The sequence below is a fragment of the Pseudophryne corroboree genome, unplaced genomic scaffold, assembly GCF_028390025.1.
Source record: "Pseudophryne corroboree isolate aPseCor3 unplaced genomic scaffold, aPseCor3.hap2 scaffold_974, whole genome shotgun sequence".
Lineage (NCBI taxonomy): Eukaryota > Metazoa > Chordata > Amphibia > Anura > Myobatrachidae > Pseudophryne > Pseudophryne corroboree.
Window position 1 is genome coordinate 12,370 of NW_026970554.1, and position 116,511 is coordinate 128,880.

Below are 116,511 nucleotides of genomic sequence, written 5' to 3' on the forward strand. Positions count from 1 at the left end.
AAGATACTGCACTTCTGGTTACCAAACACTAAGTCCTAACCTTACTCCACCCCTCACATCCTGTAACCCTGAATAACTCTGCTGTTCTATCCTTATATATGTGCAGAAACATGCTATAAACTGCACATAGCAACCAGAATATAGGTCTCAAGATATTGCACTTCTGGTTACCAAACACTTATTCCTAACCTTACTCCATCCCCTCACATCCTGTAACCCTGAATAACTCTGCTGTTCTATCCTTATATATGTGCAGAAACATGCTATAAACTGCAAATAGCAACCAGAATATAGGTCTCAAGATATTGCACTTCTGGTTACCAAACACTAAGTCCTAACCTTACTCCATCCCCTCACATCCTGTAACCCTGAATAACTCTGCTGTTCTATCCTTATATATGTGCAGAAACATGCTATAAACTGCAAATAGCAACCAGAATATAGGTCTCAAGATATTGCACTTCTGGTTACCAAACACTAAGTCCTAACCTTACTCCATCCCCACACATCCTGTAACCCTGAATAACTCTGCTGTTCTATCCTTATATATGTGCAGAAACATGCTATAAACTGCAAATAGCAACCAGAATATAGGTCTCAAGATATTGCACTTCTGTATACCAAACACTAAGTCCTAACCTTACTCCATCCCCACACATCCTGTAACCCTGAATAACTCTGCTGTTCTATCCTTATATATGTGCAGAAACATGCTATAAACTGCACATAGCAACCAGAATATAGGTCTCAAGATATTGCACTTCTGGTTACCAAACACTAAGTCCTAACCTTACTCCATCCCCTCACATCCTGTATCCCTGAATAACTCTGCTGTTCTATCCTTATATATGTGCAAAAACATGCTATAAACTGCAAATAGCAACCAGAATATAGGTCTCAAGATATTGCACTTCTGGTTACCAAACACTTATTCCTAACCTTACTCCATCCCCTCACATCCTGTAACCCTGAATAACTCTGCTGTTCTATCCTTATATATGTGCAGAAACATGCTATAAACTGCAAATAGCAACCAGAATATAGGTCTCAAGATATTGCACTTCTGGTTACCAAACACTAAGTCCTAACCTTACTCCATCCCCTCACATCCTGTAACCCTGAATAACTCTGCTGTTCTATCCTTATATATGTGCAGAAACATGCTATAAACTGCACATAGCAACCAGAATATAGGTCTCAAGATATTGCACTTCTAGATACCAAACACTAAGTCCTAACCTTACTCCATCCCCTCACATCCTGTAACCCTGAATAACTCTGCTGTTCTATCCTTATATATGTGCAGAAACATGCTATACACTGCAAATAGCAACCAGAATATAGGTCTCAAGATATTGCACTTCTAGATACCAAACACTAAGTCCTAACCTTACTCCATCCCCTCACATCCTGTAACCCTGAATAACTCTGCTGTTCTATCCTTATATATGTGCAGAAACATGCTATAAACTGCAAATAGCAACCAGAATATAGGTCTCAAGATATTGCACTTCTAGATACCAAACACTAAGTCCTAACCTTACTCCATCCCCTCACATCCTGTAACCCTGAATGACTCTGCTGTTCTATCCTTATATATGTGCAGAAACATGCTATAAACTGCAAATAGCAACCAGAATATAGGTCTCAAGATATTGCACTTCTGGTTACCAAACACTAAGTCCTAACCTTACTCCATCCCCTCACATCCTGTAACCCTGAATAACTCTGCTGTTCTATCCTTATATATGTGCAGAAAAATGCTATAAACTGCACATAGCAACCAGAATATAGGTCTCAAGATATTGCACTTCTGGTTACCAAACACTTATTCCTAACCTTACTCCATCCCCTCACATCCTGTAACCCTGAATAACTCTGCTGTTCTATCCTTATATATGTGCAGAAACATGCTATAAACTGCAAATAGCAACCAGAATATAGGTCTCAAGATATTGCACTTCTGGATACCAAACACTAAGTCCTAACCTTACTCCATCCCCTCACATCCTGTAACCCTGAATAACTCTGCTGTTCTATCCTTATATATGTGCAGAAACATGCTATAAACTGCAAATAGCAACCAGAATATAGGTCTCAAGATACTGCACTTCTGGTTACCAAACACTAAGTCCTAACCTTACTCCACCCCTCACATCCTGTAACCCTGAATAACTCTGCTGTTCTATCCTTATATATGTGCAGAAACATGCTATAAACTGCACATAGCAACCAGAATATAGGTCTCAAGATATTGCACTTCTGGTTACCAAACACTTATTCCTAACCTTACTCCATCCCCTCACATCCTGTAACCCTGAATAACTCTGCTGTTCTATCCTTATATATGTGCAGAAACATGCTATAAACTGCAAATAGCAACCAGAATATAGGTCTCAAGATATTGCACTTCTGGTTACCAAACACTAAGTCCTAACCTTACTCCATCCCCTCACATCCTGTAACCCTGAATAACTCTGCTGTTCTATCCTTATATATGTGCAGAAACATGCTATAAACTGCACATAGCAACCAGAATATAGGTCTCAAGATATTGCACTTCTAGATACCAAACACTAAGTCCTAACCTTACTCCATCCCCTCACATCCTGTAACCCTGAATAACTCTGCTGTTCTATCCTTATATATGTGCAGAAACATGCTATACACTGCAAATAGCAACCAGAATATAGGTCTCAAGATATTGCACTTCTAGATACCAAACACTAAGTCCTAACCTTACTCCATCCCCTCACATCCTGTAACCCTGAATAACTCTGCTGTTCTATCCTTATATATGTGCAGAAACATGCTATAAACTGCAAATAGCAACCAGAATATAGGTCTCAAGATATTGCACTTCTGGTTACCAAACACTAAGTCCTAACCTTACTCCATCCCCTCACATCCTGTAACCCTGAATGACTCTGCTGTTCTATCCTTATATATGTGCAGAAACATGCTATAAACTGCAAATAGCAACCAGAATATAGGTCTCAAAATACTGCACTTCTAGTTACCAAACACTAAGTCCTAACCTTACTCCATCCCCTCACATCCTGTAACCCTGAATAACTCTGCTGTTCTATCCTTATATATGTGCAGAAACATGCTATAAACTGCAAATAGCAACCAGAATATAGGTCTCAAGATATTGCACTTCTAGATACCAAACACTAAGTCCTAACCTTACTCCATCCCCTCACATCCTGTAACCCTGAATAACTCTGCTGTTCTATCCTTATATATGTGCAGAAACATGCTATAAACTGCAAATAGCAACCAGAATATAGGTCTCAAGATATTGCACTTCTGGATACCAAGCACTAAGTCCTAACCTTACTCCATCCCCTCACATCCTGTAACCCTGAATAACTCTGCTGTTCTATCCTTATATATGTGCAGAAACATGCTATAAACTGCAAATAGCAACCAGAATATATGTCTCAAGATACTGCACTTCTGGTTACCAAACACTAAGTCCTAACCTTGCTCCATCCCCTCACATCCTGTAACCCTGAATAACTCTGCTGTTCTATCCTTATATATGTGCAGAAACATGCTATAAACTGCAAATAGCAACCAGAATATAGGTCTCAAGATATTGCACTTCTGTATACCAAACACTAAGTCCTAACCTTACTCCATCCCCACACATCCTGTAACCCTGAATAACTCTGCTGTTCTATCCTTATATATGTGCCGAAACATGCTATAAACTGCACATAGCAACCAGAATATAGGTCTCAAGATATTGCACTTCTGGTTACCAAACACTAAGTCCTAACCTTACTCCATCCCCTCACATCCTGTAACCCTGAATAACTCTGCTGTTCTATCCTTATATATGTGCAGAAACATGCTATAAACTGCACATAGCAACCAGAATATAGGTCTCAAGATATTGCACTTCTAGATACCAAACACTAAGTCCTAACCTTACTCCATCCCCTCACATCCTGTAACCCTGAATAACTCTGCTGTTCTATCCTTATATATGTGCAGAAACATGCTATACACTGCAAATAGCAACCAGAATATAGGTCTCAAGATATTGCACTTCTAGATACCAAACACTAAGTCCTAACCTTACTCCATCCCCTCACATCCTGTAACCCTGAATAACTCTGCTGTTCTATCCTTATATATGTGCAGAAACATGCTATACACTGCAAATAGCAACCAGAATATAGGTCTCAAGATATTGCACTTCTGGTTACCAAACACTAAGTCCTAACCTTACTCCATCCCCTCACATCCTGTAACCCTGAATAACTCTGCTGTTCTATCCTTATATATGTGCAGAAAAATGCTATAAACTGCACATAGCAACCAGAATATAGGTCTCAAGATATTGCACTTCTGGTTACCAAACACTTATTCCTAACCTTACTCCATCCCCACATCCTGTAACCCTGAATAACTCTGCTGTTCTATCCTTATATATGTGCAGAAACATGCTATAAACTGCAAATAGCAACCAGAATATAGGTCTCAAGATATTGCACTTCTGGATACCAAACACTAAGTCCTAACCTTACTCCATCCCCTCACATCCTGTAACCCTGAATAACTCTGCTGTTCTATCCTTATATATGTGCAGAAACATGCTATAAACTGCAAATAGCAACCAGAATATAGGTCTCAAGATACTGCACTTCTGGTTACCAAACACTAAGTCCTAACCTTACTCCACCCCTCACATCCTGTAACCCTGAATAACTCTGCTGTTCTATCCTTATATATGTGCAGAAACATGCTATAAACTGCACATAGCAACCAGAATATAGGTCTCAAGATATTGCACTTCTGGTTACCAAACACTTATTCCTAACCTTACTCCATCCCCTCACATCCTGTAACCCTGAATAACTCTGCTGTTCTATCCTTATATATGTGCAGAAACATGCTATAAACTGCAAATAGCAACCAGAATATAGGTCTCAAGATATTGCACTTCTGGATACCAAACACTAAGTCCTAACCTTACTCCATCCCCTCACATCCTGTAACCCTGAATAACTCTGCTGTTCTATCCTTATATATGTGCAGAAACATGCTATAAACTGCAAATAGCAACCAGAATATAGGTCTCAAGATACTGCACTTCTGGTTACCAAACACTAAGTCCTAACCTTACTCCACCCCTCACATCCTGTAACCCTGAATAACTCTGCTGTTCTATCCTTATATATGTGCAGAAACATGCTATAAACTGCAAATAGCAACCAGAATATAGGTCTCAAGATATTGCACTTCTGTATACCAAACACTAAGTCCTAACCTTACTCCATCCCCACACATCCTGTAACCCTGAATAACTCTGCTGTTCTATCCTTATATATGTGCCGAAACATGCTATAAACTGCACATAGCAACCAGAATATAGGTCTCAAGATATTGCACTTCTGGTTACCAAACACTAAGTCCTAACCTTACTCCATCCCCTCACATCCTGTAACCCTGAATAACTCTGCTGTTCTATCCTTATATATGTGCAGAAACATGCTATAAACTGCACATAGCAACCAGAATATAGGTCTCAAGATATTGCACTTCTAGATACCAAACACTAAGTCCTAACCTTACTCCATCCCCTCACATCCTGTAACCCTGAATAACTCTGCTGTTCTATCCTTATATATGTGCAGAAACATGCTATACACTGCAAATAGCAACCAGAATATAGGTCTCAAGATATTGCACTTCTAGATACCAAACACTAAGTCCTAACCTTACTCCATCCCCTCACATCCTGTAACCCTGAATAACTCTGCTGTTCTATCCTTATATATGTGCAGAAACATGCTATACACTGCAAATAGCAACCAGAATATAGGTCTCAAGATATTGCACTTCTGGTTACCAAACACTAAGTCCTAACCTTACTCCATCCCCTCACATCCTGTAACCCTGAATAACTCTGCTGTTCTATCCTTATATATGTGCAGAAAAATGCTATAAACTGCACATAGCAACCAGAATATAGGTCTCAAGATATTGCACTTCTGGTTACCAAACACTTATTCCTAACCTTACTCCATCCCCTCACATCCTGTAACCCTGAATAACTCTGCTGTTCTATCCTTATATATGTGCAGAAACATGCTATAAACTGCAAATAGCAACCAGAATATAGGTCTCAAGATATTGCACTTCTGGATACCAAACACTAAGTCCTAACCTTACTCCATCCCCTCACATCCTGTAACCCTGAATAACTCTGCTGTTCTATCCTTATATATGTGCAGAAACATGCTATAAACTGCAAATAGCAACCAGAATATAGGTCTCAAGATACTGCACTTCTGGTTACCAAACACTAAGTCCTAACCTTACTCCACCCCTCACATCCTGTAACCCTGAATAACTCTGCTGTTCTATCCTTATATATGTGCAGAAACATGCTATAAACTGCACATAGCAACCAGAATATAGGTCTCAAGATATTGCACTTCTGGTTACCAAACACTTATTCCTAACCTTACTCCATCCCCTCACATCCTGTAACCCTGAATAACTCTGCTGTTCTATCCTTATATATGTGCAGAAACATGCTATAAACTGCAAATAGCAACCAGAATATAGGTCTCAAGATATTGCACTTCTGGATACCAAACACTAAGTCCTAACCTTACTCCATCCCCTCACATCCTGTAACCCTGAATAACTCTGCTGTTCTATCCTTATATATGTGCAGAAACATGCTATAAACTGCAAATAGCAACCAGAATATAGGTCTCAAGATACTGCACTTCTGGTTACCAAACACTAAGTCCTAACCTTACTCCACCCCTCACATCCTGTAACCCTGAATAACTCTGCTGTTCTATCCTTATATATGTGCAGAAACATGCTATAAACTGCACATAGCAACCAGAATATAGGTCTCAAGATATTGCACTTCTGGTTACCAAACACTTATTCCTAACCTTACTCCATCCCCTCACATCCTGTAACCCTGAATAACTCTGCTGTTCTATCCTTATATATGTGCAGAAACATGCTATAAACTGCAAATAGCAACCAGAATATAGGTCTCAAGATATTGCACTTCTGGTTACCAAACACTAAGTCCTAACCTTACTCCATCCCCTCACATCCTGTAACCCTGAATAACTCTGCTGTTCTATCCTTATATATGTGCAGAAACATGCTATAAACTGCAAATAGCAACCAGAATATAGGTCTCAAGATATTGCACTTCTGGTTACCAAACACTAAGTCCTAACCTTACTCCATCCCCACACATCCTGTAACCCTGAATAACTCTGCTGTTCTATCCTTATATATGTGCAGAAACATGCTATAAACTGCAAATAGCAACCAGAATATAGGTCTCAAGATATTGCACTTCTGTATACCAAACACTAAGTCCTAACCTTACTCCATCCCCACACATCCTGTAACCCTGAATAACTCTGCTGTTCTATCCTTATATATGTGCAGAAACATGCTATAAACTGCACATAGCAACCAGAATATAGGTCTCAAGATATTGCACTTCTGGTTACCAAACACTAAGTCCTAACCTTACTCCATCCCCTCACATCCTGTATCCCTGAATAACTCTGCTGTTCTATCCTTATATATGTGCAAAAACATGCTATAAACTGCAAATAGCAACCAGAATATAGGTCTCAAGATATTGCACTTCTGGTTACCAAACACTTATTCCTAACCTTACTCCATCCCCTCACATCCTGTAACCCTGAATAACTCTGCTGTTCTATCCTTATATATGTGCAGAAACATGCTATAAACTGCAAATAGCAACCAGAATATAGGTCTCAAGATATTGCACTTCTGGTTACCAAACACTAAGTCCTAACCTTACTCCATCCCCTCACATCCTGTAACCCTGAATAACTCTGCTGTTCTATCCTTATATATGTGCAGAAACATGCTATAAACTGCACATAGCAACCAGAATATAGGTCTCAAGATATTGCACTTCTAGATACCAAACACTAAGTCCTAACCTTACTCCATCCCCTCACATCCTGTAACCCTGAATAACTCTGCTGTTCTATCCTTATATATGTGCAGAAACATGCTATACACTGCAAATAGCAACCAGAATATAGGTCTCAAGATATTGCACTTCTAGATACCAAACACTAAGTCCTAACCTTACTCCATCCCCTCACATCCTGTAACTCTGAATAACTCTGCTGTTCTATCCTTATATATGTGCAGAAACATGCTATAAACTGCAAATAGCAACCAGAATATAGGTCTCAAGATATTGCACTTCTAGATACCAAACACTAAGTCCTAACCTTACTCCATCCCCTCACATCCTGTAACCCTGAATGACTCTGCTGTTCTATCCTTATATATGTGCAGAAACATGCTATAAACTGCAAATAGCAACCAGAATATAGGTCTCAAGATATTGCACTTCTGGTTACCAAACACTAAGTCCTAACCTTACTCCATCCCCTCACATCCTGTAACCCTGAATAACTCTGCTGTTCTATCCTTATATATGTGCAGAAAAATGCTATAAACTGCACATAGCAACCAGAATATAGGTCTCAAGATATTGCACTTCTGGTTACCAAACACTTATTCCTAACCTTACTCCATCCCCTCACATCCTGTAACCCTGAATAACTCTGCTGTTCTATCCTTATATATGTGCAGAAACATGCTATAAACTGCAAATAGCAACCAGAATATAGGTCTCAAGATATTGCACTTCTGGATACCAAACACTAAGTCCTAACCTTACTCCATCCCCTCACATCCTGTAACCCTGAATAACTCTGCTGTTCTATCCTTATATATGTGCAGAAACATGCTATAAACTGCAAATAGCAACCAGAATATAGGTCTCAAGATACTGCACTTCTGGTTACCAAACACTAAGTCCTAACCTTACTCCACCCCTCACATCCTGTAACCCTGAATAACTCTGCTGTTCTATCCTTATATATGTGCAGAAACATGCTATAAACTGCACATAGCAACCAGAATATAGGTCTCAAGATATTGCACTTCTGGTTACCAAACACTTATTCCTAACCTTACTCCATCCCCTCACATCCTGTAACCCTGAATAACTCTGCTGTTCTATCCTTATATATGTGCAGAAACATGCTATAAACTGCAAATAGCAACCAGAATATAGGTCTCAAGATATTGCACTTCTGGTTACCAAACACTAAGTCCTAACCTTACTCCATCCCCTCACATCCTGTAACCCTGAATAACTCTGCTGTTCTATCCTTATATATGTGCAGAAACATGCTATAAACTGCACATAGCAACCAGAATATAGGTCTCAAGATATTGCACTTCTAGATACCAAACACTAAGTCCTAACCTTACTCCATCCCCTCACATCCTGTAACCCTGAATAACTCTGCTGTTCTATCCTTATATATGTGCAGAAACATGCTATACACTGCAAATAGCAACCAGAATATAGGTCTCAAGATATTGCACTTCTAGATACCAAACACTAAGTCCTAACCTTACTCCATCCCCTCACATCCTGTAACCCTGAATAACTCTGCTGTTCTATCCTTATATATGTGCAGAAACATGCTATAAACTGCAAATAGCAACCAGAATATAGGTCTCAAGATATTGCACTTCTGGTTACCAAACACTAAGTCCTAACCTTACTCCATCCCCTCACATCCTGTAACCCTGAATGACTCTGCTGTTCTATCCTTATATATGTGCAGAAACATGCTATAAACTGCAAATAGCAACCAGAATATAGGTCTCAAAATACTGCACTTCTAGTTACCAAACACTAAGTCCTAACCTTACTCCATCCCCTCACATCCTGTAACCCTGAATAACTCTGCTGTTCTATCCTTATATATGTGCAGAAACATGCTATAAACTGCAAATAGCAACCAGAATATAGGTCTCAAGATATTGCACTTCTAGATACCAAACACTAAGTCCTAACCTTACTCCATCCCCTCACATCCTGTAACCCTGAATAACTCTGCTGTTCTATCCTTATATATGTGCAGAAACATGCTATAAATGGCAAATAGCAACCAGAATATAGGTCTCAAGATATTGCACTTCTGGATACCAAGCACTAAGTCCTAACCTTACTCCATCCCCTCACATCCTGTAACCCTGAATAACTCTGCTGTTCTATCCTTATATATGTGCAGAAACATGCTATAAACTGCAAATAGCAACCAGAATATATGTCTCAAGATACTGCACTTCTGGTTACCAAACACTAAGTCCTAACCTTGCTCCATCCCCTCACATCCTGTAACCCTGAATAACTCTGCTGTTCTATCCTTATATATGTGCAGAAACATGCTATAAACTGCAAATAGCAACCAGAATATAGGTCTCAAGATATTGCACTTCTGTATACCAAACACTAAGTCCTAACCTTACTCCATCCCCACACATCCTGTAACCCTGAATAACTCTGCTGTTCTATCCTTATATATGTGCAGAAACATGCTATAAACTGCACATAGCAACCAGAATATAGGTCTCAAGATATTGCACTTCTGGTTACCAAACACTAAGTCCTAACCTTACTCCATCCCCTCACATCCTGTATCCCTGAATAACTCTGCTGTTCTATCCTTATATATGTGCAAAAACATGCTATAAACTGCAAATAGCAACCAGAATATAGGTCTCAAGATATTGCACTTCTGGTTACCAAACACTTATTCCTAACCTTACTCCATCCCCTCACATCCTGTAACCCTGAATAACTCTGCTGTTCTATCCTTATATATGTGCAGAAACATGCTATAAACTGCAAATAGCAACCAGAATATAGGTCTCAAGATATTGCACTTCTGGTTACCAAACACTAAGTCCTAACCTTACTCCATCCCCTCACATCCTGTAACCCTGAATAACTCTGCTGTTCTATCCTTATATATGTGCAGAAACATGCTATAAACTGCACATAGCAACCAGAATATAGGTCTCAAGATATTGCACTTCTAGATACCAAACACTAAGTCCTAACCTTACTCCATCCCCTCACATCCTGTAACCCTGAATAACTCTGCTGTTCTATCCTTATATATGTGCAGAAACATGCTATACACTGCAAATAGCAACCAGAATATAGGTCTCAAGATATTGCACTTCTAGATACCAAACACTAAGTCCTAACCTTACTCCATCCCCTCACATCCTGTAACCCTGAATGACTCTGCTGTTCTATCCTTATATATGTGCAGAAACATGCTATAAACTGCAAATAGCAACCAGAATATAGGTCTCAAGATATTGCACTTCTGGTTACCAAACACTAAGTCCTAACCTTACTCCATCCCCTCACATCCTGTAACCCTGAATAACTCTGCTGTTCTATCCTTATATATGTGCAGAAAAATGCTATAAACTGCACATAGCAACCAGAATATAGGTCTCAAGATATTGCACTTCTGGTAACCAAACACTTATTCCTAACCTTACTCCATCCCCTCACATCCTGTAACCCTGAATAACTCTGCTGTTCTATCCTTATATATGTGCAGAAACATGCTATAAACTGCAAATAGCAACCAGAATATAGGTCTCAAGATATTGCACTTCTGGATACCAAACACTAAGTCCTAACCTTACTCCACCCCTCACATCCTGTAACCCTGAATAACTCTGCTGTTCTATCCTTATATATGTGCAGAAACATGCTATAAACTGCACATAGCAACCAGAATATAGGTCTCAAGATATTGCACTTCTGGTTACCAAACACTTATTCCTAACCTTACTCCATCCCCTCACATCCTGTAACCCTGAATAACTCTGCTGTTCTATCCTTATATATGTGCAGAAACATGCTATAAACTGCAAATAGCAACCAGAATATAGGTCTCAAGATATTGCACTTCTGGTTACCAAACACTAAGTCCTAACCTTACTCCATCCCCTCACATCCTGTAACCCTGAATAACTCTGCTGTTCTATCCTTATATATGTGCAGAAACATGCTATAAACTGCACATAGCAACCAGAATATAGGTCTCAAGATATTGCACTTCTAGATACCAAACACTAAGTCCTAACCTTACTCCATCCCCTCACATCCTGTAACCCTGAATAACTCTGCTGTTCTATCCTTATATATGTGCAGAAACATGCTATACACTGCAAATAGCAACCAGAATATAGGTCTCAAGATATTGCACTTCTAGATACCAAACACTAAGTCCTAACCTTACTCCATCCCCTCACATCCTGTAACCCTGAATAACTCTGCTGTTCTATCCTTATATATGTGCAGAAACATGCTATAAACTGCAAATAGCAACCAGAATATAGGTCTCAAGATATTGCACTTCTAGATACCAAACACTAAGTCCTAACCTTACTCCATCCCCTCACATCCTGTATCCCTGAATAACTCTGCTGTTCTATCCTTATATATGTGCAGAAACATGCTATAAACTGCACATAGCAACCAGAATATAGGTCTCAAGATATTGCACTTCTGGTTACCAAACACTTATTTCTAACCTTACTCCATCCCCTCACATCCTGTAACCCTGAATAACTCTGCTGTTCTATCCTTACATATGTGCAGAAAAATGCTATAAACTGCACATAGCAACCAGAATATAGGTCTCAAGATATTGCACTTCTGGTTACCAAACACTTATTCCTAACCTTACTCCATCCCCTCACATCCTGTAACCCTGAATAACTCTGCTGTTCTATCCTTATATATGTGCAGAAACATGCTATAAACTGCACATAGCAACCAGAATATAGGTCTCAAGATATTGCACTTCTGGATACCAAACACTAAGTCCTAACCTTACTCCATCCCCTCACATCCTGTAACCCTGAATAACTCTGCTGTTCTATCCTTATATATGTGCAGAAACATGCTATAAACTGCACATAGCAACCAGAATATAGGTCTCAAGATATTGCACTTCTAGATACCAAACACTAAGTCCTAACCTTACTCCATCCCCTCACATCCTGTAACCCTGAATAACTCTGCTGTTCTATCCTTATATATGTGCAGAAACATGCTATACACTGCAAATAGCAACCAGAATATAGGTCTCAAGATATTGCACTTCTAGATACCAAACACTAAGTCCTAACCTTACTCCATCCCCTCACATCCTGTAACCCTGAATAACTCTGCTGTTCTATCCTTATATATGTGCAGAAACATGCTATAAACTGCAAATAGCAACCAGAATATAGGTCTCAAGATATCGCACTTCTAGATACCAAACACTAAGTCCTAACCTTACTCCATCCCCTCACATCCTGTAACCCTGAATGACTCTGCTGTTCTATCCTTATATATGTGCAGAAACATGCTATAAACTGCAAATAGCAACCAGAATATAGGTCTCAAGATATTGCACTTCTGGTTACCAAACACTAAGTCCTAACCTTACTCCATCCCCTCACATCCTGTAACCCTGAATAACTCTGCTGTTCTATCCTTATATATGTGCAGAAAAATGCTATAAACTGCACATAGCAACCAGAATATAGGTCTCAAGATATTGCACTTCTGGTTACCAAACACTTATTCCTAACCTTACTCCATCCCCTCACATCCTGTAACCCTGAATAACTCTGCTGTTCTATCCTTATATATGTGCAGAAACATGCTATAAACTGCAAATAGCAACCAGAATATAGGTCTCAAGATATTGCACTTCTGGATACCAAACACTAAGTCCTAACCTTACTCCATCCCCTCACATCCTGTAACCCTGAATAACTCTGCTGTTCTATCCTTATATATGTGCAGAAACATGCTATAAACTGCAAATAGCAACCAGAATATAGGTCTCAAGATACTGCACTTCTGGTTACCAAACACTAAGTCCTAACCTTACTCCACCCCTCACATCCTGTAACCCTGAATAACTCTGCTGTTCTATCCTTATATATGTGCAGAAACATGCTATAAACTGCACATAGCAACCAGAATATAGGTCTCAAGATATTGCACTTCTGGTTACCAAACACTTATTCCTAACCTTACTCCATCCCCTCACATCCTGTAACCCTGAATAACTCTGCTGTTCTATCCTTATATATGTGCAGAAACATGCTATAAACTGCAAATAGCAACCAGAATATAGGTCTCAAGATATTGCACTTCTGGTTACCAAACACTAAGTCCTAACCTTACTCCATCCCCTCACATCCTGTAACCCTGAATAACTCTGCTGTTCTATCCTTATATATGTGCAGAAACATGCTATAAACTGCACATAGCAACCAGAATATAGGTCTCAAGATATTGCACTTCTAGATACCAAACACTAAGTCCTAACCTTACTCCATCCCCTCACATCCTGTAACCCTGAATAACTCTGCTGTTCTATCCTTATATATGTGCAGAAACATGCTATACACTGCAAATAGCAACCAGAATATAGGTCTCAAGATATTGCACTTCTAGATACCAAACACTAAGTCCTAACCTTACTCCATCCCCTCACATCCTGTAACCCTGAATAACTCTGCTGTTCTATCCTTATATATGTGCAGAAACATGCTATAAACTGCAAATAGCAACCAGAATATAGGTCTCAAGATATTGCACTTCTAGATACCAAACACTAAGTCCTAACCTTACTCCATCCCCTCACATCCTGTATCCCTGAATAACTCTGCTGTTCTATCCTTATATATGTGCAGAAACATGCTATAAACTGCACATAGCAACCAGAATATAGGTCTCAAGATATTGCACTTCTGGTTACCAAACACTTATTCCTAACCTTACTCCATCCCCTCACATCCTGTAACCCTGAATAACTCTGCTGTTCTATCCTTACATATGTGCAGAAAAATGCTATAAACTGCACATAGCAACCAGAATATAGGTCTCAAGATATTGCACTTCTGGTTACCAAACACTTATTCCTAACCTTACTCCATCCCCTCACATCCTGTAACCCTGAATAACTCTGCTGTTCTATCCTTATATATGTGCAGAAACCTGCTATAAACTGCACATAGCAACCAGAATATAGGTCTCAAGATATTGCACTTCTGGATACCAAACACTAAGTCCTAACCTTACTCCATCCCCTCACATCCTGTAACCCTGAATGACTCTGCTGTTCTATCCTTATATATGTGCAGAAACATGCTATATACTGCAAATAGCAACCAGAATATAGGTCTCAAGATATTGCACTTCTGGTTACCAAACACTAAGTCCTAACCTTACTCCATCCCCTCACATCCTGTAACCCTGAATGACTCTGCTGTTCTATCCTTATATATGTGCAGAAACATGCTATAAACTGCAAATAGCAACCAGAATATAGGTCTCAAGATACTGCAATTCTGGTTACCAAACACTAAGTCCTAACCTTACTCCACCCCTCACATCCTGTAACCCTGAATAACTCTGCTGTTCTATCCTTATATATCTGCAGAAACATGCTATAAACTGCAAATAGCAACCAGAATATAGGTCTCACTATACTGCAATTCTGGTTACCAAACACTAAGTCCTAACCTTACTCCACCCCTCACATCCTGTAACCCTGAATAACTCTGCTGTTCTATCCTTATATATGTGCAGAAACATGCTATAAACTGCACATAGCAACCAGAATATAGGTCTCAAGATATTGCACTTCTGGTTACCAAACACTAAGTCCTAACCTTACTCCATCCCCTCACATCCTGTAACCCTGAATAACTCTGCTGTTCTATCCTTATATATGTGCCGAAACATGCTATAAACTGCAAATAGCAACCAGAATATAGGTCTCAAGATATTGCACTTCTGGATACCAAACACTAAGTCCTAACCTTACTCCATCCCCTCACATCCTGTAACCCAGAATAACTCTGCTGTTCTATCCTTATATATGTGCAGAAACATGCTATATACTGCAAATAGCAACCAGAATATAGGTCTCAAGATATTGCACTTCTGGATACCAAACACTAAGTCCTAACCTTACTCCATCCCCTCACATCCTGTAACCCAGAATGACTCTGCTGTTCTATCCTTATATATGTGCAGAAACATGCTATATACTGCAAATAGCAACCAGAATATAGGTCTCAAGATATTGCACTTCTGGATACCAAACACTAAGTCCTAACCTTACTCCATCCCCTCAGATCCTGTAACCCTGAATAACTCTGCTGTTCTATCCTTATATATGTGCAGAAACATGCTATAAACTGCACATAGCAACCAGAATATAGGTCTCAAGATATTGCACTTCTGGTTACCAAACACTTATTCCTAACCTTACTCCATCCCCTCACATCCTGTAACCCTGAATAACTCTGCTGTTCTATCCTTATATATGTGCAGAAACATGCTATAAACTGCAAATAGCAACCAGAATATAGGTCTCAAGATATTGCACTTCTGGTTACCAAACACTAAGTCCTAACCTTACTCCATCCCCTCACATCCTGTAACCCTGAATAACTCTGCTGTTCTATCCTTATATATGTGCAGAAACATGCTATAAACTGCACATAGCAACCAGAATATAGGTCTCAAGATATTGCACTTCTAGATACCAAACACTAAGTCCTAACCTTACTCCATCCCCTCACATCCTGTAACCCTGAATAACTCTGCTGTTCTATCCTTATATATGTGCAGAAACATGCTATACACTGCAAATAGCAACCAGAATATAGGTCTCAAGATATTGCACTTCTAGATACCAAACACTAAGTCCTAACCTTACTCCATCCCCTCACATCCTGTAACCCTGAATAACTCTGCTGTTCTATCCTTATATATGTGCAGAAACATGCTATAAACTGCAAATAGCAACCAGAATATAGGTCTCAAGATATTGCACTTCTAGATACCAAACACTAAGTCCTAACCTTACTCCATCCCCTCACATCCTGTATCCCTGAATAACTCTGCTGTTCTATCCTTATATATGTGCAGAAACATGCTATAAACTGCACATAGCAACCAGAATATAGGTCTCAAGATATTGCACTTCTGGTTACCAAACACTTATTCCTAACCTTACTCCATCCCCTCACATCCTGTAACCCTGAATAACTCTGCTGTTCTATCCTTACATATGTGCAGAAAAATGCTATAAACTGCACATAGCAACCAGAATATAGGTCTCAAGATATTGCACTTCTGGTTACCAAACACTTATTCCTAACCTTACTCCATCCCCTCACATCCTGTAACCCTGAATAACTCTGCTGTTCTATCCTTATATATGTGCAGAAACATGCTATAAACTGCACATAGCAACCAGAATATAGGTCTCAAGATATTGCACTTCTGGATACCAAACACTAAGTCCTAACCTTACTCCATCCCCTCACATCCTGTAACCCTGAATGACTCTGCTGTTCTATCCTTATATATGTGCAGAAACATGCTATATACTGCAAATAGCAACCAGAATATAGGTCTCAAGATATTGCACTTCTGGTTACCAAACACTAAGTCCTAACCTTACTCCATCCCCTCACATCCTGTAACCCTGAATGACTCTGCTGTTCTATCCTTATATATGTGCAGAAATATGCTATAAACTGCAAATAGCAACCAGAATATAGGTCTCAAAATACTGCACTTCTAGTTACCAAACACTAAGTCCTAACCTTACTCCATCCCCTCACATCCTGTAACCCTGAATAACTCTGCTGTTCTATCCTTATATATCTGCAGAAACATGCTATAAACTGCAAATAGCAACCAGAATATAGGTGTCAAGATACTGCAATTCTGGTTACCAAACACTAAGTCCTAACCTTACTCCACCCCTCACATCCTGTAACCCTGAATAACTCTGCTGTTCTATCCTTATATATGTGCAGAAACATGCTATAAACTGCACATAGCAACCAGAATATAGGTCTCAAGATATTGCACTTCTGGATACCAAACACTAAGTCCTAACCTTACTCCATCCCCTCACATCCTGTAACCCTGAATGACTCTGCTGTTCTATCCTTATATATGTGCAGAAACATGCTATATACTGCAAATAGCAACCAGAATATAGGTCTCAAGATATTGCACTTCTGGTTACCAAACACTAAGTCCTAACCTTACTCCATCCCCTCACATCCTGTAACCCTGAATGACTCTGCTGTTCTATCCTTATATATGTGCAGAAACATGCTATATACTGCAAATAGCAACCAGAATATAGGTCTCAAGATACTGCAATTCTGGTTACCAAACACTAAGTCCTAACCTTACTCCACCCCTCACATCCTGTAACCCTGAATAACTCTGCTGTTCTATCCTTATATATCTGCAGAAACATGCTATAAACTGCAAATAGCAACCAGAATATAGGTCTCAAGATATTGCACTTCTGGTTACCAAACACTTATTCCTAACCTTACTCCATCCCCTCACATCCTGTAACCCTGAATAACTCTGCTGTTCTATCCTTATATATGTGCAGAAACATGCTATAAACTGCACATAGCAACCAGAATATAGGTCTCAAGATATTGCACTTCTGGATACCAAACACTAAGTCCTAACCTTACTCCATCCCCTCACATCCTGTAACCCTGAATGACTCTGCTGTTCTATCCTTATATATGTGCAGAAACATGCTATATACTGCAAATAGCAACCAGAATATAGGTCTCAAGATATTGCACTTCTGGTTACCAAACACTAAGTCCTAACCTTACTCCATCCCCTCACATCCTGTAACCCTGAATGACTCTGCTGTTCTATCCTTATATATGTGCAGAAACATGCTATATACTGCAAATAGCAACCAGAATATAGGTCTCAAGATATTGCACTTCTGGATACCAAACACTAAGTCCTAACCTTACTCCATCCCCTCACATCCTGTAACCCTGAATAACTCTGCTGTTCTATCCTTATATATGTGCAGAAACATGCTATAAACTGCAAATAGCAACCAGAATATAGGTCTCAAGATACTGCACTTCTGGTTACCAAACACTAAGTCCTAACCTTACTCCACCCCTCACATCCTGTAACCCTGAATAACTCTGCTGTTCTATCCTTATATATGTGCAGAAACATGCTATAAACTGCACATAGCAACCAGAATATAGGTCTCAAGATATTGCACTTCTGGTTACCAAACACTTATTCCTAACCTTACTCCATCCCCTCACATCCTGTAACCCTGAATAACTCTGCTGTTCTATCCTTATATATGTGCAGAAACATGCTATAAACTGCACATAGCAACCAGAATATAGGTCTCAAGATATTGCACTTCTGGATACCAAACACTAAGTCCTAACGTTACTCCATCCCCTCACATCCTGTAACCCTGAATGACTCTGCTGTTCTATCCTTATATATGTGCAGAAACATGCTATATACTGCAAATAGCAACCAGAATATAGGTCTCAAGATATTGCACTTCTGGTTACCAAACACTAAGTCCTAACCTTACTCCATCCCCTCACATCCTGTAACCCTGAATGACTCTGCTGTTCTATCCTTATATATGTGCAGAAACATGCTATAAACTGCACATAGCAACCAGAATATAGGTCTCAAGATATTGCACTTCTGGTTACCAAGCACTAAGTCCTAACCTTACTCCATCCCCTCACATCCTGTAACCCTGAATAACTCTGCTGTTCTATCCTTATATATGTGCAGAAACATGCTATAAACTGCAAATAGCAACCAGAATATAGGTCTCAAGATATTGCACTTCTGGTTACCAAACACTAAGTCCTAACCTTACTCCATCCCCTCACATCCTGTAACCCTGAATAACTCTGCTGTTCTATCCTTATATATGTGCAGAAAAATGCTATAAACTGCACATAGCAACCAGAATATAGGTCTCAAGATATTGCACTTCTGGATACCAAGCACTAAGTCCTAACCTTACTCCATCCCCTCACATCCTGTAACCCTGAATAACTCTGCTGTTCTATCCTTATATATGTGCAGAAACATGCTATAACCTGCAAATAGCAACCAGAATATAGGTCTCAAGATATTGCACTTCTGGATACCAAACACTAAGTCCTAACCTTACTCCATCCCCTCACATCCTGTAACCCTGAATAACTCTGCTGTTCTATCCTTATATATGTGCAGAAACATGCTATAAACTGCACATAGCAACCAGAATATAGGTCTCAAGATATTGCACTTCTGGATACCAAACACTAAGTCCTAACCTTACTCCATCCCCTCACATCCTGTAACCCTGAATGACTCTGCTGTTCTATCCTTATATATGTGCAGAAACATGCTATAAACTGCACATAGCAACCAGAATATAGGTCTCAAGATATTGCACTTCTGGTTACCAAACAATATGTCCTAACCTTACTCCATCCCCTCACATCCTGTAACCCTGAATAACTCTGCTGTTCTATCCTTATATATGTGCAGAAACATGCTATATACTGCAAATAGCAACCAGAATATAGGTCTCAAGATATTGCACTTCTGGTTACCAAACACTAAGTCCTAACCTTACTCCATCCCCTCACATCCTGTAACCCTGAATGACTCTGCTGTTCTATCCTTATATATGTGCAGAAACATGCTATAAACTGCACATAGCAACCAGAATATAGGTCTCAAGATATTGCACTTCTGGTTACCAAACACTAAGTCCTAACCTTACTCCATCCCCTCACATCCTGTAACCCTGAATAACTCTGCTGTTCTATCCTTATATATGTGCAGAAACATGCTATAAACTGCAAATAGCAACCAGAATATAGGTCTCAAGATATTGCACTTCTGGTTACCAAACACTAAGTCCTAACCTTACTCCATCCCCTCACATCCTGTAACCCTGAATAACTCTGCTGTTCTATCCTTATATATGTGCAGAAAAATGCTATAAACTGCACATAGCAACCAGAATATAGGTCTCAAGATATTGCACTTCTGGTTACCAAACACTAAGTCCTAACCTTACTCCATCCCCTCACATCCTGTATCCCTGAATAACTCTGCTGTTCTATCCTTATATATGCACAGAAACATGCTATAAACTGCAAATAGCAACCAGAATATAGGTCTCAAGATATTGCACTTCTGGTTACCAAACACTAAGTCCTAACCTTACTCCATCCCCTCACATCCTGTAACCCTGAATAACTCTGCTGTTCTATCCTTACATATGTGCAGAAAAATGCTATAAACTGCAAATAGCAACCAGAATATAGGTCTCAAGATATTGCACTTCTGGTTACCAAACACTAAGTCCTAACCTTACTCCATCCCCTCACATCCTGTAACCCTGAATAACTCTGCTGTTCTATCCTTATATATGTGCAGAAACATGCTATAAACTGCACATAGCAACCAGAATATAGGTCTCAAGATATTGTACTTCTGGATACCAAACACTAAGTCCTAACCTTACTCCATCCCCTCACATCCTGTAACCCTGAATGACTCTGCTGTTCTATCCTTATATATGTGCAGAAACATGCTATAAACTGCACATAGCAACCAGAATATAGGTCTCAAGATATTGCACTTCTGGTTACCAAACACTAAGTCCTAACCTTACTCCATCCCCTCACATCCTGTATCCCTGAATAACTCTGCTGTTCTATCCTTATATATGCACAGAAACATGCTATAAACTGCAAATAGCAACCAGAATATAGGTCTCAAGATATTGCACTTCTGGTTACCAAACACTAAGTCCTAACCTTACTCCATCCCCTCACATCCTGTAACCCTGAATAACTCTGCTGTTCTATCCTTATATATGTGCAGAAACATGCTATAAACTGCACATAGCAACCAGAATGTAGATCTCAAGATATTGCACTTCTGGTTACCAAACACTAAGTCCTAACCTTACTCCACCCCTCACATCCTGTAACCCTGAATGACTCTGCTGTTCTATCCTTATATATGTGCAGAAACATGCTATAAACTGCAAATAGCAACCAGAATATATGTCTCAAGATATTGCACTTCTGGTTACCAAACACTAAGTCCTAACCTTACTCCATCCCCTCACATCCTGTAACCCTGAATAACTCTGCTGTTCTATCCTTATATATGTGCAGAAACATGCTATAAACTGCACATAGCAACCAGAATGTAGATCTCAAGATATTGCACTTCTGGTTACCAAACACTAAGTCCTAACCTTGCTCCATCCCCTCACATCCTGTAACCCTGAATAACTCTGCTGTTCTATCCTTATATATGTGCAGAAACATGCTATAAACTGCACATAGCAACCAGAATATAGGTCTCAAGATATTGCACTTCTGGTTACCAAACACTAAGTCCTAACCTTACTCCATCCCCTCACATCCTGTAACCCTGAATAACTCTGCTGTTCTATCCTTATATATGTGCAGAAACATGCTATAAACTGCACATAGCAACCAGAATATAGGTCTCAAGATATTGCACTTCTGGTTACCAAACACTAAGTCCTAACCTTACTCCATCCCCTCACATCCTGTAACCCTGAATAACTCTGCTGTTCTATCCTTATATATGTGCAGAAACATGCTATACACTGCAAATAGCAACCAGAATATAGGTCTCAAGATATTGCACATCTGGATACCAAGCACTAAGTCCTAACCTTACTCCATCCCCTCACATCCTGTAACCCTGAATAACTCTGCTGTTCTATACTTATATATGTGCAGAAACATGCTATAAACTGCAAATAGCAACCAGAATATAGGTCTCAAGATATTGCACTTCTGGTTACCAAACACTAAGTCCTAACCTTACTCCATCCCCTCACATCCTGTAACCCTGAATGACTCTGCTGTTCTATCCTTATATATGTGCAGAAACATGCTATAAACTGCACATAGCAACCAGAATATAGGTCTCAAGATATTGCACTTCTGGTTACCAAACACTAAGTCCTAACCTTACTCCATCCCCTCACATCCTGTATCCCTGAATAACTCTGCTGTTCTATCCTTATATATGCACAGAAACATGCTATAAACTGCAAATAGCAACCAGAATATAGGTCTCAAGATATTGCACTTCTGGTTACCAAACACTAAGTCCTAACCTTACTCCATCCCCTCACATCCTGTAACCCTGAATAACTCTGCTGTTCTATCCTTATATATGTGCAGAAACATGCTATAAACTGCACATAGCAACCAGAATGTAGATCTCAAGATATTGCACTTCTGGTTACCAAACACTAAGTCCTAACCTTACTCCACCCCTCACATCCTGTAACCCTGAATGACTCTGCTGTTCTATCCTTATATATGTGCAGAAACATGCTATAAACTGCAAATAGCAACCAGAATATATGTCTCAAGATATTGCACTTCTGGTTACCAAACACTAAGTCCTAACCTTACTCCATCCCCTCACATCCTGTAACCCTGAATAACTCTGCTGTTCTATCCTTATATATGTGCAGAAACATGCTATAAACTGCACATAGCAACCAGAATGTAGATCTCAAGATATTGCACTTCTGGTTACCAAACACTAAGTCCTAACCTTGCTCCATCCCCTCACATCCTGTAACCCTGAATAACTCTGCTGTTCTATCCTTATATATGTGCAGAAACATGCTATAAACTGCACATAGCAACCAGAATATAGGTCTCAAGATATTGCACTTCTGGTTACCAAACACTAAGTCCTAACCTTACTCCATCCCCTCACATCCTGTAACCCTGAATAACTCTGCTGTTCTATCCTTATATATGTGCAGAAACATGCTATAAACTGCACATAGCAACCAGAATATAGGTCTCAAGATATTGCACTTCTGGTTACCAAACACTAAGTCCTAACCTTACTCCATCCCCTCACATCCTGTAACCCTGAATAACTCTGCTGTTCTATCCTTATATATGTGCAGAAACATGCTATACACTGCAAATAGCAACCAGAATATAGGTCTCAAGATATTGCACATCTGGATACCAAGCACTAAGTCCTAACCTTACTCCATCCCCTCACATCCTGTAACCCTGAATAACTCTGCTGTTCTATACTTATATATGTGCAGAAACATGCTATAAACTGCAAATAGCAACCAGAATATAGGTCTCAAGATATTGCACTTCTGGTTACCAAACACTAAGTCCTAACCTTGCTCCATCCCCTCACATCCTGTAACCCTGAATAACTCTGCTGTTCTATCCTTATATATGTGCAGAAACATGCTATATACTGCACATAGCAACCAAAATATAGGTCTCAAGATATTGCACTTCTGGATACCAAACACTAAGTCCTAACCTTACTCCATCCCCTCACATCCTGTAACCCTGAATAACTCTGCTGTTCTATCCTTATATATGTGCAGAAACATGCTATAAACTGCACATAGCAACCAGAATATAGGTCTCAAGATATTGCACTTCTGGTTACCAAACACTAAGTCCTAACCTTACTCCATCCCCTCACATCCTGTAACCCTGAATGACTCTGCTGTTCTATCCTTTGAGTATATGTAACTTGCTGGAAATGTGTGTGGAGACTATGTGCAAATTATGCACTATATAAATAGAATATTGAATCTGTATTTCTGGATTTTCTGTGCGAATGCGTATGCTACCGTATATACTCATACCACGTGTCAATACGCAAGGCTCGTGAACCAGTGTACGTAGCGTGCGTGTATGCGTATGCATGGCGACTACACGCACGCACAGAGTCCACTCTGGTGTTTGCATGTGGTGTGTAATATTTCTCTTATGTCCTAGAGGATGCTGGAGACTCCGTAAGGACCATGGGGTATAGACAGGCTCCACAGGAGACATGGGCACTCTAAAGACTTTAGAATGGGTGTGCACTGGCTCCTCCCTCTATGCCCCTCCTCCAGACCTCAGTTAGATTCTGTGCCCAGAGGAGACTGGGTGCATTGCAGGGGAGCTCTCCTGAGTTTCTCTGAAATAGACTTTTTGTTAGGTTTTCTATTTTCAGGAAGCACTGCTGGCAACAGGCTCCCTGCATCGTGGGACTGAGGAGAGAGAAGCAGACCTACTTAAAATGATAGGCTCTGCTTCTTAGGCTACTGGACACCATTAGCTCCAGAGGGTCGGAACGCAGGTCTCACCCTCGCTGTTCGTCCCGGAGCCGCGCCGCCATCCTCCTCCTCCGTCCTCACCCGGCGTGAGTATTGAGAAGAAGACTTCAAAGGTGGCAGAAGACTTCAGATCTTCACTGAGGTAACGCTGCGCCATTGCTCCCACACATTCACACACCACGGGCACTGTAAGGGTGCAGGGTGGGTGCCCTGGGCAGCAATAAAAACCTCTAGGGACACTGGCATATAAAGTAGATACTGCAGAGGCAGTATATCAATAAACCCCCGCCAGTATAAATAATTTGAGCGGGACTGAAGCCTGCCAGTGAGGGGGCGGGGCTTGATCCTCCAGCACTAATCAGCGCCATTTTCTCCACAGCACACCGGACTCTCCCCTGCTGAACACGGTTACAGAGGGCAAAAAAGAGGGAGGGGGGCACATTTAATTGGCTCAGTGAGTGTATTTATACATATTTATATAAAAGCGCTATACTAACTGGGATTTTATTCCAGTGTCCGGTGGCGCTGGGTGTGTGCTGGCATATTCTCTCTCTCTGTCTCTCCAAAGGGCTTTATTGAGGGACTGTCTCCATATAGATATATCCCTGAGTGTGTGGGGGTGTCGGTACGTGTGTGTCGGCATGTCTGAAGCGGAAGGCTCATCTAAGGAGGATGTGGAGCAGATGACTGGTGTCTTCGTCGGCAACGCCGACACCTGATTGGTTGGACATGTGGAATGTTTTAAATGCAAGTGTGACTTTATTACATAAAAGATTGGACAGAGCAGAGTCCAGGGATAATACAGGGAGTCAATCCATGGCTTTGACTGTGTCACAGGGCCCTTCAGGGTCTCAGAAACGTCCCCTGTCCCACGTAACAGACACTGATACCGACACGGATTCTGACTCCAGTGTCGACTACAATGATGCGAGGTTACACGCAAGGGTGGCCAAAAGTATTCATTATATGATTATTGCAATAAAGGCTGTTTTGCATATCACTGATGACCCCTCTGTCCCTGACACGAGGGTGCGCATGTATAAGGAAAAGAAACATGAGGTAACATTTCCCCCATCTCATGAGCTGAACGCGTTATTTGAAAAATCTTGGGAAACTCCAGACAAAAAACTGCAGATTCCCAAGAGAATTCTTATGGCGTATCCTTTCCCTGCACAGGACAGGGTACGGTGGGAATCCTCGCCCAGGGTGGACAAGGCTTTAACGCGCTTGTCCAAGAAGGTGGCGCTACCGTCTCCAGACACGGCAGCCCTCAAGGATCCTGCTGATCGCAGACAGGAAACTACCTTAAAATCTATTTATATACATACGGGTGCTTTGCTCAGACCAGCCGTAGCATCAGCTTGGGTTTGTAGCGCAGTAGCAGCTTGGACAGATACCTTGTCAGCTGACATTGATACCCTAGATAGGGATACCATTTTATTGACCTTAGGTCACATTAAAGACGCAGTCTTATATATGAGAGACGCTCAGAGAGACGTTGGGCTGCTAGGTCCGGGAGCCAACGCCATGGCGATTTCTGCTAGGCGAGCCCTGTAGACCTGTCAATGGACGGGTGATGCTGACTCAAAGAGGCATTTGGAGGTTTTGCCTTACAAGGGTGAGGTTTTATTTGGGGAAGGTCTCGTGGACCTGGTTTCCACAGCTACGGTGGGAAAATCTACTTTTTTGCCTTATGTTCCCCCACAGCAAAAGAAAACTCCACAATATCAGATGCAGTCCTTTCGGTCGCATAAGTCCAGAAGAGGTCGGGGCTCTTCCTTCCTCGGCAGAGGTAAGGGTAGAGGGAAAAGAATGCCTGCTACGGCTAGTTCCCAGGAGCAGAAGTCCTCCCCAGCTTCTACTAAATCCACCGCATGACGCTGGGGCTCCACTGAGGGAGTCCGCGCCAGTGGGAGAACGTCTTTGGCTCTTCAGCCAGGTCTGGGTTCTGTCAGACGTGAATCCTTGGGCGATGGAAATTGTGTCCCAAGGCTACAAATTGGAATTCGAAGAGGTGCCCCCTCGACGATTTTTCAAGTCGGCCTTGCCAGCTTCTCCCCCAGAGAGGGAAATAGATTTAGCTGCAATTCAAAAGCTGTGTCAACAGCAAGTGATTATCAAGGTTGCCCTAGTACAACAGGGAAAAGGGTACTATTCAATGCTGTTTGTGGTCCTGAAACCGGATGGCTCGGTCAGACCCATTCTGAATCTAAAATCCCTAAACCTGTACTTGAAAAAGTTCAAATTCAAGATGGACTCGCTCCGGACAGTGATCTCCAGACTGGAAGGGGGGGATTTTATGGTGTCACTAGACATAAAGGATGCATACCTTCATGTCCCCATATTTCCTCCTCATCAGGCGTACCTGAGATTCGCTGTACAGGACTGTCATTACCAGTTTCAGACGTTGCCGTTTGGGCTTTCCACGGCCTCGAGGATTTTCACCAAGGTAATGGCGGAAATGATGGTGCTCCTGCGCAGGCAGGGAGTCACAATTATCCCGTACTTGGATGATCTCCTGATAAAAGAGAGATCGAGAGATGAATTGCTGGAAAGTGTGTCACTCTTCCTGAGAGTGCTGCAGCAGCACGGTTGGATTCTAAATCTACCAAAGTCACAATTGATTCCAATGACTCGGCTATGATTCTTAGGCATGATTCTGGACACGGAACAGAAGAGGGTTTTTCTCCCAATGGAAAAAGCACAGGAACTCCAGAACATGGTCAGAGACCTGCTAAAACCAAAAAGAGTGTCAGTTCATCAATGCACTCGAGTTCTGGGGAAAATGGTGGCGGCCTACGAGGCCATCCCCTTCGGTAGGTTCCATGCAAGGACATTTCAGTGGGACCTTCTGGACAAGTGGTCCGGGTCCCATCTACAAATACATCAGAAAATAAGCCTGTCCCCCAGGGCCAGGGTGTCTCTCCTGTGGTGGCTGCAGAGTGCTCACCTTCTAAAGGGTCGCAGGTACGGCATTCAAGACTGGGTTCTGGTGACCACGGACGCGAGCCTCCGAGGATGGGAGCAGTCACACAAGGAAGAAATTTTCAGGGACTATGGTCAAGCCAGGAGGCTTGTCTACACATCAACGTGCTGGAATTGAGGGCCATATACAACGGCTTATGACAAGCAGAGAATCTTCTTTGCGACCTACCAGTTCTGATTCAATCAGACAACGTCACAGCCGTGGCTCATGTAAACCACCAAGGCGGGACAAGGAGGAATGTGGCAATGGTGGAAGCCACCAGGATTCTTCGCTGGGCGGAAAATCACGTAAGCGCTCTGTCAGCAGTCTTTATTACGGGAGTGGACAACTGGGAAGCAGACTTCCTCAGCAGGCACGATCTCCATCCAGGAGAGTGGGGACTTCGTCAAGAAGTTTTTGCAGAGATAACAAGTCATTGGGGACTTCCTCAAATAGACATGATGGCGTCACGCCTCAACAAGAAGCTTCGGAGGTATTGTGCCAGGTCAAGGGACCCTCAGGCAGTAGCGGTAGACAACCTGGTGACACCATGGGTGTTTCAGTCGGTCTATGTGTTCCTTCCTCTTCCTCTCAAAAATATTGAGAATTATAAGACGAAAAAGTGCAGACAATACTCATTGTTCCAGATTGGCTTCGAAGGGTCTGGTATTCAGATCTTCAGGAAATGCTCACAGAAGATCCGTGGCCTCTTCCTCTCAGGGAGAACCTGTTGCAGCAGGGGCCCTGCGTGTTCCAAGACTTACCGCGGTTATGTTTTGCGGCATGGCGGTTGAACACCGAATCCTAGCTGGGAAAGGTATTCCGGAGGAAGTCATCCCTACTCTGATAAAGGTTAGGAAGGAGGTGACGGCGAAACATTATCACCGTATCTGGAGGAAGTATATATCTTGGTGTGAAGCCAAGAATGCTCCTACGGAAGATTTCCATCTGGGCTGTTTTCTCCACTTTCAACAGACAGGAGTGGATATGGGCCTAAAGTTAGGCTCCATTAAGGTACAGATTTCGGCCCTGTCTATTTTCTTTCAGAAGGAATTGTCTTCTCTCCCAGAAGTCCAGACTTTTGCAAAGGGAGTGCTGCACATCAAACCTCCTTTTGTGCCCCCAGTGGCACCTTAACATGGTGTTACGGTTCCTGAAGTCTCACTGGTTTGAACCTCTTCAAACGGTTTAATTAAAATTTCTCACTTGGAAGGTGGTCATGTTGTTGGCCTTGGCATCTGCAAGGCGGGTGTCCGAATTGGCGGCTTTGTCTCACAAAAGCACCTATCTGATTTTCCATGTGGATAGAGCAGAGTTGAGGACTCGTCCTCAATTTTTGCCTAAGGTGGTTCCATCGTTTCATTGTGGTCCCTGTGGCTACGGGTGACTTGGAGGATTCCAAGTCCCTTGATGTAGTCAGGGCCTTAAAAATGTATGTAGCCAGGAAGGCTCGAGTTAGGAAAACAGAGGCACTGTTTGTCCTGTATGCAGCCAACAAGGGGGTACATTTACTAAGGTGGGAGTTCTATTTAAGATGAGATGTTGCCCATAGCAACCAATCAGATTCCGGGTATTATCTTCCAGAAGGTGCTAGATAAATGAGAAGTAGAATCTGATTGGTTGCTTTCGGCAACATTCCATCCTAAATAGAACTCCCATCTTAGTAAATTTACCCCAAGGTTGGCGCTCCTGCTTCTAAGCAGACTATTGCTCGCTGGATCTGTTAACGATTCAGCAGGCTCATTCTACGGCTGGATTGCTTTTACCAAATTCGGTAAAGGCCCATTCCACTAGGAAGGTGGAAGGTGTCTCGGCTTTACAGGTTTGCCGAGCAGCTACTTGGTCAGGTTCAAACACCTTTGCAAAATTTTACAAGTTTGATACCCTGGCCGATGAGGACCTCATGTTTGCTCAATCGGTGCTGCAGAGTCATCCACACTCTCCTGCCCGGTCTGGAGCTTTGGTATAATCCCCATGGTCCTTACGGAGTCCCCAGCATCCTCTAGGACGTAAGAGAAAATAAGATTTTAAACCTACCGGTAAATCTTTTTCTCCTAGTACGTAGAGGATGATGGGCGCCCGTCCCAGTGCGGACTACTTTCTGCAAGGCTTGTATATAGTTATTGCTTACATAAGGGTTATGGTTACAGTTAAGATCAGTCTTTGGCTGATACTGTTTTGTTCATACTGTTAACTGGTTGCGTATATTCCATGTTATACGGTGTGGATGGTGTGGGCTGGTATGAATCTTGCTCTTAGATTAACAAAAATCCTTTCCTCGTACTGTCCGTCTCCTCTGGGCACAGTTTCTCTGAGGTCTGGAGGAGGGGCATAGAGGGAGGAGCCAGTGCACACCCATTATAAAGTCTTTAGAGTGCCCATGTCTCCTGCAGAGCCCGTCTATACCCCATGGTCCTTACGGAGTCCCCAGCATCCTCTACGGACTAGGAGAAAAAGATTTACCGGTAGGTTTAAAATCTTATTTTTTGACTTCGACAATACAACAACCCTAATTCACCTACAAGTAAAAATCACAAAAACTGAACCTTTGAACAGACATCATTTAAAAATAAAGATATCTATATACCCCACTATTCACATGAGCTGTCACAATCAGGCATAGCTACAAACACAAGTACATACAGTCACTATTGGTGGTTCTGGGCTCCGGCCAGTTCAAGGGAAATTGCACAGTCACAATGGCAGCGTGTGTACCCACCTTTACACACCAGACGGGATATTTATACACAGCAACACTGATATTATGTGGACACAAAAGTAACAACACAAATGACACATTAACAGGAAATTGTTTCTGTCACCATAGCGACAATTATCGGGAAATAAGATAATACACAGACACGTAAAAAGACTCAACGGAAAACTTTTGTTTTTAAACAACTTTATTTCATATCTTTAATACACAGATTTTTCTCTATATTTTAAACTTAAAAATACTTTTCTCTGCACAACAGCCTATGGGGGTCATTCAGACCCAGCCGCAATAGCGGCCCGCAGCAGTTTGCTGGTGGTGGCAATATGCACATGCGCAGCGGCCGCGCAGACACACACATTGCAGTCACATCCCTGAGGGGTGAATGCAGGTGGTCCGGGACCATTTTCCGGGGGGCTGCGTGATGTCACATCTGTGTTCATCTCTGATTAACCCCCTATAAGCTTCCAGAGTGCACCTCATATCTCATCTTTTCCAAGTTACTACAAATGATATGAGATCGGTAGCAGCACTACTTTCAGGATTATTACACAGAACACACATAAAGGCTGACACAGCAAATAACAGTAACACATACAAGGGATTAATTAGAAATAAGGAAGCATAATAATCATTAAGTCTAATTATCAACTGGTTCTGTGCGGGACCCATACACCTCTTTACTGCCTCCAGCAGCCCCTGGTACTGCACTGCGGCCACCCGCCCTCTCTACCCCCACTACTGCCTCCATCTACTACTACCTCCCCCCACTACTGCCATCTGCCGTCTCCCCCCACTACTGCCACCGCCCTGTCTTCCCCCACTACTGTCACCGCCCCATCTCCCGCCACTACTGCCATCCGCCTCGTGTCTCACCCCCACTACTGCCACCCACCTCATCTTCCCACACTACTGCCACTGCCCCATCTCCCGCCACTACTGCCACTCGCCCCGTCTCCACCCCACTACTGCCACACGCCCCATCTCCCCCCACTACTGCCACCCACTCTGTCTTCCTCTCTGACACCTTAGTGCTTCTTGGGGACATGATTACCCACATAGACACTGCCTCCAGCAGCCCATGGTACCGCACTGCAGCCATCCACCCCGTCTCCTTCCACTACTCCCACCGCCCTGGCTCCCCCCACTACTGCCACATGCCCCATCTCCCCCCCACTACTGTCACCCACCCCACTTCCCTGTACTGCCACCCACCTCGTCTCCCCTACTACTGCCACCCCAAAAAAACTACTGCCACTGCCCCGGCTCCCCCCACTACTGCCACCCGCTCTGGCACCTTAGTGCTTCTTGGGGACATGATTACCCACATAGACACTTCTTCCAGCAGCTCCTGGTACCGCACTGCAGCCATACGCCCTGTCTCCCCTGACACCTCAGCGCTGCTTGGAGACAATATTTCCTATGTAGACACTGCTCCGGCAGCCCCCGCTACTGCAAAGGTGCCGCCTACCCTGTGTCACCCGACATCTCAGCACTGCTTGGGGAATTATGATACTGCTGGTAACAGTCCTTCATCTGCAGATGGAACCAAACAGGGCGCTGCTTCTGGTACATGGACCCTGGTCATGTAGGGCTGGGAGAGTCAGTAAGATTGTGTAATAGGGGTCTACAGTAAGTCAGTAAGGAGGCAGAAGCTGCTTCTGGTACATGGACCCTGGTCATGTAGGGCTGGGAGAGTCAGTAAGATTGTGTAATAGGGGCCTACATTAAGTCAGTAAGGAGGCAGAAGCTGCTTCTGGTACATGGACCCTGGTCATGTAGGGCTGGGAGAGTCAGTAAGATTATGTAATAGGGGCCTACAGTAAGTCAGTAAGGAGGCAGAAGCTGCTTCTGGTACATGGACCCTGGTCATGTCGGGCTGGGAGAGTCAGTAAGATTATGTAATAGGGGCCTACAGTAAGTCAGTAAGGAGGCAGAAGCTGCTTCTGGTACCATGGACCCTGGTCATGTAGGGCTGGGAGAGTCAGTAACATTATGTAAAAAGGTATACTCCAGAAGACTAATATGGTCCCTCACCTGAGTGATGTCTATTGTGTGCAACAAGACCTTATCTCTCAGAGTATGGAAATGGTCTCTCACCTGTGTGACTTTGCTGATGTGTAACAAGATGTGATTTCTGTGTAAAACATTTCCCACACTCAGAGCAAGAAAATGGCTTCTCACCTGTGTGAATTCTGTTATGGCTAACAAGATATGATTTCTGTGCAAAACATTTCCCACACTCAAAACATGGAAATGGCTTCTCACCTGTGTGACTTCTCTGATGCACAATAAGATCTGATTTCTGTGCAAAACATTTCCCACACTCAGAACATGGAAATGGCTTCTCACCTGTGTGACTTCGCTGATGTGGAATAAGTTGTGATTTCTGTGTAAAACACTTCCCACACTCAGAGCAAGAAAATGGCTTCTCACCTGTGTGATTTCTGTTATGTCTAACAAGATCTGATTTGAGTGCAAAACATTTCCCACACTCAGAACATGGAAATGGTTTCTCACCTGTGTGACTTCGCTGATGTGGAACAAGTTTTGATTTCTGTGTAAAACATTTCCCACACTCAGAGCAAGAAAATGACCTCTCACCTGTGTGACTTCGCTGATGTCTAACAAGATGTGAGATCTGATTAAAACATTTCCCACACTCAGGACATGGAAATGGCTTCTCACCTGTGTGACTTCTCTGATGTGTAACAAGTACTGATTTGTGTGCAAAACATTTCCCACACTCAGAACATGGAAAAGGCTTCTCACCAGTGTGACTTCGCTGATGTGTAATAATATATGATTTCTGTGTAAAACATTTCGAGAACTCAGGGCAAGAAAATAGATTCTTACCTGTGTGATTTTGCTGATGCGTAACAAGATCTGATTTGTATGTAAAACATTTTCCACACTCAGAACAGATCAGTGGCCTCTCACCTGCCTTAGCTGGCTGATGGGTAATAAGCTTTGTGTTCTTTGTAAAACATTTGGCATCTATAGAACAGGGAAACACTGTATCTACTGTCAGAGCTGTAACAGATGCACCAATATCAGAGTGATCAGGAGAACATTTCCCAGGATCAGAGGGATCAGCTGATAGAGCTGGATATATAATTGGGGTAATGGGGTTATCTCCCGGAGATTCCTGTCTACTGTCATTATCTTTTATGTCACAATCCGGGGATAACATTAGATGTCCTTCTGAGATATTCCTGCTTGTGTGTCCATCTGCTGGAAAAAATATACATTATGGAAATGTGACATTTTCTGTAACAATATTAATCTTGTAAACAATAGGAGAAGACGACTGTCTAGGACACTTAATTGTAAATGTGTGTGTATAATAAAATATAACTTTTGATGAAGGCTTTATCATATTGTGTCTCAGACTATCATTGTGTCCACCCTCCTGAGAACACTCACAATAACATATGTAATATTATAATAAGACTTAGATATCTCTCTCTCTTGTACTGGTAACTAACCATGAAGTATATATGGAGATATATTCACCCGCCAAGTCCTAAGTCAGCACCAATGTAAAACAATGGAGGGGGAACATATCGTATGAATTGGAGATTCTAGATGAACAATAACATCAGTCATATGAGCTGATGGATCAGAGAAATGTATCCTAACGTTACTCCTGGAAGCATTGGTAAGGTAGTATTCCTTTATGTGTGTGCTCATACGCTGGTAAGCCTGTACATGTGTTACTCACCCTTATATAAGGTATATTGCTACAGCAGAGGAGGTGGAACAAGGTACTTTACATGAAATACACCATATAATACACTGCAATCATCATCTGCTAGGTTATAATGCACTCTTACACCCCCATCATCAGTGTATTACCTCTATTCTCTCAATAGTCATAAGGATGGTGTGTGTACGGTTAGTATGATACAGAGAATTACATATCAGAATCTATACAGCTGACTCCATACTTCTGCTTCTCATACATGTGCTACTGGCAGCAGTAAACATCTGAGTGAGAGTGCAGGGAAGACAGCAGAGTCTGATGAGAGATTGGATCTGCCTTTGCAGGGATGTACCACACCTGTCACCCCTGTTAGTATAAAAAATAATAAATAAGAGGGCCGAGGCCTGAGTCCATTCAGATGTGCTTTCTGGACCTCTCCTCACTAAGTGGCTTCTTATCTACCCTACCTGATAGCTCTCAGCCGCCACTGGGACCAAAACCCAATCTTTTACGTCCCCCACTCCTCCTGCCCTAAAGTCGCTTACCCCAGTGACACTGCTGAAGCCATGGGCTGTATTCTGGGGCTAAGTGCGCCCAGGCTTTCCTGTACGCTCCGGCCACCTGACTAGGAGGCGCTTTTGGCTCAGTCGGGATCACTTGCTCTCCCACTCACATGGGTGCGCAGATTCCACTACTGCTGGGGACAGAACAGGCTGCCCACAGTCACCAGAGCCCGGTGGTGATATTGGGAAGGAAGGTGGCTGCCATTTTGGATCCTGGTGCCCGGCCATCTCATAAGGTTTATAATTGATATAAGCTGCTAAATAAGTGTCCTGGCTGCTGGAACGGGGTCACTACACTAAACTGAGGCATTTGCCTGGAGGTGAAACTACCTTCTATTTATATGGTACCACTATAATCTACTTCCTCTCAGTCTACATGCAGAGCCCAGTATCAAGTATCGACTGAGTACAGCTCATTACACTCTGATTACAACCTCACAGTATATTATTTTGTGGATTCATCCACGGAATATATTTTGCCATTTGTGTCTCTCTGTGCTGAGCGCTTCCCGTCTGTGATCACGCTGACCTCTAGTGGAATTTCTCGGTCATTACTGTGTTATTTGAGTTGCATTACATCATGTTTACTTGAAATTTTGGCCTCGATACCCCCGTCATCCCAACTAAGAATGTAATTTTGAACCGAGTCATCTTGGTGTAACCTCCTGACAGCGTACTACTGCTCCTTTTATTTATAGATCGTTTGTATTTTAGTATCTCTGAGAGGTCAGTCTCTTTGGAGCTGGCTTACCATGCCTCCAAAAAAGGTTAAAATGTACCAAATTGGCCACACCTGTCCATCCCTTTGGTACCTCAAATTCAGGTGGTCCTTCTGAGACCGCTACATCATCTGCTTCTTCTTGTCAGACGCACAGCCCAGCTGTAATGGCAGAAGACGTCTTAAGACACTCTAGATCAGGCATTCCCAACCACAGTCCTCAAGGCACAACAACAGTGCAGGTTTTAGAGATATCCGGGCTGCAGCACAGATGATAACTGAGCTACTAATTAAGTACCTGTGCTGAAGCCTGGATATCACAAAAACCTGCACTGTAAGTGTGCCTTGAGGACCGTGGTTGGGAATGCCTGCTCTAGATGGTCCTGTTACTCTACGCTCTATACATTCTAGGTTATCTGCATTTAAGGACTGAAATAACCTCAGAACTTAACTCTAATATTCAAGCTTTGAGGTCTGGTATCAGTGAGATTGGCACTCGTACAGACTACGATTAGAGAGATTGTTGCGTCTCACAAAGATCTGATTTCAGCACATGACACCCTTCAGGAAGACACGGTCTCTATTCGTGATAAAGTCATTGATTTAGAAGACTGGTCTCGGAGAAATAATATCAGAATAATGGGCGTTCCGGATTCTGGGGCAGATGTATTAAGCCTGGTGAAGTGATAAAGTGGAAGGTGATAACGCACCAGCCAATCAGCTCCTAACTTACATGTTACAGGCTGGCTTTTAAAAATGACAGTTAGGAGCTGATTGGCTGGTGCATTATCACCTTCCACTTTATCACTTCACCTGGCTTAATACATCTGCCCCTCTGTTACAAAATGCTGAGCTTTATGATTATGTCACGGTCCTCTTTTCAGAAACTTCCACCGAAGGCTTCTGCAGCGGACCTTCTTTTTGATAGGATCCATATAGACTCCCAAAGTCCAAACAGGCCCCTATCCAAGCTCTGAGGGACACTCGGCTCAGGGTCCACGTTTTTCATATTAAAGAATGCATTCTACGGGCTGCTTTGCCTTCCTCATCCACAGCTGAGTGCCTGGATAATCTGCAGATATTTCTCCTGTGACGCTGGCCAAAAGGCGTCTATTCCACCCAAGGGAATGTGCAATACAAATGGGGCTTTCCTACTAAGGTTATTGTAATGCAAAACGGCGCCTTCACAGTGATACCTTCACCTGAGGATGGCCCTGCTATTCTGAAAATGAAGGACTATCAACATAAAAAATCCCACATGACACTATACCTAAAGCAATCCAGCAGGAGTGGTCTTCCATCTTGAAGTAATATGCTAAAGCAGTAAGACTGTTGCAGACACTCAGAGTTTGTTTCCTACTGTAACATGTGGCATCTGGGACTAAGTGGGCATGGATCTATTTTTGGGCCAGATTTATTTGTTCTCGTTATGGGTTTAAAACGTGTCTTTCTCTTTATGTCCTGTGCTCTTTAATTGCTATATAGTAGCAATAATATAAATAATATAGTATAATATAGTCTGATATTCTTTCCACTCTTACATTTCGCTATACCTTTCTAGAATGTTTGGGTGTTCAGGTAAAGCATGACTGATTCATCTAACATCCTGTTGCCCTTATAACTGTGTTGGTGGAACCTAAATAGTATAAAAGACCAGGTTCTTAGCCTTTACCTCCTCTGGTTACATTGAGATTAAGAATAGTACTATGTTATGCTACATTTGAGATTTCTTTATACAATTGTTACTACGATGACTAGAATTTGCACTCTCGTATGGCTACTTGGGGTAGTCGGTGAGTTTCCCTTTTAGGCCCGACTGCCACCTTTTTCTACCTTTCTGTCACGGTACCCTAGTGACGGAATCTCTAGCTCCTTTATGGACGCTATTTCTGTTTGTGTCTCATTTTTGTTCCCTATTTTATTTTTTCTGTGATTTGATAGTTTGAAGTATGCACACGCCCTACAGACTCTACTGGACTTTACACAGATGATCCTAGATGTTTCATACCATGATCTGATCTCTATCACGGTGACGTTTTTAAGTCTTAATGTAAAAGGTCTTATTTCTCCCCGTAAGAGACGTCTTGCAATAAAATATTTCACTGACCAGAAGGTGGCGGTGGTAGCCACTCAGGAATCACATGTTCCATTGCACTCTCCCCCTCAGTTTACCAATAACTACCCAGCATGCTCTATCTCCTGTGGTGTAGCCATCCTTTCTAATAAATCCTGCCCCTTTCACCTGGACAGCAAGTGGGTGGATTGCAATGGTAGATATTGGATTCTAGATGGGAAGATTCATTATAAATATGTCCCCCTCACTTCTCTCTATGCCCCTCATGCCAGACAGCCCCAATTTCATAAATCTTTTTTATTCAATAGCTACAAGAAATTGCACTTCTCCTTATGGGATATGTTACTCTTGCTCCATACCCTCATCTTGATAGATCCTCCACTACTGAGGAACAGACCAGTAATGCCGCCCGTTCCTCAGCTTCCTCATGCTCCCTTTATTAGCTGAATCTGACCTCTATAACACTCGGAGAATTAGACATCATTTGTGCGTGATTATACTTATTACTCTGCTGTACACAGGTCATATTAGAGAATAGACCTTCTTCTAGGTCGTTACAATTGATCCCTCGCATTGATATATTTCTGTATGGGGTGTTATTTGTAACTACTTTTTAGATGCCATTTTGTCCATGTATAACTTCATTATGTATATGTATGACCTCATTGCTTTATATATGTACATTTTATTAGGATTAGTGGGAAGAATATACACAGCTTTTAGGCTGGCTGATTATGAACCATCCGGCTTCGGTACCACAAATAGGCTTGAATAAAAACCACCTTTTTCCTGTTGCATCACGGGAACTAAGGAAATAACCTTGTCTTGACACAATTTCTGTATTGCGTTCAGCACAAAATCGGCATGGGGGAAGATCTTGAAATTCCAACCTGTAACCCTGGGACACTATTTGTAATACCCAAGGATGGAGATCTGAGTGAATCCAGACCTGGCTGAAAAAATAAGAATTTACTCACCGGTAATTCTATTTCTCGTAGTCCGTAGTGGATGCTGGGGACTCCGTAAGGACCATGGGGAATAGACGGGCTCCGCAGGAGACTGGGCACGCTAAAGAAAGATTTAGGACTATCTGGTGTGCACTGGCTCCTCCCCCTATGACCCTCCTCCAAGCCTCAGTTAGGAACTGTGCCCGGAAGAGCCGACACAATAAGGAAGGATTTTGAATCCCAGGTAAGACTCATACCAGCCACACCAATCACACCATATAACACCATATAACACGCGATAGGAACCCCGGTTAACAGTATGACAACAATGGAGCCTCTGAATAGATGGCTCGCAATAACAACCCGATTTTTGTAACTGTGTACAAGTATTGCAGACAATCCGCACTTGGGATGGGCGCCCAGCATCCACTACGGACTACGAGAAATAGAATTACCGGTGAGTAAATTCTTATTTTCTCTGACGTCCTAGTGGATGCTGGGGACTCCGTAAGGACCATGGGGATTATACCAAAGCTCCCAAATGGGCGGGAGAGTGCGGATGACTGCAGCACCGAATGAGAGAACTCCAGGTCCTCCTCAGCCAGGGTATCAATTTGTAGAATTTTGCAAATGTGTTTTGCCCCTGACCAAGCAGCTGCTCGGCAAAGTTGTAAAGCCGAGACCCCTCGGGCTGCCGCCCAAGATGAGCCCACCTTCCTTGTGGAATGGGCTTTTATTGATTTAGGCTGCGGTAATCCCACCGCAGAATGCGCCAGCTGAATAGTGCTACAAATCCAGCGCGCAATAGACTGCTTAGAAGCAGAAGCACCCAGCTTGTTGGTTGCATACAGGATAAACAGCGAGTCAGTTTTTCTGACTCCAGCCGTCCTGGAAACATAAATTTTCAGGGCCCTGACTACATCCAGCAACTTGGAATCCTCCAAGTCCCTAGTAGCCGCAGGCACCACAATAGGTTGGATCAAGTGAAAAGCTGATACCACCTTCGGAAGAAACTGAGGACGAGTCCTCAATTCTGCCCTATCCATATGGAAAATCAGATAAGGGCTTTTACAAGACAAAGCCGCCAATTCTGAAACCCGCCTGGCCGAAGCCAGAGCCAACAGCATAACCACTTTCCACGCAAGATATTTTAAATCCACAGTCTTAAGTGGTTCGAACCAATGTGATTTCAGGAATTCCAAAACCACACTGAGATCCCAAGGTGCCACTGGGGGCACAAAAGGAGGCTGAATAAGCAGAACTCCTTTGACAAAAGTCTGAACTTCAGGCAATGAAGCCAGTTCTTTCTGGAAGAAAATCGACAGAGCCGAAATCTGGACCTTGATGGACCCCAATTTGAGGCCCAACATCACCCCTGCTTGCAGGAAGTGCAGGAATCGACCTAGTTGAAATTCCTCCGTCGGGGCCTTCATGACCTCACACCAAGCAACATATTTCCGCCAAATGCGGTGATAATGTCTTGCAGTGACATCCCTCCTGGCTTTGATCAGGGTAGGGATGATTTCCTCCAGAATACCCTTTTCCTGTAGGATCCGGTGTTCAATCACCATGCCGTCAAACGCAGCCACGGTACATCTTGGAACAGACAGGGTCCCTGCCGCAGCAGGTCTTGTCTGAGTGGCAGAGGCCAAGGGTCCTCTGCAAGCATCTCTTGAAGTTCCGGGTACCAAGCTCTTCTTGGCCAATCCGGAACCACGAGTATAGTTTTCACTCCTCGCCTTCTTATTATTCTCAGTACCTTGGGTATGAGAGGTAGAGGAGGAAAACCCATAAACCGACTGGTACACCCACGGTGTCACTAGAGTGTCCACAGCGATCGCCTGAGGGTCTCTTGACCTGGCGCAATATCTTTTCAACTTTTTGTTGAGGCGGGACGCCATCATGTCCACCTGTGGTCTTTCCCACCGGTTTACCAGCATTTGGAAGACTTCTGGATGAAGTCCCCCTTCTCCCGGGTGGAGGTCGTGCCTGCTGAGGAAGTCTGCTTCCCAATTGTCCACTCCCAGAATGAACACTGCTGTCAGTGCTAACACATTCTCTGCCCATCGGAGAATCCTTGTGGCTTCTGCCATCGCCATCCTGCTTCTTGTGCCGCCCTGTCTGTTTACATGGGCGACCGCCGTGATGTTGTCTGACTGGTTCAGTACCGGCTGGATCTGAAGCAGGGGCCTTGCCTGGCTTAGGGCATTGTAAATGGCCCTTAGCTCCAGGATATTTATGTGAAGAGAAATCTCCTGATCTGACCACAGTCCTTGGAAATTTCTTCCCTTTGTGACTGCACCCCAGCCCCGAAGGCTGGCATCCGTGGTCACCAGGACCCAGTCCTGTATTCCGAATCTGTGGCCCTCTAGTAGATGAGCCCTCTGCAGCCACCACAGCAGTGACACCCTGGTTCTGGACAATAGGGTTATCCGCTGTTGCATCTGGAGATGGAACCCGGACCATTTGTCCAACAGGTCCCACTGGAACGTCCTTGCGTGGAACCTTCCGAATGGAATTTCTTCGTATGAAGCTACCATTTTTCCCAGGACTCGTGTGCATTGATGTACCGACACTTTTCCTGGTTTTAGGATGTCTCTGACTAGAGATGACAACTCCTCGGCTTTTTCCACTGGGAGAAACACTCTTTTCTGGTCTGTGTCCAGAATCATTCCCAGGAACAGAAGACGCGTCGTCGGGACCAGCTGTGACTTTGGAATATTGAGAATCCAGCCGTGCTGTTGTAGCACTTCCCGAGAAAGTGCTACCCCCACTACCAACTGTTCTTTGGACCTCGCCTTTATCAGGAGATCGTCCAAGTACGGATAATTAAAACTCCCTTCTTGCGAAGGAGTATCATCATTTCGGCCATTACCTTGGTAAAGACCCTCGGTGCCGTGGATAACCCAAACGGCAGCGTCTGGAACGGATAATGACAGTCCTGTACCACAAATCTGAGGTACTCCTGGTGCGGAGGGTAAATGGGGACATGCAGGTACTCATCCTTGATGTCCAGGGAGACCATGTAATCCCCCTCCTCCAGGCTCGCAATAATCGCTCTGAGCGATTCCATCTTGAACTTGAACCTTCTGAGATAAGTGTTCAAGGATTTTAAATTTAAGATGGGTCTCACCGAACCGTCTGGTTTCGGTACCACAAACATTGTGGAATAGTAACCCTGTCCATGTTGAAGGAGGGGTATTTTGACAATCACTTGCTGTGAATACAGATTTTGAATAGCCACCAACACTGCCTCCCTGGCAGAGGGAGTTGCCAGTAGGGCAGATTTTAGGAAACGGCGGGGGAAAACGTCTCGAATTCCAGCCTGTACCCCTGAGATACTACTTGAAGGACCCAGGGATCCACCTGTGAGAGAGCCCACTGTGCGCTGAAATTTCTGAGACGGGCCCCCACCGTTCCCGGTTCCGCCTGAGCAGCCCCAGCGTCATGCTGTGGACTTACCGGACGCAGGGGAGGACTTCTGCTCTTGGGAACTAGCTGTGTGCTGCAGCTTTTTTCCCCCTACCTCTGCCCTTCGGCAGAAAGGATGAGCCTCTAGCCCTCTTATTTTTCTGGGGCCGAAAGGACTGTACCTGATAATACGGTGCTTTCTTTTGCTGTGGGGTAGCCTGTGGCAAAAAGGTTGATTTCCCAGCAGTAACTGTGGAAACGAGGTCTGAAAAGGCCCTCCCCAAAAAGTTCCACCCCTTTATAGGGTAAAACTTCCATGTGCCGCTTTGAGTCGGCATCACCTGACCATTGCCTAGTCCATAACCCCCTTCTGGCGGCAATGGACATAGCGCTTATTTTTGATGCCAGCCGGCAAATATCCCTCTGTGCATCACGCATGTATAAGACCGTGTCTTTTATATGCTCAATCATCAGCAAAATATTGTCCCTATCCATGGTATCAATGTTTTCCGACAGGGAATCTGACCACGCAGCTGCAGCACTGCACATCCAAGCTGATGCAATAGCGGGTCTCAATATAATGCCAGTGTGTGTGTATATAGCTTGTAGGGTATTTTCCTGCTTTCTATCAGCAGGTTGTTTTAGGGCGGCCGTATCCGGAGACGGTAGAGCCACCTTCTTTGATAAGCGTGTCAGCGCTTTATCTACCCTAGGGGGTGTTTCCCAACGTGACCTATCCTCTGGCGGGAAAGGGTACGCTGCCATTAACCGTTTAGAAATTATTAATTTCTTATCTGGGGAAGTCCACGCTTCCTCACACACCTCATTTAATTCCTCAGATGCAGGAAAAAATAAGAATTTACTTACCGATAATTCTATTTCTCGTAGTCCGTAGTGGATGCTGGGGACTCCGTAAGGACCATGGGGAATAGCGGCTCCGCAGGAGACAGGGCACAAAAATAAAAGTTTGTCCACTAGGTGGTGTGCACTGGCTCCTCCCCCCATGACCCTCCTCCAAGCCTCAGTTAGGATACTGTGCCCGGACGAGCGTACACAATAAGGAAGGATTTTGAATCCCGGGTAAGACTCATACCAGCCACACCAATCACACTGTACAACCTGTGATCTGGACCCAGTTAACAGCATGATAACAGAGGAGCCTCTGAAAAGATGGCTCACAACAATAATAACCCGATTTTTGTAACAATAACTATGTACAAGTATTGCAGACAATCCGCACTTGGGATGGGTGCCCAGCATCCACTACGGACTACGAGAAATAGAATTATCGGTAAGTAAATTCTTATTTTCTCTGACGTCCTAAGTGGATGCTGGGGACTCCGTAAGGACCATGGGGATTATACCAAAGCTCCCAAACGGGCGGGAGAGTGCGGATGACTCTGCAGCACCGAATGAGAGAACTCCAGGTCCTCCTTAGCCAGGGTATCAAATTTGTAGAATTTTACAAACGTGTTCTCCCCTGACCACGTAGCCGCTCGGCAGAGTTGTAATGCCGAGACCCCTCGGGCAGCCGCCCAAGATGAGCCCACCTTCCTTGTGGAGTGGGCATTTACAGATTTTGGCAGTGGCAGGCCTGCCACAGAATGTGCAAGTTGAATTGTGCTACAAATCCAACGAGCAATCGTCTGCTTAGACGCAGGAGCACCCAGCTTGTTGGGTGCATACAGTATAAACAGCGAGTCAGACTTCCTGACTCCAGCCGTCCTTGAAATATATATTTTCAGGGCTCTGACAACGTCCAACAACTTGGACTCCTCCAAGTCGCTAGTAGCCGCAGGCACCACAATAGGCTGGTTCAGGTGAAACGCTGATACCACCTTAGGGAGAAAATGCAGACGAGTCCGCAGTTCTGCCCTGTCCGAATGGAAAATCAGATATGGGCTTTTGTAAGATAAAGCCGCCAACTCTGACACTCTCCTGGCCAAAGCCAGGGCCAGTAGCATGGTCACTTTCCATGTGAGATATTTCAAATCCACAGATTTGAGTGGTTCAAACCAATGAGATTTGAAAAATTCCAAAACTACATTGAGATCCCACGGTGCCACTGGAGGCACAACCGGGGGCTGTATATGTAGTACTCCCTTGACAAAGGTCTGGACTTCAGGAACTGAAGCCAATTCTTTCTGGAAGAAAATCGACAGGGCCGAAATTTGAACCTTAATGGATCCCAATTTGAGGCCCATAGACAATCCTGTTTGCAGGAAGTGTAGGAATCGACCCAGTTGAAATTCTTCCGTCTGGGCCCTCCGGGCCTCACACCACGCAACATATTTTCTCCAAATGCGGTGATAATGCTGTGCGGTCACCTCCTTCCTGGCTCTAATCAGGGTAGGGATGACTTCCTCCGGAATGCCTTTTTCCTTCAGGATCCGGCGTTCAACCGCCATGCCGTCAAACGCAGCCGCGGTAAGTCTTGGAATAGACAGGGTCCCTGCTGAAGCAGGTCCCTTCTTAGAGGTAGAGGCCACGGATCTTCCGTGAGCATCTCTTGAAGTTCCGGGTACCAAGTCCTTCTTGGCCAATCCGGAGCCACGAGTATCGTTCTTACGCCCCCTTGGTGTATAATTCTCAATACCTTGGGTATGAGAGGCAGAGGCGGAAACACATACACCGACTGGTACACCCATGGTGTTACCAGAGCGTCCACAGCTATTGCCTGAGGGTCTCTCGAACTGGCGCAATACCTGTCCAGTTTTTTGTTGAGGCGGGACGCCATCATGTCCACCATTGGTTTTTCCCAACGGATCACCAGCATGTGGAAGACTTCTGGATGAAGTCCCCACTCTCCCGGGTGAAGGTCGTGTCTGCTGAGGAAGTCTGCTTCCCAGTTGTCCACTCCCGGAATGAACACTGCTGACAGTGCTATCACATGATTTTCCGCCCAGCGAAGAATCCTTGCAGCTTCTGCCATTGCCCTCCTGCTTCTTGTGCCGCCCTGTCTGTTTACGTGGGCGACTGCCGTGATGTTGTCTGACTGGATCAACACCGGCTGACCCTGAAGCAGAGGTTTTGCCAGGCTTAGAGCATTGTAGATTGCTCTTAGCTCCAGAATATTTATGTGAAGAGACGTCTCCAGGCTCGACCACACGCCCTGGAAGTTTCTTCCCTGTGTGACTGCTCCCCAGCCTCTCAGGCTGGCATCCGTGGTCACCAGGACCCAGTTCTGTATGCCGAATCTGCAGCCCTCTAACAGATGAGCACTCTGCAACCACCACAGAAGAGACACCCTTGTCCTCGGAGACAGGGTTATCCGCTGATGCATCTGAAGATGCGAACCGGACCATTTGTCCAGCAGATCCCACTGGAAAGTTCTTGCGTGGAATCTGCCGAATGGAATCGCTTCGTAAGAAGCCACCATTTTTCCCAGGACTCTAGTGCATTGATGCACAGACACCTTTCCTGGTTTTAGGAGGTTCCTGACAAGTTCGGATAACTCCCTGGCTTTCTCCTCCGGAAGAAACACCTTTTTCTGAACAGTGTCCAGAATCATCCCTAGGAACAGCAGACGTGTTGTCGGGATCAGCTGGGATTTTGGAATATTTAGAATCCACCCGTGCTGTTGCAGCACTACTTGGGAAAGTGCTACTCCGACCTCTAGCTGTTCTCTGGACCTTGCCCTTATCAGGAGATCGTCCAAGTAAGGGATAATTAATACGCCTTTTCTTCGAAGAAGAATCATCATTTCGGCCATTACCTTGGTAAAGACCCGGGGTGCCGTGGACAATCCAAACGGCAGCGTCTGAAACTGATAGTGACAGTTTTGTACCACGAACCTGAGGTACCCTTGGTGTGAAGGGCAAATTGGGACATAGAGGTAAGCATCCTTGATGTCCAAGGACACCATAAAGTCCCCTTCTTCCAGATTCGCTATCACTGCTCTGAGTGACTCCATCTTGAACTTGAACTTTTGTATGTACATGTTCAAGGACTTCAGATTTAGAATAGGTCTCCCCGAGCCGTCCGGCTTCGGTACCACAAACAGCGTGGAATAATACCCCTTTCCCTGTTGTAAGAGGGGTACCTTGACTATCACCTGCTGAGAATACAGCTTGTGAATGGCCTCCAAAACCGTCGCCCTGTCGGAGGGAGACGTTGGTAAAGCAGACTTCAGGAACCGGCGAGGGGGAGACGTCTCGAATTCCAAGCTGTAACCCTGAGATACTACCTGCAGGATCCAGGGGTCCACTTGCGAGTGAGCCCATTGCGCGCTGAAATTCTTGAGACGACCCCCCACCGCACCCGAGTCCGCTTGTAAGGCCCCAGCGTCATGCTGAGGACTTTGCAGAAGCGGGGGAGGGCTTCTGCTCCTGGGAAGGAGCTGCTTGCTGCAGTCTCTTACCCTTTCCTTTGCCTCGGGGCAGATATGGATGGCCTTTTGCCCGCTTGTTCTTATGGGAACGAAAGGGCTGCGGCTGAAAAGACGGCGTCTTTTTCTGCTGGGAGGTGACCTGAGGTAAAAAGGTGGATTTTCCGGCTGTAGCCGTGGCCACCAAGTCCGATAGACCGACCCCAAATAACTCCTCCCCTTTATACGGCAAAACTTCCATATGCCGCTTGGAATCCGCATCACCTGACCACTGTCGCGTCCATAAACTTCTTCTGGCAGAAATGGACAGCGCACTTACCCTTGATGCCAGAGTGCAAATATCCCTCTGTGCATCTCGCATATAAAGAAAAGCATCCTTTAAATGCTCTATAGTCAATAAAATATTGTCCCTATCCAGGGTATCAATATTTTCAGTCAGGGACTCCGACCAAGCTACCCCAGCACTGCACATCCAGGCTGACGCGATAGCTGGTCGTAGTATAACGCCAGTATGTGTGTACATACTTTTTAGGGTATTTTCCAGCCTCCTATCCGCTGGCTCCTTGAGGGCGGCCGCATCAGGAGACGGTAACGCCACTTGTTTTGATAAGCGTGTGAGCGCCTTATCTACCCTAGGGGGTGTTTCCCAGCGCGCCCTAACCTCTGGCGGGAAAGGGTATAATGCCAATACCTTTTTTGAAATTAGCAGTTTTTTTATCGGGGGTAACCCACGCTTCATCACACACTTCATTCAATTCATCTGATTCAGGAAAAACTACAGGTAGTTTTTTCACACCCCACATAATACCCCTTTTTGTGGTACTTGCAGTATCAGAAATATGCAACGCCTCCTTCATTGCCGTGATCATGTAACGTGTGGCCCTACTGGAAAATACGTTTGTTTCTTCACCGTCGACACTGGAGTCAGTGTCCGTGTCTGTGTCGACCGACTGAGGTAAATGGGCGTTTTAAAGCCCCTGACGGTGTTTGAGACGCCTGGACAGGTACTAATTGGTTTGCCGGCCGTCTCATGTCGTCAACCGACTTTTGCAGCGTGCTGACACTATCACGTAATTTCATAAATAAAGCCATCCATTCCGGTGTCGACTCCCTAGGGGGTGACATCACCATTACAGGCAATTGCTCCACCTCCACACCAACATCGTCCTCATACATGTCGACACACACGTACCGACACACAGCAGACACACAGGGAATGCTCTAATAGAAGACAGGACCCCACTAGCCCTTTGGGGAGACAGAGGGAGAGTTTGCCAGCACACACCAAAGCGCTATAATTATACAGGGACAACCTTATAATAAGTGTTTCCCTTTATAGCAGCTTAAATATCACAAATATCGCCAAAAAGTGCCCCCCCCCCCCCCTCTGATTTTACCCTGTTTCTGTAATGCAGTGCAGGGGAGAGCCTGGGAGCCTTCCTACCAGCGGAGCTGTGTGGGGAAAATGGCGCGGTGTGCTGAGGAGATAGGCCCCGCCCCCTTTTCGGCGGGCTCTTCTCCCGTTTTTTTCTGGAATCCTGACAGGGGTTAAATACATCCCTATAGCCCAGGGGCTATATGTGATGTATTTTTAGCCAGTATAGGTATGTACATTGCTGCCCAGGGCGCCCCCCCCCCAGCGCCCTGCACCCTCAGTGACCGCAGTGTGAAGTGTGCTGAGAGCAATGGCGCACAGCTGCAGTGCTGTGCGCTACCTTAAAGAAGACTGGGATGTCTTCTGCCGCCGATTTCTGGACCTCTTCTCTCTTCAGCATCTGTAAGGGGGCCGGCGGCACGGCTCCGGTGACCCATCCAGGCTGTACCTGTGATCGTCCCTCTGGAGCTAGTGTCCAGTAGCCTAAGAAGCCCAATCCATCCTGCACGCAGGTGAGTTCGCTTCTTCTCCCCTTAGTCCCGCGTTGCAGTGAGCCTGTTGCCAGCAGGACTCACTGAAAATAAAAAACCTAACAAAAATAAGAATTTACTTACCGATAATTCTATTTCTCGTAGTCCGTAGTGGATGCTGGGGTTCCGAAAGGACAATGGGGAATAGCGGCTCCGCAGGAGACAGGGCACAAAAAGTAAAAGCTTTAGGATCAGGTGGTGTGCACTGGCTCCTCCCCCTATGACCCACCTCCAAGCCTCAGTTAGAATACTGTGCCCGGACGAGCGTACAATAAGGAAGGATTTTGAATCCCGGGTAAGACTCATACCAGCCACACCAATCACACTGTACAACCTGTGATCTGAACCCAGTTAACAGCATGATAACCGCGGAGCCTCTGAAAAGATGGCTCACAACAATAATAACCCGATTTTTGTACAATAACTATGGCCCTCATTCCGAGTTGTTCGCTCGGTATTTTTCATCGCATCGCAATGAAAATCCGCTTAGTACGCATGCGCAATGTTCGCACTGCGACTGCGCCAAGTAACTTTGCTATGAAGAAAGTAATTTTACTCACGGCTTTTTCATCGCTCCGGCGATCGTAATGTGATTGACAGGAAATGGGTGTTACTGGGCGGAAACACGGCGTTTTAGGGGCGTGTGGCTGAAAACGCTACCGTTTCCGGAAAAAACGCAGGAGTGGCCGGAGAAACGGTGGGAGTGCCTGGGCGAACGCTGGGTGTGTTTATGACGTCAACCAGGAACGACAAGCACTGAACTGATCGCACAGGCAGAGTAAGTCTGAAGCTACTCTAAAACTGCTACGAGGTTTGTGATCGCAATATTGCGAATACATCGGTCGCACTTTTAAGATGCTAAGATACACTCCCAGTAGGCGGAGGCTTAGCGTGTGTAACTCTGCTACATTCGCATTGCGACCGATCAACTCGGAATGAGGGCCTATGTACAAGTATTGCAGACAATCCGCACTTGGGATGGGCGCCCAGCATCCACTACGGACTACGAGAAATAGAATTATCGGTAAGTAAATTCTTATTTTCTCTGACGTCCTAGTGGATGCTGGGGTTCCGAAAGGACCATGGGGATTATACCAAAGCTCCCAAACGGGCGGGAGAGTGCGGATGACTCTGCAGTACCGAATGAGAGAACTCCAGGTCCTCCTCAGCCAGGGTATCAATTTTGTAGAATTTTTCAAACTTGTTCTTCCCCTGACCAAGTAGCAGCTCGGCAAAGTTGTAAAGCCGAGACCCCTCGGGCAGCCGCCCAAGATGAGCCCACCTTCCTTGTGGAATGGGCATTTACATATTTTGGCTGTGGCATACCTGCCACAGAATGTGCAAGCTGAATTGTACTACACATCCAGCTAACAATCATCTGCTTAGAAGCAAGAGCACCCAGTTTGTTGGGTGCATACAGGATAACAGCAAGTCAGATTTCCTGACTCCAGCCGACCTGGAAACCTATATTTTCAGGGCCCTGACAACATCCAGCAACTTGGAGTCCTCCAAGTCCCTAGTAGCCGCAGGTACCACAATAAGCTGGTTCAGGTGAAACGCTGACACCACCTTAGGGAGAAACTGGGGACGAGTCCGCAGCTCTGCCCTGTCCGAATGGACAATCAGATATGGCTTTTGTGAGACAAAACCGCCAATTCTGACACTCGCCTGGCCGAGGCCAGGACTAACAGCATGGTCACTTTCCATGTGAGATATATCAAATCCACAGATTTGAGCGGTTTAAAGCAATGTGATTTGAGGAATCCCAAAACTACGTTGAGATCCCCCAGTGCCACTGGAGGCACCAAAGGGGGTTGTATATGCAATACTCCCTTGACAAACTTCTGGACTTCAGGAACTGAAGCCAATTCTTTCTGGAAGAAAATCGACAGGCCGAAATTTGAACCTTAATGGACCCCAATTTGAGGCCATATACACTCCTGTTTGTAGGAAATGTAGGAATTGACCGAATTGAAATTCTTCCTTGGGGCCTTCCTGGCCTCATACCATGGAACATATTTTCACCGAAGCGGTGATAATGTTGTGCGGTCACCTCCTTCCTGGCTCTGACCAGGGTAGGGATGACCTCTTCCGGAATGCCTTTTTCCCTTAGGATCCGGCGTTCAACCGCCCCGCTGTCAACGCAGCTGCGGTAAGTCTTGGAACAGATATGATTCTTGCTGAATCAAGACCCTTCTTATTATCTCTTGAAGTTCCGGGTACCAAGTCCTTCTTGGCCAATCCGGAGCCACGAGTATAGTTCTTACTCCTCTCCGTCCTATAATTCTCAGTACCCTGGGTATGAGAGGCAGAGGAGGGAACACATACACCGACTGGTACACCCACGGTGTTACCAGAGCGTCCCAGCTATTGCCTGAGGGTCTCTTGACCTGGCGCTTCAGGTGGGACGCCATAATGACCACCTTTGGTCTTTCCCAACGGTTCACAATCATGTGGAAACTTCCAGATGAAGTTCCCACTTTCCCGGGTGGAATTCATTCCTGCTGAGGAAATCTGGTTCCCAGTTGTCCACTCCCGGAACGAACACTGCTGACAGTGTTATCACATGATTTTTCGCCCAGCGAAGAATCCTTGCTGCCATCGTCCTCCTGCTTCTTGTGCCGCCCAGTCTGTTTACGTGGGCGACTGCCATGATGTTGTCCGACTGGATCAGCACCGGTTGTCTTTGAAGCAGAGGTCTTCCTAGGCTCAGAGCATTGTAAATTGCCCTTAGCCCCAGTATATTTATGTGGAGAGAAGTCTCCAGACTTGACCACACTCCTTGGAAATTTCTTCCCTGTGTGACTGTTCCCCAGCCTCTCAGGCTGGCATCCGTGGTCACCAGAACACAGTCCTGAATGCTGAATGTGCTGTCCTCTAGAAGATGAGCACTCTGCAGCCCCCACAGGAGAGACACCCTTGTCCTTGGAGACAGGATTATCCGCTGATGCATCTGAAGATGCGATCTGGACCATTCGTCCAGCAAATCCCCCTGAAATTTTTTTGCGTGAGATCTGCCGAAAGGAATCGCTTCGTAAGAAGCCACCATTTTTCCCAGGACTCCTGTGCACTGATGCACTGATACCTGGCCTGGTTTTAGGAGGTTTCTAGCTCGGATAGCTCCCTGGCTTTCTCCTCCGGGATAAACACCTTTTTTCTGGACTGTGCCCAGAATCATTCCTAGGAACAGCAGACGTATCGTCGGAAAACAGCTGCGATTTTTGGAATATTTAGAATCGACCCGTGCTGTCGTAGAACTACTTTAGATAGTTCTATTCCGACCTCCAACTGTTCTCTGGACCTTGCCCTTCTCAGGCCATCGTCCAATTACGGGATAATTAAGACGCCTTTTTCTTTGAAGAAGAATCATCTTTCCGGCCATTACCTTGGTAAAGACGCGGTGTGCCGTGGACAATTCAACGGCAGCGTCTGAAACTGATAGTGACAGTTCTGTACCACGAACCTGAGGTACCCTTGTTGAGAAGGGCAAATTTGGACATGGAGGTAATCCTTGATGTCCAGGGACACCATATAGTCCCCTTTTTTCCGGTTCGCTATCACTGCTCTGAGTGACTCCATCTTGATTTGAACCTTTGTATGTAAGTGTTCAAAGATTTCAGATTTATAATATGTCTCACCGAGCCGTCTGGCTTCAGTACCACAATATAGTGTGGAAAAATAATACCCTTTTCCTTGTTGTAGGAGGGGTACTTTGATTATCACCTGCTGGAAATACAGCTTGTGAATTGTTTCCAATACTGCCTCGCTGTCGGAGGGAGACGTTGGTAAAGCAGACTTCAGGAACCTGCGAGGAGAAAAACGTCTCGAATCTCCAATCTGTACCCCTGGGATACTACTTGTACGATCCAGGGGTCCACTTGCGAGTGATCCCACTGCGCGCTGAGACTCTTGAGACGACCCCCCACCTCACCTGAGTCCGCTTGAACGGCCCCAGCGTCATGCTGAGGACTTGGCAGACGCGGGGGAGGGCTTCTGTTCCTGGGAAGGGGCTGCCTGCTGCAGTCTACTTCCCTTTCCTCTATCCCTGGGCAGATATGAGTGGCCTTTTGCCCGCTTGCCCTTATGGGAACGGAAGGATTGAGGCTGAAAAGACGGTGTCTTTTTCTGCTGAGATGTGACTTGGGGTAAAAAGGTTGGATTTCCCAGCTGTTGCCGTGGCCCCCCGGTCCGATGGACCGACCCCAAAGTACCTCCTCCCCTTTATACGGCAATACTTCCATGTGCCGTTTGGGATCTGCATCACCTGACCACTGTCGTGTCCATAAACATCTTCTGGCAGATATGGACAACGCACTTATCTTGATGCCAGAGTGCAAAAATCCCTCTGTGCATCTCGCATATATATAGAATACATCCTATTAAATGCTCTATATCAATAAAATATTTTCAGTCAGGGAATCCGACCAAGCCACCCCAGCACTGCACCTCCAGGCTGAAGCGATCGCTGGTCGCAGTATAACCACCGTATGTGTGTATATACTTTTTAGGATATTTTTCCAGCTTCCTATCAGCTGGCTCCTTGAGGGCGGCCGTATCTGGAGACGGTAACGCCACTTGATAAGCGTGTGAGCGCCTTATCCACCCTAAGGGGTGTTTCCCAACGCGCGCTAACTTCTGGTGGGAAAGGGTATAACGCCAATATTTGCTATCGGGGTAAACCCACGCATCATCACACACTTCATTTTATTTTATCTGATTCAGGAAAAACTACGGTTAGTTTTTTCACTCCCACATAATACCCTTTCTTGTGGTACTTGTAGTATCAGAAATATGTAACACCTCCTTCATTGCCCTTAACATGTAACGTGTGGCCCTAATAATGAATACGTTTGTTTCTTCACCGTCGACACTGGATTCAGTGTCCGTGTCTGTGTCGACCGACTGAGGTAAATGGGCGTTTTAAAGCCCCTGACGGTGTTTTTGAGACGCCTGGAAAGGTACTAATTGGTTTGCCGGCCGTCTCATGTCGTCAACCGAACTTGCAGCGTGTTGACATTATCACGTAATTCCCTAAATAAGCCATCCATTCCGGTGTCGACTCCCTAGAGAGTGACATCACCTTACAGGCAATTGCTCCGCCTCCTCACCAACATCGTCCTCATACATGTCGACACACACGTACCGACACACAGCACACACACCGGGAATGCTCTGATAGAGGACAGGACCCCACTAGCCCTTTGGGGAGACAGAGGGAGAGTTTGCCAGCACACACCAAAACGCTATCATTTTACAGGGACAACCTTATATAAGTGTTTTTCCCTTATAGCATCTTAATATATATACATATCGCCAAATTAGTGCCCCCCCTCTCTGTTTTAACCCTGTTTCTGTAGTGCAGTGCAGGGGAGAGCCTGGGAGCCTTCCCTCCAGCCTTTCTGTGAGGGAACATGGCGCTGTGTGCTGAGGAGAATAGGCCCCGCCCCCCTTTTCGGCGGGCTTCTTCTCCCGTTTTTCTGATAGTCTGGCAGGGGTTAAATACATCCATATAGCCCCAGGGACTATATGTGATGTATTTTTTGCCATTATAGGTACTTTCATTGCTGCCCAGGGCGCCCCCCCCAGCGCCCTGCACCCTCAGTGACCGTTGGTGTGAAGTGTGCTGAGAGCAATGGCGCACAGCTGCCGTGCTGTGCGCTACCTTAAGAAGACTGGGAAGTCTTCAGCCGCCGATTTCTGGACCTCTTCTCTCTTCAGCATCTGCAAGGGGGCCGGCGGCGCGGCTCCGGTGACCATCCAGGCTGTACCTGTGATCGTCCCTCTGGAGCTAGTGTCCAGTAGCCTAAGAAGCCAATCCATCCTGCACGCAGGTGAGTTCACTTCTTCTCCCCTAAGTCCCGCGTTGCAGTGAGCCTGTTGCCAGCAGGACTCACTGAAAATAAAAAACCTAACAAAACTTTTACTCTAAGCAGCTCTTTAGGAGAGCCACCTAGATTGCACCCTTCTCGGCCGGGCACAAAAACCTAACTGAGGCTTGGAGGAGGGTCATAGGGGGAGGAGCCAGTGCACACCACCTGATCCTAAAGCTTTTACTTTTTGTGCCCTGTCTCCTGCGGAGCCGCTATTCCCCATGGTCCTTTCGGAACCCCAGCATCCACTAGGACGTCAGAGAAACTTTTATTCTAAGCAGCTCTTTAGGAGAGCCACCTAGATTGCACCCTTCTCGGCCGGGCACAAAAACCTAACTGAGGCTTGGAGGAGGGTCATGGGGGGAGGAGCCAGTGCACACCACCTAGTGGACAAACTTATTTTTGTGCCCTGTCTCCTGCGGAGCCGCTATTCCCCATGGTCCTTACGGAGTCCCCAGCATCCACTTAGGACGTCAGAGAAACTACAGGCAGTTTTTTCTCACCAAACATAATACCCTTTTTTGTGGTACCTGGGGTATCAGAGATGTGTAATACATTTTTCATTGCCTCAATCATGTAGTGGGTGGATCTATTGGAGGGTACACTCGTCTCATCATCGTCGACACTGGAGTCGGTATCCGTGTCGACATCTATATCTGTCATCTGAGGTAGCGGGCGTTTTACAGCCCCTGATGACATTTGAGACGCTTGGACAGGCACAAGCCGAGTAGCCGGCTGTCCTATGTCGTCAAACCATTTATGCACCAGAGCGCTATATATCACAGCGATATCACCTATAAAAACGTGTTTTCCCCTATAGCTGCAGAATATATTTATATTGCGCCTAATTTGTGCCCCCCCTCTCTTTTTAACCCTTTTCTGTAGTGCAGGACTGCAGGGGAGAGCCAGGGAGCTTCCTTCCAGCGGAGCTGTGAGGGAAAAATGGCGCCAGTGTGCTGAGGGAGAAGGCCCCGCCCCTTTTTCGGCTGGCTTTCTCCCGCTATTGTAAAAGTTTTGGCAGGGGTTAATATACACCTATATAGCCTCTGGGGTTATATATGGTGCCAGTTTGCCAGCCAAGGACGTCAGAGAAACACAAGGCGTGCCCCCACCCGATCGTACTCCCGCATGGGAGCCCCAGCGTCATGCTGAGGGTTTAGCAGTAGCAGCCACTGACTTCTGCTCCTGTGAGCCTGCTGGTGTTGTACGTTTTCTACCCCTTCCTGTAAAGAAGGGGGGTACCTTTTGCCTTTTTGTGCCTGTTATTCTGAAAGTACTGCATGGTATGAGAAGGATACTCGTTCTTAAGGGGGACAGCTGCGGAAGGCAAAAAAAACAGACTTGCCTGATGTAGTCGTGGAAATCATGGCATCCAGCTTATCAAAGAGGGCCTCCCCATTGTAAGGGAGCGCCTCAATATTCCTTTGATTCCACATCAGCATTCCATTGGCGAATCCATAATGCCCTGCGGCCTCAAATCGCCATAGCTGAGGCTCTTGAACCCAGGAAACAAATATCCTTCATCTTCTCAACTAAGTAACCTGCAGCATCTTTGATATGACTGAGAATTAGGACCAAGTCATCCTTATCAACTGTGTCTGTATTAACTAGTAAGTTGTCTGCCCATGGTTCCACAGCGTTACCCAGCCACGCACAAGCAATGGTGGGCCTGAGTAACGTACCATTAGCGGTATATATGGATTTTATTGTCGTCTCTAATTTACGGTCAGCAGGATCCTTTAAAGAAGCTGACCCTGGGACAGGCAGACGATTTTCCTAGACAGTCTAGAAACTGAGGTGTCCACCATTGGGGGTGTCTCCCACTTGTGCCCGTCTTCCTCAGGGAAAGTGTACGCTACACGTATCCTTCTGGGAATAGTAAATTTCCTTTCGGGGTTAGACCAGGCGTCCTCAAAGAATGCATTCAGATCCTTTGAGGAAAAGTCACCACCTCTTTCTTATTCAATCTAAAATAATCCTTTTGCAGATGTTGTATCGGTAGATTTTATAGCGACTATCATACATTGAATGCTCTTTGCTAATTTTGGGTCTACCCCTCTCAAATCCCCAGTGTCGGCTTCCGTGTTGGAATCTGTGTCCCCTTGCATTATCTGGGCCAGAGACCTTTTCTGGGAACTGGATGGGACCCGAGTGGATGATATGGAGGGGTCAGCAAACAGTGCATCCACCACAGACTGCCTCCAATATATCTGTTGCTCAGAGTCAGAGAATTTCTGTGCAATCATGGAAATATAATTTTGCAACTTTCTCACCCACTCCGGCTCCTTCTGATATTACCCTCTTGTGCCTCTAAACTGGGTTCCAGCGGTGAAGACTCCCCCCCCCCCCCCCCCCTTCCCATGTCTGACATGATACACGCGTGTATACACACACACACACACACACACACACACACACACACACACACACACACACACACAGACCCCTCTCACACCGGAGACCGGAGAGCTATCGGGGACAGACACACACTGATGCCTGTCAGAGAAACACAAAGGGATTTGCCAGTTCACACACTGCTCCCTCTATAATGTGCAATACACACTATTAGCGCATAATCAACCTGATTAGTTACACTCCTTCCCCCCTATAACATCCTGGTACTTGAGGAGAAACTGCGCCTGGAACCCCACAGAGAAAAATGGCGTGCAGTGAGTGAACTGTGTCCTCTGAGAAGCTCCGCCCCCTTGCAATGGCACGCTTCGAACACAGAACGGGAATATTTATCCTGGCCCCGAGGGTAGCACAACCTCATGGACAGGGGGGGATGTGTATTATATGCCAGCTAGAGAAAAGGTATTACATGCCGCTCAGAGCGCCCCCCCCACCCCCCGCACTCTTCACCCGTGCTGAGAGACATGGCGAGCAGCGTCCCTGCCGCTGCACTGGTACCTGAAAAGCCGCCAGCGATGATGGAGTACCCTCTCTGCAGGACTCCAGTAATATACTCATCCTTTTTCTGTGTTCTGGCGCTGTTAGGGGGCGGCAGCAGTGCTGCAGGAGTGAACGCTGGCCAGGCTTGAGCTGTGTTCAGTACCCTCAGGATCTAATGGTGTCCTGTCAGCGGAAGCAGAACCATTAACTAATTAAGTTGGTTCTAACGTCCCCCCCACCAAGTCCCACGAAGCAGGGAGGCTGTAAAATAAAAAACCTATCAAAGTATTTTCCAGCAAAGCTCTGTAGAGCTCCACTAGAGTGCGTCCAGTCTCATGGGTACATTTTCTAAACTGAGGTCTGGAGGAGGGGCATAGAGGGAGGAGTCAGTTCACACTATTAAAAAGTCTTAAAGTGCATAAGGCTCCTGCGGAACCGTATATACCCCATGGTACTAAAATGGACCCCAGCATCCTCTAGGACGTAAGCGAAAATAAGATTTTAAAACCTGCCGGTAAATCTTTTTCTCGTAGTCCGTAGAGGATGCTGGGACTCCGTAAGGACCATTGGGAATAGACGGGCTCCGCAGGAGACATGGGCACTTTAAGAAAGACTTTGACTCTGGGTGTTCACTGGGTGTTCACTGGCTCCTCCCTCTATGCCCCTTATCCAGACCTCAGTTAGAGAAACTGCCCAGAGGAGACGGACAGTACGAGGAAAGGAATTTTGTTAATCCAAGGGCAAGATTCATACCAGCCCACACCATCCACACCGTATAACTTGTGATATACTAACCAGTTAACAGTATGAACAAACATAGTCTCGGTCCAAAACCGATGAAACTACAACATAAACAAGAGGTCCTCCTCAGCCAGGGTATCAAACTTATAGAACTTTGCAAAGGTGTTTGACCCCGACCAAGTAGCTGCTCGGCACAACTGTAGTGCCGAGACCCCTCGGGCAGCCGCCCAAGAAGAGCCCACCTTCCTAGTGGAATGGGCCTTAACCGATTTTGGCAACGGCAAACCTTCCGTAGAATGCGCCTGCTGAATCGTGTTACAGATCCAGCGAGCAATAGTCTGCTTTGAAGCAGGAGCGCCAATCTTGTTGGCCGCATATAGAACAAACAAAGCTTCTGTCTTCCTGACCCTAGCTGTTCTGGCCACATCAAGAGACTCGGAATCCTCCAAGTCACGCGTAGCCACAGGCACTACAATAGGTTGGTTCATATGAAAAGATGAGACCACCTGAGGAAGGAAGTGAGGACGAGTCCTCAATTCCGCCCTATCCACATGAAAAACCAGATAGGGACTTTTATGTGACAAAGCCGCCAATTCCGAAACTCGCCTTGCTGAAGCTAAGGCCAGCAACATGACCACCTTCCAAGTGAGGTACTTCAACTCCACCGCGTTGAGTGGTTCAAACCAATGTGACTTAAGGAAACTTACCACGTTTTAGGTCCCAAGGTGCCACCGGAGGTACAAACGGGGGCTGAATATGCAGTACTCCCTTCACAAATGTCTGAACTTCAGGAAGAGAAGCAAATACCTTTTGAAAGAAAATGGATAAAGCCGAAATTTGTACCTTTATGGATCCTAATTTTAGGCCCAAATTCACTCCAGTTTGAAGGAAGTGAAGGAGACCGCCCAAATGGAATTCTTCCGTAGGAGTATTTCTGGCCTCACACCAAGAAACATATTTTCTCCATATGCGGTGATAATGTTTCGATGTCACGTCCTTCCTAGCCTTAATCAGGGTAGGAATGACCTCCTCCGGAATACCTTTTTCCGCTAGGATCCGGCGTTGAACCACCATGCGGTCAAACGCAGCTGCGGTAAGTCTTGGAACATACAGGGCCCCTGTTGCAGAAGGTCCTGTCGTAGAGGAAGAGGCCACGGATCTTCTGTGAGCAACTCCTGCAAATCCGGATACCAAGTCCTTCGTGGCCAATCCGGAGCAACGAAGATTGTTCTCGCTTCTCTTCGTCTTATTATTCTCAACACCTTGGGTATGAGAGGAAGAGGAGGGAACACAGACCGACCTGAACACCAAAGGCGTCACCAGGGCGTCTACCGCCACCGCCTGAGGGTCCCTTGACCTGGCCCAATACCGCTTTAGCTTTTTGTTGAGACGGGACGCCATCATGTCTATTTGGGGCAGTCCCCACTGACCCACGATCTGTGCGTAGACTTCCTGATGAAGTCTCCACTCTCCCGAATGCAGATCGTGTCTGCTGAGGAAGTCCGCTTCTCAGTTGTCCACTCCCAGAATGAACACTGCCGACAGTGCGCTTACATGACCTTCCGCCCAGCGAAGAATCCTGGTGGCTTCTGCCATTGCCACCCTGCTCCTTGTGCCACCTTGGCGGTTTACACGAGCCACTGCTGTGACATTGTCTGACTGAATCAGAACTGGCTTGTTGCGAAGTAATGCCTCCGCTTGACGTAGGGCGTTGTATATGGCCCTCAACTCCAGGACGCTGATGTGGAGACAAGTCTCTAGACTTGACCAGAGACCTTAGAAATTTCTTCCCAGTGTGACTGCTCCCCAACCTTGGATGCTTGCGTCCGTGGTCACCAGGATCCAGTCCTGAATGCCGAACCTGCAGCCCTCTAGGAAGGTGAGCACTGTGTAGCCACCATAGGAGAGATACCCTGGCTCTGGGAGACAGAATGATCCTTTGATGCATTTGTAAATGAGACCCAGACCACTTGTCCAGTAGGTCCCATTGAAAAGTCCTCGCATGGAACCTGCCGAAGGGGATGGCCACTGAAACCTTTTTTTGGCTTCAATAGGTTCTTGACCAGAGCCATGAGCTCCTGAGCCTTTTCCATCGGAAGAAAAACCTTTTTCTGGTCTGTGTCCAGAATCAGGCCCAAAAAGGTCAGACGCGTTGTCGGAACCAGCTGTGACTTCGGAATATTGAGAATCCAGCCGTGTTGCTGTAACGTCTTCACAGACAGTGATACGTTGTCCAGTAACTTCTCTCTAGATCTCGCCTTTATGAGGAGATCATCCAAGTACGGGATAATTGTGACACCTTGCTTGCGCAGGAGCACCAACATCTCCGCCATTACCTTGGTAAAAAGCCTCGGGGCCATGGAAAGCACAAACTGCAACGTCTGAAATTGGTAATGACAGTCCTGTACCGCAAATCTCAGGAACGCCTGATGAGGAGGAAATATCGGAACATGAAGGTATGCATCCTTTATGTCTAGGGAAACCATCCAATCCCCCCCCCCTCCAGGCTGGCGATGACCGCTCTGAGCGATTCCATCTTGAACTTGAACTTTTTTAAGTACAGGTTCAGGGATTTTAAATTCAAAATGGGTCTGACCGAACCGTCCGGTTTCGGTACCACAAACAGGGTTGAGTAATACCCCTTTCGTTGTTGCAGAAGGGGAACCTTGACTATCACCTGTTGAAGATACAATTTTTGAATTGCATTTAACACTAACTCCCTCTCTGAAGGAGAAGCTGGCAGAGCAGACTTGAAAAACCGGCGAGGAGGCACCTCTTCGAATCTCCAGCCTGTATCCCTGAGAAACAATCTCTAGTGCCCAGGGATCCACCCGTGAGTGAACCCAGATGTGGCTGAAAAATCGAAGACGTGCCTCCACTTGAGCTGACTCCACCAGGGAAGCCCTAGCGTCATGCGGTGGATTTTGCAGACGCAGGGGAGGACTTCTGCTCCTGGGAACTAGCTATGTGCAGCTTCTTCCCCTTGCTCTTACTCTGGCAAGAAAGGACGATCCCCGTACCTTTTTGCCTTTATTTGAATGAAAGGACTGCATTTGATAATGAGGCGCCTTCTTAGGTTGCGGGGGAACATAAGGCAAAAAATTTGATTTACCTGCCGTAGCAGTAGAGACAAGGTCCGAGAGGCCTTCTCCAAACAACTCTTCCGCCTTGTAAGGCAACGACACCATATGCCGTTTTGAGTCGGCATCCCCTGTCCACTGCCGGGTCCACAAGAGTCGCCTAGCAGAAATATAGCATTTATTCTAGAGCTTAGTAAACAAATGTCCCTTTGAGCATCCCTCATATATAACGCAGCATCTTTTACATACCCTAGGGTCATGAAAATGGTATCCTTATCCAGAGTTTCAATCTCTGCTGATAGGGAATCAGTCCATGCTGCGACAGCACTACAAACCCAGGCCGATGCCATAGCCGGCCTAATAATAGTACCAGAATGCGTGTAAATGGACTTCATGGTAACTTCCTGCTTGCGATCAGCAGCATCTTTGAGGGTAGCAGTATCCTGGGATGGCAGTGCTACCTTTTTTGATAAGCGCGTTAAAGCCTTGTCCACCTTAGGCGAAGATTCCCACCGTATCCCGTCCTTTTGTGGGAAGGGATACGCCATAAGAATCCTGTCTGGAGATTCCCAAGCCTTTTCGCACAATTCACTTAGCTCATATGAGGACGGAAAGGTGACCTCAGGCTCTCTCTCTTTATACATGTGTACCCTCGTGTCAGGTACAGAGGGTTCCTCTGTGATATGCAAAATGTCTTTTATAGCAATAATCATATAACGAATACCCTTAGCCACTTTTGGCTGTAATTTTGCATCCTCATAAATCGACACTGGAATCTGAATCCGTGTCGGTATCTGTGTCAGTGATTTGGGGTAATGTGCGCTTCTGAGACCCGGAAGGTCCCGGTGCCACTGGGACAGGCATGGTCTGACTACCTGCCTGTTCCCTAGCCTCAGCCTTGTCTAATCTCTGATGTAATAAATTTACATTAGCACAGTCCGGTGTCAGCGCTGCCGACGGCTACCTGACATTCATGCACTCCCCCTTAGGTGAGCCTTCAGCGTCAAACATGTCGACACAAACGTACCGACACACTGCACACACACACAGGGAATCTCTTTTCTGAAGACAGGTTCCCCCTAGGCCCTTTGGAGAGACAGAGAGTATGCCAGCACACACCCCAGCGCTATAACCCAGAAAAAAAAAAAAAAAAAGATTTTGGTACTTACCGATAAATCCATTTCTCTGAATCCTCTAGGGGACACTGGAGTCCTATACAGTAGGGGGTGTGAAGCTTGCAACCGGAGGTGTGGCACAATCTAAAATTAGCATAGTCTGCACAGCCGGTTCCTCCCCCTTCACATCCCTCATCCCTCAGTTTGGAAAATTTGACTGAGAGAATAGGACATGACACTTGAGCACATGGCGAGGAACCGAACCGTTCAACCTACCAAACAGCATCCAATAACTTCTAACTTGAAAATCAACGCTGTTTGGACAAACTTTGTAAAATCCATATTAGGCACAGAGCCACAATGTGTTTTGATCCTATGACCTTGTTTGGCAAAGTCCAGGGACTAACTACGTGAGTCACAAGAGTCCTTTGAACAGGAAATGTGAACCCAGCAGACGGACAGCACCGAGGCGGGCGTCCAGTGTCCCCTAGAGGATTCAGAGAAATGGATTTATCGGTAAGTACCAAAATCCTCTTTTCTCTTTCATCCACTAGGGGACACTGGAGTCCTATACAGTAGGGGACGTACCAAAGTTATCCCCCAGAGAGGGAGTGCTGTATGTGGCCTGCTAAACCAAACGTCCGAACTTAGAATCTTCGGACGCAAAGGTATCAAACTTTTAAACTTTCGCGAACGTGTGGACTGAGGACCACGTCGCCGCTCTGCAAGGTTAAGTGGTAGAAAAACCTCTGGCAGCCGCCACGGAGGCACCCACCGATCGGGTAGTATGAGCAACCGTTTGTACCGGAACCTGTGTACCACAGGAAATATAAGCTTGCCGAATGGCAAATCTAAAGACTGCTTAGAAGCCGGCCAAACCTTCTTTGGCCCATATAAAAGGACAAACAAATGTCCGACTTCCTGAAAGATGACGTACCGTGTACGTACACCCGCAAAGCTCGAACAAAATCCAAGGACACATCCCCATCCGCGAGACAATGGAAAGATGGGACCACAATTCGCTGGTTTACATGAAACCCTGAAACAACCTTAGGAAGGAAATCCGCCCTTGTACGGACTTCCGCTCGATCTTCATGAAAAAGAGGGCTTTATCCTTAGAACCCCCTATAAAAAGGGTTGAACCCCTGTCAAGAATGCCAACCGCTGTTGAAAAAGGATGGCAAGAGGCAACACTTGAACCTTCAGAGATCCCAGCCGCAGACCTAACTCTAGGCCGGCCGGAAGGAAAAGTAAAAGCTTTGATAAGTGGAAGTTCGTCGAATTTCACCCACGTTCTTGACACCAGTCCAAGTACCTCTTCCTTGTATGGCTTTGACCGGTTTCCTAGCGGCAATCATCGTATGAATGGCCGTTCTTAGTGTCCCTCTGTCTTTTAAGATCCGGGTTTCAACCGCCACGCCTTTAAACGCAGCCCGTCCAGGTCTGGGTGTTGAAACGGTCCCTGAGATAGCAGGTTCTCTCTGAGGTAACCGTCAAGGATCTTCCGCTAGTAACCCTCGCAGGCCTGTGCAGCACTCCTGCAAGGGCCAATCTGGTGCGATTATAATCGCCCACACTCGTTCTCGTTTAACCCTTTTCAGAACCCTGGGTATGAGTTGGAAAAGTGGGAAAATGTAAACCTTCCTGTAACACCAAGGAAGAGTTAATGCGTTCACTCCTTCTGCTGGATCACTTATCCTGGACACACATCTGGGCAGCTGATGTTATTGCAGAGATGCTATTAGGTCGACTTGAGGTAGACCCCATTTCTTCACCACCATGTCGAAAATCCGTATACATGTCCTGGTGATTGAGATAATCTACTTCCAAGTATTCCACACCTGGAATGAACACTGCCGAGAGGATGATCTTTCACCTTTCTGCCCACAAGATGTTTGTGGCTTCCTTTAACGCCATCCCGTTCCTTGTTCATCTTTGACGGTTTATGTATGCTATCGTCGTGACATTGTCCGACTGCCTTGTTGACCCATGACTTGGTCTTTGGTTAAGGAAAGCGCATTGTAAACTGCTCTTAGTTCGCAAATGTTTATGGGTAGGCTGCTCTCCAGTAGCGTCCATCTGCTCTGAAACGGATACTCCTCTAAGACGGCACCCCAAACTCTGAGACTGGCGTCTGTTGTCAGGATCCTCTAATCCCAAATGCCGAATCCCTTGCCTGTTGCGAGATTCATGTGCAATGACCACTAAAGTAATAAGGTGCGTATGCGCAGTGGACGTCGGATTTTTCGATGTAGAAACCAGAGTGACCCTGCTCACTGAGCAATGAGGTCCCTCTGTAATGGTCGGGAATGAAGTCTGCCGTGCTGGAGAGCTTCGAAAGACGCCACCGTCTTTCCGAGAAATGACACACAGAGGTGTAGAAAAACCGTTTGTGAGCTCAGTACCTGAGCCACTAACCTCTGTAGGTTCTGCACCTTGTTCTCTGGTAGGAATACTCTCAATTGTACCGTGTCCAAGATGAGACCGATGAACTGAATCCGTTGAGTTGGCATGAGGTTGGATCTTTGGAAATTCACAATCCCCCCATGTTGAATGAGAAATGGATGAGATGTCTGAACATGCCTGATCAACTGTTCTCGAGAGGATGCCTTGATTAGCATGTCGTCTAGATAAGGCTAATCCTGACCCTCAATAGTCCCGATTCTGCAATGATGATTGCCATGATCTTCGGTAAAGATTCTTGGGGCCGATGAGAGACAGAACGGCAATGGCCCTGAATTGGGAGTGATCCGTCAGCAGTGCGAACCACAAGTAAGTCTGGTTAAGGGCCCCGAATGGGATATGCAGATATGCATGTTCTAAGCCTGCAATGATCGACTGGATTGATTCCAGCTAGAATATGTATACCCTTATAAACCGGTTTAAAACTTTTAAATTGAGTATCGGCCTGACCGTCCCGACTGGTCTTGGCACGACACGATTGGATTAGAAAACCGTTCCTCTCTGAGAGGCGGGAACCGGAATAATGACCTCTGACCGTAGCAATATTTCAATTGCTGGCAGTAACGCCTTTGCTTTCTGAGGGCACCGAGGCAATCCCCTTGTAAAAAAACTGACTCTCAGTCTCTGTGGTAAATCCAGTCTGTAGAGAGATTAGGTCGTTTATCCAAAGTCCTGGTGAGGTGTAGACCCAGATGTACCGAAAACCTCCCAGACTTTCGCCCATCAAGGGGGATCCCAGGTGAGACGGGAGACCGTCCTGCCATGGTCTTGTCAGCAGTTTTATCCTGCTTTCTGGCTGCTGCCCGAGAGCAACCTCTACCTCCGCCCCCACGCACTTGTGTACCGAAATTTCTTCCTCGGGCTTGCAAGTACTGCGATCTAAAGGAATTACACGCTGGTCTCAAATAACCTCTCCTAACTTGTGGAGTGGCTCCAGTATAAGGAGTAGACAGAAAAGTGGACGTCCCTGCTGTAGTTTGCGAAATCCACTTGTTCAACTCTGGACCGAAAAGCATCTCACCCTCCAAGGGAAAGTATTCTACCGCCCCTTGGTGCCAGAGTCTCCACGCCATTCTCTGTCCGTCTAGTCGATATGGCTGATGCAGAGATGCGCGATGCCATCCTGCGAATATCTTGAATATGCTCCGCCCGTTGGATAATTTCTTCCAAGCCATTTTCCCTCTCCATAGCCTGTACTATACGTCCAGACCATGCTCCCATGGTCTTGTTAACCGAAGCGCAGACAACCGTAGGTTTCTGTGCTGCACCGGCAACAAAACTTTACTTTAAAGCTGTGTCAACCTCTTAAGGTCGTTACATTAGGTAATGGTAAGATTGTCCTTTCCGGCAACCGTCCTAGGAAAACATCCACAACCGGCGGAGTCTCCCACTTATCCATTACACCCTTAGGTAGGGGATAAGTTACTGGAAACCCTGTTGGGAAACTTTAAAGAGTTTGTCAGGTTGCTTCCAAGCCTCCTCCATCTGAGATTGGAGGGATTTAGGAATGGGAAACGCTGCTGAAAGCGACTTTTGGGATTCGAGCCATTTGAATGTTCTGGCTCCTTTACTTATTCTACCTTACCATGTAGGATCTCCGTCACTGTTTCGATTAAAAAATCAAGACCTGAGATTGCCGTGTCCTCTTTTGGAAAGTCGGCTTCTAGGTTAAAATAAGAATTTACTCACCGGTAATTCTATTTCTCGTAGTCCGTAGTGGATGCTGGGAACTCCGAAAGGACCATGGGGAATAGCGGGCTCCGAAGGAGGCTGGGCACTCTAGAAAGATTTATGACTACCTGGTGTGCACTGGCTCCTCCCACTATGACCCTCCTCCAAGCCTCAGTTAGGACACTGTGCCCGGACGAGCGTACACAATAAGGAAGGATTTTGAATCCCGGGTAAGACTCATACCAGCCACACCAATCACACCGTACAACTCGTGATACTATATCCAGTTTGACAGTATGAAAACAACTGAGCCTCTCAACAGATGGCTCAACAATAACCTGATTTAGTTAACACTAACTATGTACAAGTATTGCAGATAAACCGCACTTGGGATGGGCGCCCAGCATCCACTACGGACTACGAGAAATAGAATTACCGGTGAGTAAATTCTTATTTTCTCTGACGTCCTAGTGGATGCTGGGAACTCCGAAAGGACCATGGGGATTATACCAAAGCTCCCAAACGGGCGGGAGAGTGCGGATGACTCTGCAGCACCGAATGAGAGAACTCAAGGTCCTCCTCAGCCAGGGTATCAAATTTGTAGAATTTAGCAAACGTGTTTGCCCCTGACCAAGTAGCTGCTCGGCAAAGTTGTAAAGCAGAGACCCCTCGGGCAGCCGCCCAAGATGAGCCCACCTTCCTTGTGGAATGGGCATTTACAGATTTTGGCTGTGGCAGGCCTGCCACAGAATGTGCAAGCTGAATTGTACTACAAATCCAACGAGCAATAGTCTGCTTAGAAGCAGGAGCACCCAGCTTGTTGGGTGCATACAGGATAAACAGCGAGTCAGATTTTCTGACTCCAGCCGTCCTGGAAACATATTTTCAGGGCCCTGACAACGTCTAACAACTTGGAGTCCTCCAAGTCCCTAGTAGCCGCAGGCACCACAATAGGCTGGTTCAGGTAAAACGCTGACACCACCTTAGGGAGAAACTTGGGACGAGTCCTCAATTCTGCCCTATCCATATGGAAAATCAGATAAGGGCTTTTACCAGATAAAGCCGCCAATTATGATACTCGCCTGGCCGAAGCCAAGGCCAATAACATGACCACTTTCCACGTGAGATATTTCAGATCCACGTTTTTTAGTGGCTCAAACCAATGTGAGTTTAAGAAACTCAACACCACGTTGAGATCCCAAGGTGCCACAGGAGGCACAAACGGGGCTGAATATGCAGCACTCCTTTTACAAATGTCTGAACTTCAGGTACTGAAGCTAGTTCTTTTTGAAGGAAAATCGACAGAGCAGAGATCTGTACCTTAATGGAGCCTAGTTTTAGGCCCATATTAACTCCTGCTTGCAGGAAATGCAGAAATCGACCTAGTTGAAAATCCTCTGTTGGGACCTTTTCGGCCTCACCATGCAACATATTTCCGCCATATGTGGTGATAATGATTTTCCGTAACACCTTTCCTGGCTTTAATAAGCGTAGGAATGACTTCCTCCGGAAAGTCCTTTTCCTTCAGGATCCGGCGTTCAACCGCCATGCCGTCAAACGCAGTCGCGGCAAGTCTTAGAACAAACAGGGCCCCTGCTGCCGCAGGTCCTGTCTGAGCGGCAGAGGCCATGGGTCCTCTGATATAATTTCTTGAAGTTCTGGGTACCAAGCTCTTCTTGGCCAATCCGGAACCACGAGTATCGTTCTTACTCCTCGCCTTCTTATTATTCTCAGTACCTTTGGTATGAGAGGCAGAGGGGAAACCCATAAACCGACTGGTACACCCACGGTGTTACCAGAGCGTCCACAACTATCGCCTGAGGGTCCCTTGACCTGGCGCAATATCTTTTATAGCTTATTGTTGAGGCGGGACGCCATCATGTCCACCTGTGGCCTTTCCCAATGGTGTACAATCCTTTGGAAGACTTCTGGATGAAGTCCCCACTCTCCCAGGTGGATGTCGTGTCTGCTGAGAAGATCTGCTTCCCAGTTGTCCACTCCGGGAATGAACACTGCTGACAGTGCCAACACATGATTTTTCGCCCATCGGAGAATCCTTGTGGCTTCTGCCATCGCCATCCTGCTTCTTGTGTCGCCCTGTTGGTTTACATGGGCGACCGCCGTGATGTTGTCTGATTGGATCAGTACCGGCTAGTTTTGAAGCAGAGGCCTTGCCTGACCCAGGGCAATGTAAATGGCCCTCAGTTCCAGAATATTTATGTGTAGGGAAGTCACCTGACTTGACCAAAGTCCTTGGAAGTTTCTTCCCTGTGTGACTGCCCCCAGCCTCAAAGGCTGGCCTCCATGGTCACTAGGACCTAGTCCTGTATGTTGAACCTGTGGCCCTCCTTAAGATGGGCACTCTGCAGCCACCATAGTAGAGATACCCTGGTCCTTGGAGACAGGGTTATCAGCCGATGCATTTGAAGATGCGATCCGGACCACTTGTCCAACAGGTCCCACTGAAAAGTTCTTGCATGGAACCTGCCGAATGGGATTGCTTCGTAGGAAGCTACCATTTTTCCCAGGACTCGCGTGCAATGATGCACCGATACCCGTTTTGGCTTCAGGAGGTCTCTGACTAGAGATGACAGCTCCTTGGCTTTCTCCTCCGGGAGAAACACTTATTTCTGGTCTGTGTCCAGAACCATCCCCAGGAACAGTAGACGTGTCATAGGAACCAGCTGTGACTTTGGACTGTTTAGATTCCAACCCTGCTGTTGTAGCACTTTCCAAAATAGTGCTACCCCGACTAGCAACTGCTCCTTGGACCTCGCCCTTATAAGGAGATTGTCCAAGTACGGGATAATTAAAACTCCCTTTTTTCGAAGGAGTATCATCATTTCGGCCATTACCCTGGTAAACACCCTCGGTGCCTTGTACAGTCCCAACGGCAGTGTCTGGACTTGGTAATGGTAATCCTGTACCACAAATCTGAGGTACTCCTGGCGAGTATGGAAAATGGGGACATGCAGGTAAGCAACCTTGATGTCCCGGGATACCATGTAATCCCCCTCGTCCAGGCTTGCAATAACCGCCCTGAGCGATTTCCTCTTGAACTTGAATTTTTTTATGTATGTGTTCAAGGATTTTAAATATAAAATGGGTCACACCGAACCATGCGGTTTCGGTACCCCAACCCGTGTGGAATAGTAACCCCGTCCTTGTTGAAGTAGGGGCACCTTGAGTATTACCTGCTGGGAATACAGCTGATTAATTGCCTCTAGTACAGACTCCCTGCCTGAGGGAGTTGTCAGCAAGGCATATTCTAGGAAACGGCTGGGGGGGAGACATCTCGAATTCCAGCTTGTACCCCTGAAATACTACTTGAAAGAAACAGGGATCCACCTGTGAGCGAGCCCACTGATCGCTGAAATTTTTGAGATGGCCCCCCACCGTACCTGGCTACACCTGTGGAGCCCCCGCGTCATGCTGTGGACTCAGAGGAAGCGAGAGAAGAATTTTGATTCTGGGAACCGGCTGACTGGTGCAGCTTTTTCCCTCTTCCCTTGTCTCTGTACAGAAAGGAAGCGCCTTTGACCCGCTTGCTTTTCTGAAGCCGAAAGGACTGTACCTGATAATACAGTGCTTTCTTAGTCTGTGAGGAAACCTGAGGTAAAAATATTTCTTCCCAGCTGTGGCTGTGGATACGAGGTCCCAGAGACCATCCCCAAATAATTCCTCACCCTTATAAGGCAGAATCTCTTTTAAAGTCAGCATCCCCTGTCCAGTGACAGGTCTCTAATACCCTCCTGACAGAATGGACATTACATTCATTTTGGATGCCAGCCGGCAAAATATCCCTCTGTGCATCCCTCATATATAAGACGACGTCTTTAATATGTTCTCATGTTTGACAGGGTCCAGGGACGTGCAGTCAGGGGAGGCAGGGGAGGCAGTGCCTCCCTTGTGATTATTAAAATAATACAAAGAAGATACTTATGACACATATTCTGTGTCATAAGTATTTTATTTATATTATATTAATAATTTTTCAGTTTAAATTGCTGATGAAATGTATTTGTACGGCACCGAGATCGGTGCCTCCTGCTCTCCATTGCGATCGGCCGGAAGCAGGGGGCGGGCAGGGGGCGGGGACAAGCAGAGGGTTGTAAAAGCCCATTGAAAAAACTAATGGAAGCGGCACCTGTCTAAGTGCCGCTGAACTGTAGGGGCGTGCTTTCAGCGTATCTGAAAGCACGCCCATCACTGTGACAGCGGTCATTTTGGCCCCGTCACCACCTACTAGCGCGTAGCTCCTCCCTTCTCCCATGTTCTATCCCCGCTCCACTCCTCACCTGCCCCCGGCTCATAACCACCCGGCTCCCGCATGAATAGCCGCAGGTCACAGCCGCCCGCCGCCGCCGCCAGCCCGGCTCCCGTCCCCCGCCCCACTTACAGCTCACCACGGCCCGGCTTCCGCAAGAAAATCCGCGGCTCCCGCTTGAAAAGCCGCAGTTCACAGCGGCCCAGCCACCCGCCGCCGCCAGCCCGGTTCCCGTCCCCCGCCCCACTGACAGCTCACCACAGCCCGACTCTTGCATCAAAAGCCGCGGCTCACAGCCGCCCGCCAGGCCAGCTCCTGCCCCACTGACAGCTCAGTCTGGAACTAATGGAGGAGAGTGTCAGTGTGGAGACATGTATGTGTGTGTGTGTAAATGTGGCTGCGTGTGTGTGTGACTGTGAGTAGATATGTGGCTATATATGTGTGGCTATTTGAGTATAAGTGGTATAATGTATGTGTGTGTGTGTGTGTGTGTGTGTGTGTGTGTGTGTGTGTGTGTTTGTAAATGTGGCTAGGTGTGTATTTTTATATAAGTAAGTGTATGTATGCGTGTACATGTGTCTTTGTGTGTATACCTGAACTGGGCTGAGTGGGGGGGGAGGGGGGGGGGGGAGTCAATATGATCTTTTTCACCTCCTGGCGTATGGTATTAACTTACGTCCCTGGCCAGCTGCTCACCGCCGCCAGCCACTCACCGCTGTCAGCCACTCAGCCGCAACAAATGGCGGTCAGAAGGACCTCATCGCACCAAAGGACTCCTTATCACCGCCGCTGCCCATGGGTGCCTCCGCCGACCACATTCAGGTAATGTTCCCTTGCCGTCACCCTCTCTCCCTGTCGTTACTGTCCCTACTGTCACTCTCTCTCTCCCTGCTGTCACTGTCGTCACACTCTCTCTCCCTGTCGTCACTCTCTCCCTGTCGTCACTCTCTCCCTGTCGTCACTCTCTCTCTCCCTGTCGTCACTCTCTCCCTGCCGTCACTCTCTCTCCCCCTGTCGTCACTTTCTCTCTCCCTGACGTCACTCTCTCTCTCCCTGTCTCTGCTGTCACTCTGGCTGTCCCTGCTGTCACAATTTTAGCTCAGTCAGTGTGCTACAATGTGAATTTCGGCTCATTCAGTGTGCTATAATGTGAATTTCAGCTCGTACCGTGTGCTATAAGGTGAAAGGGGCACCAGTACTAGATAGTATAAGGGGTTCTACTACACTGGACACGCCCCTTCTTGGGTAACCACGCCCCTCTTCTGTAGCGTGCGCGCCGAAATAATTGCATCCTTGACTTTTGCATTCCCCCACTTCAAAATTTCCAGTTCGACCACTATATATCTCAGTGCCTCCCCAGCCAATGACCTCACCGCACGTCACTGACAGGGTCACCGACCACGCTGCAGCAGCACGCTCTGCAGGTCTCAGTCTAGTACCTGAGTGTGTAAATACAGACTTCAGGATAGCCTCCTGCTTTATATCAACAGGTACCTTCAAAGTGGCCATTCCTAAAACGGCAGTGCCACCTTTTTTGACAACCGTGTGAGCGCCTTATCCCCCCTAGGGGATATCTCCCAGCGTAACTTATCCTCTGGCGGGAAAGGGTACGCCATCAGTAACTTTTTAGAAATTACCAGTTTCTTAACGGGGGAACCCACGCTTTTCACACACTTCATTCATTCATCTGATGGGGGAACAAAACACTGGCTGCTTTTTCTCCCCAAACATAAAACCCATTTTTAGTGGTACTTGGGTTAATGTCAGAAATGTGTAACACATTTTTTATTGCCGGGATCAAGTCACGGATGTTCCTAGTGGATTGTGTATATGTCTCAACCTTGTCGACACTGGAGTCAGACTCCGTGTCGACATCTGTGTCTGCCATCTGAGTGAGCGGGCGTTTTTGAGCCCCTGATGGCCTTTGAGACGCCTGGGCAGGCACGGGCTGAGAAGCCGGCTGTCCCACAGCTGTTACGTCATCCACCCTTTTATGTAAGGAGTTGACACTGTCGGTTAATACCTTTTACCTAACCATCCACTCTGGTGTCGGCCCCACAGGGGGCGACATCACATTTATCGGCATCTGCTCCGTCACCATATAAGTCTCCTCAGCAAACATGTCGACACAGCCGTACCGACACACCGCACACACACAGGGAATGCTCTGACTGAGGACAGGACCCCACAAAGCCCTTTGGGGAGACAGAGAGAGAGTATGCCAGCACACACCAGAGCGCTATATAATGTGGGGATTAACACTATAACTGAGTGAATTTTCCCCAATAGCTGCTTGTATATACAATATTGCACCTAAATTTAGTGCCCCCCCCCCCCCCTCTCTTTTTAACCCTTTGAGCCTGAAAACTACAGGGGAGAGCCTGGGGAGCTTTCTTCCAGCTGCACAGTGAAGAGAAAATGGCGCCAGTGTGCTGAGGGAGATAGCTCCACCCCTTTTTCACTGACTTTTCTCCCGCTTTTTTATGGAGTCTGGCAGGGGTATTTATCACATATATAGCCTCTGGGGCTATATATTGTGATTGTTTTGCCAGCCAAGGTGTTTTTATTGCTTCTCAGGGCGCCCCCCCCCAGCGCCCTGCACCCTCAGTACTGGAGTGTGAAGTGTATATGAGGAGCAATGGCGCACAGCTGCAGTGCTGTGCGCTACCTTGGTGAAGACAGAAGTCTTCATGCCGCCGACTTTTTGGACCTCTTCTTGCTTCTGGCTCTGTAAGGGGGACGGCGGCGCGGCTCCGGGACCGAACATCAAGGCTGGGCCTGCGGTCGATCCCTCTGGAGCTAATGGTGTCCAGTAGCCTAAGAAGCCCAATCCGGCTGCAAGCAGGCAGGTTCGCTTCTTCTCCCCTTAGTCCCTCGGTGCAGTGAGCCTGTTGCCAGCAGGTCTCACTGAAAATAAAAAACCTAAGTCTATCTTTCTTTCTAAAGGCTCAGGAGAGCCACCTAGTGTGCATCCAACCTCGGCCGGGCACAAGATCTAACTGAGGCTTGGAGGAGGGGCATAGTGGGAGGAGCCAGTGCACACCAGGTAGTCATAAATCTTTCTAGAGTGCCCAGCCTCCTTCGGAGCCCGCTATTCCCCATGGTCCTTTCGGAGTTCCCAGCATCCACTAGGACGTCAGAGAAATTCAATTAACTCACCTTCCTTTGTATCAATGAGAAGACCCTCTTCCAGTCCTGCTTACGGTACAAGAGGAAGAGGACCTTAAACCGCCCTGCACACCTTGGTTACTGCTTGTGCGGTAGGCGTTAACCTGATGAGAAATCCCACAGCCCTAATTGTTGCGTGTGGGATTCCTCATCTCATTAAAGATTCCATCTGCGGGGTTATCTTTCCCTGACCTAGAAGGAGCACTGCTCCCAGGTGGAGCGTCCTTGTCGAAGCAGGAAGCGCACACCCCGGAGCTGCCATTCGCGTGCTCTTTTCGTTACCTGCAAACCTAATGGGTTTTTGGAGGTCTTGGTTGGTGTATTAGACATGTTGACTAAAAACCCCTTACCAGACTGTGTCGCAGCGCTTTCACCCTTTAAACTAGGTAGAGAAAGACTGTGATAGATGGCGGAAACAAAAGATTTCTTTTGTCTTTACACCATCCGACTTGTAACCGCCACACACCCAACTGTAAGTCAGCTACGGTGTTAGAGTTGGCTTCACTTGCCTTTTAGTATTTTCTGTAGGCTCTTTGTAATAGAGTGCCTTTGAAAATAAATCATAATCCTATTTATATTTCAGGATCCGCATTATAACATTTCACCAGTAGAGGGCGATGTCTCACTATTTATGTATAACAGGAGAGAGGTTCACTCCATGCTCCACAGTTTTTCTGGCGCCTGCCTCTGAATTTTAAGATGGCCGCCAATTAAAAGTTCTGGACACTTCATTTATGAGGGGGAACTACCTCCGGTGAGCCCCCCTGTCTACACTCCTTTTGCCCTGCTTACGGTACATCAATGCAGAAAGGAGCCCTACTTGCCGTAGTGGCCGCCCTGTCTGCGCGCTATGGAGCCCCGTCCCGCGGCTGAGGGAATCACCTCAGCCGCTTCTCACTGCAGCGTCTCTGTCTCTCCCCTCCTCCGGCGTCTGAGTCCGCTCAGGCGCGCGGTTACGATCTCCTGCTGGCCAGTGCACCGGGACTGCTCTCATCGGGTCCCGTAGCGGCGCCTCTCTCTGTGTGGACTGACAGGGAAGGCTGCGCTGCTGAAGGGATCCCGGCCCGCCTCACACTGCGATCGCTGCCTTAACGCCGCTGTGGGGAGCTAATCTTTCTATCCACATTACGGGGGATCAGTCCTCTACACAATGAGGATCTAATAAAGCCCCCTAGGGAAATTACATAAAGAAAAAAAACCTAATGCTACTGCAACTCCTGCGGGGCCATTTTAAAACGACCAGTACTCACGGTTGGTGCTTTTATAGAGATGCAGACCCCTTCAGCAGGAATCATTGTCTCCAATCCTGAACTTTGTCCCCCTTTTATTAGGGGAACGCAGTTCGCCTGGTAAAGCCTGCACCCCCTTTCATTTAGGTGGGATCGGGCATTTACCATCTTTACGTTTAAAACCTGCACCCTCCCTTTAGTTAGGAGGGATTGGGTCAGTATAAAAGAGAAAAAATAAATAAAAATAAACAAATAAATCTTCATGGGAAGAAAAGCTCCCTTCTTGTGCTTGTACCTCCTAGGCACAATTTTCCAAACTGAGGGAAGAGGGATGTGAAGAGGGAGGAGCTGGCTGTGCAGACAATGCTAATTTTAGATTGTGCCACACCTCCGGTTGCAAGCTTCACACCCCCTACTGTATAGGACTCCAGTGTCCCCTAGTGGATGAAAGAGAAACACAGTATGTTCCTTCCAATAGCGCTGAAACACCTGTATACCGCCAATTATGTGCCCCCCCCCTTCTCTTGAAAACCCACTGTCACCGTCTGTAAGCAGGGGAGAGTCCGGGGAGCTTCCTCTCAGCGCTGTGCTGTGGAGAGAAATGGCGCTGGTGAGTGCTGAGGGAGAAGCACCGCCCCCTCGGCGGCGGGCTTCTGTCCCGCTCAAAATATGTAAAACATGGTGGGGGCTCTTTTATATACATGTACAGTGCCCAACTGTACATGTATATATCTCTTATTGCCATAGGAGAGGTTTATATTGCTGCCCAGGGCGCCCCCCCCTGCGCCCTGCACCCTTACAGTGACCGAAGTGTGTGAGGTGTATGGGAGCAATGGCGCACAGCTGCAATGCTGTGCGTTACCTCAGTGAAGCACCGAAGGCTTCTGCCGCCTTTGAAGCCTTCTTTCTTCTCATACTCACCCGGCTTCTTTCTTCTGGCTCTGTGAGGAGGACGGCGGCGCGGCTCTGGGACAAACGTCCAGGTCGAACCTGTGATCCAATCCCTCTGGAGCTAATGGTGTCCAGTAGCCTAAGAAACAAGACCTTGCAACTCAGAGAAGTAGGTCTGTTTCTCTCCCCTCAGTCCCTCGATGCAGGGAGTCTGTTGCCAGCAGTGCTCCCTGAAAATAAAAAAACCTAACAAATATACTTTCTTAGCAGGAAACTCAGGAGAGCTCCCTGCAGTGCACCCATCTCCTCTGGGCACAGTCTAAAGCGGAGGTCTGGAGGAGGGGCATAGAGGGAGGAGCCAGTGCACACTCAGAGTCAAAGTCTTTCTTAAAGTGCCCATGTCTCCTGTGGAGCCCGTCTATTCCCCATGGTCCTTACGGAGTCCCAGCATCCTCTAGGACGTTGGAGAAAATAGGATTTTGGTACTTACCAGGTAAATCCTTTTCTTTGAATCCATAGGGGGCACTGGAGTACTCTTGGGATATGGACGGTTTCCGTAGGAATCAGGCACTGAATATTAAAATTTAGAACTGTCCTCCCCTCCATATCCCAGAGTACCTCAGTGTTTTTTTACTGAGCCGAACAGACAGGAGCGATAGAGAGGTTGACAAAGGAGAATTACATATAACAGAACGGACAACAATAAAGTTGACACATAACGTGACTGACAACTAAAACAGTTGGCACAATAACCGATAGAACTTGAAACTTGAACCAGTCGGTGAGAATGTGTTACCATACGATTCCCTGAACTTACCGCAAACTAGGTAAAACTGCTCTGGGTGGGCGTCCAGTGCCCCCTATGGATTCAAAGAAAAGGATTTACCTGGTAAGTACCAAAATCCTATTTTCTTTTTCATCCACTAGGGGTCACTGGAGTACTCTTGGGAAGTACCAAAGCTTCCCCCGTGGGCGGGAGAGCAGTTTGGTACTTGCAACACTAGGCGGCCAAAGCTAGATGCTGATGCCGCAAACGTATCAAACTTGTAAAAGCGCACAAACGTGTGCACTGATGACCAGGTAGCCGCACGGCAATGCTGCGTCGTAGAAGCCCCACGACCAGTTGCCCATGAAGTTCCCACAGAACGTGTGGAATAAGCTGTTACTGATGTAGGCGGCTGTAACCGACCATGAAGGTAAGCCTGACGTATGGTCAGTTTTATCCATGTGGATAAGGTCTGCTTAGAAGCTGGCCAACCCATCTTGGCAGCATCATAGAGAACTGTAGACGTTCGGGATACATAAACGCGTAGTGCGTGTGCCACATCCAAGGTTCCAGAATTTCCTGTCAACACAGGAACCACTATTGGTTGATTGATGTGAAAAGATGACACTACCTTTGGTAGGAAAGTGGGATTCGTCCGAAGTTCCGCTCTGTCAACATGAAACACCAAATACGGTGGCTTGCATGACAAGGCACCCAAATCGGAAACACGCCTTGCCGAAGCCAAGGCTAGTAGGAAAATTGTTTTCCAAGTGAGAAACTTAATATCCACTTGGTGTAAGGGTTCAAAATATGAAGACTGTAAGAAATCTAAAACCAGATTCAAGTCCCATGGCGCTGTAGGTGGAATGAATGGAGGCTGTACTCTGAGGACACCTTGCAGAAAAGTGTGTACAGACGGCAATAGAGCCAATCGTCTTTGAAAGTAAATTGACATAGCAGATACCTGCACCTTTAGGGTAGATAAACGCAGTCCTCCATCCAGCCCCGTCTGTAGAAATAACAAAACACGGGATAACTTGAAAGATGATGTCGGAAACTTACGATCCTCACACCAACCTATATAGGCACGCCAGATTCTGTAATGAGCTGCCGTAACTGGCTTCCTAGCACGTAACATGGTTGGTATAACAGATTCTGGAATGCCCTCTCTCAAGAGGGCGGTCTCAACAGCCGCCCCGTCAAACGCAGCCGCACTAAAATCGGGGTATAGGAACGGACCCTGTTGTAACAGGTCCGGACGAAGTGGGAGCGGCCAAGGCTAGTCTGCGAGTAGTCCTCGGAGATCTGAGAACCAAGCTCTCCGAGGCCAATGAGGCGCCACTAGTATGACTCTGACAGACTCTCTTGTTCCGTTTTAGCAACAGAGGGAGCAGCGGAAACGGTGGAAACAGGTACACGAGGCTGTACGGCCATGCGACGGTGAGAGCAACCACCGCCACAGCCTTTGGATCTCGCATTCTGGACACATACTGGGGCATTTGAGGATTGTGGCGAGATGCCATCAGGTCCACTTGAGGGTAACCCCACCTCTGGGCCAACATGTGAAACACTTCTGGATGTAATACCCATTCTCCTGGATGAAAATCCTGACGGCTGAGATTATCCGCCTCCCAGTTGTCCACTCCCGGAATGAACACTGCCGATAACATCACTTGGTGACGCTCGGCCCAATTGAAGATTCGAGCTACTTCTCGCATTGCCATGCGGCTTCTCGTTCCTCCTTGTTTGTTTATGTATGCGACCGCCGTCGCATTTTCTGACTGCACCTGGACAGGCTGAGACCGAAGAATGTGCACTGCTTGTCGTAGCGCATTGTAAATTGCCCGGAGTTCCAGGACATTTATAGACCGCAATCTTTCGTAAGCTGCCCAGAGACCCTGGAGCTGACGATTTTGAACTACAGCTCCCCAACCTCTGAGACTCGCATCCGTCGTTAGAATTATCCAATTCCAGGTGCCGAACCATTTCCCTGCGGTCAGATTGTGTACATTGAGCCACCAGAGTAGAGATACCCTGGCCCATGGCGACAACCTCACTCTGTGGTGAATCTGCAGATGCGAGCCCGACCACTGTGCAAGCACATCCAGTTGAAAAGGACGTGAGTGAAGCCTCCCGAACTGAAGCGCTTCGAAAGCCGCCACCATTGTGCCTAAGAGGCGAATGCACAAATATACAGAGACTGTGCGTGGCTTGAGCACCAATCGAACCAGATGACAAATGATCTGTACTTTCTGTTCTGGTAGGTAAATTCTTTGATTTACCGTATCGAGAATCATACCTAGGAATTGCAGTCCTTGAGACGGAATCAGATGTGATTTCTTGAAGTTGACAATCCAACCGTGCTGAACTAGGACATCGTACGTTAGCAACGCATGTTGGAGGAGCATCTGTTGAGACGGAGCTTTGATAAGCAGATCGTCCAAGTACGGAACTATTATCACTCCCAGGGATCTGAGATGAGCTATCATCACTGACATCACTTTGGTGAATACCCGAGGCGCTGACGAGAGGCCAAACGGTAGAGCCTGAAACTGGTAATGGTTCTGCCGGATTGCAAACCGCAAGAACCTCTGATGAGGTGGCCAAATCGGAATGTGCAAATACGCATCTTTGAGATCCAGCGCAATCATGAATTCCTGTGGCTCTAAACCTGCAATTACTGACCACAGAGATTCCATCTTGAATCTGTATTAAGTGACGTACTGATTGAGGCCCTTTAAGTTCAATATTGGCCTGACGGAGCCATCCGGCTTTGGTACCACAAACAGACTGGAATAATAACCCTGCCCCTGTTGGTGTACAGGGACCGGAATCAAAACTGCTGACTCCAGCAGAAACTGAATGGCAAGTTGGAGAACCGCCCGTTTGTAGTCCGACACAGGCAGTCCTGTCTTGAAAAACCGCAGTGGCGGGAGACAGTCGAACTCTATTTTGTAACCTTTGAGCACTAAATTGCGGATCCACCCATCTGTGGACGTATGGAACCATGCCAAATGGAACGTCTGAAGGCGTGCTCCCACAACTGGAGATCCAAGATGGGCTGGGAGTCAGTCATGCCACTGGCTTGTTGGTGACCTTAGCGTCTTGACGACTGCCGTTGGTTTGTTGGAAACCACGCCCTCGACCTAGTCTACCGGCCGTGGCTGGTCCCCTACCACGGCCTCGAAAGGGCTTAGGCCAAAATGATTTGAACGCCGGGCCCGAGTATTTCCGCCTAGGCGCCGTTGGAGGCAATGGTAAGAAAACAGACTTACCACCTGTGGCCTCAGCAATCCATTTGTCCAATTCAGGACCAAACAACTTCTCGCCACCGTAAGGTAACTCCTCTATACCTCTTTTGACCTCCGCCTCAGCTTGCCAAGAGCGCAGCCAGAGTGCTCGTCGTGCTGCAACAAGCGACGATGAAAGGCGAGAAGTGAGCTGACAGACGTCCGTAGAAGCTGTACATAGATAATCAGCAGCTTCCCAGATTTGATCAGCGAGAAGTACGAGGTGATCGTCATGTAGGGCAGACTTGAGCTCTGTTATCCATACCATGAGCGCCTTAGTAACCCAAGTGCCAACCAACCCAGGTCTAAGCAACACTCCTGCTGCTACATACATGGATTTTAGCATAGCTTAAATTTTACGGTCTGAAGGGTCTTTAAGCGTAGTAGCCGTTGGTACTGGTATGGTTAATTTCTTCGTAAGTTTAGACACAGACGAATCCACCAATGGCGGATTCTCCCATGTAGCTGTCACAGACTCCGGAAACGGGTAACTAGACTTAAATCTGCGAGGTATAGAAAACCGTTTATCCGGATTGTTTCGAGTTTCCAGTAACATCTTATTAAGAGATTCCGAAACCGGAAAACACATCGGAGTCCTCTGTCGTTTAGCAAAGACGACTTCATCATTTGTCAGAGGCTCTTCAGATTCTGTAAACCTCAGAGACTGACGCACAGCTCTGATGAGATTATCAATGCCTGGGCTGTCAAAATCTTCACTATCTGACTGCTGGTCTACTTCGCCCTCCTCACCCTCATCTTGCGCAGTGAGGTCTGGCATAGAATCATCAGACTGTAACATAGCAGAAACTGCTAAATCATAAGACAAAGTAAATTTATCCCTACTACCCAAAATGGACTTAGACCGTTGGCAAGGCTGAGACCCCTCCGGTAGTCCTAGCGGTCTCACCCTAGACTCAGATCTTGCCGCTTCCCGCTCCTGTCAAGCGGCGGACAATTCTGATTGCAAACCAGCCATGACATCTGCTAGCATAGCCCATGGAGGGTCCGGGGATGAAACCGGCTTAAACAGCGGAGCAGGGATTGTATCCGTAGCTGAATCCACAAAACATACGGTACATGTGGTAGATCCATCCGGTAACACACACTGACAGACATGGCAGTGCTTTTTTGGTTTTGCCGGTGCCTTACTCATTATGCAGACAGACAATACAACATACAAAGACAGACAACCTGCACGACTCAGTAAATAGTACTAAGGTGATTATATATATATATATATATATATATATATATATATATTGGTGTCCACACTAGTGGCGGGTGCACTCTCACAAATGTACTCAAATTCTTTAGTAGATATCAGTTGTTCTTTATTGTAGCCTCATAAATCGACGTTTCGACCCTTCCACAAGGTCTTTTTCAAGAAAGGCAGTACGATATCTTTATTATTTCATGATGTACAAAGTTTAAACAATGCCTAAAAAGAATACAAAAATTAAAAAAGACTCAGCCTCCCAGGCCCCTTAATGCTGGCAGAAAAACTATATGAACTGGGCTTCAATTACCCTATTCACATAGTGACTATAGTGTAAACTTAATGTAATTCTTAAAACACCACATGACCACCTTCAACCAAAGTGTAATAAATCACCAAAAGTGTTCAAAGGAGCCACCTTCGTCCCTAAAGCATGAGTAGTGCTTATCCACCATAGAGTGCCTTATTTTACCATTTAACCCACTCGTGGGAACCATGCTGATATAGACTCTCATGAAAAACAAAACGATCACTTACACATGGTCTTAAAAACGGAATAGCAATGTCTAGAACCGGTAAATTGCCAACATTGCATGTGGTCCTATGATAGCTGCATAAAAATTAACTGTTAGACAACGGAAAAAACTCCACAGTTTTAAACAAGAAGATATCAATATAAATCTGCTGTTACCTATAGCAATAACTGTGAAGATATGATGCATCCTGGGGTCATAGTTTTTCACTGCGGCTGCTCAGACCAACCTACTAAGACAATGTTGACTCTTCAAAGTGTACAAGTCTCACGACTTAAGTCAGCAAATATAAACAAACCACACTTACTGAGTACTAGAGCCTGCCAAGTGTTCCCAGGACGCTTGCTAGGAACTGCCTGACCACAGAGGTATTTATACCCCCAGACCGGAAGTACATCCACACAGAAAAATAGCTCCACAGCCAACTCTATACAAAAAAATGTACACCAGCTACAGACACCCACTGTATGCCAGCTATCGACCGGGCGAGCACTGCTCTCCGCCCGCCTCTAGCTCCGAAGCCTACACACTCGATCGCGTCTTGCGTTCCACTGAACCGGAAGCAGGACGCTATGCGTTCCAAAACTCCGGAAGTGGACGCCGTGGATCTCTAACAAGGCGGACACTCCTCTACCATTCTTACACGCCCTAATGCAGTCATATGAGGTCGCGTCATGCGTTCCACTCAACGATACCATTTATTCCTCTCAACGGGGCATTTTAGCAGAGACTTGCATGTAGAGATATCATCTTGTTTAAAACTGTGGAGTTTTTTCCGTTGTCTAACAGTTAATTTTTATGCAGCTATCATAGGACCACATGCTATGTTGGCAATTTACCGGTTCTGGACATTGCTATTCCGTTTTTAAGACCATGGGGTTTATTTACTAAGCTCCCGATTTTGACCGAGATGCCGTTTTTTCATCAAAGTGTCATCTCGGTCAATCTCGGTCATTTACTAAACACTAATCACGGCAGTGATGAGGGCATTCGTAATTTTTTGCTAGTTCAGGTAAAAAATTACGAATGAATACACCATCGGTCAAAACGCGGCTGTTTAAGTATGAATCTCGGTCATTTACTAAGAAGTGCAAAGTAAAAAAACACAAAACACTGCCGTGAAAAATTACAATTCGTAAAAAATTCCTAAAAAAAAACAGACCTGCTTTTTTTATCCGTGTTTTGAGATGCATGCAGGGATCCATGAGATCCGTGCATGTATATCAGTGGGAAGGGGTGGGAAAGTGCTTTTTGTTGCTAAAAAAAATTGCGTGGGGTCCCCCCTCCTAAGCATAACCAGCCTCGGGCTCTTTGAGCCGATCCTGGTTGCAGAAATATGGGTAAAAAAATGACAGGGGTTCCCCCATATTTAAGCAACCAGCATCGGGCTCTGCGCCTGGTCCTGGTCCCAAAAATACGGGGGACAAAAAGAGTAGGGGTCCCCCGTATTTTTAAAACCAGCACCGGGCTCCACTAGCTGGACAGATAATGCCACAGCCGGGGGTCACTTTTATACAGTGCCCTGCGGCCGTGGCATCAAAAATCCAACTAGTCACCCCTGGCCGGGGTACCCTGGGGGAGTGGGGACCCCTTCAATCAAGGGGTCCCCCCCCCCAGCCACCCAAGGGCCAGGGGTGAAGCCCGAGGCTGTCCCCCCCCATCCAATGGGCTGCGGATGGGAGGGCTGATAGCCTTTGTTGTCAAATAAAAGATATTGTTTTTAGTAGCAGTACTACAAGTCCCAGCAAGCCTCCCCCGCATGCTGGTACTTGGAGAACCACAAGTACCAGCATGCGGCGGAAAAACGGGCCCGCTGGTACCTGTAGTACTATTACTAAAAAAATACCCAAAAAAACACAAGACACACACACCGTGAAAGTATAATTTTATTACATACATACACACATACATACATACTTACCTTATGTTCCCACGCAGGTCGGTCCTCTTCTCCAGTAGAATCCAAGGGGTACCTGTTGAAGAAATTCTACTCACCAGATCCAGTGGTCCAGGCTCCTCGGCAAATCCAGGGATAATCCACGTACTTGAATAAAACAAAAAAACGGTTGCCCGACCACGAACTGAAAGGTGACCCATGTTTGCACATGGGTCACCTTTCCACGAATGCCAGAAACCCACTTTGCCTTCTGGCTAAGTGGGTTTCTTCAGCCAATCAGGGAGTGCCACGTTGTAGCACTCTCCTGATCAGCTGTGTGCTCCTGTCCTCACTGACAGGCGGCACACGGCAGTGTTACAATGTAGCGCCTATGCGCTACATTGTAACCAATGATGGGAACTTTCTGCTTAGCGGTGACGTCACTTTAGGTCAACCGCAGGGCAGAAAGTTCCCATCATTGGTTACAATGTAGCGCATAGGCGCTACATTGTAACACTGCCGTGTGCCGCCTGTCAGTGAGGACAGGAGCACACAGCTGATCAGGAGAGTGCTACAACGTGGCACTCCCTGATTGGCTGAAGAAACCCACTTAGCCAGAAGGCAAAGTGGGTTTCTGGCATTCGTGGAAAGGTGACCCATGTGCAAACATGGGTCACCTTTCAGTTCGTGGTCGGGCAACCGTTTTTTTGTTTTATTCAAGTACGTGGATTATCCCTGGATTTGCCGAGGAGCCTGGACCACTGGATCTGGTGAGTAGAATTTCTTCAACAGGTACCCCTTGGATTCTACTGGAGAAGAGGACCGACCTGCGTGAGAACATAAGGTAAGTATGTATGTATGTGTGTATGTAATAAAATTATACTTTCACGGTGTGTGTGTCTTGTGTTTTTTTGGGTATTTTTTTAGTGGTAGTACTACAGGTACCAGCGGGCCCATTTTTCCGCCGCATGCTGGTACTTGTGGTTCTCCAAGTACCAGCATGCGGGGGAGGCTTGCTGGGACTTGTAGTACTGCTACTAAAAACAATATCTTTTATTTGACAACAAAGGCTATCAGCCCTCCCATCCGCAGCCCATTGGATGGGGGGGGACAGCCTCGGGCTTCACCCCTGGCCCTTGGGTGGCTGGGGGGGGGGACCCCTTGATTGAAGGGGTCCCCACTCCCCCAGGGTACCCCGGCCAGGGGTGACTAGTTGGATTTTTGATGCCACGGCCGCAGGGCACTGTATAAAAGTGACCCCCGGCTGTGGCATTATCTGTCCAGCTAGTGGAGTCCGGTGCTGGTTTTAAAAATACGGGGGACCCCTACTCTTTTTGTCCCCCGTATTTTTGGGACCAGGACCAGGCGCAGAGCCCGATGCTGGTTGCTTAAATATGGGGGAACCCCTGTCATTTTTTTCCCCATATTTCTGCAACCAGGATCGGCTCAAAGAGCCCGAGGCTGGTTATGCTTAGGAGGGGGGACCCCACGCAATTTTTTTTAGGATTTTACTTTGTTTAATTTAAAAAAAAATAAATACGAACCCCAGCACGGATCACACAGATCCAGCCGAGATTGATTGTAAAAAAAAACGGCAGTGTTTTGCTAATCACTGCCGTAAAATTAGGTAAAAAAAACACGAATGACATCGACATCGGATGCAAAGAAAAACACGAATACGACAGCTTAGTAAATTAGTCGTAATCAATTCAAAAAGTTGCAGTTTTACACTGTCGATGTCATTCGTGATTGAACTTTGACCTTTTTTCGGAAATTACGAATCTTAGTAAATAAACCCCCATGTGTAAGTGATCGTTTTGTTTTTCATGAGAGTCTATATCAGCATGGTTCCCACGAGTGGGTTAAATGGTAAAATAAGGCACTCTATGGTGGATAAGCACTACTCATGCTTTAGGGACGAAGGTGGCTCCTTTGAACACTTTTGGTGATTTATTACACTTTGGTTGAAGGTGGTCATGTGGTGTTTTAAGAATTACATTAAGTTTACACTATAGTCACTATGTGAATAGGGTAATTGAAGCCCAGTTCATATAGTTTTTCTGCCAGCATTAAGGGGCCTGGGAGGCTGAGTCTTTTTTCATTTTTGTATTCTTTTTAGGCATTGTTTAAACTTTGTACATCATGAAATAATAAAGATATCGTACTGCCTTTCTTGAAAAAGACCTTGTGGAAGGGTCGAAACGTCGATTTATGAGGCTACAATAAAGAACAACTGATATCTACTAAAGAATTTGAGTACCTTTGTGAGAGTGCACCCGCCACTAGTGTGGACACCAATATATTCAGCGGACCTCGTTCTGTTGGGATAGCACCCACCCTGAAAATTTGATGCGAGTACAGGACTTTCTTCTATATATATATATATATGAATTTACTTACCGATAATTCTATTTCTCGTAGTCCGTAGTGGATGCTGGGAACTCCGTAAGGACCATGGAGAATAGCGGCTCCGCAGGAGACTGGGCACATCTAAAGAAAGCTTTAGGACTAACTGGTATGACCCTCCTCCAAGCCTCAGTTAGGATACTGTGCCCGGACGAGCGTACACAATAAGGAAGGATTTTGAATCCCGGGTAAGACTCATACCAGCCACACCAATCACACTGTACAACTTGTGATCTGAACCCAGTTAACAGCATGATAACAGAGGAGCCTCTAGAAAAGATGGCTCACTACAGCAATAACCCGATTTTTTGGTAACAATAACTATGTACCAGTATTGCAGACAATCCGCACTTGGGATGGGCGCCCAGCATCCACTACGGACTACGAGAAATAGAATTATCGGTAAGTAAATTCTTATTTTCTCTGACGTCCTAGTGCATGCTGGGAACTCCGTAAGGACCATGGGGATTATACCAAAGCTCCCAAACGGGCGGGAGAGTGCGGATGACTCTGCAGCACCGAATGAGAGAACTCCAGGTCCTCCTCAGCCAGGGTATCAAATTTGTAGAATTTAGCAAACGTGTCTGCCCCTGACCAAGTAGCTGCTCGGCAAAGTTGTAAAGCCGAGACCCCTCGGGCAGCCGCCCAAGATGAGCCCACTTTCCTTGTGGAACGGGCTTTTACAGATTTTAGCTGTGGCAGGCCTGCCACATAATGTGCAAGCTGAATTGTACTACAAATCCAACAAGCAATAGTCTGCTTAGAAGCAGGAGCACCCATCTTGTTGGGTGCATACAGGATAAACCGCGAGTCAGATTTCCTGACTCCAGCCGTCCTATAAACATATTTTCAGGGCCCTGACAACATCCAGCAACTTGGATTCCTCCAAGTCCCTAGTAGCCGCAGGCACCACAATAGGTTGGTTCAGGTGAAAACGCTGGAACCACCTTAGGGAGAAACTGAGGACGAGTCCTCAATTCCGCCCTGTCCGAATGGAAAATCAGATAAGGGCTTTTACAGGATAAAGCCGCCAATTCTGACACGTGCCTGGCCCAGGCCAGGGCCAACAGCATGACCACTTTCCATGTGAGATATTTTAACTCCACAGATTTAAGTGGTTCAAACCAATGTGACTTTTGGAACTCAAACTACATTGAGATCCCAAAGTGCCACTGGAGGCACAAAAAGAGGCTGTATATGCAGTACCCTATTTACAAACGTCTAACTTCAGGGACTGAAGCTAGTTCTTTTTTGGAAGAAACTTGACAGGGCCGAAATCTGAATCTTAATGGACCCCAATTTCAGGCCCATAGACACTCCTGTTTGCAGGAAATGTAGGAATCGACCCAGTTGAATTTCCTCCGTCGGGCCTTACTGGCCTCGCACTACGCAACATATTTTCGCCAATTGCGGTGATAATGTTTTTGCGGTTACATCCTTCCTGGCTTTTGATCAGGATAGGGATGACTTCATCCGGAATGCCTTTTTCCTTCAGGATCCGGTGTTCAACCGCCATGCCGTCAAACGCAGCCGCGGTAAGTCTTGGAACAGACAGGGTCCTAGCTGGAGCAGGTCCCTTCTTAGAGGTAGAGGCCACGGATCCTCCGTGAGCATCTCTTGAAGTTCCGGTTAACAAGTGCTTCTTGGCCAATCCGGAGCCACGAATATAGTGCTTTCTCCTCACCATCTTATCAATCTCAGTACCTTAGGTATGAGAGGCAGAGGAGGGAACACATACACTGACTGGTACACCCATGGTGTTACCAGAGCGTCTACAACTATTGCCTGAGGGTCTCTTGACCTGGTGCAATACCTGTCGAGTTTTTTAATCATGTGGACGACTTCTGGGTGAAGACCCCACTCTCGCGGGTGGAGGTCGTGCTGAGGAAGTCTGCTTCCCAGTTGTCCACTCCCGTAATAAATACTGTTGACAGTGCTATCACATGATTTTTCGCCCAGCGAAGAATCCTTGCAGCTTCTGCCATTGCCCTCCTGCTTCTTGTGCCACCCTGTCTGTTTACGTGGATGACTGCCATGATGTTGTCCGACTGGATCAACACCGGCTGACCTTGAAGCAGAGGTCTTGCTAAGCTTAGAGCATTGTAAATGGCCCTTAGCTTCAGAATATTTATGTGAAGTGATGTATCCAGGCTTGACCCTAAGCCCTGGATATTCCTTCCCTGTGTGACTGCTCCCCAGCCTCGCAGGCTGGCATCCGTGGTCACCAGGACCCAGTCCTGAATGCCGAATCTGCGGCCCTCTAGAAGATGAGCACCCTGCAACCACCACAGGATGGATACCCTTGTCCTTGGTGACAGGGTTATCCGCTGATGCATCTGAAAATGCGACCCGGACCATTTGTCCAGTAGGTTCCACTGGAAAGTTCTTGCGTGGAATCTAACGAATGGGATTGCTTCGTAGGAAGCCACCATTTTTACCCAGAACCCTTGTGCATTGATGCACTGAGACTTGGTTCGGTTTTAGGAGGTTCCCGATTAGCTCGGATAACTCCCTGGCTTTCTCTTCCGGGAGAAACACCTTTTTTTTCTGGACTGTGTCCAGGATCATCCCTAGGAAAAGAAGACAAGTCGTCGGAACCAGCTGCGATTTTGGAATATTGAGAATCCAATCGTGCTGCCGCAACACTACCTGAGATAGTGCTACACCGACCTCCAAATGTTCCCTGGATCTTACCCTTATCAGGGAATCGTCCAAGTAAGGGATAACTAAAATTCCCTTCCTTCGAAGAGATATAATTTCGGCCATTACCTTGGTAAAGACCCGGGGTGCCGTGGACCATCCCTACGGCAGCGTCTGAACTGATAGTGACAGTTCTGTACCATAACCTGAAGTACCCTTGGTGAGAAGGGTAAATTTTGACATGAAGGTAAGCATCCTTGATGTCCCGAGACATCATGTAGTCCCCTTCTTCCAGGTTCGCAATCACTGCTCTGAGTGACTCAATCTTGAATTTGAACCTCTGTATGTAAGTGTTCAAAGATTTTAGATTTTAGAATCGGTCTCACCGAGCCTTCTGGCTTCGGTACCACAATAGTGTGGAATAATACCCCTTTCCCTGTTGCAGGAGGGGTACCTTGATTATCACCTGCTGGGAATACAGCTTGTGAATGGCTTCCAAAACTGCCTCCCTGTCAGAGGGAGACGTCGGTAAAGCCGACTTTTGGAAACGGCGAGGGGGAGACGTCTCGAATTCCAATATGTACCCCTGAGATATTACCTGAAGGATCCAGGGGACTACTTGCGAGTGAGCCCACTGCGCACTGAAATTCATTAAGAACGGGCCCCCACCGTGCCTGAGCTTGTAAAGCCCTAGCGTCATACTGAGGGCTTGGCAGAGGCGGGAAAGGTTTTCTGTTCCTGGGAACTGGCTGATCTCTGCAGCCTTTTTCCTCTCCCTCTGTCACGAGCACAAAGAGGAACCTTTTGTCCGCTTGCCAACAAAGGACTGCGCCTGATAATACGGCGTCTTATTTTGAGAGGCGACCTGGGGTACAAACGTGGATTTCCCAGCTGTTGCCGTGGCCACCAGGTCTTAAAGACCGACCCCAAATGTCCCCTTTCAAAGGCAATACTTCCAAATGCCGTTTGGAATCCGCATCACCTGACCATTTTACTGGTAGAATTGGACAACGCACTTATACTTGATGCCAGTCGGCAATTATTCCGCTGTGCATCATGCATATATAGAAATGCATCTTTTAAATGCTCTATAGGCAATAATATACTATCCTTATCTAGGATATCAATATTTCCAGTCAGGGAATCCGACCATGCCAACCCAGCACTGCACCTCCAGGCTGAGGCGATAGCTGGTCGCAGTATAACACCAGTATGTGTGTAAATACATTTTTGGATACCCTCCTGCTTTCTATCAGCAGGATCCTTAAGGGCGGCCATCTCATGAGAGGGTAGAGCCCTTGTTCTTACAAGCGTGTGAGCGCCTTATCCCCCCTAGGGGGTGTTTCCCAACGCACCCTAACCTCTGGCGGGAAAGGGTATGCAGCCAATACTTTTTAAGAAATTATCAATTGTTATCGGGGGGAAACCCACGCATCATCACACACCTCATTTTATTTCTCAGATTCAGGAAAACTACAGGTAGTTTTTCCCTCACCGAACATAATACCCCTTTTTGGTGGTACTCGTATTATCAGAAATGTATAAAAACATTTTCCATTGTCTCAATCATGTAACGTGTGACCCTATTGGAAATCACGGTTGTCTCTTCACCGTCGACACAGGAGTCAGTATCCGTGTCGGCGTCTGTATCTGCCATCTGAGGTAACGGGCGCTTTAGAGCCCCTGACGGCCTATGAGACGTCTGGACATGCACAAGCTGAGTAGCCGGCTGTCTCATGTCAACCACTGTCTTTTATACAGAGCTGACACTGTCACGTAATTTTCAACAGTACATTCACTCAGGTGTCGACCCCCTAGGGGGTGACATCACTATTACAGACAATCTGCTCCGTCTCCACATCATTTTTCTCCTCATACATCTCGACACAAACGTACAGACACAGCACACACACACACACACACACACACACACACACACACAGGGAATGCTCTGATAGAGGACAGGACCCCACTAGCCCTTTGGGGAGACAGAGGGAGAGTTTGCCAGCACACACCAGAGCGCTATATATATATATATATATATATATACAGGGATAACCTTATATAAGTGTTTTTCCCCTTATAGCTGCTGTATGTTTTAATACTGCGCCTAATTAGTGCCCCCCTCTCTTTTTTTAACCCTTTCTGTAGTGTAGTGACTGCAGGGGAGAGCCAGGGAGCTTCCCTCCAACTGAGCTGTGAGGGAAAATGGCGCCAGTGTGCTGAGGAGATAGGCTCCGCCCCTTTTCCGGCGGCCTTATCTCCCGTTTTTCTGTATATTCTGGCAGGGGTTAAATGCATCCATATAGCCCAGGAGCTATATGTGATGTATTTTTTGCCATGTAAGGTATTTTTATGTTTTATTGCGTCTCAGTATTATGGTATATATATATATATATATATATATATATATACCCCCCCAGCGCCCTGCACCCTCAGTGACCGGAGTATGAAGTGTGCTGAGAGCAATGGCGCACAGCTGCGGTGCTGTGCGCTACCTTATTGAAGACAGGAACGTCATCTGCCGCCGATTTTTCCGGACCTCTTCGCTCTTCTGGCTCTGTAAGGGGGCCGGCGGCGCGGCTCCGGGACCCATCCAGGCTGAACCTGTGATCGTCCCTCTGGAGCTAATGTCCAGTAGCCAAGAAGCCCAATCCACTCTGCACGCAGGTGAGTTCGCTTCTTCTCCCCTTAGTCCCTCGATGCAGTGAGCCTGTTGCCAGCAGGTCTCACTGAAAATAACAAACCTAATCTAAAACTTTCACCAAGAAGCTCAGGAGAGCCCCTAGTGTGCACCCTTCTTGTTCGGGCACAGAGATCTAACTGAGGCTTGGAGGGGGGTCATAGGGGGAGGAGCCAGTGCACACCAGGTGGTCCTAAAGCTTTCTTTAGATGTGCCCAGACTCCTGCGGAGCCGCTATTCCCCATGGTCCTTACCGAGTCCCCAGCATCCACTAGGACGTCAGAGAAAGGATATACTGGTAGGTAATTCAAATCCTATTTTTACATCCCTATCATCATTCTCTCTCAATAGTAATAAGGATGATGTGTGTACGGTAAGTATGATACAGAGAATTACATATCAGAATCTATACAGCTACCGCCATACTTCTGCTTCTCATACGTGTGCTACTGGCAGCAGTGAACATCTGAGTGAGAGTGCAGGGAAGACAGCAGAGTCTGATGAGAATGAGATTGGATCTGACTTTGCAGGAATGTACCACACCTGTCACCCCTGTTAGTATATAAAATAATAAATAAGAGGAGCGTAGTCCATCCAGACGTGCTTTCTGGAGCTCTCCTCACTAAGTGGCTTCTTATCTACCCTACCTGATAGCTCTCACTGCCCTAAAACCACTCGCTCCGCTCACTCTGGGCACCGTTCACTGCCGCAGCCTTGTGACGCCTATGAAGCCATGGGCTGTATTCTGGGGCTATGTGCGCCCAGACTTTCCTGCACGCTCCGGATACCTGACTTGGAGGCGCTTTTGGCTCAGATGGGAGTACTTGCTCTCCAGAAAACACAGGTGCGTAGCTCCCGCTATTGCTGGGGACAGAACGGGCTGCCCACAGTCACTGGAGTCCAGCGGTGATATTGGGGAGGGAGATGACTGCCAGTTTGCATCCTGGTGCGTGTCCATCACATGCTTTGCCTTCAATAAGGTTTAATATAAATAAGTGTCCTGACGGCTGGACCGGGGTCACTACAGTAAATTGAAGCATTTGCCTGGAAGTGAAACTACCTTCTATTTATATAGTACCACTATAATCTACTTCCCTGGAAGAAAAAAAGACAAGGCTGAGATTTGAACTTTTATGGAGCCTAAAAGTAGGCCCACATCCACAACAGCCTGCAGGAAGTGCAAGAAATGTCCCAGATGAAAATCCACAGCAGAATACTGTTGACCCTCACACCAAGAGACACATTTCTTCCATATGCGATGGTAATGTTTTGATGCGACCATCTGGCCAGCTTGGAGCATAGTTGAGATAACCTTGCCTGGAATCTCTTTCCTGGCAAAAATCCTCCCAATATACTTCCATTGCATCAAACGTAGCCGTGGTAAGTCTGGATAGACGAACGGCCCTTGTGTAAGACGATCATCCTGAATTGGCAGAGGCCAGGGGCCTACGAGTAATAAGGCTAGAATGTCTACATACCAGGCCCTGCGGGGCCAGTCTGGGGCAATCAGAATTGCTTGAACCCTGTCCCCTTAAGTCCTTTGAGAACTCTTGGAATTACAGGAACTGGAGGGTACAAGTACATCAACCGGTAAATCCACAGTGTCGCCAGAGCGTCCACTGCTGCAGCCTGTGGATCCCTCGTCCCAGAACAGTAACGCAGTAGCCTCTTGGTGAGCTGAGAAACCAACAAGTCAATTTGCGGGTAGCCCCTCCAATGAAATATCTGCTGAAAAACTTGCGGGTAGAGGCCCCATTCCCCCAGGTGCAGATAGTGTCTACTGAGGAAGTCTGCTCCCAAATTGTCTACTCCCAGAATTAATATGGCGGAAATGGCCTTGGGATTCCGCTCCATCCAGAGGAGTATCTGTGACACCTCCCTCATTGCAGTTCTGCTGTTTGGACCTCCTTGTCGGTTTATGTATGCCACAGTTGGTGCATTTTCTAACCATACCTGTATGGCCTGATACTGAAGGATATAAAAGAGGTCAGCAGAAGGGCATTGTAAATCGCCCTGAGTTTCAAAACTTTTATCGGAAGGGAAGCCTCTTGGTCAGACCACCTTCATTGGAACCGAGCCCCTAGGGTCACTGCACCCCAACCATGGAGGCTTGCATCCGTTGTCAACAGAATCCAATCCTGAATTCTGAAGTGTCAACCCTCCAGGAGGGAGATCAGCAACCACCATAAGAGGGAAATCCTGGCCTTTGGTGAAAGGCATGTCATCTGGCGTATGTGCAGATGTGACCCAGACCATTTGTCCAGCAGATCCAGCTGGATTAGTCATGCATGGAATCTTCCTTACCGAAATGCGTCGTAGGAGGCCATTATCTTTCCCAGTAAGCTTATGCAAAGATGTACAGAGATTTTGTTCAGATTCAAAATGGAACATACCATCGTCTGAATTATCTTTGCCTCGTTCATAGGAAGGAACACCTTCTGAGACACCGTGTCCAATATCATTACCAGGAACTGAAGCCTCTGCGTAGGTCCTAGGTGGAATTTCTGCAGATTGAGAATCCACCCATAATCCGTGAGTAGTCGTGTTTGAAGGCTGATCTTTTCCATCAAGGGCTCTGAATATAGCCTAACAAAGCAGAATTCCTTTATGTATTTATAACCCTTTATGAGGTCTAAGAACACTGTACGCTGAATGCGTAAGAAGTACCGTAAGGGTACGCTAGTTGCGTATCGATCGCTTAGTCGTGATCGAGACGCACAGGCGTCACGTTCACTCACGAGTAAGTAATCACAGGCAGGCACGCTATTGGCTACAGACAAACGTAATGATTCGCTATGGCGTAGCAGACGCTCGAGACCACGAGGAGGTCACCAGCGGCGCAGACGCTCACAACACTATACCTTTATATCTATATTTTTAACAATGAAATACACAGTATACCTTAGTGTTGAGACAGGGTGTAAGTGCAACCTGATGTAACCTGATTAAATACAAAGCTGCTTGAGAGTCACCGACGCTCAAGTGAACACTTAACACTATAAGAAATACACCGATACTTGTTTAGGGTCCAAAGCCTACTATATGTATTATAACTAATATACTTGCAAAAAGGAATCACAGTACAAATGATACACTACAATATAACAGAGACTTCCTAACCAAAATAGCTACACCAGAAATACAATACAATACCAATCTAATACAATACAATACAATACAATACTAGTCAAGGGGAGATATGGGAGAACAGAGAAGGGAGAGAGATAGAGACGGAGAGAGAGAAATTGCTCACAGCAAGACAATATGATTATGGAGAGAAACTTACGCACAAGGGTAACGATCGCAAGCGCTTTCTGGACAGCCAGCTTCCCGATTATCAGCAATGAGAAGTGAAAGCTGGATGCCACAGGCCCGTCTTTTATGCTACTCACACAATGCAATCTAATGGTCCCTACAATCTCATTGTCCATTGGACGCAGGAATTCGGCTTCGCATTATAACAAAGGTCATAGGTTGATTCATACAGGTGGGCTGTATGTGGTCTTGGTTATGCAAAACAATGGGTGATAACTAACACATTCCTGTCTTCTGGAGAGCTATTGTTTGGCGAATACAAAACAGAATCCTGTCTGGGTTCTGTTCTATATTCATGATGTCCACTTTCAGTTGAGACAATGACATCTCAGCCCTCATTCTCCTGTATACAAATCCAGCCCCATTTGTAAACACAGGTGTTGGCCCTCCTCATTGAGTCTCAAAGCTCAGTGTAATTAAAGGCTATTGTACTCCGTCTGCGGGAAAGATACTGATTTGGAGTACAATTGATCTTCAATTACTATTCCGGTGCTTACCTTATGCATGTAAAGATATGAGGCCCTCCCAACATGCAAACTATTGTTTGGGGGATCTCTGAGGTCAAAGAGCCATTTGAGACCCACTGATACCTGTACTGTTCAGGTGCATGACTAAGTAAGAACAAATAATAATAAATGGACATAACTTCTTATGTCCATAACTATTCGCACGAGCGATTAATCCGCTCCAAACCAACACCGGAATATTGCTATTTAAATACTCTTCCGATGGGTACCAAACACTACTGTATGACTCCTGTTAGACCCTTCGCACAATACAAAGAGGGATTCCTCCGTTCAGGGACATTCTATATTAACCAAACTTTCAGAATCTATCAAAGGGACCATGATCTATAAAATACATTATTAATGAAAATATGTAACGATTGAGTCGCACGCTATGATTACATAAACTCTACCGTAAATACGCATACCGTGCGCCTGCGGGTGCCCGCGGCTGTGAGTATGTGCACGTACGGGAGAGCGTACGCCTGCGCAGCGCGGACATGAATGAGGTGCAAATATGGCAGTGTGCATAGAGATATTTTTCTGACTTTGACAAGCCATTATGAGGAGATCGTCCAAGTATGGAATGATTTTCACTTCCTGCTTGCGGAGTTGTAGCAACATCTCTGCCATCACCCCTGATAACACCCTCAGTGCCGTTGATAGGCCGAAAGGCAAGGCCTGGACCTGGTAGTGACTGTCCTGCAGTGCAAACCTGAGGTAAGTCTGAAGAGGCGACCATATTGGGATGTGAAGATATGCATCCTTAATAGCCAGAGAAACCAGGAATTCCCCTTCTTCCATGTCACGCTTGGCTTGAGTTGGGGATCTGACGACTGATAATTGACTGAGGGAGCAGCTATCGGCAAAGGAAGGAAATGAGGTGGCTGAATGTAGTTCTTACTCATGGATTGAAGACTTAGGCCCGAAGATGTAGAGGGGTAGGCAATGAGGACAATGACCGAGAATGATACACTGAAGAAAGAGGAATTCAGTTTTAATGAGACCTCAATCATACACAACGACTAGGAGAGAAGTCTGAGAGAATTCTGAAAGATGGAAGGTTCATGACTTGATGCTGAAGAACACTGAATGAAGAAGTGACTTGCGATTTGTAAACGATGCTGAAGAACGCTGAATGAAGAGATGACTTGCGATTTGTAAACGATGCTGAAGAATACTGAATGAAGAGATGACTTGTGATTTTTAAACAATGCTGAAGAGAGGATCGCTGTGAGCACCATCAGCAAATGGAGACCCTCTACCTGATAGAGGGCCCAGTGGTTAAACCACAAGAGCAGGTGGACTGGGAGCAAAGGACTGCAATAACAGAACTGACCACCAGGCGGACACAACAGACCCAGGATACCAGAGGTTAACCTGGGAGCGCAGAGCACCTTACAGCAGCAAGTAACTTGAAGTACTGGCAACTTAGCTAAGCATCAACCCTTCTTTATAAGGGAAGCCTGTACCGGACTAACTGGACGCGAACTGGGATACCTATTGACTTGGATTGGTCTCCAACATGGTGGCTCCCTGCACAGAGGACACATGTGGTACCAGCACACAGCCACTACCTCTGGCCTCAGCCTCCCAGACTCCGCACTCCAGCAACAGGACACATGGAAACAGACACCTCCGGCTGCCATGCTCCGCTCCCCAGGACCCGGACCCCTTGCTGCTGTAGCTCCTATCCATCGCAGCGACACCAGCCAGCTAAGAGGAAGGCCGCAGGGACCAGAACCGGTGGTAAGACTCCGGATACTGACAGTACCCCCCCCCTTTTAGGGTGGTCTCCGAACACCCACGCTGCTTAGTGGGATTCTTGGCATGAAAGGCACAACTCAGTCTTGGAGAGCATGAACATCCTCTGCAGCCACCCAAGATCTTTCCTCCGGACCATATCCTCTCCAATCTATGAGATACTGGAGACGACCATACCTCTTGTGGAAGTCAAGACACTTATGAACCCCGAATTACTCATTTTGAGCAGCTTGAACCTTGAGAGGTTAAGGGAAAGCTGCACGAAAATGATTTAGTACAAGAGGCTTTAGCAGAGAAATGTGAAAGGCATTGGGAATTTTCAAATAATGAGGCAGTTTCACCTTGTAAGAAACAGGATTCAACACTCTTAATAGGATACGGACCGATGAATCTTGGAGCAAACTTTTTGGTAGGAACTTTGAGTCTGAGTTCTCTGGTGGTTATCCAAACACGATCTCCCACTTTGAGACTAGGAACAGCCCTATGTTTCCGATCAGCGTAGGTCTTTTATTTCTGGGAAGTCTTACGTAGCGCCTTATAAGTTTGTCTCCAAATCTTAGTGAACAGACAAAGAGCGGATTCAGCAGCAGAAACCTTAAGAGGTGGGAGAGATTAGAAGGAAGGAACTCGTGGATGAAAAATATAGTTATTGAAGAAAGGAGTGGAATTGGTAGAAGAATAATATAGGTTATTGTATACAAACTCAGCAAATGGGAGGTAATCCATCCAGTCTTCCTGAGCAGGGGACATGAACGTCTGTAAGAAAGTTTCCAGATCTTGGTCGACTCTTTCAGTCTGTCCGTCAGTCTGGGGATGGTAGGCTGAAGAGAAGTTCAACTTGATTCCTAGGACAGAGCCGAGAGCTTTCCAGAACTTGGCGAGGAATTGAGGACCCCGATCAGAAACTATTTCCTGTGGAAGGCCATGCAAATGAAAAATCTATGAGAAAAACAATTTGGATAGCTGAGGAGCAGAGGGAAGACCGGTGAGGGGTATGAAGTGAGCCATCTTCGAAAATCATTCCACAATGACCCAAATGGTGTTGTGCCTTCTGGAGACTGGCAAATCGGTTATGAAATCCATAGAGATGCGAGTCCAAGGCTTTTGAGGTGTTGGAAGTGGATGAAGAAGACCCGAGGAAGATGTTCGTGGACTTTTATGTTGAACACACTTGGTAAGGGCTGCTACAAATTCAAAGACATCCGTTTTAAGATGAGGCCAACAGTAGAATTGCTGAATGAACTTGAGAGTCTTAAGACCACCGGCATGACCCATGAAAGATGAAGAATGAGCCCACGTAAGCAATTTCCTGTAAAATTTTGGTGCTACAAAAGTTCTCCCTGGAGGAGGTAGAGGAACGGTACGAGTTGAAGCAAATGAAGCCAGATTCAGAATAAATTGTTTCTCAGAGGAGTTGAGTGAATCATCCGTTTGAAAAGAACAAGAAAGTGCATCTGCTCTTCAATTTAAGGTTCCTGGGTGGTTAAAGAGTTTGAAGGAGAACCGAGAGAAGAAGAGAGCTCACCTGGCTTGCCATGGGTTTAAACAACGAGTTTAAACAATGGGTTTAAACCATCATGGCAGAACTTGGAGGAGAAAACGGAATGGGAGAAGATTCTGAATGATCAGGACTGGGGCTCAATGTTAGTTGATTAGGGAAGAAGAAAAGGTCTCAAGTCAGTTTGAGAGGTTTACTGTTGAGGACGAGGTTTAGCTTTCTTATGAGATAATTTTCCAGTTCTGCCCATTCTTCAGCATAACATTACGGAGATTAGAGAACAAGGTCAGGAGGCCAGTAGCAACATAGCCTAAGTATTGAAATGTGGAAATAGGGAGGCATCAGTGAGCATAGACCCCCAGTGGCCATCGGTTACAGAAACATTGTGAGGTCAGTTGTTTATGGGTAAAAGCAAGAAGGTGCCATCCTTGAGCGGTAAAGTAATTGATAGGAGCCAGCAACTGGAGTCTGCTACTGTCCTGGACACGCTGTAGCTATACTGATGCCCCAAGAGCTCTAATTGGATCTTACGGGGATTGAGGGGAGCAGGAGGGAAAAAAACCCCAGCAGCAGTCAAACAGTATGGAGGATGTAGTCAGCACAGTCTGCCACCAGAGGGAGTCAACAGAGCAGGAGTGGAGGCCAGGCAATAATAATAATAAAAGCAGTTCAGGCGACCACTTACTGCCCAGGTAGGGCCGCAGCGGCAGAAGTCCCTGCCAGAAATCACTGAGGCTGTAGTGAAGGGCACTGATCATGGGCTGGTAGTGTCTGTAGCTCCCAGAGAAGCAGCTGGTTTCAGGAGGGCATGTGGCTATATTGCCAGTTTTCAAGATGGCACTTCAGGCAGGGAAGCCCAGATCAGAAGAAACTGTCCGGCTATGGCGGGTGAACCAGGTCAGTAATAAGGCAGGAGAGGGTACTAGGATGCAGTGGCACAGGGTAGCGTATCTTGCTGCGTAGGAACCCCACGTGTATGTCCTCTATAATTCACAGCTCTGCCAGATTCCACCGTAGCACCATGTGTTAGGAGGAGAGGGGGAGATGCCGGGACACTGCTGGAGTGATGACAGGCAAGTGCTCCATGTATTCCCCGGTGCCACGACTCAGGGCTTCAACGGCTGGACAGTAGGAGAAGGCAGGCTGCGGGCGAGTGAGCTGACTAACCTGACGCGTCCCTGCTGAGGCCACCAATCCCCATAGTATGCACCGTATCAGATGCCGGGAGAGCAGCTCCGCTCTGTGTCTCCAGCCGCGGTCACCGCTGATCCCCAGTCAGCCTCTCCACACGACTCCAACAGCACGGCTAGGCACAAGAGTGGACAGGGCGCACAGCCCTCGGTGAGTAGCAGTGCTACCTCGCTGAGGTCCAGTCCGTGGTGGGATCACTGCACAACTTCAGTCCGCGGCTTCGGATCCGGGAGTACGCCGCAACCTGCAAAAGCCAAATGAATGGCTCGGCAACGTACAAAACACACAGAGGGGCAAGAAAGGGCCCGAAAGAGCCCGTAGGACAGCTGTAAAAGGCAGAAAGGACCTATATAAGCAGGTGCTCCTTTATCCTGTTTCCTGCTGCCTTTCCAGTCAGCCCCCCCCCCACCCCCGTGACATCATTTATTGATGTTGAAAAGAAAAGTAATGTAGATTTTCGCACCAATCTAAGACCCGCTAATCTACTTTGGGAGCCACCTCCATTTTTTTAAAAAAAAAACAGTCCCCAGCTGGACGAGGATAATTAGAATTTCATTTCTTGGAATTCTAACTTCCTACTGGGCGTAAACAAAAAATTTCCATCTGCTGTTTTGGGACGTTTAAATACAGTTGCCTTCGTTTTTAACACAGGCTCTGCTGCCTCTTCTAAGGATAGAATGGCTTACATAGCACTAATTAGCTCAGATATGTCCACTGAACTGAGAACTTCCGAAATGCAATGAGTCCTCATCCTCCAACGAATCCTCATCTAAATCATGTGTAGACTGTGAAGATGTTGTATCATGTCTATGTGATTTACTTACCACCAGCCTTTCAGCCTGCTTTTTTGAGAGGCTGACAATTCCCTAGGTGTATAAACTGTTATGAGCCACGGCTGTGGCTCATTCTTGTTTTGCATTTTGGTTCTGTATTTTATGTTATACTTCTGTTTATGTTCCCCGTGGGTGTCATGGGGTGCTCGGAGCTCACCCTTAAGGAGGGGATACTGTTATGAACCACAGGTAGTGGTTCATTCCTATTTATGTTTATAAAGTTGTCTTGCATGCCAGGATTTCCCGCTGCTCTGTTTTAGAATACTCTTGTCTGCTGCCGCTGGTGAGTCTATGTAATTGCAGCCTTTTCCCATGTGTTCAGCCTCACCTGGCTGCTAATTGCATCTGGTCAGGTTGGAATCATGCAACAAGGCAGCTGCATGTGATTATTAATTAGGTCTCCCTGTTATATGCTGGCTGAGGGCAGTTCGCAGATGCTGGTGATATTTCTAGCTTTCCAGTCTGCTTGAGTGCTTAGCTTGTTCCTGCCAGTTCCAGAGCTTCCTGTTTGCCTGTGTCAGTTACAGAGAGTTTCCAGTCCTGCTCAATCCGGTTGTTCCTGTCCTCAGTGATCCAGTACTCGGAAGTTTGTCATCTATTCCTGGAGTCTGACCGAGCACCTTTAACATCCTGTGGTGTTCGTGAGTCGCGGCGTAGCCGTGTGTTGCGGCTTGACCGCTTACTGTTTATTATTTTGTATCTTTGTGTTCTGGAGCTTTTGCGGAGGATTCCGCTCCCCCTGGTCCACTCTGGTATCCAGCGGTGCTGGATAGGAGTGACGGATCAGTGGATCTTTGGTTGTCCTTTTCCCTGGCGGCTAGTCCGCACATACTTCTTTGGTTAAGTTAGTTAGCTTGTAACCCCTGGCCTGGTTGCTTAGTCAGAGGGCCCCTTGTTATCACCCTGTCTCGGATTTCCCTTTGTCTCCCATTAAGACCTGAGGGGGCATCGGGGTTGGGCAGACATAATCCGCCCTTCGAACGCGGCTGCCATGGGCTCAAGCAACCATAGTCTCGCAGGGGATATCTGATAACACGGGCGAGACAACGGAGTTAGGGCGCCAGGGGTTACTAGGCTTTCCTGCTCCCGTAACCAGCATTCCCTTCCAGTACTCTGGCCTTTGTCATAAGATCTCCTCTGGTCAGAAGTACTGGAATCGTAACATAAACCTTAGAATGAATGTTGCATGTAAGGGTTAATAGGGAAACCTATTACGGGTATAGGAGCTGGTATAAACTGCTCAGCTACATTGGATAATGTCTGTGCAAAGTAGCCCATGAAGGTTCACCAGAACCTGTGCCTGCCTCACTGTACACGTGGGTAAGCATTGTCGCGACCCCACGGGGAGTTGTTGGAGCGACTCTAAGGTGCGTATAAGATGCTTTTTCGAAAGATCACTCCAAAAAAATAGTAATACTATAAAAATAAAAATAGGATTTTAATACCTACCGGTAAATCCTTTTCTCCTAGTCCGTAGAGGATGATGAGGTCACTTCAGAACCATGGGGTATAGACTGATTCGCAGGAGACATGGGCACTTTAAGACTTTTCCAGAGTGTGGACTGGCTCCTCCCTCTATGCCCCTCCTCCAGACCTCAGTATAGGAACTGTGCCCAGGGAGACTGACATTTCGAGGAAAGGATTTATTGTAAAGTTAATGGTGAGAGTCATACCAGCGCACACTTCAACAATGCCGTACAACAGGGCATTCAACGTTACACGTGTCAACGGCATGCAACATGCTGAAAAGAAATGTAACACAACTCTTGTGTAACAACAACTAACAACTGCAGGTAAAGTACGCACTGGGCCGGGCGCCCAGCATCCTCTACGGACTAGGAGAAAAGGATTTACTGGTAGGTATTAAAATCCTATTTTCTCATACATCCTAGAGGATGCTGGGGTCACTTCAGAACCATGGGGTTATAACAAAGCTCCAGAACGGGCAGGAAAGTGCGGATGACCCTGCAACACTGATTGACCAAACTTGAGGTCATCATCGGCCAAGGTATCAAACCTGTAAAACTTGGCAAATGTGTTTGCCCCCGACCAAGTAGCCGCTCGACAAAGTTGCAACGCCGAGACACCCCGGGCAGCTGCCCAGGAAGAGCCCACCTTTCTAGTAGAATGGGCAGTCACCGAATTCGGTAACGGCAATCCTGCCGTGGAATGAGCGTGCTGAATCGTACCTCTGATCCAGCGCGCAATGGTCTGCTTAGAAGCAGGATACCCAATCTTGTTGGGAGCATACAGGACAAACAGAGCCTCTGTTTTCCAAATTTGAGCTGTCCTTGCTACATAAATTTTCAAAGCCCTGACCACATCTAGGGACTTTGATGCAGAGAAGGTGTCACACAATAGGCTGGTTTATATGGAAAGAGGAAACCACCTTCGGAAGAAATTGCTGCCAAGTTCTTAACTGCGCCCTATCTTCATGGAAGATCAAGTAAGGGCTCTTGTGAGACAAGGCCGCTAACTCAGACACCCGCCTTGTGGAGGCTAAGGCCAACAGTATGACCACTTTCCAAGTAAGAAATTTTAACTCTATCTCCTGTAGAGGTTCAAACCAATGTGATTGAAGGAACTGCAACACCATGTTAAGATCCCACGGTGCCACTGGAGGCACAAATGGAAGTTGATTGTGCAAAACCCCTTTCACGAACGTCTGAACTTCTTGAAGGGAGGCCAATTGTTTCTGAAAGAAAATTGATAAGGCCGAAATCTGGACCTTAATGGAGCCCAATTTCAGACCCGCATCCACACCCGCCTGTAGAAATAGGAGAAAAACGTCCCAAGTGAAACTCTTCCACTGGAGCCTTCTTGGATTCACACCAAGATACATATTTTCTCCAAATACGGTGGTAATGTTTAGACGTTACTCCTTTCCTGGCCTGAATGAAAGTTGGAATGACTTCTTCTGGAATACCCTTTCGGGCTAAGATCTGGCGTTCAACAGCCATGCCGTCAAACGTAGCCTCGATAAGCCTTGATACACGCATGGCCCCTGCTGCAGCAGGTCCTCGCGAAGAGGAAGAGGTTGAGGATCTTCTATGAGTAACTCTTGAAGATATGGATACCAAGCCCTCCTTGGCCAGTCTGGGACAATGAGGATCGCCCGAACCCTTGTTCTTCTTACAATCTTGAGAACTTTTGGAATCAGTGGAAGTGGAGGGAAGACATACACCGACTGAAACATCCACTGTGTCACCAGTGCATCCACTGCTATTGCTTGAGGGTCACTCGACCTGGAATAATATCTCTGAAGCTTCTTGTTGATGCGAGATGCCATCATGTCTACTTGAGGGACTCACCAAAGATCTGCCACCTCTGCGAAGACGTGTGGGTGGAGGCCCCATTCTCCTGGATGGAGATCGTGTCTGCTGAGGAAGTCTGCTTCCCAGTTGTCCACTCCGGAATGAAAATTGCAGAGAGCGCTTGCATGTTTTTCCGCCCAGAGGAGGATTCTTGTCGCCTCTGCCATCGCCGCTCTGCTTTTCATTCTGTCCTGACTGTTTATGTACGCCACTGCTGTTACATTGTCGGAATGGATCTGTACGGGTAAATCTTGAAGAAAATGCTCTGCTTGTAGAAGGACGTTGTAAATGGCTCTCAACTCCAGAACGTTTATGTGAAGACAAGTTTCCTGACTTGACCATCTTCCTTGGAAGCTTACTCCGTGTGACTGCCCCCCAGCCTCGGAGACTTGCATCCATGGTTAACAGGACCCAGTCCTGAATCCCGAACCTGTGACCCTGCAGTAGGTGAGCACTGTGTAGCCACCACAGGAGCGAAATTCTGGCTTTTGATGACAGGATTATCCTCTGGTGCATGTGTAGATGGGATCCAGACCACTTGTCCAACAGATCCCACTGGAATACCCTGGTATGGAATAGTCCAAACTGCAAGGCCTCGAAGGCCGCTACCATCTTTCCCAACAACCAAATGCATTGATGAATTGACACTCTTGTCGGTTTCAAAATTTGTTTGACCATTTTCTGGATTTCCAGAGCCTTTTCCACTGGAAGAAATACCCTCTGTACTTCTGTGTCCAGTATCATTCCCAGAAAGGATAACTTTGTTGTAGGTTCCAATTGTGATTTTGGAATGTTCATGATCCAACTGTGTTGTTGAAGCACTGTCGGGGAGAGTGCAATGTTCTGCACCAACCGTTCCCTGGACCTCGCTTTTATTAGGAGATCATCCAGGTAAGGAATTAGAATGACTCCTTTCTGACGAAGGAGGACCATCATCTCCGCCATCACCTTGGTGAAGACCCTCGGTGCCGTGGAGAGTCCAAACGGCAACGTCTGAAATTGGTAATGACAATCCTGTACAGCGAATCTCAGATAAGCTTGATGCGGAGGATAAATGGGAACATGTAAGTAGGCATCTTTTATGTCCACGGATACCATGAAATCCCCTTCCTCCAGACAGGAGATCACTGCTCTCAGATTCTTGAATTTGAACCTTTTCAGGTATAGATTCAGAGATTTTAGGTCCAGGATCGGTCTGACCGAGCCGTCTGGCTTCGGAACTACAAAGAGGCTTGAATAAAAACCTTCTCCCTGTTGTGAGAGGGGAACCAGGACAATGACGTGATCCTGGCACAATTTTTGTATTGCTGCAGTTACCACCTTCCTGTCAGGGAGAGAAACTGGTAAGGCCGATTTGAAAAAGCGGCGCAGGGGAACGCCTTGAAACTCCAGTTTGTACCCGTGGGACACAATTTGTAAGACCCACGGGTCTAGGCCAGAATGAACCCAGAACTGACTGAAAAGCTGCAGACGTGCCCCCACCCGAGCCCCAGCGTCATGTTGTAGACTTGGCAGAAGCAGGTGATTTCTGCTCCTGTGATCCTGGGGACGCTGAGGACCTTTTTCCTCGTCCCCTTCCTCTACCTGCCAAGAAAGGGGCACCTTTAGCCTTTTTGTATCTATTGGGCCAAAAGCACTGCATCTGAAAGTGATGAGGTTTCTTTGCCGGCGTAGGAGCATAAGGCAAAAAAGTTGATTTACCTGCGGTAGCCGCAGAAACTAAAGCATCTAGCCCATCACCAAACAAGGCCTCTCCATTATACGGGAGAGACTCCATATTTCTTTTGGAATCTGCGTCAGCATTCCACTGGCGAATCCACAACGCCCTCCGTGCCGAGACTGCCATGGTAGATGCTCTTGATTCCAAGTGCCCAATATCTCTCATAGCTTCACGCATGTATGCTGCGTCTTTTATATGACCCAACGTAAGGAGAACCTCATCTCTATCTATTGTGTCAATTTCAGAAGAGTTATCTGACCACTTTTCAATATCACTACTCACCCACACACAGGCAATGTTAGGCCATGAGTAGTCTCCCATTGGCCACATAAAAACTTTAATGAAGTCTCCAACTTGCGTTCTGCCGGCTCCTTGAGAGCAGCCATCCCAGGTGCAGGGAGAATCACCTTTTTTGTTAACTGTGACAGGGCCCTGTCTAAAACAGGGGGTGACTCCCACTTTGTCCTGTCCTCTACCGGGAAAGGATAAGTAGCCTGAATTCTTTTGGGGATCTGAAATTTCTTTTCAGGGTTTGCCCAGACACCCTCAAAGAGAGTGTTCAGTTCATGAGAAGGAGGAAACATTACATTAGTTTTCTTTTCTTTATAGAGGTAAACCTTCTGCTGAGGTAATGAAGGGGTCTCCATAACCTCTAACACCTTCTTTATAGCCACAATCATGTACTGAATGTTTTTAGCTAATTTTGGATCTATTGCCCTGGAATCACCAGTGTCGACACAGGAATCAGCGTCCGTGTCGGTCTGTATAACCTGAGCAAATGACCTCTTATGGGACCCAGAGGGATCCCCTGTGGATGAAAACACAGAGTTTTGACAAATCACATCTTCCACAGACTTTCTCCAAGTTTCTGCATGAGACTCAGACTTATCCAATCTCTTACGGATATGACTCACACTATCACGTAATTCTTTCACCCATTCAGGCTCATGGTGTGCCGGTAGCGCCATCACATTACAACTCTGTGTCCCCATAATGGCTCCCTCAGGGGAAGAGCTCCCTGTCTCAGACATGCCACACACGTGTACACCACACCACAGACACTCCGGGGCTTATAGGGGACAGACCCACAGTAAAATCTGTCAGAGGGATACAGAAGGAATTGCCAGCTCACAACTCAGCGACAGTAATAAATTGTCTGTGAAACACAAAATGCCAACAGAGCTGCAGCGCTTTTATAATTACACAATGTACATAGCACCAAATTTCACTGCACCCCCCCCGTTTTGCACCCTGATACTTGCTACAGCAGTGGAGGAGTACCAGCGGTCTTCTCTGCAGCCTGGAGGGAGAGAAAATGGCGCTGAGCAGTGTGCTGTCTGTCTGAGGAAGAAGCCCGCCCCCCGTAATGGCGCGCTTTCACTCAGACTTAGAGAGACTCATGTTTATACTGGCGTGGGGTAGGACTGTGCCGCAGCAACTTATGCCCCTAATCTGCCAGTCCTATAAGGGTTCATGCTGCCCAGGGCGCCCCCCCCCCCCCCGCACTGCCTGTGTGTGTGGGAGCATGGCGCGCAGCATTCCCGCCCGCTGCTCGGTACCTTTCTAGTCGTCCCGATGTTGAAGAGTCTTTTCCTCTTACTCACCTGTCTTCTGACTTCTGGCGCTGTAAGGGGGGTGACGGCAGGCTGTGGGAGTGAGCACATAGCCGCAGCTAGCGTTCAGTACCCCTCAGGAGCTAATGGTGTCCTGTCAGCTTAGAAGCAGAGCCATGAAACTCACAGAAGTTGGTTCCTACTTCCTCTCCTAGGTCCTACGAAGCAGGGAGGCTGTTGCCAGCAGTGCTCCCTGAAAATGAAAAACCTAACATAAGTCTTTTCAGAGAAACTCAGTAGAGCTCCTCAGAGTGCATCCAGTCTGCCTGGGCACAGATTCTAAACTGAGGTCTGGAGGAGTGGCATAGAGGGAGGAGCCAGTTCACAACCTTGAAAAGTCTTAAAGTGCCCATGTCTTCTGCGGAACAGTCTATACCCCATGGTTCTGAAGTGACCCCAGCATCCTCTAGGACGTATGAAAAACTTATGGCTGCTAAAAACAGCAGCCCTCTGACAATGGTCTGGCTCCTGCCGCAACAAACAAAAAACTGACGTGCACATGCGTGTAGATGGTGACACTAAAACTACTGGATGATCATTGTGAAGGTCTGAGGTATTGGTACAATGCAAATTTGTTGAGATATTGTTTCTTTTTCAGATGGAACCATGGGTCGTGCACATGATGCGACTGGCAAAAGGGAGCCATTGGTTGTGGCCTAGACTGGCATTTGTTTGTTGGTGATCCCTTGTAGACAGTGAGTAGTATCCATCTACATTGGAAGAAGCATGGACACCAAGAATCTCAGCGGCGGAACAGTGGGCGAAAGTAGATCACGACAAATCGGGACCACAGGCATTTAGGTCGCCTAGCAACCACCAATCGTTCCAAACGCATCAGGAACTGCACCAACAGTACAATGCCGGACCCAGCCAAGCAGTCCCAGATCTGGTGAATTGGAGGGCCACGTGAGATGTGGCACGTCAGACTGGTGCTCTGAAAACCAATAGAAGCCTTTCGGCAACTATTCCGCCGCTGAGAGTACACCTAAAGTCTAAAACTAATGTGATAGCTGTTTTTATGGTAATTATTTTGAGCAATAGAGTAGGACCTGCAGTATAGTGGGGTCCCTTGTCGGGAGCTGCAGGCTTAAATGCACTGAGCAATACATGAACTATAAATCCACTTTTTATTATGGTTAGCTAAAATAGTGAGTGCAAGACACATTTATGTATGTAGTAAGGCTACTGGGAGACCTTAGATTGAGCAATATTGGATGTGGCCATTACATTCCCTAAAGTCATAACCTCAGAACTGCACAGAGCAGGTAATTAGAAATGTGTTCCTCATGAACAAGTCCACAATTACCGTCTGAAGGTTACACAATTATTTCAGGTCTACACAACTGATATTTGAGGATAAAGCCTTTAACAGAAAACACCCCTGAAGAAGTCACTATTGGAGAAACGCGCTGATCACGCACAATTTGTATTTAGAGTGAATTGGAGTGGATAAGAACAAGCCTGCCCATGCAAGGGTGACAACAAGTGCAAAATGCTTGTCTTATGATTATACAGATATGTACCTGTAATAAGCTTTTACTCTGTTTTACTTGAAGTTCTAGATTCAAATGTAATTTTATTTCTGAATCTTATGCAAATTGTATTTGGTGACCTCAGGTCTACTGTATAGCAGGAAATATTTCATACCTGCATCATCTAACAAAATGCATATAAATTAGGCACTCCACAAAAAACAATTCTAATTATATTATATACATACATACATATATACACATTTATATATAATCACTAATAATACATTTCTGCTTGTTACTTTTAATAACATTATAGTGCTGTGTGTAATAACTCTCTAAATGTGATATTTGTCATGGATAGCCTTGTGTTATAAACACCCAACTGAGAACAGGGCTGATGGCGGAGGAGGGTGTAGGATAAGAGATTGCTGTAGTGACTGAGCAATGAGAATATGTGACTTCTGTAATAAGTGTTTATTACTCACCTGTGCTGATATCTGTAGGGATCTCCTCCTCCTTACACTGCTGATCACCCCTCACATACGTCTCTTCTTCTGCCTTTATATCAGTCACATACGTCTCTTCTTCTCCCTCTATATCTTCTGCCTTTACATCAGTCACATACGTCTCTTCTTCTCCCTCTATATCTTCTGCCTTTATATCAGTCACATACGTCTCTTCTTCTCCCTCTATATCTTCTACCTTCATATCAGTCACATACGTCTCTTCTCCCTTTATATCTTCTGCCTTTATATCAGTCACATACGTCTCTTCTTCTCCCTCTATATCTTCTGCCTTTATATCAGTCACATACGTCTCTTCTTCTCCCTCTGTATCTTCTGCCTTTATATCAGTCACATACGTCTCTTCTTCTCCCTCTATATCTTCTGCCTTTATATCAGTCACATACGTCTCTTCTTCTCCCTCTATATCTTCTGCCTTTATATCAGTCACATACGTCTCTTCTTCTCCCTCTATATCTTCTACCTTTATATCAGTCACATACGTCTCTTCTTCTCCCTCTGTATCTTCTGTTTTTATATCAGTCACATACGTCTCTTCTACTCCCTCTATATCTTCTGCCTTTATATCAGTCACATATGTCTCTTCTTCTCCCTCTATATCTTCTGCCTTTATATCAGTCACATACATCTCTTCTTCTCCCTCTATATCTTGTATTTTAGTATTAGTAAGACGTTCTACCTAAAAAACAAACACACTATTATAATATTTGTGTACAGTCAGATTAAACTGAGGTGAAACAGTATAATATCAGTGTATAATACACACACAGCTTCTCTACAGATCATATAGTGACAGTCACTTTGGTATATTGGTGAGACCCTAAATCCCACCTACCTGATCCTCCTGTGGGATTCTGTGATTCTCCTCTGTACAGTCCTGGGAATACAGAGGACGGGAACATCTCTCTGGGGTATCTCTGTTACTGGGTCCATCTGTAGGAGACACACAGTGACTGAGTACAGTGTATATATGTGATTATCAGATGATGTGTGTATATAGGGGACCCCCATACCTGCTCTCCCCTGTACAATACATGACAGTCTCCTCTTACCCAGTGATGTGAGGGGCCGGTGATTCTCCATCATCCCGTCCTTGTACAGACCCCTGTGTTCCTCTATATACTCCCCCTCCTGCATGGAGACATAGACCGTGACATCCTGACACCTTATAGACACCTGACACACACAGTGATACAGTCATCACCCAGACACGTCCCCTGGTGTTACTGTATAATGTCCCATTCCCAGCAGTCACCTCTCCAGTCATCACCCAGACACATCCCCCGGTGTTACTGTATAATGCCCCATTCCCAGCAGTCACCTCTCCAGTCACCACCCAGACACATCCCCCGGTGTTACTGTATAATGCCCCATTCCAAGCAGTCACCTCTCCAGTCATCACCCAGACACGTCCCCTAGTGTTACTGTATAATGTCCCATTCCCAGCAGTCACCTCTCCAGTCCTCACCCAGACATGTCCCCTGGTGCTACTGTATAATACCCCATTCCCAGCAGTCACCTGTCCAGTCATGACCCAGACACATCCACCGGTATTACTGTATAATTCCCCATTCCCAGCAGTCACCTCTCCAGTCATCATCCAGACACATCCCCTGCTGTTACTATATAATGCACCATTCCCAGCAGTCACCTGTCCAGTCATCACCCAGACACATCCCCTAGTGTTACTGTATAATGTCCCATTTCCAGCAGCCACCTCTCCAGTCATCACCCAGACACGTCCCCCGGTGTTACTGTATAATGTCCCATTCCCAGCAGTCACCTCTCCAGTCATCACCCAGAAACACACGACCGGTGTTACTGTATAATGTCCCATTCCCAGCAGCCACCTCTCCAGTCATCACCCAGACACGTCCCCCGGTGTTACTGTATAATGCCCCATTCCCAGCAGTCACCTCTCCAGTCATCACCCAGACACGTCTCCTGGTGTTACTGTATAATGCCCCATTTCCAGCAGTCACCTCTCCAGTCATCACCCAGACACGTCCCCTGGTGTTACTGTATAATGTCCCATTCCCAGCAGTCACCTCTCCAGTCATCACCCAGACACATCCCCCGGTGTTATTGTATAATGTCACATTCCCAGCAGTCACCTCTCCAGTCATCACCCAGACACGTCCCCCGGTGTTACTGTATAATGTCCCATTCCCGGCAGTCACCTCTCCAGTCATCACCCAGACACGTCCCCCGGTGTTAATGTATAATGTCCCATTCCCAGCAGTCACCTCCTCAGTCATCACCCAGACACATCCCCTGGTGTTACTGTATAATGTCACATTCCCAGCAGTCACCTCTCCAGTCATCACCCAGACACGTCCCCCGGTGTTACTGTATAATGTCCCATTCCCGGCAGTCACTCTCCAGTCATCACCCAGACACACCCCCTGGTGTTAATGTATAATGCCCCATTCCCTGCAGTCACCTCTCCAGTCATCACCCAGACACATCCCCTGGTGTTACTGTATAATGTCCCATTCCCGGCAGTCACCTCTCCAGTCATCACCCAGACACGTCCCCTGGTGTTACTGTATAATGTCAAGGGGTCAGCTTGCTGGGGGTAGCTTGCGTAGAATTTAATAAGTGTGGAATTAAGAAGTGTGTTATCCGAACAGTTAAAAAAACAGTTGAACAAACCCTGAGCACCATCAAGGAAAGGTAATTTACTTAAACAACTTATTCCTACACCACTTAACCCAACATTATCTCACAAACGACCACAGCATGTTCATCAAACTACTGATTCTTATTTCAATTCATGGAATTCTCACCAAATGTAACATATTCTACACTCACCCTAAAACTCACCCCTCTGATGTACATTACAGCTTCTATTCTCCACTCCCCTCTTCTAACCACTCATGAGCTTTATACTTACTTCTCTGCAAGTACTTTGACAACCACAATTGGCCACCAGAATAAACACTCGTGAACATCCACCAATATTTATCTCACTCTTCTGCTTTTATTAGCTGGTGCCATATCACCAAATCCAGGCCCCAACCACCTGTCCCTCTCACACTCAGCTGTCTCAAAACAACATAGAACTCCATCTAACCTCATAAATATCACGTCTCCCATCCCCCTCCAAGTCACAAAAATTTGGCTTATGGAATGCACGCTCTGTTTGTAACATATTACCATCCATCCATGACCTCTTCATATCTCACAACTTTAATCTGCCGACTATAACAGAAACATGGCTCACACAATCAGACACGGCCTACCCTGCAGCACTGTCACACGGTGGTTTCCACTTCTCACACACACACACACACACACACACACACACACACACACACACACACACACACACACACACACACACACACACCTGGTAATAGTAAAGGTGGTGGGATTGGAATATTACTGTCCCAATTTTTCACATACACCCTTGTACCTCAGGTTCCATCACTCGCATTCACATAATTTGAAGTTCACTCTATCAGGATCCCCCCCCCCCCCCCTTCTCTCTGCGTGTTGCAGCTATCTATTGCCCTCATGGGCAACTCAAACAACAATTTCTAGAAGATTTTTCTGCCTGGCTCCCTCACTTCTTCTCCTCTGACATCTCCACCATCATTATGGGTCGATTTCAATATAGCTCTTGACAGTCCACAATCTGTTCATGCCTCCAAACTCCTCTCTCTAACCTCCTCTCTGGGCCTCACCCAATGGTCTGACACCTCTACACACCAGGAAGGCCACTGCCTTGATCTTGTGTTCACCAGGCTCTGCTCAGTTTCTGAATTCATTAACACTCCTTTCCCTCTCTCTGATCACAACCTGATCACCTTCACAATCTCTTCTATTACTCTAAAATTCTATGACGCTAAAACCTAGCAAGCCTCCTCTAACCTGCAGAAATACTAACAATATACATTTTCTACAACTTTCCACTTCTCTGCAACAACTGCTCTCACCAATCTGTACATTTACCCACACCTGACACTGTTGTATCCCACCTGCACAAGACCCTAGAGTGTGCGCTTGATGAAGTGGCTCCAGCTACCCATCAAACTCCACGTAGGCTTAGATGCCAACCATGGCACTCTAAATCAACAAGACACCTACAAAAACTGTCACGTAAAGTAGAACGTCAGTGGCGTAAATCTCAGAATCCAAGTGACTTCCTCACATATAAGACCACCTACCACTCCTATCATCAGGCCCTGGACACTGCCAAACAAACATATTTCCAATCTCTCATGTCTTCTCATGCCACCAACCCCAAGCGACTTTTTAATACATATAAATCACTTCTTTACCCTCCCTCACCTCCCCCACTAGCTACTATCAGTGCACAAGAACATGCCTCCTACTTCAAGGATAAGAGTGATAAAATCCGAGATGAAATGGTACGCTCTTCCTCAGCCAGTGACCTGCTCAATTCCCTACCTGAACCCTCTGGCACTTTCTCTTCATTTGATCTCCCAAGTGAAGATGAAGTATCAACACTCTTTCCATCCTCCTACTCCACTACCTCTCCTCTTGATCCTATACCCTCACAGGTCAGTAAAACTTTGTCTCCTGTGCTTATCCCAACCTTAACTAACATCTGTAATCTCTCTCTCTCTACTGGTATCTTTCCTTCTCTGTTTAAGCATGCAGTGATTACTCCCATTACTAATCAAACACAACTCTGACCCAAACACACTCTCTAACTACCGTCCCATTTCTCAGCTACCAGGTCCCTTCAAGCTACTTGAGAGACTTGCCTACACTCGCCTTACACACATTCTTAACTCCCACAACTTATTGGACCCACTTCAGTCAGGCTTTCATGCCCAACACTCCACAGACACTGCACTGACCAAAGATCTGCTAGATCTAAAGCCCATTACACACTACTCATTCTTCTAGATCTCTCTGCTGCTTATGACACTGTTGACCACTCTCTTCTCATACAAATACTACAATCCCTAGGTCTTCAGGACACAGCCCTCTCCTGGTTCTCATCCTACCTATCTAATCGCTCTTTCAGTGTTCACTTCTCTGATTCTACCTCTTCTTCTCTACCTCTTCTTCTCTACATATATCAGTTGGAGTACCGCAAGGCTCAGTCTTGGGTCCTCTGCTGTTCTCAGTCTGTACCTCATCTCATTGCTGGGTGATCATATCATACAACCCATTAAGAAACTGGCAAGCTGGTGGACCATTATGCAACAGGTAGCATCTATCCTTGTGTATCAATGCCTATTCCCCCATATATTGTAAGCATGCAAGCAGGGCCTTCCTACCTCTATGTCTGTCTGGTTTTACCCAGTTTTGTTCTATTACTGTTATTTTAATTGTAAAGCTCAACGGAATATGCTGCGCTATATAAGAAACTGCTAATAAATAAATATTAAAATAAATACAACACAGGCCGCTGCCCCTGTATACTATGACAACACAGGAAGCTACCCCTGTATAGTATGACAATACAGTCCACTCCCCCTGTATACTATGACAGCACAGGAAGCTACGCCTGTATATTATGACAACACAGGCCGCTCCCCCTGTATACTATGACAGTACAGGATGCTAACCCTGTATATTATGACAACACAGGCCGCTCCCTCTGTATATTATGACAACACAGGCCGCTCCCCTGTATACTATGACAGCACAGGATGCTACCCATGTATATTATAGCAACACAGGCCGCTCCCCTTGTATACCATGACAGCACAGGATGCTACCCATGTATATTATAGCAACACAGGCCGCTCCCCTTGTATACTATGACAGCACAGGATGCTACCCCTGTATATTATGACAACACACGCCACTCCTTCTGTATAGAAAGCCAATACTTGCCACTCACCCTATATAATAATAGTAACAAGACACCACAGGCCCCTCCGCCTGTATATTATGACAACGCAGGTCGCTCCCCTTGTATACTATGACAGTACAGGAAGCTACCCCTGTATATTATGACAACACAAGCCACTCCTTCTGTATAGAAAGACAATCCATGCCGCTCAACCTTTATAATAATAGAAACAAGACATCACAGGCCCCTCCTCCTGTATATTATGACCACAGGTCACTCCCCTTGTATACTATGACAGTACAGGAAGCTACCCCTGTATATTATGACAACACAGGCCACTCCTTCTGTATAGAAAGACAATCCATGCCGCTCAACCTATATAATAATAGAAACGAGACACCACAGGCCCCTCCTCCTGTATATTATGACCACAGGTCACTCCCCTTGTATACTATGACAGTACAGGATGCTACCCCTGTATATTATGACAACACAGGCCCCTCCTTCTTTATAGAAAGACAATACATGTCGCTCACCCTATATAATAATAGGAACAAGACACCACAGGCCCCTCCGCCTGTATATTATGGCAACACAGGTCGCTCCTCCTGTATACTATGACAGTACAGGACGCTACCCCTGTATATATTGCCACTACCCCTGTATACAATGACGGAACAGGATGCTAGCCCTGTATGTTATGACAACACAGGCCGCTCCCACTGTACACTATGACAGCACAGGATGCTACCCCTATATATTATGACAACACAGACCACTCCCCCTGTATACTATGACAGCACATGATGCTACCCCTGTATATTATGTTAACACAGGCCACTACCCCTGTATACTATGACAACACAGGCTGCTACCTCTGTATATTATAGAAACACAGGCCGCTCCCCCTGTATACTATGACAGCACAGGATGCTACCCCTGTATACTATGACAGCACAGGCCGCTCCCCCTGTATACAATGACGGCACAGGATGATATCCCTCTATATTATGACAATACAGGCCGCTCCCCCTGTATACTATGACAGCACAGGATGCTACCCCTGTACATTATGAAAACACAGGCCGCGCCCCCTGTATACTATGAAAGCACAGGATGCTACCCCTGTATATTACAGCAACACAGGCCGCTCCCCCTGTATACTATGACAGCACAGGATGCTACCCCTGTATACTATGACAGCACAGGCCACTCCTTCTGTATAGAAAGCCAATACATGCTGTTCACCCTATATAATAATAGTAACAAGACACCACAGGCTGCTACCCTGTATACTATGACAGCACAGGCCGCTCCCCCTGTATACAATGACGGCACAGGATACTTCCCCTGTATATTATGACAATACAGGCCGCTCCTTCTGTATAGAAAGCCAATACATGCTACTCACCCTATATAATAATAGTAACAAGACACCACAGGCCCCTCCGCCTGTATATTATGACAACACAGGTCGCTCCTCCTGTATACTATGACAGTACAGGACGCTGCCCCTGTATATTATGCTACTACCCCTGTATACAATGACGTCACAGGATACTACCCCTGTATATTATGACAACCCAGGCCGCTCCACCTGTATACTATGACAGCAGATGATGCTACCTCTGTATATTATGTAAAGACAGGCCACTTCCCCTGTATACTATGACAGCACATGATGCTACCCCTGTATATTATGTTAATACAGACCACTCCCCCTGTATACTATGACAGCACAGGATGCTACCCCTGTATATTATGAAAACACAGGCCGCTCCTCCTGTATACTATGACAACACAGGCTGCTACCCCTGTATATTTTAGCAACACAAGCCGCTCCCCCTGTATACTATGACAGCACAGGATGCTACCCCTGTATACAATGACA

General features: G+C 46.3%; 1 protein-coding gene across 1 annotated transcript; it reads right to left on the minus strand.

Annotated features, from left to right (window-relative positions):
• Positions 1-32,465: 32,465 nt before the first annotated feature.
• On the minus strand, positions 32,466-109,140 carry LOC135048516 (zinc finger protein OZF-like). Its single transcript, XM_063955557.1, has 2 exons — positions 108,803-109,140; positions 32,466-33,871 (listed from the first exon to the last, which is right to left on the minus strand). Exons 1-2 carry the CDS (start codon positions 109,023-109,025, stop codon positions 32,709-32,711), a joined length of 1,386 nt encoding a protein of 461 aa, XP_063811627.1. The 5' UTR covers positions 109,026-109,140; the 3' UTR covers positions 32,466-32,708.
• Between the last annotated feature and the right edge of the window lie 7,371 nt (positions 109,141-116,511).

What these genes read in the sequence shown, in the direction of transcription:
- LOC135048516 (XM_063955557.1), bottom strand. Translation starts at nt 109,025, where the DNA reads ATGAAGGTAGAAGATATAGAGGGAGAAGAAGAGACGTATGTGACTGAT. An exon ending in CCCTACAGATATCAGCACAG is followed by an intron (nt 33,872 to 108,802) that starts GTGAGTAATAAA and finishes TTTTTCCAGCAG; the next exon opens with ATGGACACACAAGCAGGAAT.